This window comes from Schistocerca serialis, chromosome 3 (assembly GCF_023864345.2).
Source record: "Schistocerca serialis cubense isolate TAMUIC-IGC-003099 chromosome 3, iqSchSeri2.2, whole genome shotgun sequence".
NCBI lineage: Eukaryota > Metazoa > Arthropoda > Insecta > Orthoptera > Acrididae > Schistocerca > Schistocerca serialis.
This window is the reverse complement of record NC_064640.1, coordinates 424,333,858-424,478,036: the sequence shown is the minus strand read 5'-3', so window position 1 is coordinate 424,478,036 and position 144,179 is coordinate 424,333,858.

Here is a 144,179-nt window from a genome sequence, read left to right as displayed (position 1 = left end):
TAGTTTATATAGTTTCTTGTTTGTCGGTCACGTGGTGGAGAGTTTCTCCCTGAATCGTAACTGCGCGCTGGACCGTTGCGTCTAAAGTTATTCTGTCTCCCTTGATAATAATTGTTTTGGTTCCCATATTGTCTGTTTCTCTGATTGTCTCTGTGATAGTCATTACTACGGAAATGCGATCTTTCTCTGTAACTATTATTACTCTGCCAGCGGTTGTCATATGGGTGGTGTCCGTTCTGGTCACGATTTGCGTTGTGAGAATAGCCTTGTCGTGTCCAGTTATTGTTTCTGTCATCACGGAATTGTGACGTATGTGACCTGTAGTGATTGTTTTCCTGTTTTCCCATCCGGCGACTGTCTGTGTCAATTTCCAGTTCTTGTAACAGTCCCTGAAAAGCCTCAATGTCTTCTTTGCAACGTCCTGCTAAAATAATATGTCGTAAATGTTCAGGTAATTTGATTAAGCAAATGCGGATGAGTTCTGAGGGGCTGTATGGGTTTGTCAGGTACTGATTCTTGTGCAACATGTCTTCAAAATATTTCACAAGACTGGAAAATTCAGATTGTTCGAAACGTTTCATCATTATGATGCTATGTTTTACTCGGTCTTGTGTGGCTTGAGACCAATATGCTGAGAGGAAGGCATGGTAAAACACTCCTTCACTGTGGCAATCGTGAATTACCGATCGCATTCTTACAGCTGGTTCATTCTCCAAGTAGCCACACATAAATTCTAATCTGTGTTCTAACGACCAGTTGGGAGGAAAACAATGCGAGAATTGATGGAGCCATGCTTGTGGATGAATGTTGTTGCCAGAATTCTTAAATGTTTTGAATTTACGTGTAGTAATGAACAGCTTATAGTCAAAATCATCATGTCGGTGAGTCACATATCGGTTATTGTTAGGTCGTGTCGGCCGTTCCATCTCAAAATTCGGTGCAAATTGCCAATTTCTTTCATAACTTCCGAAATGCCCTGTGTTATTATTTTGTGGCTGTTCCGTATTTCTGTGTCCCTCTTCCCGTATTGGGGCGCGAGTATCCTCTGAAATACATAATTCTTGTATTACCTGTGTCAGCTGATCTTGTACTTCCCGGATTTCTCTTTTGTACTGTGTATTGATTTGATTTTGATTCTGTTTGAATTTTCTAATTTGTTCATACTCTTCTGTGTCAGTGAAGGCTACAGGTCTTGTGTCATTCAGATCGTCATCTACCTTTGTAGATAAGTTAGTGACCTGATCCGAAAGTTCGGCTACTTTCTCCAATAGTGAACACATTTCCTCAGTGTGTTTTTCTGAACCAAGTTTCAGAGTGTCCATTTGTGTTGAAATCCTATCTACTGTGTCGTTTAAGTTTTCTTGAGTTTTTGCAAGTTGCGTAACCGAATCGGTAGATGCAACTGAGTCAATTTTAGCTTGCAAGGTGTTGTGATTTTCATGAACAATAGTTTGCAGTTCTTTTATGGCTGCTTCATGATTCTGTAATGCATTTTCATGACGCGAAAAAATAGGTTGGAAATGCTCACAAATTTGTGTTTTTACGTCATTACAGACTTTTTGACATTTCGATTCAATGTTATGTAACTCACTAGTTAAATCTTCACGTGTTTGTTCAAGTGTGGTGTCTAACTTTTGAAGATTTTGTCCCATTGCGTCTAACTGTTGCTGTGTTTGTCTCTGATTTTGTTCCATTGTGTCTAACTTTTCAAGCTTTTGTCCCATTTGTCTCTGATTTTGTTCCATTTGTTGCATTAATTGCAATAATAATGTATTAGTGTCTGGAATCTGTTTCTCTACGCTTTTCGGCAGTGCATTTGCACCGGCAACATTCACATTTTGACAAGCAGAAAATGTGTCTTGACTTATTTGAGAAAACGGTGATGACCCAAAACCTGAATCTACAGTATTTGCGAAATTGTGTCCTGTCATTTCGGATTCCTGAGGCGAGCTGTTGCCGACCGATCGATCGATAATGCTTCCCTGTTCACTACCTGTTTCAATGTCTACACCATTGTTTGCAGCCTGCTCCATTTCCCTATGCACAATTACCAAATTACTACTTTGAACATCAGTTAATTCATTACTCGGTGGCGCTAACACACTGCTTTCATTTTCACTGTCATTTCTCAGTTTACTTTGGAGCCTAGTATTACGTTTTTCACACGCCATTATTGTCACAGTATTTCACACGACAACACAGAAAAACACAATTTGAAGATCAAAAATAAGAGAACACATTAACATAGCACTGAAAATAATATCTAGTTAATTGCAGCTGCGAAATACTTGGTGCAAATCTACATGCATGCCACAACTGTTTTACTGTACAACAATGAAAGACTGCAACTACAAAGGAGATTTTCTCTACAATTACGCACTAGCAATAAACAAAATCTACACTAATTACACAAACTACAAGAAAAAATCAGAAGATTCCAGTGAGGTATCCTGGCAGGGTCGCCATATGAAACCTCCCCTTTTGAACAATTATACATGACTGTGCTTAAACTGACACACAATATTTTGTTAGCACAACGCAATCTGACTTTCAAAATTCCCTACAAAAGAATGGCCCTGACTAACATTAAACTATACCTTTCACAAATCACTTACCTCACAAAAATCTTCGCTGCTCAAGCTACTGCAATACAGCGAGCGCCACTACTGCCAGCTAAATAAAAGAGTCAAACTATGGAAGGCACTAACTACTGATAGGGATAGTTAGCAAATGAAAGATATTAATAGAGAACAAACAATGTATTTACCTTGATATCATCATATATAAATATAGCAGTTCATGACAAATTTCAAAACTCCGCCATCTCTCTCCCCACATCCACCACTGCTGGCGGCTCACCTCCAACTGCGCAACGCTACGCGTTGTTCACATCCAGCTGCCGCTGCCCAACACTACAATGGCGAGTATTACAACAATGCAAAGCACCCACAGACTGCACACAGCACAGCCAGTGATTTTCATACAGAGGTGGCGTTACCAATAAAAAAACCTAAACAGCCTACTTACACAGAACTACACAATATCTAGAGCTGTAACGATAGTTGTGTCATGCAGGAATATTATAGATATTTCCGAAGAAGAAGTGAAAGTGGAGTGGACTCATGAAGGTGTTACTGCCGCGCAAAATGTAATGAAAATGGTAGATACCGAACTGGTAAAAACAGATGCCTTTATTCTTACGTTCATCAGCACAACACTTTCAGAGAATATCAAACAAAGATTCATTTGCTGTTTTAAATGCCAGAACATTGGACATAACACTCTAGCGTGTAAGGGAGAAGCAGCTTGTGGCAAATGTGGGAAAGCCGCCTCTGATGGAAAGATTGTTAACTGCGCTGGGGATCACACTGTTTGGAGCAGAGATTTCTCTACCTCGAAGAAAGGAAGATACAGGACCTAAAAGAGTATTCCGTACAGTGAGGCAAAAAGAGATTCCTCAACGTGGGCAACCTACTCATTACAACGGTACTACTGGGCCATCCTCAGCAAAAGACTTCTTTTTCTGCTATCCAGTTCTCGCAGATTCTGCTTAATGGGAAGTTACTGATGACCGTCATTCCAGTGGCCATTTCCCACTTTTGATCCACTTACCAGATAGAGCAGTCCTCCAAAGAAAACAACCAAGATGAGTGATCAGCAGAGCAAAATGGTTGCTGTTCAGCCAGCTGGCTTTGCTCGAACACGAAAGCAGTGTCAAAGGATAAGTGAACGACATCACAAATATAATATACCATGCCACTGACTTATACATCCTAAAGTTCCCACTTCATCTTAGAAGACAGCCTGTACCTTGGTGGACTGATGAGTGCCGTGCAGCGATCCAGGTCAGCTGTGGGGCGCAGCAAGGGTTTAAAAGCCGAGCAGCAGCAGAAATACTGGAAGACTTCCGAGTTGCGACAGCTAAAACTCGATGCGTAATCAAGATGAGCAAGAAAATTTCTTTGCATATGTTCCTGGATTCTATCAATCGCTCCACTAGTTCTATGAAATAACAGAAGGCTATCAGGAGGATTGCCAATAAATGCAGTCGTCTATCGGCAGCCGCGCTGAAGAGGAAGGGCTGTTTCCAAAAAATGTCCAAAGACATTACCGAGACTATGGCCGAGCGTTTTGTGATGGCTCCCGTCACTGTCACCCAGGATCCGTGCGACCAAGAGGTAGGGTGAGTTGGACTTAAAGAAACTTTTAATTTAATACTTGGTTCACATAAGAATGTTGAATTATTTAAAGAAATGCAGTTGTGTACCATAATAAAAGGTTGCATTCATGAGGTAGAGGAAGATGTTTTGTCTGTGAAAGAAATGAAACATATAATTACAGGAAGAGTCTAACCTGTAACTAATATTGAAGTATGGAAGGAAGTAAGACTGCCTTAGTGGATAATGGATGTACCATATGTCCTAGAGAATTTTTTGACTACATTACGAACAGGATTACTGTAAAATTTCCAGTCACAAGGATGAAAATTGGAAATTTTTTGACTACATTACGAACAGGATTACTGTAGAATTTCCAGTCACAAGGATGAAAATTGGAAATGCTACTGGAAACTATAGTAAGCCAGTAGGAAAAGAGGTAGTATTAAATGTAGGCATGGATGTGGGTTGATTTGATCATACATTTCTTGTTATCCTAGGGTTATATGTTAGCAGAGCTTTAGGGATGAATTTCCTGGAAAAACATATAACAAACCTTTGTTTCAAGGACGACGGACAGGAATGAATGCTGAAGGTGGCAGAAAGAAGGATAATTTTAAGAATACACTGACTGGGAGGGACTGGCCTGTTTGTGTGTGGAGGTGACGAATACAGAATTTACTGAAATAGAAGATAAAGGATAAAATGATTAGTGATATATGAATAGACACGCACACAGTGTTGTCAAAAATTCTGAAAAGCTTGTAGGGTTGTTGCAGGGTAAGTTGTGCTACGAAATAATTATTAAGAAAAAGCTTCGGTATGTTGATTTATTTCCGAGTTAATTAGCACTGAATTTAGCCAACCAAGCCATTGTGCACGTAAATTCAAGAGGCCTGTCAGATACAACCAGTGTCAGTTTTTCTCATAACGTAGAAGATGATGCATGGGAGCGTTCAGCGTTTGACTTTGGCTCGATTCTTACTACTATCCCATATCCAGTTTCTGTATTGCTCTCTTGATGGGTTTTAGGAAACCAAACGAAGAATACATTTGACGAGTCTGCTGAATCTGCGCACCCAACCGTCTTATTGGCTAACTTCAGTGCTAATTAACTCGGAAATACCACAATATATCGATTTTTTTCTTAACAGTTACTTCTTACCACAACCTTCCCTGAACCACCCTTTACAAGCTTTTCAGACTGCTTCTGATTACTAACAACGAAATCCGGTGATGCCCAGGTACTTATTTATAGCTGTGCATCCATGCCCATAGCACGCAGCGTCTGCCCTTGTGCTTAATGTCAATGGCGTCATATCTCCAGAACTATGTGTCGTACGATGATGTAATTTAATAGATACATTTAGCAGCATATGTAGATACTAACTGCAAAATTTGTTGCGAATAGAACCAGTAGCAACGAGGAAATAAATTTAAACGTCATGCACATTGCAGCAGTTTTTCACGCTACTCACTGTTTATGACCTCATATCTCCTGAATTAAATGTTGTACAATGATATAATACCGCAGGTAATACTGAAGGTACATACAGAGAATATGTCAGTGAAATTTATTGTGAATAGAGGTAGTAACAAAGAAGTAATAAATGTAAATGTCATGCATGATGCGGCTGTTTTCCACGCATCTCACTGTTTATCGTATCTCGTGAACTATGTGTCGTATAATTACATAATTTTGCACTTAAATTCAGTGCTATATGTGCATGCTGCCTGTGAAATGTGTCAAGAATACAGCTGATAGTGAAGAAGTAATAAATTATAACGTCATCCCTCATCTGATACTTTTACTGCAAGAACAGTGGACAAGTAGTAAGTGATAAACATTTTTCTTTTCATAATTTTCTAGGAGTTTTCAACTAGAAAAATTTCATAAAAGGTTTTTTGCAAGTCGCTAAATGCTCTAATTATCAAATATTGGATGAACAAATTCTGGGAATTAACGCTTCTTTCTCGCCACTACACACACACCCTATTATAGGTAGGTGGTTCTCAGCTCCACTGTGATTGTCGCCTGACAGTGAAATATATGTGTATCAAGTTTGGTTGAAATCGGTCTTTATAATATGTATGAATTAAGTGTTACTAGATCATTGCAAACAGTGAAAATGTGACTAGGATGAAATAAGAGTTTGTCAACTACATGAACCACGCTGATAACGAAAACGACAGTGGAAAACCCGAATTCGTTCTTGATTCCAAATTGAAGGGGGAGGTGCATTTAATTGTAAATATATTTTATTAGGATTCATTGTCAGTTCCTTCCCATACAGGCTTCGAAATCCCCCTTATGCAAGAGTGATGAATGACTGTGAGTATCCTGTCGTTGTTTTTACCCGGGGTTCGTAGCAACAAGGGGTAGGGGAAGAGGAAGGGAGGAGAGGAGCATGTTTCATTTAAGCGTAGTTTCAGTCTGTTAAAAGCTGTATTCTGTTCGTGTGCTGGTAAAGCGTATTACTGAAGTGTAATTAATGCGAGCGATAAATGCCTCACGGAGATGGACTGCCTGTTCCTGCCCAACCCGATTGTGACGGTGACGAGGGCGGTAATGAAACTAGTGCTGCACCAACACCTTCAAACCCCAGCTCTTCGAAAGATCCTGATTTTGTGTGTAACTATATGTGTACAAAGTTCACAAAACAACTCGGTGTGAACTAAATGACATGGTGAGAGATCAAAATTTGTCGAAAAGCCAAGCTGAACAGTTGGTGTCAAGTCCACAACAGTAGAATTGTCCTGACAAGACAGTAAACGTCAGTGCATTCCGTAACTACCATATGCCATTCACTCCATTTTTCGAAAGTGGAAAGAATTTGGTATTTTGTAGTGATGTACAGGGACTAATGGCAGCTATACACATTAATTATTGACGTGATTAGTGTCGTTTGTCCATTGACTACTCCAAAGAAAGTCTCAAGCGTGTGTTACAATCGATTCCGACTGGGTATGCACCTTACATGTAAGGAACATACGATAACATGAAACAGTTGTTATTGCGACTGAACTATGACAAGTTTAAATGGTAGATTTTCGGCGATCGAAAGGTCGCAGACATATTACTTGGGTTACAACACGGCTACGCCAAATTCTGTTGCTCCCTGCGCCTCTGGGATAGCCACGCCAAAGCGCTTCATTACAAAAGAAAGATTCAATCACTTAAACGAGGATCTCACTATGTTATGTACAAAGCACGTGTCGAATCCAAGAATATTATTCTCCCTGCTCTTCATATAAAATTGGGCCTAATGAAACCTTCGATAAGGTCATGGACAAAGCTGGAGAGGCTTTTCTTTATTTTCGTGAGAAATGTCCACGTCTTAGTGAGAGGAAAATAAAATAAATTTTCGTGGGTCCTCAGATACTTAAACTGTACAAAGATGAGCATTTCAATACCATCGTGAAAGATGATGAAAAGTTAGCTTCCAGTATCTTTATTCAAGTGTCAACAAACTTCCTAGGAAATAAAAAGGCCGAAAACTGTAATGAACTTGTGGCAAATCTTCTCCATTCCTACAATAGAGTGAGGTGAAACATGTCCTTAAAGTTACATTTCCTAGATTCCTACTTGGACTTCTTTCCCGTCAACAGTGGTGCTGTAACCGACGAGTAAATTCCGGACATGGAAATAAGATACCAGGAAAAGTGGAGTGCATCAGTGTTAGCTTGTTACTGCTGGACACTAATCAGCGAATCACCAGCAGAAGACCGCAAACGTCAGGCGAAGCGGTTGCGCCCTCAATGACCTTCCTTTGAGACATAAGCTTACATAGGCAACAACGTAAACAATTCATAACTTCAAAACGAGAGCTAATCTTGCATTTACACTAACATTTCCGTTATAATCACAACCTAAAATATAAGGATCAATTGTTTTCACCCCAGTTACAAAGAAAAAGTAAAATTTTGTTGCCTAGTGTTATTATTTAAGCGTGTTTTGATGAAAATCTTTGCTGAGACGGCAGAGAACTGAGTAAGGGGATAAAAATTTACGGTTAGGTCTGTACATTTCAGAAATTGTTTATTGTGGCTACATGTTAGATTAAAATTTTTTGAAAGGGTAAATGTTTATGTATTGTGTTGTTACTGAAGTGCAATTGTTAATTTAATGGGGAAGCTCTCATGGTGAACTGTTGCTACAGATGGCTATGAGACAGAACGTGTTGTTCAGTACTTTGCAATAACAAGAATTGCTTTACAATGTTATATGTATATTTGTTTGTGCTATGTGAGAAAGGAGTAGAAATTAAATTTTCCTTTGGTTACACACCCAAATTTTTGTTGCGTGGGGGTCGAGTTCGAAACAGAGGGAAGGTCAGCTTCTTTTTTGAAATGTGTGATTCGGTGAAGTGTTTACATACTGTTAACGTAGGATCTCAGATTTAAGTCTGTTTCTTCACAATTTTATTGTTTCATGGGATACTGTTAATTTGCGGTTGGTTGATTTTCAGTGTAGGATTAATAAAGATTTCGACTTGTGGAAACCAGTTTTGGTATATGAAGCAGGTTGTGCACTTATTTGCTTGGTTTAAAGTGACAGAACTAGTTTGCTTTGCAAAAGTTTGTTCATGATGCCTGTCATGGTACATCTACAATTTCTGAGCTTTATTTGCTGCACATCATGAACTCATTCTTGATTAGAGACACTTTCTCTTTATATTCTATAGCTGCAATTGTTTGAGCTGTTGTGAACTTGAATGGTGTGAGCTGTTGCAACGGATACGAAAGGTCTGTACTCAACATCTCAACATGTATTCCTTGTGAACAGTATGAACCGTTCGTTTGTATCATGTTTTTTTTCTGAGATTTAGTTTTGATTGTAAAAAGTTTGGATGGAAAAGTTGTGGATGTTGATTGGACTAGTCCTTGGTTATTTCAGATGATTGTAAACGGACAGGTGACTCATTGGGTGACTTCTTGTGCCTTGTTATTGTCTGTATTACCTACCTGGCAGTACAGTCTGCAAAAAGAGGAAATGATCTGAGCAGCATCCATAAGTTAAAGAGATACAAAAATAAAACTGCAAAATGTGCTATGAATGTGTAGTTCATTGAAGAGAATATAATATGCTTAATCCACGGTAATAGAGAGTTTTTTAATCCTCGTCAGGGAACGAGAGTGGCACGATATTTATAGTGCTGATAACATAGATGACAAATATAATGCTTTCTTTAACACATTTCTCATGCTCTTCGAGATTTAATTTCCATTAGAACGTTTTAAACGGTGTACTAGCAGTAAAAGGCAGCCTGGTTGGCTGACTAGTGGAATAAGAATATCATGTAGAACAAAGCGGGAATTATCAAAATATTAGAAGTAGTCACAATCAAGCTACACTAGCCAATTACAAACAGTACTGTAAGGTGCTTAAAATGTTATTAGGAAGTCAAAGACTATGTGGTACGCAAATAGAATAACTAATTCATAGGATAAAATTAAAACCGTATGGTCAGTGTTGAAGGAAGTGTCTGGTCAGCAGCACAAGGTCGACGACGTAAAATCAGTTCGTAATAAAAATATTTCTGTTACGGATAAATCGGACATAGTACAGTATTTAACAATCATTATCTGAGCATTACTGGTGAATTAAATAAAAATGTAGTTTCTTCAGGGAATCATGTAACTCTCTTGGCAAATGTCTTTCAGAGATTGATGTTTGAAATACTCTGTGATACAGACAAAGGGGGGATTGAGTCAATAATTAAATCACTGAAGACTAAGGACTCTCTTGGATATGATGGAGTGCCTAGCAGAATATTACAGTACTGTGCTGCAAATGTTAACCCTTTATTTAGACCGAGAGAGGTGGCGCAGTGGTTAGCACACTGGGCTCGCATTCAGGAGGACGTCGGTTCAATCCCGCGTCCGGCCATCCTGATTTAGGTTTTCCATTATTTCCCTAAATCGCTCCAGGCAAATGCCGGGATGGTTCCTTTGAAAGGGCACAGCCCACTTGCTTCCCCATCCTTCCCTAATCCGATGAGACCGATGGAATCGCAGTCTGGTCTCCTCCATCAAACAACCTAACACCCCCCCCCCCCCCCCCCGTATTTAGCCATATTTATAATTTTTACTTTAGGAATGGTCAGTTTCCTGAACGATTAAAGTACCCAGTAGTAAAGCTGCTTTATAAAATGGGAGAGAGGGATAATGTAGACAATTTTAGACCTATTTCTATGTCATCAGCTTTTGCTAAAGTTATTGAAATGGCTGTGTATGTAAGGACAATTGATCACTTTATATCAAACAATTTGCAATCAAATGTACAGTTAGGCTTTAGAAGCCGTTTAACAACTGAAAATGCTATATTCTCTTTTCTCTGTGAGGTACTGGATGGGTTAAACAAAAGGTTTCGAACGCTAGGCATATTTTTTGATTTAACTAAGGCGTTTGACTGTGTTGATCACAAAATATTGCTCCAGAAGATGGACCATTACGGAATACAGGGAGTAGCTCACAACTGGTTCACCTCTTACTTTAGCAACATACAGCAAAAGGTCATCATTCACAGTGTTGAGAATGGCTGTGATGTGGCGTCTGAGTGGTGTACGGTCAGATGGAAGGTGCCCCAGGGATCAGTGTTGGGGTCAATTCTTTTGCTTATTTATTTAAATGATATGCCCTCTAGTATTACGGGTAATTCTAAAATATTTCTGTTTGCTGATGACACTAGCTTGGTAGAAAAGTATGTTGTGGGCAACATTGGCTCGATTTCAGATAGTGCAGTTCATGACCTAAGTTCATGGTTTGTAGAAAATAAACTAACTCTAATCACAGTAAGACTCAGTTTTTACAGTTTCTAACACACAATTCAACAAAACCCGATGTTTTAATTTCACAGAATGGCCATGTGATTAGTAAAACTAAACAGTTCAAATTTCTAGGTGGTCTGATACATAGTAAACTGTCGTGGAAAGACCATGTTCAGGATCTTGTTCAGAGACTTAATGCTGCCATTTTTACTATTCGAACGGTATCTGAAATAAGTGATCGTTCGACACGAAAATTAGTCTACTTTGTTTATTTTCATTCTTTTATGTCGTATGGTATTATATTTTGGGGTAACTCTTCCCATTCCAAAAGCATTTTTTTTTTCCTCAGAAACGGGCGGTTCGGGCAATAAGTGGTGTAAGTTCGCGAACCTCTTGTCGACCCCTGTTCACTAGTCTGGATTGGGTTGGATTGTTTGGGGGAAGAGACCAAACAACGAGGTCATCGGTCTCATCGGATTAGGGAAGGATGGGGAAGGAAGTCGGCCGTGCCCTTTCAAAGGAACCATCCCGGCATTTGCCTGGAGCGATTTAGGGAAATCACGGAAAACCTAAATCAGGATGGCCGGACGCAGGATTGAACCGTCGTCCTTCCGGATTCGAATCCAGTGTGCTAACCACTGCGCCACCTCGCTGGGTACTAATCTGGATATTTGACATTGGCCTCTCAATAAATATATTCTTTACTGCCATTTATTGTTAACAATATCAGCTTATTCCCAAGAATAAGCAGCTTTCACTCGGTTAATTCTTGACAGAAATCAAACCTGCATTTGGATCGGACTTCCTTAATTCTTATGCTGAAATGTTTCCAGTATACTGCTTCATCCATTTTCAATAAGCTACCACAAGAATTCAAAAATCGTAGCAGTAATCCACGCGCTTTCAAATCGAAACTGAAGAGTTTCCTCATGGGTCACTCCTTCTGTTCTATCAAGAAGTTCCTTGAAAAATTACGCTGATTCTTATGCTGTATTGTCGATTGCGTTTACTTATTCTTATGGCTTCACTTTTTTGGTTTCATAAACATTTTATTTTTATCTGTTATTACTTTTACGTTACAATTTCATGTACTGACACGTTCCATGGGCTTGGAGATTTACTCCTCAATTTAGTTCTACGGAACTTGATGTGTAAATTAAATAAATAAAACGAAACCAATTACTAAAAGGACAGAAATAATGAACAACTAAGAATTAAATTTTAAGAATTAGTTGTACTGTCAACAGTTTAATTTTTAGAGCATTTATTCTTGTTCAATTATTTTTCCAGATTTTTTTTATTTACACAAACAGACTACAAACCCGAAATTGAAACGGAATCAAGTGCGATGTGGCTACTGCCTCCCTTCAGGTAGATCGGCCACTTTATTCAAGTCTTTTTAGTAGATATCACTTCGTCGACTTGCACCTCTCTGAGGATGATGTAGTGATGAAGACAACACCCAGTCCCCGAGTAGAAAAAATGTCCGACCTGACCAAGGTGCTAGTACGGTATTCAACCACGCTGACCATTCAGCTATGGAGCTGGAAAACTGGAGTTTAAAGTCAGGTGGTCATTTCGTTTCTGTCTATTGTACATGTTTATTTTAGAGAAACTTTTTAGTTTGTACGGCGACACTCATTTATAAATAATTTTTGGTACAATGGTTATGTTAGGAAACGTAGTGCCACATACACTGATGAGCCAAAACATTATGACCACTGCCCAACTTCACGGTGACTGCCTAGTGGCGTTGCGGGCACATGACGCGGAAACAAAAGTTTGTAAGCGGAGCTGAGAAGGACGTGGATTCAGCGAAGGTATGAGTTACAAATGGGGAAAGCCATTGCGATAAGCGACGTTAACAAAGGACAGATCATTATTACGTGGAGCCTGTGAACGAGTATCTCCAAAGGGAGAAGCTGCTCGAATGTTCACATGCTACTGTCATGAGCCTCTAAGGAAAGATGTAGAAGAGCAGTGAAACTACCACTAGGCGCTAAATGGTTGCACGCCCGCGACTCTTGACAGAACGTCGGGTAGGCGCTAAATGGTTGCACGCCCGCGACTCTTGACAGAACGTCGGGTTCGAAGATGTGTCTGTTCTGTAAAATAGAATAGATGGTGGTCTGTGGCATCTCTGCCGAAAGAGCACAATTCTCTTGCACGAACAAGTGTTTCAGAGCACACCGTTGATCGCACGTTGTTGAACATGGAGCTCCGCAGCACACCTCCCCCATGTGTTCACATGTTGAGCAAACGACATCGTCAATTACGACTGCAGTGGGCTCGCGGCGATCGAGATTCGAGCGTCGATCAATGGAAACGTGTCGGCTCCTTGGGTGAATCACATTTTTGCTGCACTAAGTTGATGGTCGTCTCCACAAACCTCGTCATCGAGGTGAACAGCGGCTAAAAACGTGCAGGGCGCCGCGGACACAGGTTGGTGGGAGCAGTTTTGTCCTATGGGAGATATTTTCCTGCGCTTAGGTAGGACCTGTGGTAGTATGGTTCGAATGGCTCTGAGCACTATGGGACTTAACTGCTGAGGTCATCAGTCCCCTATAACTTAGAACTACTTAAACCTAACTAACCTAAGGGCATCACACACACCCATTCCCGAGGCAGGATTCGAACCTGCGACCGTAGCGGTCGCGCGGTTCCAGACTGTAGCGCCTAGAACCGCTCAGCCACACCGGCCGGCCCTGTGGTTGTAATCTAAGACATGCTGACAGCTGCGAACCACCTGTATCTCTTCATGCTTGATGTCTTCCCTGACGGCAATGTCATCTTTCAGCAGTATAATTAATTGTCCATGTCTCGGAGCCAGAATTGAGCTATATTGTTTTGAGGAGCATTATAACGAACTCACGGTAATGTCTTGGCGATCAAATTCGCCTGGCATATGTCCTACGGTATCCATCTGGGTCGCTATCGGGCGCCATCACCACATACACTAATCGGCAGCCGGCCGCGGTGACCGAGCGGTTCTAGGCGCTTCAGTCCGGAACCGTGCGACTGCTACGGTCGCAGGTTCGAATCCTGCCTCAGGCATGGATGTGGGTGATGTCCTTAGGTTAGTTAGGTTTAAGTAGTTCAAAGTTCTAGGGGACTGATGACCTCAGATGTTGAGTCCCATAGTGCTCAGAGCCATTTGAACCATCTGGAACTAATCAGCAGCCCCTTATTTACGCAAATTACATGACATGTGACAAGACATCTAGTGCCACACACCTCCACAAACCTACCAACGAACTGTTGGATCCCTGATGCGCAAAATCAGTTGTGTATATCGTTCCAAAGACGGACAGACAAACCATTAAGCAGGTGGTCATAATGTTTTGGCTCATTAGTGTAAGTTAGTAGAGCTGCTGTTTGTAAAGTGTTTTTCGTTTAAATGTAAGAACATTTTGTGAGATTTTGAACGCTATCATTGAATTAATCTTTATGATGCTATTTGCAACTCCAGAAAGTGTGTGCATAGGAAGTCAGGGTTGTTGTGAGGTAAGAGACAGATGCAGCTAAACACCAGATCTCCAGAGATAGATGCGACTAACCACCAGAATTCTAAAGACAGACACAGCTTTATGCACGTCATGCTGTGAGATCCAAAGACAGCATGGCCATTCTAGGCTGACCACAAACAGATGGCATCATTGACAAGAAGGTGGCGGCTAGGCTTCCGCCGCTGCCGTGGTCCACTTGCCTACCAAGTTGCAGAGTCCGCATTTGGCAGAAACAAGAACACGCAAAAAGTAAACGGCTATCAGGAGGCCAGCAGGTAACGAGCGAGTGCTGCTGCTAGTGTTAAAGACACTGGGAAAACCCAACCGTTTGCTAGTTAGGCGGCTGTGGCGGGGAGGGGCTGTCTTATGGCAGCAACGAGAGTCTCTAATATTCGCTGAACGGATCGAAAATCAATAAAATCTGAACTAATACAGCTAAGAAATAAGCAAGTATCTCAATTCAAACAGAAAATTAAGACAGGACACGCATTTAAATACACTTTCGATAGGAACATTAGTTTTACAATTATTCAAGATGAGAGATTTATAAAGGATCATGAATTTTAAAAATTAAAAACTATTTAACGTCCTGAGTGATTTTCACAAATTGCATCTCGACACACAGTATTTTAAAAGCACTATCGATACATACTAACAAATTTCTTGTTCCTGTAGCTACATCTGAAATATATACTGGTATGTACATTCTGTATTATAAAAACAGGAGTTTGACTTAAAACAACATGTAAAAAAAATTAGCGGCTGTATCCTAAACTAGACCAAGATATATTTCTATAATTATGTTTATTTGATTGTGTTTTTAATTATTCAGTAACAAATTAGTGTATAAGAAGTACCACACTGATAAAACTATTAATGTCTTTGGAACTATGATAGACAGAAAATTGTAAGGGCAGCAACAAAAAGTTGGGGAAATATAAGTATAGACTGATGTAGTATATGTATGATTATTGTGTGATAAATGTGATTTTGAGAATTTGACTCAACAGAACAAAATCTATAAGAAAGTGGCTTACAGTTTGGCTCATGACACTCTGCATGTGACCGTGAACAGAACTGTGTCGATATGCACAACATATCGTTCGTTTTGTAAATGTGTTGGAAAATTTTCAGAGCTCAGTTTAAGAGTCTAAGAATAATTTTGCACATGAGTGCTGTGAACCTAGGATTTTTCTCAGGACAGTGAGAGACTTGGAATAATTCCGCAATGCAGTACTATGGAATTGCCATACTCATGAAGAAATAATGTGAAAATTTGGAGTTTTCACTAGTAATAGCTCTCATTTTGTGAGCGCCAGTGTAGAACTCTGATTTTCGAGAGCATATCCTGAACTTGCAAGTTTCACCAGTTAACAATGTACATGAGCTAGCTTGGTTGGGACTTAAACATTCGAACCCAAATTGTATATTTGAATTAAACTTTGGATAGGTGTCTGATACTAATATGGTGGGCCACCGTTACTGAATTTTTTGTAAAGATTTTCGTACTTTCGTTGAGTGAATTCAGAAACTTGAACGATTCTATAGACTTTATTTATTTTCAAATACAATCCATATGGGTTGCGAACATTATTTCAGTTTATCAACATTCACAATCCTGCCTGCATTTATTTAAATTGTATTGTCAATATGACAAATTAATTGGGTGATGTGACTGGTGTGTGGCTGTCCCCTATATGTGTTTAATGTAGCCAAACAATAACAAATCAGCTACACTTCTAGTACCCAATAGTTGTCAAGACATTTATCTCTATACATATTATAAAAATTTATGTATGCATGTGTATATGTATGTGTGTATGCAGGTATGTATTATGTATGTACATATGTTCCATATCTTCTCCAAAATCATTGGACCGACTTCAACCAAATTTGGTGAACACATCATGTACTGTCTGGAAAGAATCACCGTGGAAGTAATAATCTTTTACCTACCAAAGGGGTGGGAGTGAGGCGAGAAAACAGTATAGCCCATCACATGCGAATGTCCATACTTTATTCATTCATTAATTGAAAATGAGTGGCTTGCAGCAATCATTACGCATAATTTCAAACCTTTACGAAACTTTTTATAGCTGACAACCCCTACAAAATTATGAAAGGAAAAAACTTTATTGCTTTTTACATTTTCACTGTTCATTCAGAAAAACTACCTCATGAAGAATGACGTTTTAATTTATTACCTCTTCACTACTAACTGTATTCGCCATATACACTCCTGGAAATTGAAATAAGAACACCGTGAATTCATTGTCCCAGGAAGGGGAAACTTTATTGACACATTCCTGGGGTCAGATACATCACATGATCACACTGACAGACCCACAGGCACATAGACACAGGCAACAGATCATGCACAATGTCGGCACTAGTACAGTGTATATCCACCTTTCGCAGCAATGCAGACTGCTATTCTCCCATGGAGACGATCGTAGAGATGCTGGATGTAGTCCTGTGGAACGGCTTGCCATGCCATTTTTACCTGGCGCCTCAGTTGGACTAGCGTTCGTGCTGGACGTGCAGACCGCGTGAGACGACGCTTCATCCAGTCCCAAACATGCTCAATGGGGGACAGATCCGGAGATCTTGCTGGCCAGGGTAGTTGACTTACACCTTCTAGAGCACGTTGGGTGGCATGGGATACATGCGGACGTGCATTGTCCTGTTGGAACAGCAAGTTACCTTGCCGGTCTAGGAATGGTAGAACGATGGGTTCGATGACGGTTTGGATGTACCGTGCACTATTCAGTGTCCCCTCGACGATCACCAGTGGTGTACGGCCAGTGTAGGAGATCGCTCCCCACACCATGATGCCGGGTGTTGGCCCTGTGTGCCTCGGTCGTATGCAGTCCTGATTGTGGCGCTCACCTGCACGGCGCCAAACACGCATACGACCATCATTGGCACCAAGGCAGAAGCGGCTCTCATCGCTGAAGACGACACGTCTCCATTCGTCCCTCCATTCACGCCTGTCGCGACACCACTGGAGGCGGGCTGCACGATGTTGGGACGTGAGCGGAAGACGGCCTAACGGTGTGCGGGACCGTAGCCCAGCTTCATGGAGACGGTTGCGAATGGTCCTCGCCGATACCCCAGGAGCAACAGTGTCCCTAATTTGCTGGGAAGTGGCGGTGCGGTCCCCTACGGCACTGCATAGGACCCTACGGTCTTGGCGTGCATCCGTGCGTCGCTGCGGTCCGGTCCCAGGTCGACGGGCACGTGCACCTTCCGCCGACCACTGGCGACAACATCGATGTATTGTGGAGACCTCACGCCCCACGTGTTGAGCAATTCGGCGGTACGTCCACCCAGCCTCCCGCATGGCCACTATACGCCCTCGCTCAAAGTCCGTCAACTGCACATACGGTTCACGTCCACGCTGTCGCGGCATGCTACCAGTGTTAAAGACTGCGATGGAGCTCCGTATGCCACGGCAAACTGGCTGACACTGACGGCGGCGGTGCACAAATGCTGCGCAGCTAGCGCCATTCGACGGCCAACACCGCGGTTCCTGGTGTGTCCGCTGTGCCGTGTGTGTGATCATTGCTTGTACAGCCCTCTCGCAGTGTCCGGAGCAAGTATGGTGGGTCTGACACACCGGTGTCAATGTGTTCTTTTTTCCATTTCCAGGAGTGTATTTTGCAGACGGTATTCATATATACCACGGAATGCACCGCCAAAAGTATGTCATTATAGCCACACATGGTTCAGGAGATATGACACCAAATACTGAGGTGCGTGAAATATTGTCACATAATGCACAAGGTTTTAGTTTACATCTTGTATTCTATTGTACTGTATGGAACCGGGGACGTAGAAGCGACGGAGAGGCTTCGTCCCCGCCGTAGCCCTCAGTGGTACACAACCCCACAACAGGCTGCAGCAGTCCATTCACAACATCTCACACCAGATGAGTGTAACCCCAATGTTTACGTGGTAGAGTAGTTATGGTGCACGCGTACGTGGAGGAAGTGTTTGCGCATCAATTGCCGACATAGCGTAACTGAAGCGGAATAAGGGGAACCAGCCCGCATTCGCCGACGCAGATGGAAAACCGCCTTAAAAACCATCCACAGGCTGGCTGACACACCGGACCTCGACACATCCGCCGGGCAGATTCGTGACGGGTACCTGCACGCCTTCCTGCCTGGAATGCAGAGTGTTAGACCACACGGCTAACCGGGCGGGCTAATTTATAACTTCCTTGCTACTTACTCTATTCGCCACACATTTCTCAGACAATATCCGCATATGCCGCCGGACATACCTACAGAAATATTAAAGTTTTGAACATCACAGCATGGTCAGCTAAGGCTTTATCGCTTGATATTTATTTTATAAGTGACATGTAAGTACTGTTTCTTTCTTGCACTGTCAGTCAGTACTTATACTTTAAAAAATTTTTCCTATAATTTTTGTACTTACGTTATTGGCCAGTTTGAGTGTTTCACTTCTGATGAAGGCACGCATAATAGTGCCAAAATCTAGATCAAAAGACTTCTTTTTTGCGATCGAGGGCTGTTATTGCTTTAATTCTACTAAAATATATCATTGTACAACACATAATTCAGGAGATATGGCGACATAAGCACTGAAACGTACGAAAAACTGTCGGACCATGAATGATGTAGTAATTTATTACTTCTTTACTACTAACACTATTCACAATACATTTCGCAGACAGCAGATACATATACCATTGGATGTTCCAGCAAGATTATATCACTGCACGACACATAGGTCACACGATACGACGTCATACACACTGAGCATCGTGGCTAAGAAACTGCAGGGCGAAATTCGCTGGATATACATGTGAAATATGTATACAGATTCGTGTGAAATAGTTTAATATATGTGAAAAATATTTGACATTAGCATACACAGAGAAATCCATGTGTAAAAAGTTCATCCTTAACTCCTGGAACGATTTCAGTTTAATCTGTTGCACACATTAGTTATGATCTGGGGTAACAACCATCAGCCTCCTATTGGGGTAGGAGTGATAATGTGTGGAGCAAAAGGGGGATGGGGAGATAGACAGAGCGAGGGGGAAGGAAGAGCTGGAGCTGCTATTAAGAAGACTGGGATAAATACAGAGTCAGGCAATGCTAGAAGTTCAGCTAGTACGTTTATAATATATAGGGTCAATGACACCTGCCCGGATAGCCGTTCGAATTAAAGCTTCACGTCTGGGACAGGGGAGGAGGGCCGGCCCCAGACTGAATTTATCCTGCGGATTAACGACAGTGGTCGTCGTGTCAGTATGTCTAGATTTTTCAGCGGTTTTCCACATCCTATTAAGTGAATACCGAGCTGGTGCCCAAGTCCGACCTCAATTACACGATTCGCAAACGTTTAGGTAACTTTCGCTCACTTTCACACGAATAACACTACATGCAGACAGTTGGGGTGTAGGTATTTCGCGCTGGGGGGGGGGGGGGGGGCTGGGGGGGGGTGGTAACTGAGTGACAACAGGAAGGGCATACGGCCACCCCTTAAATTAACCACGCCACATCAGTTATAACCACAAAGACCCTCTGCCGATGCGGGACAAAAGCACAAGAACATGATGACAGGAAGCAAGTACGTCGCAGAGAGAAGCACCGAAAGTGCTCCAGTTAAAAAAAAGTGTCTCCTTAACGACTTAACGAGATGTGTAGAAAAGACCATGGAGAGAATCGTCAACTGTCGTCTAATCCGGATATTCGAGTGGTCCACTGTCGATAATCTGACCCTGCTTTCCTGCACTGACGGCTGTGTAAGGAAAATTTTTGATATCAGTAAGACGTACACTACCTGGAGGCATAATATTCTAAGACAATTCCACTAAAGGGCTATGTAGTCACTTACCAATATTCATTCAGCTCTTCTTATTAAAACACCTTTTTAGGTATCGAGTTGGTGATATTCTGTCAAACAGCTTTGATCAGGAGAATGGTGTTTTCCAGGGAAGTGTTTTGAGTGTTACTCTCTTCGCCACAGCTAACCAAAATAAGTATACGTCTACAGTAAGGAGACCTGTGCAATATTACTTATTTGTGGACGATTTTGGTGTTATTTGTTCTTCCTCGAGCGTTGCAACAGTGACTCGTCAGTTGCAACTTACAGCGGAGAGAAAATGGTTCAAATGGCTCTGAGCACTATGGGACTTAACATCTATGGTCATCAGTCCCCTAGAACTTAGAACTACTTAAACCTAACTAACCTAAGGATATCACACAACACCCAGTCATCACGAGGCAGAGAAAATCCCTGACCCCGCCGGGAATCGAACCCGGGAACCCGGGCGCGGGAAGCGAGAACGCTACCACACAACCACGAGCTGCGGACACAGCTGAGAGACTGAAGGACGTGGTTGCAAAGACAAGTACTGAGATCTCTGCAGCTGTGTGTATGTGTGTGTGCTTTTTCTATGTATGTGTGTGTGTGTGTGTGTGTGTGTGTGTGTGTGTGTGTTAGTGTTAATTGTATCATTCTCGACATGTTATGAATTTATTTTAAAGATTCGTTGTGGTTTCTAGGTAATATTTTACTGTCATCGTTACCACATTATAAAAGACTGAGGGCCTTAGCCACATTCCTAGGAGAGCAGACATGGCGCCTCTGCTCCAGTTTCATAAGGCTTTTGTGAGAACCCGTCTAGATAGTTCTTCCTGAAGTTCCCTGACGTATCCACTGTGAAGGGATCAGGCTGGCCACGTGTGCTTATAGGACCAGACCCATAACCTGTCTCGGTACTGAGACTGGGGAACCGCCGTCCACCACCCGGCAGCAACACCTCATCGTGCGGCAAACATATAAGACCCTCGCTGTTCTAAACTCATTAGCATACCATACTACTATCGTCCATCTATGGAACATCTTTTCTCAAAGCGCCCAAGAGTAACAAGGCCATTTCGGATCCGCGTTTAGCATAAGCTGGAGTCGCTTGATGTAGGACAAGGTTTGGAACTGACTGCCATTCTGGTTACTACACAGGCACACAGTAATTTTAGATTTAGTGAGATGCAGGAGAGACCTCGGTATCGGTTCTTAATTAAATATCTTACGACATGTTAAATGAACAGTACTACTATACTGGGTGATTCTTATTAACACTTATTAAAAACTCCCTTAGCGAAGCGGATGATGCTAAGACAAGTAATTTAATATAAGACACATGGGACCTCACCTATCGTGAAATACCCCAAAAGAGGATGACAAGTGTTGAATGCTGTAACGTCGCATCAAAAGTTTGGAGGGTATTTTCGAGCGCGTTCGTGAAGGGATGATTGAGCGATCTCATACTTGCATTCAAGTAAATGGTACAAATTTTGAACAGCTTTTGTAAATGTGTTTTGAATCGTAAATGTAGAAACTACATAATTATTTTCCTCGCTTTAACCAAGTAAAAGCTGTTCTTATTTATTTGTTTCTTTCCTTTGCTCTCTTCTTTGTTTTGGTTTACAGAAATTATACAGTAAAGAAAACGTGGGTCATTGGCTAGCGAAGACGCAATTCGGGAGCTTCTACTCATTTACTTGTGACGAAGTACGGTAGGTTTTTGTTGTTTGGAATACACCAGCGGAGACCGCGAGACGGGTAAAAAAATTAATAAATTAATATTTCAACGTAAACACATAGTTGACTCACCCAATGAAAATTATAGTAACTGCTACACGCATCACTCGAACTCTGTGACCCAAACGCTAACTTCGCGCACGTAGGCTCGGAGCCACACAGACGTGGATATTTGACTTGGTTCGGAATAAGCAGGTGCGACAGACCGACAGCCTCAACTGCTGCATGTGGTGCGAGGTACGTCAACTGGTGATGTCATATATTCAATATTTGTCATCCACTTTTGGAGTATTTTCATACACTTGTGGCCCCTTGTGTCTCACATTAAATTACTTGTCACAACGTCGTCAAAATGGTTCAAATGACTCTAAGCACTATAGGACTTAACATCTAAGTTCCCTAGACTTAGAACTACGTAAACCTAACTAACCTAAGGACCTCACACACATCCATGTCCGAGGCAGGTTTGGAACCTGCGACCGCAGCAGCAGCGCGTTTCCGGACTGAAGCGCCTAGAACCACTCGGACACAGAGGCCGGCTCAACGTCGTCAACGTTGCTTCAGATGTTTTTAAACGTTAATAAGAATCACACTGTAGAGTTGTATTCATGGTTCTGAACAAGGGGACTCCCTTGGCGTCTCCATTGTTTTTCCTGACCATGCCCTCTGTATACAGTTACCTCAAGAAATTGCCGTTTTTGAAGCAGAATCATACGCGATCTTGAAGGCACTGGGGCAGATGAGATGTGTTGCGACTGCTAAATTCCTCGCCTGTCTGTACTCCATAAATGTCAGTCACTCTTTGCAATACTTCTAGCCAGCATATTAAGTAGTTCCGAATATCGAGGATGCCCCTCTCCACCTACAAAGTCTGGGGAAGAAGGTGTCACTCTGCTGGGAGCCAGGGCACATGGTCATTAAGGAAAACGAAATAGGAAATGTAGCAGCCAAGGAGGCTTTCAGTGATAATCAGTTCAGTGTGCTATCCCACTATATGTTGCTGCGATCCAAGGGGCTAGGGTCACGTTGTGAACCGGAGGTCTAGTGCATATTGTGGGTGAGTGGTCCAGTTCACGCCTGGAGGCGTCATTGTCACAGTGGTATCTGTAATATCATTAATTTGTTTAGTTTGCAAAATGTACAGAGTTACACAGTGATGAGCCAAAGAAACTGATACACCTGTGAAATATGGTGTAGGGCCCCCGTGAGTGGTAACACGAAGTGGCATGGACTCGACTAATGTCTAAAGTTGTACTGGAGGGAATTGACACCATGAATCCTGCACAGCTGTCCATAAATCCGTAAGAGTACGAGGGGGTGGAGATATCTTCTGAACAGTACGTTGCAAGTCATCCCAGATATGCTCTATAATGTTCATGTCTGGGGAGTTTGGTGGCAAGCGGAAGTGTTCCTGGAGCCACTCTGCAACAATTCTGGACGTGGGGGTGTCGCATTGCCCTGCTGGAATTGCCCAAGTTCGTCGGACTGCACAATGGATATGAATGGATGTGTCAGAGTCGTATCTAGACTATCAGGGGTCCCATATCACTCCAATTGCACACGCCCCACCCCATTACAGAGCCTCCACCAGCTTGAGCTGTCCCCTGCTGACATGCAGGGTTCGTGGATTCATGAGGATGTCTCCATACCCGCACACGTCCATCCGCTCGATACAATTTGAAACGAGACTCGTTCGGCTAGCCAAAATGTTTCCAGTCATCAACAGTCCATTGTCATTGTTGACGGACCCTGGCGAGACGTAAAGATTTTTGTCGTGCAATCATCAAGGGTACACCAGTGGGCCTTTGGCTCCAAAAGCCCATATCGATTATGTTTCGTTGAATGGTTCGCAGGCTGATACTTGTTGATGGCCCAGCATTGAAATCTGCATCAATTTGCGGAAGGGTTGCATTTCTGTCACGTTGAACAATTCTATTCAGTCATCGTTCGTCCCGTTCTTACAGGATCTTTTTCCGACCGCAGCGATGTCGGAGATTTGATGTGTTACCGGATTCCTGATATTCACTTTACGCTCGTGAAATGGTCGCATGGGAAAATCCCCACTTAATCACTATTGGAGTTTCTGTGCTCCATTGCTCGTGCGCCGACTATAGCACCACGTTCAAACTCACTTAAATCTTGATAACCTGGCACTGTAGCATCAATAACCGATCTAACAACTGCGCCAGAAACGTTTTATCTTACATAGGCGTTGCCGATCACTGCGCCTTATTCTACGTGTTTGCGTATCTCTGTATTTTAATACTCATGCCTGTGCCAGTTTCTTTGGCGCTTCAGTGTAAGTGTTCTCAGAGGTCTGTTCAACGACCGAGTGCAAGTAAGCGTGCCACGAAGTGCTGATGCTGCGTCAGAGCAACATGGTGTGCGGATGGCGGCAGAGGAGTAGAAAGGCGCCGCCTGCTTGGATGCTACGTAATGACTCAGTACGGCTTCCACCTCAAGGCTCTCGAAGACAGACCATAACGCGCTCACGTGGAGACTGCCGGCTGTCGTCCAGGATGTCAGTTGTTGTGAAGACTACGCCCTGGTTATCCACTATGGATCGACCAAGGCGGCAGCAGACACTCACAAGTCGGCCAGAAGGCTGCACCGACGCGCCACTCCTGGTCGGTGTGAAGATGGCAGCTAGTACATCAATCACGATGACCTGTAGTTTAGGAGGGATAGCCGCGCAAAAGTGTTCTCATCCGTGATGATCCAGTAGGCAGCTACGGCTGTGGTATGCATCCTGCTGGCCGAATCTTGCTGTTGAAGACAGCAAGCAGGTAGCAGGCTGGCCATCTTCGATCAGCTTGCCATGGTTTCAGTGAAACTAAACAGATTGTTATTCTCTCCATTTTAGCGATACGGACAGACTGGCAGCATGACAGAATGTTTTCTTGAGCTACAAAGCCTGCGCTTATGACGTTGTGGCTGTGGGTGTACGAGCGCATTTGCCCCCGTTTATCGGACCCATCAGCGGCCCTTGACTCGCTGTGGTAATTCAATAATTATTCTGGGTCCCCGATCTCAGTTCTTTCTGCCTGCATTGAATTTTCAGTGGCGCTCAGATGATGAAGTTACGTTTACCTCACAGCGCCTTGTTATGTAGCACGGCAACACTTGCGTTACTCTCCGCCTCACTTTGATGTTTGTTGCAATGGTGATACGATTTATTGGCATTCCAAATGGGACACCAGCCCAGCGCTAACTTACTCTGTTCTGAACTCGCCTTGTGCAACTTTAAAAAAATTTTAAAGTGTACAATAGAACTGTTCTGCTGCGCAACAATGCTATCACCTGGCTATTGACGTACATAGTCAGGGCTGGAAGTGATCTGTACCTATTAAAGTCAAGAACTCGACCCTGGTGAACTTCCTCCCAGCCATACAGTCGAGATCAGGTGCTCCTCATTCGTCTTCACACAAGACGTAGCCCTACGAAGTATGGCTTCTTGCTCCAGTGAGAGGACCTTCAGATATGGTGCTGGTGGCATACAGACCACAGTATGCTACATCTTAGTAGACTATTTTATATTGCAACAGGAAGGCAGCAGCTTATTTACTTGCATATTTGCCGTCCCTTTCAACTGACAATGAGACGAATGTGGCAAGACTTATCAAGGCTAATGTGAAATATCCGATCTGTTCCATAAAATTATAGGGAGAACTTTTTAGTATGTTATCAGGATGGCTGCTTCATCCACGTTTTTTGTAAGTGATCAGCCAGCCACATAGGTCTGTGTAATTATTTAAGTTTTCCTGTTTTATTATTTCTGTTTGAACTGAAACTTCTAGAACATTTGAGGATATTTACGGTATCTTAAAGACTGTATGATATTGTGGTTGTGTAGGTGAACGTGAGTGAGACAGGGAGAGCCCATGAATCACAAACACACACATATATACACACATCGTGTTTTGGTATACGTATTGGTGAATCGTCTCCGAGCTTTTTAAGCGCCAGTTGTGTATAAGGGTTAAACATAATGGCTGATAATGCACGTCCATATCGGACACTTTTTTATATTTGCAGTCTTCCGTGGTTTCTCCCCACAAAAATGAAAGCTGTCTCTTTTTGGTAAAGGCCCCATATTATTCCTAAATCTTTACAATCTGTTTCCGTTTCCATCAAGACCTCAAATATTTTGTAGAATTTGACATATTGCAGCAATTAAAATACAACAATCAAGATCATACATATATTTAGAGCGTAGGATAACTGAAGACGGAAGAACAAGGAAGACATAAAATAAAGAATGAGAGAAGTAAAAGCAGTATTCATGAACTTAAATTTTTTTTTTAATTTAATGAGCAGTGTCGGCTGCAGTATTGCCATAAGTGTACTATATTGTTGTTCCCTTTATGTTACATGTTATGGCTATGTTCTTTTTAACGGTATTTGAATTTTCACAACTCGTGACTAATCAGTTCTCAGGATGATTATTAAATACAATCGAACCTAGTTAATACATATGATTAATTACAGCCGTGACTTTTACAATAAATACTTTAAAAATATAAGACAGTGGGGATATCTCTCATGACAATATGCCATTCATTATAAAATAAAAATGCTTTGTTCAAACAACGTAAGTATTGAAGGGAGTAAACAGGTTGTGATGAGCTGCGTTTGGTTATGAAGTGTGGACGTTAAGTACAAATTATATTAAATAAGAATTTTAGGTAAGGTGCTGGAGGCGCCTATCTAAGACAGATAAAACCTGCATCCAGGAAGTCTTGCAAATAACTGTCGAATAAAGGACATTTAGGACAATAACAGAGAAAAGGATGTCCGAGTGAATTGGCACATAATACGACACAACCAGTTCCTCGTACATATCTTAGGAGAAAAATTATTTGGAAAAGTAGCCAGAAGGATACTAAGACTGCCAATTTTAAAACAACTTATATGTAATGCAGCAATCTCTAATGAGATGAGTGAAGAAGTTAGCTTCTAATAGAACCAGATGCAGAGCTGCCAACAAATACAAAGAATTATGATGATGATGATGATGAGATGATAGTTTTGTGATAATGATGACGATGACGATGACGAAGAAAAAGGCTTTTCCTCTGCCTGTGAAAGCTACGTATGTAGTTAGATTTCTTTCGAGTCGTTTCACTACAGCTAATTTTAGAACTAGTTCAAATGTGTGTGAAATCTTATGGGACTTAACTGTTAAGGTCATCAGTCCCTAAGCTTACACACTACTGAACCTAAATTTTCCAAGGACAAACACATCAAACACATACACCCATGCCCGTGGGAGGACTCAACCTCCGCCGGTACCAGCCGCACAGTCCATGACTGCAGCGCCTGAGACCGCTCGGCTAATCCCTCGCGGCTTAGAACTAGTATTCTTCTCTTCTTTTTTCGGGAATTGAAACAAATCTTCTGAAAGTGCAGATTCAACTTTCTGCTCTATACGGCTTAGGACAACTGTGTTTATTATTACAGCCAAATGATCAACTAGACTCAGAGTTTTGTAGTTTTCACATTTTATGCCATTTGTCTTCTTAGGGACAGATAACACAATATTTTTTTCTAACAATCCGTGGACAACTTTCCCTGTCCATACATACTGCACACAAAATTAATCATCTCATTTTTAAGTTTAATGAAATATTGTGTATACCAGAAGCTTTGTTGTTTTTCAGTTTCTTCAGCGCCAATGGAGATTCATCTTTCAAGATACGTTCAATCAGTCTGTTTGTGTCTGCTTCTGTGTCTTCCTGAATACTGTTTTAGCCAATTTTTCTTCGCTGCATAGTGTTCCTATATGATGTTTCCATTCTCTTGCAACTTCATCATCATTATCTAACATATTGCCATTTCCATACATAGCAGCCGGCCGGTGTGACCGAGCGGTTCTAAGCACTTCAGTCCAGAACGGCGCTGCTGCTACGGTCGCAGGTTCGAATCCTGCCTCGGGCATGGATGTGTGTGATGTCCTTAGGTTAGTTAGGTTTAAGTAGTTCTAAGTCTAGGGGACTGATGACCTCAGATGTTAAGTCCCGTAGTGCTTATAGCCATACATAGCTCTTCTGTTTATTTTTCGTTTCTCCTCAAGGAAATGAATTATTGATTTATGACCTTTGCCTAATTTCCTACTTTCGTGTTACCTTCAACGTTATTGATAGCACCCATGAAATAATTGACATTTTTAGTTATGAATACAGATATCTTTTTCAATCGCCTTTTGAAGAAGATGCAATGATGCACATAAGGATTCTTCCAAACTGATGACTCTAGCATATAAAATTACCTCAAGCAGCAACACAATCTTTCCTGGTCTTGCTACAAAAATTTTATTTTCTGTTTGTTCCAAAGTTCTCAATAATTTCATAGTACAAAATTTCTCTGTCGTAATTTGGAAATGCCATGGTAGGTGCGAGTTAGCCATTCGCCGGTCTGGTCTATGGCATTTCATGAGCAGGAATAGTCTGTAAGATGATTTACAGATGTTGCATTTCAATCAAGTGCGAAAAATGCAAATTCTTTGCATTTGAAATACTCTTTTCCTTCAGTGAAAAACTGCATCATTGCGGACTGCCAAACGGCTGTCACTCCTGTTTGGTGAATGAATATTTATATCAGTCGTTTAATCATCCCTCTCAGAGGTATTTGTTTAATCAACCTACGATACAAAATTAGCGCAAATGTTGTCCCATCGACTGGAAAATCGTTACTAGACTCTAACATCCCATCTTTACAGCATAATTCTGATGCAAACGAACGATAATCACAATTTTAGAAAGGTCTTTCTACTGACATGTGCTTAACATGCAATAGTTTAGATTCATCTCATTCATAGTACAAATACTAGGATCAGGCGTACACATCATACAGCAATGAATATATATTTTTCTACCAAACCTATTGTAAATTATCATGTGGTTACCATTATGAATAATACTCAGATCATGACTAGAATTTGATTTCCTCTTTACCTGCAATGCTCTGCAACATGAAGCAAAGACATTCCCTACGCGGGGTGGCTTGCTTACCTCAAAGATACAGATAGCCGTACCTGAGCTGCCACCACAACGGAGGGATATCTATGCAGAGGCCAGACAAAAATGTGATTCCTGAAGAGAAGTAAACTATTTCCTGTCACTGCACGTTGTTGCTCGTATTGCCAATAGCTGAAAACAACGGGAAACTAGAGCCGCTACTTTTTCCAAGGACATGCCGCTCTGCCGTAAGGTTAAATGATGATGACAACCCGCTGAGTAAAATATTCAGGTGGTAAAGTAGCCTTCATTGTGATGTTCGGATGGGGACTACCCAGGAAGCTGTCATCATCAGGAGAAACAAAACTGGCATTCTACTGATCGGAACGTGAAATGTTAAACCCACTCGGTGGTTAGGTAGATTATAAAATTTAAAAAGGGAACTGTAGAGGTTGTAGCTAAATATAGAGAGAATTAGAGAAGGTCTGTGTCTGGATAAACAGGTCTTCGGTCAAGTAAGTACAGGGCTTTACAGACAAAATCAAATAAAGGTAATGCAGGAGTAGGTCTAATAATGAATAATAAGATACGAATGTGGGTAAGCAACTTTTAGCACCATAGTGAACGCATTGTCGTCGCCAAGATAAACACAAAGCCAACACCCAACACAGTAGTACAAGCAGTCCGCAGACGATCAAGATATCGAAATAATGTATGATGAGGTAAAAGAAGTTATTCAAATAGCTAAGGCAGAAGAAAATTTAATTGTGATGGGAGACTGGAATTCGAGTATAGGAAAAAGAAGAAATTGTAGGATAATATGGACTGGGGAAAAGGAATGGAAGATGAAGCCGCCTGGTAGAGATTTTCACAGGGCATAATTTTATCATCGCTAACACTTGAATTAAGAATCATGCAAGAAAGTTGCCTAAGTGTAAGATACCCGGAGGAAACTAAAGATTTCATATTGATTAGATAATGGTAAGGCAGAAATTTTGGTACCCGATTTTAAACAGCAAGACATTTCCAGAGGCAGGTGTGGCCTCTGATCATAATTCATTGGTTATGAACTAAAGATTAAATTTGAAGAAATTGCAAAAAGATAGGAAATTAAGGAGAAAGTTTCTGGATAAGTTGAAATAACCTGAGATGGTTGATATTACTGAGCAACTATTGACCGAAAAGGGTGAAAAGAATACATTAAATGACTAATGGGTAGCTTTGACAGATTGGAGGCAGCAGAAGATCAAATAGGTGAAAAGACAAAGTGTATTAGAAATCCTTGGATACCTCATGAGATACTGTATGGAACTGATGTAAGGAGAAAATATAAAAATGTAGCAAATGAAGCAGGTGAAAGGGAATATAAACGTCTAAAAAAATGAAACTGACAAAGTACAGAATGGCTAAGCAGAAATAGCTAGAGGACATATGGAAGCCTGTAGAAGCATATATAACTAAGGGAAAGATAGATAACACCTATAGGAAAATGAGGCTTTTGGGGAAAAGAGAAGCAACTGAATATCAGGAGCTCAGATGGAAATCCAGTACTAAGCGTGGGAAGAACGCTGAAAGGTGGAAGAAATACACAGAGGAGCTGTACAAAGGAAATGAACTTGGATGAAGAATTATAGAAAGGTAACAGGAATTATATGAAGATGAGAGGGGAGGTATAATACCGCGAGAACAACTGGACAGAGAAATTAACGACTTAAGTCGGAGGAAGGTCGCTAAAGTAGAGGACATTCACTCAGAACAACTAACATCTTTGGGAGAACAAACCATAACAAAACTATTCCACTTGTTGTGCAAGATATATGAAACAGGGAGAATTCCCTCAGACTTCAGTAAGAATGTAATAATTCCAATTCGAAAAAAAGCGGGTACTGACTGGTGTGAATATTACCGAATTACCAGTTTAATAAGTCGTAGCTGCAAAATACTGACACGAGCTCTTCACGGAAGAAGGAAGAAACTGGTGGAAGCTGACCACGGGAAAGATCAATTTGGATTCCGGAGGAATTCTGGAACATACGAGGCAATACTGACCTAACGATTTATCTTAGAAGATGGATTACAGAAAGGTAGACCTATGTTTGGTAAATTTCGAGATAGCTTTCCACGATATTGGCTGCAATACACTTTTTTGGAATTCTGAAGATATAATTGGTAAAATATAAGGAGCGAAAGGTTATATATATAACTTGTATAGAAACTAGACGGCTGTTCCAATTGTCGAAGGGTATGAGAGGGAACCACTAGCTGAGACAGAAGTGAGACAAGGTTGTACGTATCCCGATGTTATTCAGTCTGCTGGAAGGGAAGTCAAAGAAAAATTTAGAGAAGGAATTAAAGTTTAGGGAGAAGAAATAAAAATTTTAACATTTGCCGATGACATAATTCTGTCAGGGAAATCAAAGGACTTGGAAGTGCAGTAGAACGTAACGGACACTTTCTTAAAAGGAGGATATAAGATGAACATCAACAAAAACAAATCAAGAGTAGTGCAATGTGGTCGAAATAAATCAGACGACACTGAGGGAATTAGATTAGGAAATGAGACACCAAAATAATAGCTGTAGATGAATTTTGCTGTTTGGGCAGTAAAATAACTGATGATGACGTAAGTACAGATGATTTAAATGTAGACTGCCAATAGCAAGAAATGCGTTCCTGACGAAGAGAAATTCGTTAATATCGGATATAAATTTAAATGTTAGGAAGTTTTTTCTGAAAGAAGTTGTCTGGGGTATAGCCTTGTACGAAAATGGAACGTGGACGTTTGGCAATTTAGACAAGAAGAGAATAGAAGCTTATGAAATGTGGAGCTACAGAAGAATGCTGGAGATTAAATGGATATATCGCGTAACTAACGAGAAGGTACTGAACAGTATTGAGGAGAAAGAAATTTGTGCCATATCTGGACTAAAAAAACGGATCGTTTGATAAAATACATTTTGAGACATCAAGAAATCGACAATTCAATATTGTGGGAAGTGTGGGGGCTAAAAATTGCAGTGGGAGAGCAATATAACCTTCTAGGGTAACTGAATGTGGTGATCGACACAAAAAACAAAGTACACCAAATTGTACGTCTTCTCTAAGAAAATTAGTGACGCAGAGATTTGCCCTGCAGGATAATTACTATGAAAGTTATTGGTGAAAAATTAAGTTGCGTAATATAGAGTTTATTCATCAGTTATTTGTTAAAACCTGTAACAGTCCATTTTGATGAACATCAAAGAGCGCTTGTAATAGTGTTTCTGCCATTAGTGCCAATAAAGCTAGATTTTACAAACTGACTGTGAATTTGTGATGAAGCTTGGAAACCTATTAGTATGTTTGATGGAATCCTCGCTGCATAAACAAATTAACGTAAAGCATACTAATTTATTCCACTATTTCGAAAACAGCGAGGAAATAACACTAAAAAGCAAGAACATCAAACAAGGACAGTAAAACACAACTTTTTAAAAACACAAAACTGGTGACTGATGGGGCAACACAACAGTTTTAACCGTTCACTGTGTAACGGGATATCCTTCTGCAGCATTACTTTTCCTCAGCAGTAGTTGTCTACACCAGTACTATTTTTAGAATTTTGGACAGATCAGTATTATCTCAGTTGATTTTCTCAAAACTTTCAAATAATTTTACACACAGTATGGTATATTTCAAGCTAAAATTTATTAAAAGGAATTACTTTATAAAATATTTTAGTTATGGTGTTATAATAGGTAAGTACTGATTTTGAATATACAGTTAAATTATTTTTGTCGAAACATTTGAAATCACGAAATATTTGCACACTTAAAATTTCTATTATTAATTAGGCAATCCTGAACTGTGTACTATATTTATTTCTGGATTCATTTACGAAATAATCATCGAAATTAATAATGTAACGAAAGCGAGTAGGAATTCATTCGTTAAGAAAAATTGTAAACCGTTTGGATTTTTTTTTTTTTTTTCCCAGGGAGTGAGAGTCGTAAGCTTCCCTCTGATATGATTGGACGTATTTTTGTATAATAGGTGACAACATTGTAATTGTTCTGATGTGAAAAAATCAAAAGGCTGTATGATATACTAAAATGTGAGAAAATATATTTACGAAAAAAAAAATCTCCAACAAGAATCTTCAAATTTATTTAGTTCAAACCAACCGGAGGATTTTCACCTTCAATAATCAGATCCCTAGAGAAGAAGAACTGAAGCCATTTCAAGCTAAGTAAACTTGAAAGTTTATTGTAAACTTCGCTCCTCTCAACATCTTCATAAAGAAACTTATTTATTACTTGGACTGGGTATTGTTTAATGTGGACAATAGCTGGAAGTAAGAAGGAGAGGGAAGATTGCAACTGTAAGCCGGCTGTGACGCAGATCCAATAAAGAAATTTTTCTGATGTGAAAAATCAAAAGACTGTATGATATACTAAAATGTGAGAAAATATGTTTACGTATTGTTTAATGTGGACAATAGCTCGAAGTAATAAGGAGAGGGAAGATTGCAACTGTAATCCGGATGCGTCGCAGATCCAGTAAAGAAATTCGCAGCAGCAGTATGCTGTCCAGTCACGATTTTGTAGCGGTTCCGGTAGGAATCTGTACTGAGTGACGCTCAGTTTTAGTTCCCAGCAGTGTTCATTTTGAGGAGTAGTATATTTTTCGGCATCTGCAATCTAGCCTACATTGTCGGGACTTAGATCTTTGCAGTGTCCTGTGGACTCCAACTTTTATTAGTGAACTCGTGTAAAGTTATAATCAGTTTTGGTGAACTTAGGAAGAAAGTGTGAATTGGGGCTTGAGGGATTTTATATAACTGTGTCAGTGAGTATGATCTCACCTCTCCCTTTTGACTAATAAAATTAGTATTAAAAGCTGCGGTGGAAATAGAAGAGGGCCAGTAAATGTGCAACCCAGTAGAAATATTTGCTCGAACACATGTGTAAGGGGTGGTTACACATCGCTCCATTTAGCATCTTGTTGTCAACCTGACTGTGGAACCGTTAGTTTTTTCTGAATTTCCAAGAATTTGAGGAGTATGGCAAATTGGGCAACATCTCCAAATGAAATTAAGAAAACAGGGTAGTCAAGTAACTGGAGGTGAAAAATATTTATAACTGAAATTGAAAAAGGTTTATTACTTATTTCTTCGTCCTGGATTAGTCTGTTAACCTGTTCCGGCCTCAGTTTTCTTTCCATCTCTTAATGGATCGACAACATGTATTCTTCCAGTAGGATGATATCTAAGAGCAAGCTTCGGTATTCTGTTGTTCTCCGGTCTAAATATGTGGCCTTCCCCATGTCTCTAGTTTTGGCAAATTCTGTCATTCAACGCGAATTTATTAAATTGCTGCTAATTTTGGTCAACGGCTCCCGCTGTTCCTTTCGCACATGACATCCGGCTCAAAATGTGGTGTAAGTAAACTTAAGTTTCGAAAAAAGATAAATAACAATAGTTATTCCTTTATTAACTGTTGACGTAACCCATTTTAATTAAAATTTACGTTTATTATATCTTTTCCTGTAATGAAGTCAATGGGAATGATAAGCTTGCTACTTCATGATCAGTAAGATTGAATTCTTTTTCCACATTCAGTCGTGATCTATATTTCGTGTTGATGACAAAATACTGAAAATCCTACCTCAATTAAGTAGGGTGTTGCAAAAGTTATCAAACGACGTAGGACCTTGTTACCTGCTTGCGGATACTCCTCCTCTACCAGACTCCAAAGCTTCAGCAGTGATCTGGAAACGATCTTCGATTTCAATTTGCCGTCTGAATAAATATCAGTAAATTGCTGTTGGTCTTTAGTCGTAAGTGTTGATGGAAATTCTGTACTGAAACGTACTTGAAGAGGAATCAGTGAGTTCAATTAAATGAACCACAAACGCATACTTCAGTTTTTTACCCAAGTGAAAGTCATTATCTTCTAAAATAGTGTAAAGACCAGGGAAAATGTAATGTATCACTTTACCACCCATTCACCTCCCCTACTGCCGACCTTATGTGCTCGTTCCATTTCACATTGTTTTGCAACATTACCCCTGGGTGTTTAATCGGTGTGACTGTGTCAAGCAGCACATTACTAACGCTGTATTCGAACATGACAGGACAGCTTTTCCTGCTCACCTGCATTAACCTTTACTTTTCTACATTAAGATCAAGCTGCCATTCATCATATTAACTAGAAACTTTATCTAGATCATCTTGAATCTTTCAAAAGTCACTGAACTACTACACTTCCCCGTACAAAATAGAAACATCAGCAGCCGGCCGCGGTGGTCTCGCGGTTCTAGACGCGCAGTCCGGAACCGTGCGACTGCTACGGTCGCAGGTTCGAATCCTGCCTCGGGCATGGATGTGTGTGATGTCCTTAGGTTAGTTAGGTTTAAGTAGTTCTAAGTTCTAGGGGACTAATGACCACAGCAGTTGAGTCCCATAGTGCTCAGAGCCAGAAACATCAGCAAACAGAAGCAGATTGCTGCTCACCCCGTCCGGTAGATCATTTGTAAGAGCGGTCCTATCGCACAACACAAGGGCCCTTCTGACATTACTCCTGTCTCTGATGAACACTCGCCGTCGAGGACAACGTACTAGGTTCTATTACTTAAGGAGTCTTCGTCCTATTCTCATATCTGAGAATCTAATTAATCCGTATGCTCGAAGCTTTGTTAACAATCTGTAAACAACATGGGCGACAAACTGAGGCATCCACTGAGATAAACGACTTCGACAAAGGGCTCACTGTTACGGCCAAGCGCCTGGGAACGAACTTCTCGAAAAAGGCAAAGTTAGTCGGCTGTTCTCATGCTAACTGAATATCTACGGAAGGCGGCTGAAGGACGGTGACACCAAGAGTACACTGCAAGGCGTTACAGACTTGCCTGCTCTGGAACGCATGGAAGGTGGCATTCTGTGTCAGATCTGATGACACAGTACAACGCTAGTGAGGGTGCAAGTGTTTTGGAGCACACTGTTCAGCGCAGGTTTTTGAACAAAGGGCACCGCAGCAGACGACCCCTACATGTCCCATATTGATCCAGCGACATCGTCAGTTACGATTGCTTTGGGCACGGGATGAACTGCACTGGACTTTGGATCCACAGAAATGCGTCGCATTGGTCGGATCAGTCATGTTTCTCATTACACCATGTCGATGGTAGAAACAATAGATGCAGATGTAGGATTTAATGACCACCTTGTATCTGTTGTCTTAATTATGCGACAAATTTGCTACAGCACACGAGCACTGAAAAGGGGTGGAATATATAAAATCACTTTCAGTTGTGGCAAGTTCTACTACACGAACGTGGCAGAGCAATATTCAGCTGCATTAAGAAACACCACAGAAGTTGGAGATTCAGAAAAGGAGACTCTACCTTTGCCGACCACCTTCTTAATGAAGAGCAGTTACAAGGTGTAACAGCCGGCCGCGGTGGTCTCGCGGCTCTAGGCGCGCAGTCCGGAACCGTGCGACTGCTACGGTTGCAGGTTCGAATCCTGCCTCGGGCATGGATGTGTGTGATGTCCTTAGGTTAGTTAGGTTTAAGTAGTTCTAAGTTCTAGGGGACTGATGACCACAGCAGTTGAGTCCCATAGTGCTCAGAGCCATTTGAACCATTTGAACCAAGGTGTAACATGAAGTCCTACGCAACATCCACAACGCGAGTAAGATCGACCATATTGAAATAATGAAAATTAATAAACGTATGGTTATTTGTCCAAACTTGGTACTAAATGATCCCACACAACTCCATTACTCACTGTGTCTAACCTTGATGCTGCAAATAAGCCCATCCAGACTACTGTATAAATTACCCTTCCTAGTTATATGCCTCATCTTCTGCTTTATTTCAGTTACTATGGTTTCACTTGCCACGTGATTTTACTTTGTATAATTAGAGTTGTTTCTCTCTCATGAGGTCACTCGCTTGTAATACTATAATTGGTTAAGACAATATTATCTACCTCAGTCGTATCCTCGAAACATTTCAACGTAGTTTAAAGCATTTTACTCAGTTTATTTAAATTCTCCGAATAATTGTCTTAATTTGTCTTGATAGCTCATTAATCCAGTGTTTCATATACACACATCACGAAAAGTTTTGCATCACTTCGGTTCCGAGAGTCCCGGAACCTGCACACAAAATTGGAATAAAGATCAATATAAACATCATTTCCGCCCTTTTTATTGCTCATTAAAACCGCACACCGCATATTGTACCACCACACAGCGAGAACTTCAGAGGTAGTGGTCCAGATTACTGTACACACCGATACCTCTAATACCCAGTAGCACGTCCTCTCGCATTGATGCATTTCTGCATTCGTCGTGACATACTAACCCACAAGTTCATCAAGCCATTGTTGGTCCAGATTGTCCCACTCTTTAACGGCGATTCGGCCTAGATCCCTCAGAGTGGTTGGTGGGTCACGTCGTCTATAAACAGCCCTTTTCAATCTATCCCAGGCATGTTCGATAGGGTTCATGTCTGGAGAACATGCTGGCCACTCTAATAGAGCGATGTCGTTATCCTGAAGGAAGTCATTCACAAAATGGGGGCGCGAATTGTCGTCCATGAAGAGGAATGCCTCGCCAATATGCTGCCGATTTGTTTACGCTATCGGTCAGACGATGGCATTCACGCACGAATCGTACAGCCATTACGGCGCCTTCCATTACCACCAGCGGCGTACGTCGGCCCCACGTAATGCCACCCCAAAGCAGTAGGGAACCTCCACCTTGCTGCACTCGCTGGACAGTGTGTCTAAGGGGTTCAGCCTGATCTGGTTGCATCCAAACACGTCTACGGCGATTGTCTGGTTGAAGGCGTATGCAACACTCATCGGCATGTTGTTGAGCCCAACTGTACCGCGCTGCATGATGTCGTGGTTGCAAAGATGGACCTCGCCATGGACGTCGGGAGTGAAGTTGCGCATGATGCAGCCTGTTGCGCACAGTTTGAGTCGTAACACGACGTTCTGCGGCTGCACGAAAATCATTATTCAACATGGTGGCGTTGCTGTCAGGGTTTCTCCGAGCCATAATGCGTAGGCAACGGTGATCCACTGCAGTAGTAGCCCTTGGGCGGCCTGAGCGAGGCATGTCATCGACATTTCCTGTCTCTCTGTATCTCCTCCATGTCCGAACAACATCGCTTTGGTTCACTCAGAGACGCCTGGACACTTCCCTTGTTGAGAAGCCTTCCTCACACAAAGTAACAATGCTGACGCGATGGAACCGCGGTATTGACCGTCTAGGCATGGTTGAACTGCAGACAACACGAGCCGTGTACCTCCTTCCTGGTGGAATGACTGGAACTGATCGGCTGTCGGATCCCCTTCGTCTAATAGGCGCAGCTCATGCGTGGTTGTTTACATCTTTGGGCGGGTTTAGTGACATCTCTGAACAGTCAAAGGGACTGTGTCTGTGATACAATATCCACAGTCAACGTCTGTCTTCAGGAGATCTGGGAATTGGGGTGATGCAAAACATTTTTTGATATTTGTATTTTATCTAAATTCAATAATTTTTACTTCATATTTTATCGAAATAAGTCTTCTCACTTCAGTATTGTATCGGACGTTAATTATTGTCATCTTTGACAGCAAATTGAGAGACTGTTAGGAGGCTCTTAGTCTAAAATCTTTGTTCTCCAAAAATTCACAGTCATACATACTTATCTTTTCACGTGATAATGGCCTAAAAGCCGAAAACCGGTTAATTAAATAAAATGTTGTAGAATAGCACACAAATATTGTGAGTTTTTAATTTATAATATCCAATCTAATACCAATAATTGGAACTCTTCGAATTCATGGTTTCATGACAAAAATAGTGGTATAGTTTGATCAGTGTCGAATACGTTGCATCGTAAGAAAACATCTGGAGCAGTTCCAATCTTCTCTTCTTTACCGAGCTCCACTTCTCGGTGCATGGCAAGGGCACGCTAAGAAATTTGCAGACTCGTGACAAAACGAAGCCCGGAGTTGCTTTAGAAACTAGCTTGGTGGCGGCGAGTTGTGTGACAGTTTGCGCTACTTTCGCCCCCGGCTGCTGCACTTTCGCATTTCGTTGTATTAAAGCGACATCAGTACGGAGGGCGCAAGATGAAACTTTTTTTCGTAGCGGCAGCGGTGTCTGCTTTACGACACAGCATATTTCTGCAATACGTATTCGTCGCGTCGTGAGACCCTGTGTGCCGTGGCCTCTCGCTGTCGGAGCTGCTGCTCCTTGCATTATATACCGTCACACAGCATTTTGGCAACATCAGATTTCTATTTAAATGCTAGGCCTTTTTAAAATGATCCATCAGGAGCAACGTATTTACAGAAGTCTCAAATCAATCGAGAGTACTTTGTAAATTACTCCTCCGAGTTATATGCCCTATATTTTAACTTATTTCAGCTACTGTACTTTCACTTGCCCCATGTACCGAGCAGCCAAATCATTATGACCGCCGATCTGCTATCGATATAAAGCCTCCAGGCTATAGGAGTGTCACCTACGATGAATAGCTGCTAGTCAGACACATGCAAGGTGCACGTAGTATCGGTGAGCGTACTGTCCATACGTAGAATGGGGAAGGTGCGGGTCTGTCTGAGTTTGACTGAGGGCAGATTAAGATGGCGCGAAGGCGTGGCACGAGAATTTCGGAAACTGCACAACTTGTCGGGTGGTCGACAAGTATTTTGGTGAGTGTCTTCAACACGTGGCGAAACCAAGGTGAAACCACGTCCAAACGTCGTGGTGTTGGGCTGCTACCCCACAGGCGGCGAACTGTGGCGGAACTAACATCAGACTTTAATGCTGGGAAGAGTAGAAAGTGTGTCTGAACACACATTGCACCGAACATTCCTAACGATGGGGCTCCGCGGCCGACCTCCCATGTATGTGCCAGTGTTAACACCAAATCAGCAACTACGACTGAAATGGGCGCGTGACCATCGGTACTGTATGTTGGCGCAGTGGCAGAGCGTTACATGGTCTGATGAATCTCGATACTTTTTTCGTCATACCGATGGAAGGGCACGAATCTATCGTCTTCCAGAGGAATAGCTCCTTGACACCTGTACTGCGGGACGGAGAGAAGCTGGCAGCGGCTTCATTATGCCCTGGGGAACATTCACGGGGGCATCCATGGGTCCAGTGGAACTCGTGCAAGGTACCACGACGGCCAAGGAGTATCGTACACAGGTTGCAGACCATTTACACCCTTTCATGAAGATCATGTTTCCCGATGGCAGCGGCATTTTTCAACAAGATAATGCGCCAAGTCACAAGGTCAGGAGTGTGATGGAGTGGTTCGAGGAACACACTAGCGAGTTCCAAGTGAGGTGCTGGTCCCCCAACTAGCCAGATCTGAACCCGATCGAACACATCTGGGATTTGATTGAATATGGCGTCAGAGCTCATCGCCTCCCTCACCGGAATTTAGAGGAATTAGGTGTGTGCAGATGTGGTGCCAACTCGCTCCAGCGACCTACCGAGACATCATTGCTCCCCTGCCACGACGCGTCGCCGCTGTTATCTGTGTCAAAGGTGGACATACCGGCTATTGGGTGATCATAATGTTCTGGCTGATAAGTGTTATTTTACTTTGTACAGTTACAGTTATTGCTTAGTCTGCAGCGATTGTGTAATTACATGTCACTCTCGCCACTCATTGAAAAGAGTAACACAATATGAACTGCAGAGAGGACAGCTGATCTCCTCAAAGAATGCACAAATCGTTTGCATCCGTACTTACACTAAATAACCTAATCATTTTTAACAACTCACTCCTGACGGCATCTTAATCTTTCAGTGTTCTAAAACTAAAGATATACTGCGATCTATGGAGAGACTGTTTACTCGTCCATAGCCATATCTGTAATGTTATTCCAGTTGCATTCTATTTCCTCATTTGAGTGCAGAGTATAGTGATTTCACGCTATCAGTATTACAGCAATGATTTGGGAATAATACACAGTTTTTGTAAAAAATGATTTTGTTGTGACTATAATACAAATGTCAGAGGTAAAATCTACATATAATTTCAACAACAATACCCCTAGTTTGGCACCTGCTAAGCGTTTATGGATTCTATACGAGCACCGTGCGCAGTACGGTACAAGTAACGATAATCCATTTCGTACCATACGCGTAACAGCTGGACTTTAATTACCTATTTCCCAGAGACGCTTTGACCTCTTTGTATTTGCGAAATGAACCAGTACACACTGACATACATTATCTGATAAAAAGTATCCGAGCACCTACTAGTTGACATTAAACTGGATTGTGTCCACCCTTCGCCTTTATGACAGCTTTAACTCACATATCTGAATGTCAGTGCAGGAATGATAGCCCACTCTTCCACAAGAGCCAAACCCAGAGACGGTAGCGATGTTGGACGCTAGCGTCTGGAGCGATGTCGAAATAATTCTAACTCATCCCAAAGCTGGTCCACTGGGTTCACGTCGGAACTCTGAGAAAACAAGTCCTTTTCAGGAAAGTTATTGTCCTCAGATCATAGCCTTACAGATGTCGCTTTATGACAAGTTTCATTGTCATACTGATGGAACAGTAATCATCTCCGAAATGTTACCCTACTCTGCACTGTGTACAATGCTGTAAAATGCGTTCATATCCTTTCGCATTTAGCGAAGTGCAGTAAGAGGTCCAATTTTAACCACGAAGGTCACCCCCGTACCTAACACCACTTGCAGCACACTTCACTGTTGGCACTACATACATGAAGATAAAAAAAATCTGGTACACATGCTTAATATCGTGTCGAGCCCCTTCCAGCATGTAGAAGTGCCGCAACACGATGTGGCATGGATCGACTAACGTCTGAAGTAGTGCTGGAGGGAATTGACACCATGAATCCTGCAGGGCTGTCCGTAAACCCGTGAGAGTACGAGGGATGGAGTTCTCTCTTGAACAGCACGTTGCAAGGCATCCCAGACATGCTCAATAATGTTCATGCCTGAGGAGTTTGGTAGCCAGCGGAAGGGTTTAAATTCAGAACAGTGTCCCTGGAGCCACTTTGTAGCAATTCTGGACGTGTAGGTTGTCTCATTGGCCTCTTGGAAGTACCCAAGTGCGTCGGAATGCAAAATGGACACGAATGGATGCAGGTGATCAGACAGGATGCTTGCGTACATGTCACCTGTCAGAGTCGTATCTAGACGTATCAAGGGTCCCATATCACTCCAACTACACACGCCCTATACCCTCACAAAGCCTCCACCATCTTGAAGATTCCCCTGCTGACATGCAGGGTCGATGGATTCATGAGGTTGTCTCCATACCCGTTCACGTCCATTCGCTCGATACAATTTGAAACGAGACTCGTCTGACCAGGCAACATGTTTTCCAGTCATCAGCAGTCCAATGTTGGTGTTGATGGACCCAGGCGAGGCGTAAAGCTTTGTGTCGTGCGGTCATCAAGTGTACACGAGTGGGCCTTCGGCACCGAAAGCCCAATTCGACGATGTTTCGTTGAAGGGTTCACACGCTGACACTTGTTCCTGACCCAGCATTCAAATCTGCAGCAATTTGCGGAAGGGCTGCACTTCTGTCTTGTTGAACGATTCTCTTCAGTCGTCGTTGGTCCCGTTCTTTTAGTATCTTTTTCCGGCCGCAGCGATGTCGGAAATTTGATGTTTTGCACGATTCCTAATATTCACGGAACATTTGTGAAATGGTCGTACGGGAAATCCCCATTTCAACGCTACCTCGGAGATGCTGTGCCCCATCGCTCGTGCGCCGACTATAGCACCACGTTCAAACTCACCTAAATCTTGATAAACTGCCACTGTAGCAGCAGTAACTGATCTGACAACTGCGCCAGACACTTGTTGTCTCATATAGACGTTTCCGACCGCAGCGTCGTATTCTGCCCGTTTACAGATCTCTATATTTGAATACGCATGGCTATACCAGTTTCTTTGGCACTTCAGTGTATGATAGTATATACTGCTCTCCAGGCATTCGCCAAACTCAAACTCTTCCATCGCATTGTTCCAGCCTAAAGCGTGATTAATCACTCCAAATCATTGGTTTCCAGTTATCCACTGTCCAATGGCATCGCTCTTTGCACTACCACGAGTGTCGCTTACCGTTGACTACATAAATGTGTGACTTACGAGGAGCTGCTCCATCGTTGTACCCCATTCGTTTTAACTCCGTACGAGCAGTTATTGTGCTAGCTGGACCACGAGTTATTCCTTCCATTAATTTCTTGCGATTTTTTGCAACCACCCTCTGCAACGCTGGACAGTCCTCGTCTGTAAGTACATCAGGTCTGCCTGGTCTTGGTCTCGCTGTAGGTGATCATTCACGTTTCCACTTCACAGTCACATCAGCAACAGTCGACTTGGACAGCTTCAGATGGGATGAAACGTCCCTGATGGATCTGTTACTCACATGACATCCAATGGCTAGTCCATGTTAGTCCATGATCTCTCCTGCCCGTCAAAAATGGTTCAAATGGCTCTGAGCACTATGGGACTTAACATCTGAGGTCATCAGTCCCCTAGAACTTAGCACTACTTAAACCTAACTAACCTAAGGACATCACACACATCCATGCCCGAGGCAGGATTCAAACCTGCGACCGTAGCGGTCGCGCGGTTCCAAACTGAAGCGCCTAGAACCTCTCGGCCACAACGGCCGGCTTCCTGCCCGACACATTTTTCTCTACTGACAACACGATACTTCACGCCTCCCTTTAATCTGGCGGAATCGCGTGTCGTCATATATAGCGGTCAGTTGCTAATTACATAGTGGTGTGCAGGATTCTTCTGACTGGATAGAGTACACATTCCAAAAATGGCCAGCAATTTTCCATTTTGAATGCGGAAAATACGAGGGTTGAAACTTATATAGTGGCAATTATTTCTTCACAACCGATACAAAACAGTTAAATGTTTGTACCTGCCACTGTCCTTCAAAGTAGTCACCAGCGTTCTGTAGAACCCGTTGCCAGCAATGTGGAAGGCCTAGTATACCGTTAGCAGAGCCTGTTCTGTTGATGGTGCGAATGGAGCGGTCCACTGCCTGCCGAATCTCTGGAACAGTTATGAAGCGAATGCCATGAAGTGGTTCCTTCATCTTCGGAATCAAATCAAAGTCACAAGGACTCTAAGTCCGGAGAGTATGGTGGATGGTACAGTACTTCCCAGTCCCATCGACCGAACAGAGCAGCCACAGCTTGCCCTGTATGCGCCCACGCATTGTCGTGGGTTGCGCAGAAAGTGTCGCCGCTTCTTTCGCAAAGCTGGTCGCCGGTGATGCTCCAAAAACGAACAGTAATACTGTGCACTGACGGTCTTCCGTGGAAGAACGTAATGCGTTAGGATAACACCATCACAGTCGTACACGACAATCACCATAACTTTAGACCGCTCCATTCGCACCATCAACAGAACACACTCTGCTAACGGTATACTACTCCTTCCACATCGCTGGCGACGGGTTCTGCACAACGCTGGTGACTACTTTGAAGGACAGTAACAGATGCAAACATGTAACTCTTTTGTATCGGTTGTGAAAAAAAAGTTACCACTATTTAAGTTCCAACCTGCATATTTTATGCATGCATTCATATATATACTACTGTCATATTGGTAATGTACTATGCAAAGAAAGAGAATTTATAACTATATTCTCGGTATCGAGTCGAGTCGTGTAAGGAGGTTAAAATTCTCTGAGATTTGCTCAGAGTGGTCCTCAGCCACATTACGAGTATTCAGCTCGTGTAGCGTGAGCTGGCTGAGGTTTAACTATCGGCGCGGCGCGGCCTGCCAGGACTGGCCACAGATAAGCTGAGTGGCCAGTGGGTGCAGGATATTCCCCAGCTGGTCCACGCAGGCACTGATGTGGCATTTGGAGAAGACATAATGTCACCTTCAGTGAGCGAAATATAAGATTGATATTGCCTTTCAGATCTAACAAACATGACAGAATAAAACCAAATAAACATTAAAGATCGCGCCGAAGTGTTCATTGCAACTTTAAACATGATTCTACGATAACCATTAAGAAAGTGAAAACTGTTTTCAGTGATGACTACTATCCTGCACAATAAAAATTAATTACAGTTAAATTATTGGAGTGATCACAACGCCAGCAAATGTAACAGTAGGCTACATTTCATCTTCTATATTTACGGGAGCGTGCTGAAAAGTAATGACTTTGAAGATTTTATGTGAAAACTGTTAAAGCTTTGCAAGTAAAACAAACGTTATTAACCTTCTACAATTTTATGCTTCATGTCTACATATTTGCAGCCATCTACCACTAGTGTGTCCTGAATTGTAGAGTGTAACATGGCGGTGTGTAACGGAACTATGTCGCTCCGTTAGAAACAGCGTGCTGTAATCGAGTTTGGAATTAGAAGAGTTCATCCACATATGGAGCAGCCTCTCCTTTAGGATGACAGTACCAAACCAAACACGAACACTGTGACATACAACAATCTGAGATCTTGGGTTCACTCTCATCGATTATCCTCCATACAGTATCGACTTGACCCTGTCCGATATTCATCTGTTGCCAAAACTTAAACAACACCTTCGACGACTTCCCTTTGATAGTGACGAAGCGATGCAAACAGAGGAAAGGTTTTGTCTCTAGCAACAAAGTCAAACGTTCTACAGTGACGGTATCAACAAACTGGTCTCTGGTGGGAGAAATGTGCTCGTCACCAGGGAGACTATTTTGAGTAACAAATATATATATATATATATATATATATATATATATATATATATATATATATATACACCGTTAATAACGTTTTTTTTATTTAAAAATCTTTGAGAGTTTCCACATAAAAAATTCGAAGGCATTACTTTTCACCATGGAAACAGTTATCGACATTCTATAAAGTATTGATATGTAAATGTGCGACAGCCATAATTACCTAATAATCCTAGATAATGACTACCTTAGTTAACTGTCAGATAATCTTTAAATGATTACGTTTGTAAGTGGCCACTAGGCCCGCCCGGTTATCCGAGCGGTCTAACGCACGGCTTTGCGTAGCGGGAAGGAGTGCCTGGTCCCCGGCACGAATCCGCACGGACTTGTGTCGAGGTCCGGTGATCCGGTCAGTCTGTGGATGTTTTTTAGGCGATTTTCCATCTGCCTCGGCGCATGCAGGATGGTTCCCCTTATTCCGCCCCACCTACACTATGTCGGCGATTGCCGCACAAACAAGTTCTCCACGTACGGTTCACCAGTATTACTCTACCACGCAAACATAGGGGCTACACTCGTTTGGTGTGAGACGTTCCCTGGGGGGCTCCACGGGGGGCCGAACCGCACAATAACCCTGGGTTCGGAGTGGGGCGGGGGAGGGGTGAAGTGGACTGCGGTAGGCGTCGTGTGGTTGTGGACCGCTCGCTGCAGCTGCGGCGGGGATGGAACCTCTCCGTCGTTTCTAGGTCCTCGGTTAACATACAACATACACACAAATGGCCACTAATAAAAGTTACATTAATGTCGTACGAATAGTAAAAAGCAAACATTTGCATCAAATAATATGTAGGTGGAGGGCAGAAGGATGCACTTTCTTTAAGCTGAGTATAATTGATTCTAATTATTTCATATTGTAAAACCGGATACAACCATGTTTAGGAATATTGATAATAACCTATGTAATAGTGTAATTTTTTTAATGAGAGGTCGCAAAATGACCGCAATGATTCTGGCATTGTTCTAATACTATATATATATCTCCGCAAACAGCCTCAGTTTTGAAAGGCGGTCGTTATTTCAATTCAAATATAAATTTAGTAGTATGTGATGTCGCAGAAAGTATTTAAGGCAAGCAGCAGCGAGAACACAGGCTTTAGTTTTCAGTCTTTCGTTCGTGAAGGCTTTCGACATTGGCGAGCAGTAGGTGTGTTTGGCGGCAGTCGAGATGGTCTAGACGGTGAAGGAACCGCGATAGTAAAACACTTTAGCTTTGTTTGGATGCCGATCGTTGCTCTCAGAATAATTTTGATGAGCGGAGGGTAATATTCCAACTTTTCGCTGGACTAAAAGTATCTATGGTTGATCGAGGGCCTGTACTTTAACTTTTCGCTGGACTTGAGAATATCTGATTGTGATTCCGGTGACTGAGTTTGAGCACTGATACGAACTTTATTTGTATGACGTGAGGCAGCTGAGAACTTTAAGTAAATTTCTGCTCTTAATACTGAGACTAGCGTGTGATAGCCTTCTTTACAGGGTTTCGCAGTGATTATTTAGGTTAAATAACTTTATTTTTATGTCACAATTAATTGTGAGAAACTAAGCTGTCGGATTTTGAGCGTTTTCATAGAACTTCGTAATTAATGGGCTTTTAAATGAACATCGCACGCATGTCTCTTTTCCGTTGCCCCACTGCGCTATATTAACTATTATTTTTCGCTGCTGTCATTTGCATCCACAATTGTGTAAGACCACAATTTGCAAATTGTGAATTATTTGCAACATGTATTTATTAGACTTAAACGATAATTATTCCGTTTTGACAACATTATTAATCCCACGAGATTTATTCATGTAGTTTTCTAATTTGTGTATTATTTCGCTAACCTATCTAGGGGTTTTATCTTGAACAAAAGTATAGGCTTTAAAGAGCTAGTGTACAATCGACTCCTACGCTCTGGAAACGAGAAAGCTAACAGTCTGCGTCGTACATTGCCCACACCAAAAGCAGATTATAAGACTGCTGGTGCAGTCGTAAGGCCGTAATGGAGTGACTAATTGTTTGCGCGTGGAAGGTGGTGACAGCGCGTTTCGCCCTTGCGTACTAAGGAAAATGTGCATGCATCTATCTCCCGCCTAAATGACTACCTACATTATTGAAAGCATTCAGCTCAGTCGCCTCGCTTTTTCTCTTATTAAGTTGTTCGCGTAATTTATTTAGACGCACCTATTCAAAGTCTCCTCTTTTCCTACGCGTAACGTAATGACTGTGATACGATTTTGCCGGCCGGTGTGGCCGAGCGGTTCTAGGCGCTTCAGTCTGGAACCGCGCGACCGCCTCGGGCATGGATGTGTGTGTTGTCCTTAGGTTAGTTGGGTTTAAGTAGTTCTAAGTTCTAGGGGACTGATGACCTCAGATGTTAAGTCCCATAGTGCTCAGAGCCATTTGAACCATTTGTGATACGATTTTGTCTTGTGTTTACCTGGTAAACTATGGTAGTGTGGAATGGTCTACTGTATCTCAGGCGGCCAAGTTTATTGACAAGTGTGACAGATCAGATTCCATGGCTGCTACTTCCGGTATTAGTTGTAATTTTGATGCAGTATGGAGAGAGTCTTCAATAGTATTTGCCATCATCAGCACTGTCTATAACGACGGATATGGAAGCCTCAAGGCCTCCCTGCGAATAGCCTCATCTATTGCGCTAACATGCCCCTAATCATGGTATCAGCGTATGACACAGAAGTGATTTCTGGCGTTCCCCAAGGTAGTGTTATAGGCCCTTTTCTGTTCGTTATCTATATAAACGATTTGGGAGACAATCAGAGCAGCCGTCTTAGGCTGTTTGCTGATAACGCTGTCGTTTATTGACTAATAAAGTCATCAGAAGATCAAAACAAACTGCAAAACGATTTAGAAAAGATATCTGAATGGTGCGAAAATTGGTAGCTGACCCTAAATAACGAAAAGTGGGAGGTCATCCACATGAGTGCTAAAAGGAATCCGTTAAACTTCGGTTACACATTAAATCAGTCAAATATAAAGGCCGTAAATTCAACTAAATACCTAGGGATTACAATTACGAACAACTTAAATTGGAAGGAACACATAGAAAATGTTGTGGGGAAGGTTAACCAAAGACTGCGTTTCACTGGCAGGTCACTTAGAAAATGTAACAAATCTAGCAAGGAGACTGCCTACACTATGCATGTCCGTCCTCTTTTAGAATACTGCTGGGCGCTGTGGGATTCTTACCAGATAGAACTGACGGAATAAATCGAAAAAGTTCAAAGAAGGGCAGCACGTTATGTATTATCGCGAAATATGGGAGAGAGTGTCACTGAAATGATACAGGATTTGGGCTGGACATCATTAAAAGAAAGGCGTTTTTCGTTGCGACGGAATCTTCTCACGAAATTCCAATCACCAACTTTCTCCTCCGAATGCGAAAATATTTTGTTGACACCGACCTGCATAGGGAAAAACGATCACCACGATAAAATAAGGGAAATCAGAGCTCGTACGGAAAGGTGTAGGTGTTCGTTCTTTCCGCGCTGCTATACGAGATTGGAATAAAAAGAGAATTGTGAAGGTGGTTCGATGAACCCTCTGCCAGGCACTTAAATGTGATTTGCAGAGTACCCATGTAGATATAGATGTAGACATTTTACAACCCTCTTTGCTGCACTTAAGCTTCTAACATTTGATTTGACCAAGTAACTCCTTGACTTAATGGATTGTATGGTTGATGTGACCGTTTAACGGCTCTACCTCATATGCGAGTACCGTAAACTGTTGGTTCAAGAGCCATCCGTCGTTGTGCTGAATTTATTAAACGTCGACTGCAACTTCGGCGGCCGCTTGAGACCTATTACCGTCTTGAACTGCCAGCGGCCCAGAAACGATTTTGTATGCGCTCAGGCACAGTCCTGTTGAGTGACTCCTGCAGTTTTGGAACTATCATCCGTTTTGAACGTTCTGGAACGAGTTGAAGTCGGCTATCGCTGCTCTGCATGTTACTGGGACCGAGAAATTTCTGCGGTCTGGTGGTCTCATGCTGCCGTTATCGGTAAATCCACTGTCTGAGCTCGGCTAGGGGAATATCTTTCGCTGGCAGTATTGTTACTCAGTCCTCGTGCGATGACACAGTAGGTACGCTGAATAGAATAAGGAATGGGGACAAGTTTATCCAAGAATCATTGCTGAGGCAGACTGTATATACATTCTACGACAACAGAAAAAGACCACCACTCCTCGTTGTCGTGCCGTATAGGGAGCAACAATCAGGTTGGTATCCCCCGCCGACCTGTAAGTCTCCAGACACGTCTTCGCTAGTCGTCGGGGCTCAGTTCGAAGCGAGATTCATCACTGAAGACATATCTACTACATTCAATGAGTTTCCTGGCCGAAGACGTGTTTGAAGATGCTCTGGACAACGGAGAGTACCACTCTGAGTGTAACCACCATACAGTCCGCCAAGAAGGAGTGATAGTCTGGGTGCCATCTTTTCTTAATAGCAGGACGCCTTGGTTGTCAGCCGCGGCACAATTACAGCACAGCGGTACATCGGTGGTATATAGCACACGCCGTTTTGGTGCTCTTCGTGGCAAATCATCTTGGACTTACATTTCAGCGAGGTAACGCCCGCCTGCACACAGCGAGAGTTTCTACTGCTTGTCTTCATGCTTGTCAAACCCTTACTTGGTCAGCAAGACCGCCGAATATCTACCCAACTGAGAACGTTTGGAGCATTATCGGTAGGGCCATGAAGCAGTTCGGGATTCTGACGATCTAACGCGCCAGTTGGACACAATTTGGCACGATATCCTTCAAGAGAAGATCCAACAACTCCATGAATCAATGCCAAGCCAAGTAACTGCTTGCATAAGGACCAGAGGTGGACCAGAGCGTTACTGACTTGCTCAATTTGTGCAGCTCTTTCTCTTCAATAAATCATCCAATTTATCTGAAATTTAAATTAAATTCCACATTGTCTTTTCGCATCATTGATGTCAGGGCTTGTGTAACAAGAAATGGAAGACATTGACTACACAAATCTGGAAATAACCGATTGTCTCAGATGCCGACTCACTATTTTTGCAGTGAGATGCACTACTTAGAAAGAAACCTGTCAAAATTATGACATCACATGGCGAAGTAAATTTCATTGTTCCTACCTAAGTACGATGTGTTGTGAATTTCCTGCAGCATTATGCGACGTAGCGTTTGTCCGAACAAAATCACGTTTTCTGATGCGTTGTATGAGAGATTTCAGAACATCACCCCAAGTGGACAAAAATGGAGAAGAAGACCCCCTTCCCCATGCTTGTGTCGTGATACCATCTCGACATTCACTTCATGCGAATTATGGAAGACCGTGGAAAATTAATTCACGGAGCCAGACGAATATTCGAACCCTTCCTCCAGAGCACAAGTCCACTGCATTATCCAAAACTCCACCTCGTTCAGTAGTTTATAATTGGCTCATGTTTCCTTAATGAAATGCTTGTTATATCAGTTACTAGGAGAATATCATCGTCGACGCCAAGATTGTGAAACTAAGTATGAATCAGGAGCAGCATCTACTGCACAATGAAGAAGTGCTAGATTACTCCCGGTATATGTATTATGACAATATTCAGTTGGAATGTAGAGCAAAAATGGGACTATAGAAGACCTATCAAAGCAAACCACAGGACTCAAAATCTCCATCTGAATCGAAACGGGACCAGTTCCCGTATGGCATCTAGATTCACGTTTTGCGTGGTTTGTCTAAATCGATTAAGGGCAATGTTAGGGTGGTGAAAAGGACGCAACAATTTTCCACATTAATCATCGTGCTTCACCTCTAGTGACCTCGTGATTAGCGAGGCGTTACATCCTTCCTTTATTTCTGCAATTTCTTCGATGTAGCTGCTGGCAGCATCTGAATGAATCTGCAGTTTTTAGTCGTCAGAATTGTCTATATTATCCAGTGACACCCCAAACTAATTATCTTCGTACGAACGAAATTTCAGCCCACACTAGCGAATTGATGCAGAACAGTCCAAATTGAAAAAGGTGGTGGTTTCAGACCACTATTGTTTCAACCTTAACGGCCACCTTGGTCATTCATTTGCTGAACTGTGTTGTGCTAAATATTAACAAATTTCTTACCACGTTGTGATATATGATCCACAAGGTAGAAATTTTTTCTCGCTGCAGCGGTGTACGAAAAATAACGCCAAAAGTACGTCTACAGGTTTACTGCGCCGTTGATTGCCCCGTTGGCCGTATAGCGAAAGACGTGCCAAACATATTCGTCGTGGTTGAGAAGACGATCAGATACCTGGCTTTACACGTAATACGATGTCTACGAGAAATTATCACGGCAGTTAAGTTGCAGCATATTGATTGTTATAATGAGAGATGACTGGACACACCTGAAAGTATTATGAAACTCAATTTTATGTATTAACATACAAATATTTATTTATTTATTTACAGTGGATAACATTTTGCTGTTTGCATGGTGAGGTAATGGAGTAAATGTCGGGTGTCTCCCCTAAGAGTCGTCAGGCCCATTTTCTCTGGTGTTTCAGCAGATATATGCAATTTCGTTTTTTTTTTTTTTTAACGTGTGGTTGGAGTCAACCCAAAAACAATAGTGCTCATACGAAGACCAGTGTCAACGGAAAGCGGCGGTTTGTTTCCTGTTACAAAACAAATTGTTTTTACAGAGGAATTTTAGATGCCCATTCGTTAGACCGGTCTCAGATTAGTCTAGTTCGATAACTATTTTATCGATATGTGTTAACAGCGACTGTAAAACTCGAAGAATACCCAGTAGACCTACTCCAGCAGCGACAGTACTGCCCTGGCCCGCGCTGACTGCTACCGCCAAGCATGTTGTCTAACGCAACATTCGTGGAACAGCAGAGTGAACATCCTTCACGCTACGATGGACAATCGCGACCAGTGGTCGGGTCCGCATCATCATGTTACGCACAAAAGACTTGTTAACCAAGGAAGATGCTCAACGTGTGCACCAGAGTCAAAGTGATGCGGTGATGTGGTTTCTAGTTCGCTGGTAGTTTTCAGAACTTATACTGCACTGATTGTCCTCGTTCGACAGTAGCACACGATGATCGATATCTCCAATTTTCAAGTCAAAGCAGCCGTAGGCTGAGTGTTCCAGAATTGAATTTGGGGTTCGATGAGGCGACAGGTCATCATGTATCGCATCAAACTGTTAGGTGATGGTTGCATAACGCGAATCTTCACTCCCGCCGACCATGATGAGCACCACGTCGTTCACAGCACTATGGACTCTGTAACAGATGCGTAAGAAATTATGCAGAATGCACACCACAGGATAGGCGTTGGGTACTGTTTGTGGACGAAACTCGGATATATTTGTACACTGATAATCACAGACAAAACGTTCGAGGACGACCCGGTAATAACGAACGCCTCCTACACTACATCCCACTAGTGCAACAAGGTAGTGGTGGAGCGATGTTCTGAGGTGGCATTACATGGAGTCACCGTACACATCTCACGGTTGTAGAGGAAAATCTCACTGCTCTGGATACAAGGACGAGATTCTGCAACAAATAGTGGGATCGTATCACCAACGTTTTGGCGATAATTTCACCTTGATGTATGATAACTCACGTGCTCGACGTGCTGGTTTCGTGAACACGATCATTCAGCATGCTAGGATCAATATAATGGAGTGACCTAGCCGTTCCCTGGACGCGAACACAATCTAACAGGGATGGGATCGATTGAAACGAGCTATTTTGGTGCGTCGCCAATACCTACATAATCTGCGCGATGTACTGATTCACGTTTGCATCCGAGCAGGCCAATAGGACGTTACACCACGTTTTGATGTTACTCAGGAGTCCTGCGAAAAATCCTCTATGGGAAATAGACAATTTTGTCGCTACAATTTTTTTTTATTTGGTGATCTAGAAATACTGAAAATGAATATATAAGCATGACAGAGAACCAATTTTTGTTTCCTGTGGCATTAATTTAGAAATAAAGGAGTGATACAAGACTTTTGTTGACATAGGAAGATTCAAGAAGAATGTCACAAAATTTATGAGGTGATCCTCCATGTAAAAATAAACGGAAAATGTCCTACGAACATGTGTCCGATTTCCGATGGTTACAGAACTGAAGTGGGTTGTAGGCTATGCACTTTCATGAACGATTATGAAGAGAAGTTTGAATATTACTTACCGAAATGCTGTGTAGCCGCTGTACTGTACAGAATAATGGTAGGACAGATGACTGATCCATCTCAATGCACTTGCCAACGCATTGGAGAGTGTGTTGTGTGGCACATCGCACATCATCACGGCGGGCTTTAATGTGGCAACGGTGTCAGTGATGCGAGCGACAAGTTCTTCACATGTATCCACCGTCGTAGCATACACATCCACCTTCAACCAGGCCCTTAACAAAAGTCTAATTGGGTTAGGACGGGTGATCTGACAGGCCGGTTAATGGGTTCGCCACGGCCAATCCACCATTGAGGAAATGTATTATTCAGATACTGGGATATTTTTCTGGTACAGTGGGTCGGTGATCCATTATGTTGCAGGTACAGTCGCCGTCGTTTCTCTAATGTAGCGTCTTCCAAAAGTGCAGGTAGGTCTTCTATCAGGAAATGTGTGTATACTGCGGTTGTCACGCAGTTTGGCAGGAACACAGGCCCTATCACCAGGTCATCAGTCATACCCCACCACAAGTTCACTGAGAATCTAAATCGGAATTTTTTCCGTAGTGTCATGTGGGTTTTCCATCGCCCTTGTATGAGAACTGCGAGTGTTCATGATGCCTTTGCTTGTAAATGTGGCCTCATCTGTAAACAAAGTGTATTGCACGATGTCTCTGTGTACAGCCAACCATTCACAAAATTGTTGTGTGCTTATTGAGTCACGTGGATGTGTATATTGCACCGGCTGTACATGAGATGGATACAAACCTTCGAAATGTGATGTATGTAACTTGTGTTTGTGGAATATCGAGCTGACGGTTATTGCGCCGGATACTGGTGGTGGAAGTCTGTTGTAACTTTGAAGTGATATCTTCCCTTTCCTCAACCGACTGGATGGCCTCACATTCTGATGTTACGTGTACACTAGATAGTGTTTCGCATTCACGTTGTGTCTGAAAAACCCTGGGAAATACTCTGGCATAGAGGGTTCGTCGATGAGGGAAACGTCTCTGGTATTCTGTCACAGCTGTATGGGCATTGCCATTACAGTACCCATACACAAACGACGTGTCTGCGTATCTTGCATGGGTAACGTATGAGGCATTTTGGTATCACAGAAAAAATTGCCTTGCTCAATTAAACAACACTCAAGCACGACGCGCACACAGCCTCACGACTGCTGACTGATCCAACTCACGATTTCACACTGAGTATGCTTGCAACTGTTGCTTCGGTGCGACGTCACAACGCTGCCATCTGTCGGAGAACCCCCCATCTCTTGTAGGATGGATCAGTCATCTGACCCACCATTATTCTGCCCATCATGGGGCCTACACAGCATTTCGGTAAGTAATATCACTTGTCTTCATATCCATTCATGAACGTGTGTAGTATTCAATCCGCTCCAGTTCCTTAACAATCGAAAATCGGACACACGTTCATAGGACTTTTTCGGTTTATCAGAGACATCGGGCTAAGTTCCTCTGGTATTTCAGCACATGTTTGCAATTTCGTTTTTGCATTGTGTACCTGGAGTCATCCCAAACAAATAGCACGCGGCGATGTCCAGTGTCCAAGGAAAACGTCGGTTTGTTTATGCAAAAAAAAAAAAAAAAGGAATTTTGACGTGTCCATTGAGCCATTCAATAGAGTTGTCCCAAATTAGTCTAGTGCAATATTTGTTTTTAGTGATGTGTATTAACAGTGACAGTGAAACACGGAGAACAAACAAAATGGTTCAAATGGCTCTGAGCACTATGGGACTTAACTACTGAGGTCATCAGTCCCCTAGAACTTAGAACTACTTAAACCTAATTAACCTAAGGACATCACACACACCCATGCCCGAAGCAGCATTCGAACCTGCGATCGTAGCGGTCGCGCGGTTCCAGATTGTAGCGCCTAGAACCGCACGGTCACTCCGGCCGGCGAGAATAAACACCAATCCAGCAGCGACTTAGTAGGGCTACATGCTTGGCGGTAGCTGTTCCACGCAGCAGCATTATTCGTTCTCAGAGAAACGGCATTTCTCTTCTTTTCCCCAAGTATTAAATGCTTCATTCTACTACGATGAATGTATAAAAGGAGAACCTACTGTCATTACTTAACAAAATTCTATGGTTTCACTCCTACAGTTGAAAGTTTCGCTACATATCAGATGAGGGGTGATGGTACGTTGACTGAGAGTAGGAAGAAGTGTAGTGAGCTGCATTCTTGTCCGTAGGTCATCTCATAGCAAACAGTAGCTGATTCTCTTAATCGACACAAGGGTTCTAACTGTGGTCCTGATTTAAGGAGCGATCAGCGATGTCTGCTCTTCTGAGACACAATTTTCGGCGTGTATTTTTACAACACTAGCGTCTAGATCCTGGATGACGAATATCTGTCCTTTCCTTGGACTTTCGACCCCTCACATGTGCACCAGACACCATACGTTCGATGTGGTAGACAACTCTGCAGCAAGAGCAGACATCCTCCAGCAGATTGCAAAGGTACAGATACCGATACAGTTACTACGTATCGAGTCGGGCTCATACTTGTCTCTGCCCGACCAGAGTTCACAGGTGGCCTTTTTATGCCCCATCATCCCTGTATAGGCGTGTTTCGGCGTCTGTCAATTTGCTGCGCGGCAGTCTAGTGTAGCGGAGCCTGCAGGGAGGGTCGCATGCAAGCATGATGTGCGCAACCACACACCCGAGTGCGGAAAGTAGGCACGAAAAGTAATAATTGCCGTTTCAAGTTAGTTTCGTGCGCCGGCCGGTGTGGCCGAGCAGTTAGTTCTAGGCGCTTCAGTCTGGAACCGCGAGACCGCTACGGTCGCAGGTTCGAATCCTGCCTCGGGCATAGATGTGTGTAATGTCCTTAGGTTAGTTAGGTTTAAGTAGTTCTAAGTTCTAGGAGACTGATGACCTCAGAAGTTAAATCCCATAGTGCTCAGAGCCATTTGAACAATTTTTTCTTTTTAGTTTCGTGCGGATGGGACAAAACATATAATGTTTTTACGAAGACTAAACTGAATCTATACAGCAGTGGCTAATTCGAGTGAAGTTATGAAATCGTGTGAATAAAATTTGTTGTGGGTGAACTTTAGCTATCGTGGAGACATTATGTATGGACTGAAAATATAATAAATTCAATTTGTAATAAAATTTGTTTCTGATATCAAGAAACCTAGTTCATTATTTTTAAGGAGGTAACGAATTAGCTATGTGTAATAGTGAGAGTGAGTGTTTGATAGGATACATGTCACTTAGCAACACTATTAAACACTTTGTTATTGTGAAACGCATACGTTGAAAGAAAAACTGATCATCAACAATGTCAAGGTCTACAGTCCGATGCCAAACGAATACAATAGGAATCTAAAGAATTCAATTTTCGGGGATCAACATTTAATACCAAGATATGTCTTCGCCTTTATAGGGTCCACAACACGACCTCGTAGAAATTCAGTCACTTTCACGACTCGTGCTCGTCGACACTTCCTTGTGTTTGCTAATCCAGCGCGCTCTTCCTAACAAAAAATCACTAATTTGGCAGTTCAAGCACAGGTATTATGTGCTCAGTGTTTCCAAACTAAGTACATGGTTCCTACTGCGTCTGCAGTACAGCACTTTCAGTTATTCCGTTGACTGTCCCCTGTCAGTTCCCCACACTAATATGTTGTGTCTTTCCCACGTCTTTACATGTGTATATTTTTCATCCAATGTAAAATAATATGCGAAAACATACTGCTTCACTACAGCATTACCAAATGATTATTGTTTTCACCAAAACCGTAAAATATATCGTTTAATCCATCGGAAGATACTTAGCACCGGCTTACCACGTAATTTAGTTGTGAGATAGCTATTGTTTCAGCCTAAAATTCTGTGGAATGAAGAATTCAATACTCATCCGCGAAGGAGAACACTTACAAATAACTCGTCCGACCGATTCTAGGGTACCGACATGACTCATTTTTACTATTTAGCTGAGTGTAGTAAGTGATCATCTCAACGATTTTTCTTTTTTTTACCAAAGTAATGTGAAACAATTCAGTTTGCAGACTACGTATACATGGGCAGTTTAAAATTAGTAGTTTTAACATTAATGGGCATATTTTTCAGTCCTACTCGTGCAACTACTCTTAAAACAACGTTTTTTTAAAGGATACCAACTCTTAAATAACAATTCGTCTACGGAATAGAAGCTGTAAAGAAGAAACGATTCTGTAATATGTTTAAAACTTACTTTGCTACCTGTTGGACATTTCATGTTGCGAGCTAACAAAGATGTTTGGGCTCACATGCGGTTCCTCTTCGTCGAAATGTCTTGGCTCATACTCGTCTAGTGGTTGAACCGCACGTATCGCATTAGTCACCCTAAATCAGACACTTGTGACCCTTTGGTTAAATTGTCTGGCTGATGGAAAGTTTGCGAAATACAAAGTTAACACAACATATAACAATAGTAATAGTAATATCGGGAGCTAAATTAACGACCCATAAATGATGTAGGCCACACAGTTGCGATTTGGTTAGAGTAATGTTTCTTCAGAAAGCAAACTAATAGCGAAAGTCGTCGTATTTAGAGTTACTGTTACACTCGAGGGCATATCTATTTGACACTGTCCGATCATTCACAGTCTCATCGCAAAATACAAGTTATCTACGGGAAAACTTAGAGTTCACACCACGCCCGCGGCTGCTCACCGTTCAGAGACTAAGTCCCGCAATACTACACAAATGCCTAAAGACAGACTGTCCGCTTTCGTGTCTCAATACGTCTGTCCACTTTGGTGTCTCCAGCCGAACTGTCCGCTTTCGCGTCTGCAACAGCACTCCCTCTGCCCGTCCCCGTGCCGCGTTTCCCGCCCGCCGAACATACTCGCTCAGCTGACTAGGGCAGTTCGCTTTCCTGAGGCCGTCCATCTGATCGGCTACAGCTGCTTCTACATTATTTTACATTTTAACATATTTAAATAATCAAAGCCTGACCACTTTCACGTTCTAAATAAAGTAACAGTAATTGTTGTTGTTGTTGTTGTTGTGGTCTTTAGCCCTGAGACTGGTTTGATGCACCTCTCCATGCTACTCTATCCTGTGCAAGCTTCTTCATCTTCCAGTACCAACTGCAACCTACATCCTTCTGAATCTGTTTAGTGTATTCATCTCTTGGTCTCCCTCTACGATTTTTACCCTCCACGCTGCCCCCCCCCCCCCCCCCCAATACCAAACTGGTGATCCCTTGATGCCTCAGAACATGTCCTACCAACCGATCCCTTCTTCTAGTCAAGGTGTGCCACAAATTTCTTGTCTCCCTAATCTATTCAATACCTCCTCATTAGTTATGTGATCTACCCATCTAATCTTCAGCATTCTTCTGTAGCACCACATTTCGAAAGCTTCTATTCTTTTCTTGTCCAAACTATTTATCGTCCACGTTTCACTCCCATACATGGCCACACTCCATACAAATACTTTCAGGAACGACTTCCTGACATTTAAATCTACACTCGATGTTAACAAATTTCTCTTCTTCAGAAACACTTTCCTTGCCATTGCCAGTCTACGTTTTGTATCCTCTGTACTTCGACCATCATCAGTTATTTTGTTTCCCAAATAGCAAAACTCATCTACTACTTAAAGCGTCTCATTTCCTAATCTAATACCCTCAGCATCACCCGATTTTATTCGACTACATTCCATTATCCTCGTTTTGCTTTTGTTGATGTTCATCTTATACCCTCCTTTCAAGACAATGTCCATTCCGTTCAGCTGCTCTTCGAGGTCCTTTGCTGTCTCTGACAGAATTACAATGTCATCGGCGAACCTTAAAGTTTTTATTTCTTCTCCATGAATTTTAATACCTACACTGAATTTTTCTTTTGTTTCCTTCACTGCTTGCTCAATATACAGATTGAATAACATCGGGGAGAAGCTACAACCCTGTCTCACTCCCTTCCCAACCACTGCTTTCCTGTCATGTCCCTCGACTCTTATAACTGCCATCCGGTTTCTGTACAAACTGTAAATAGCCTTTCGCTCCCTGTATTTTACCTCTGCCACCTTCAGAATTTGAAAGAGAGTATTCCAGTCAACATTGTCAAAAGCTTTCCTAAGTCTACAAATGCTAGAAACGTAGCTTCGCCTTTCCTTAATCTACACTCCTGGAAATTGAAATAAGAACACCGTGAATTCATTGTCCCAGGAAGGGGAAACTTTATTGACACATTCCTGGGGTCAGATACATCACACGATCACACTGACAGAACCACAGGCACATAGACACAGGCAACAGAGCATGCACAATGTCGGCACTAGTACAGTGTATATCCACCTTTCGCAGCAATGCAGGCTCCTATTCTCCCATGGAGACGATCGTAAAGATGCTGGATGTAGTCCTGTGGAACGGCTTGCCATGCCATTTCCACCTGGCGCCTCAGTTGGACCAGCGTTCGTGCTGGACGTGCAGACCGCGTGAGACGACGCTTCATCCAGTCCCAAACCTGCTCAATGGGGGACAGATCCGGAGATATTGCTGGCCAGGGTAGTTGACTTACACCTTCTAGAGCACGTTGGGTGGCGCGGGATACATGCGGACGTTCATTGTCCTGTTGGAACAGCAAGTTCCCTTGCCGGTCTAGGAATGGTAGAACGATGGGTTCGATGACGGTTTGGATGTACCGTGCACTATTCAGTGTCCCCTCGACGATCACCAGTGGTGTACGGCCAGTGTAGGAGATCGCTCCCCACACCATGATGCCGGGTGTTGGCCCTGTGTGCCTTGGTCGTATGCAGTCCTGATTGTGGCGCTCACCTGCACGGCGCCAAACACGCATACGACCATCATTGGCACCAAGGCAGATGCGACTCTCATCGCTGAAGACGACACGTCTCCATTCGTTCCTCCATTCACGCCTGTCGCGACACCACTGGAGGCGGGCTGCACGGTGTTGGGGCGTGAGCGGAAGACGGCCTAACGGTGTGCGGGACCGTAGCCCAGCTTCATGGAGACGGTTGCGAATGGCCCTCGCCGATACCCCAGGAGCAACAGTGTCCCTAATTTGCTGGGAAGTGGCAGTGCGGTCCCCTACGGCACTGCGTAGGATCCTACGGTCTTGGCGTGCATCCGTGCGTCGCTGCGGTCCGGTCCCAGATCGACGGGCACGTGCACCTTCCGCCGACCACTGGCGACAACATCGATGTACTGTGGAGACCTCACGCCCCACGTGTTGAGCAATTCGGCGGTACGTCCACCCGGCCTCCCGCATGCCCACTATACGCCCTCGCTCAAAGTCCGTCAACTGCACATACGGTTCACGTCCACGCTGTCGCGGCATGCTACCAGTGTTAAAGACTGCGATGGAGCTCCGTATGCCACGGCAAACTGGCTGACACTGACGGCGGCGGTGCACAAATGCTGTGCAGCTAGCGCCATTCGACGGCCAACACCGCGGTTCCTGGTGTGTCCGCTGTGCCGTGCGTGTGATCATTGCTTGTACAGCCCTCTCGCAGTGTCCGGAGCAAGTACGGTGGGTCTGACACACCGGTGTCAATGTGTTCTTTTTTCCATTTCCAGGAGTTTATTTTCTAAGATACGTCGTAGAGCCAGTATTGTCTCACGTGTTTCAACATTTCTACGTAATCCAAACTCATCTTCCCCGAGGTCGGCTTCTACTAGTTTTTCCATTCGTCTGCAAAGAATTCGTGTTAGTATTTTGCAGCCGTGGCTTATTAAACTGATAGTTCGGTAATTTTCACATCTATCAACACCTGCTTTCTTTGGGATTGGATTTATTATATTCTTCTTGACGTCTGAGGGTATTTCGCCTGTCTCATACATCTTGCTCACCAGATGGTAGATTTTTGTCAGGACTGGCTCTCCCAAGGCCGTCAGTAGTTCTAATGGAATGTTGTCTACTCCCGGGTCCTTATTTCGGCTTAGGTCTTTCAGTGCTCTGTCAAACTCTTCACGCAGTATCATATCTCCCATTTCATCTTCATCTACATCCTCTTCCATTTCCATAATATTGTCCTCAAGTACATCGCCCCTGTATAGACCCTCTATATACTCCTTCCACCTTTCTGCTTTCCCCTCTTTGCTTAGAACTGGGTTTCCATCTGAGCTCTTGATATTCATACAAGTGGCTCTCTTTTCTCCAAAGGTCTCTTTAATTTCTCTGTAGGCTGTATCTATCTTACCCCTAGTGAGATAAGTCTCTACATCCTTAAATTTGTCCTCTAGCCATGCCTGCTTAGCCATTTTGCACTTCCTGTCTATCTCATTTTTGAGATGTTTGTATTCCTTTTTGCCTGCTTCATTTACTGCATTTTTATATTTTCTCCTTTCATCAATTAAATTCAATATTTGTTCTGTTACCCAAGGATTTCTACTAGCTCTCGTCTTTTTACCTACTTGATCCTCTGCTGCCTTCATTACTTCATCCCTCAGAGCTACCCATTCGTCTTCTCCTGTATTTCTTTCCCCCATTCCTGTCAATTGTTGCCTTATGCTGTCCCTGAAACTCTGTATAACCTCTGGTTTAGTCAGTTTGTCCAGGTCCCATCTCCTTAAATTCCCTCTTTTTTGCAATTTCTTCAGTTTTAATCTACAGTTCATAACCAATAGATTGTGGTCAGAGTCGACATCTGCCCCTGGAAATGTCTTACAATTTAAAACCTGGTTCCTAAATCTCTGTTTTACCATTATATAATCTATCTGAAACCTTCAAGTATGTATACAACCTTCTTTTATGATTCTTGAACCAAGTGTAACTATGATTAAGTTATGCTCTGTGCAAAATTCTAACAGGCAGCTTCCTCTTTCATTTTTTATCCCCATTCCATATTCACCTACTACGTTTCCTTCTCTTCCTTTTCCTACCTCGAATTCCAGTCACCCATGACTATTAAATTTTCGTCTCCCTTCAGTATTTGAATAATTTCTTTTATCTCATCATACATTTCATCAATCTCTGCGGAGATAGTTGGCATATAAACTTGTACTACTGTGGCAGGCGTTGGCTTCGTGTCTATCTTGGCCACAATAATGCATTCTCTATGCTGTTTGTAGTAGCTTACCCGCATTCCTATTTTTTTAATTCATTATTAAACCTACTCCTGCATTACCCCTATTTGATTTTGTATTTATAACCCTGTATTCACCTGACCAGAAGTCTTGTTCCTCCTGCCACCGAACTTCACTAAATCCCACTATATCTAACTTTAACCTAAACATTTTTCTTTTTAAATTTTCTAAACTACCTGCCCGATTAAGGGATCTGACATTCCACACTCCGATCCGTAGAACGCCAGTTTTCTTTCTCCTGATAACGATGTCCTCCTGAGTAGTCCCCGCCCGGAGATCCGAATGGGGGACTATTTTACCTCCGGAATATTTTACCCAAGAGGACGCCATCATCATTTAACCGTACAGTAAAGCTGCATGGCCTCGGGAAAAATTACGGCTGTAGTTTCCCCTTGCTTTCAGCCGTTCGCAGTACCAGCACAGAAAGGCCGTTTTGGTTAATGTTACAAGGCCAGATCAGTCAATCATCCAGGCTGTTGCCTCTGCAACTATTGAAAAGGCTGCTGTCCCTCTTCAGGAACCACACGTTTGTCTGGCCTCTCATCAGATTCCCCTCCGTTGTGGTCTACGGTACGGTTATATGTATCGCTGAGGCACTCAAGCCTCCCCACCAACGGCAAGGTCCATGGTTCATGGAGGGGGGAGGGGGGGGAGGGAGTAACAATAATATCCATTACATAATAAACGTTAAATTCTTGTACATAAAACCAATTCAATTTCTTTCTTAGCTTTGAATGCCACGGCCAGTAGCCTTTCCCCAATGTGCTTTCTGATAAATAGATAAAGAACAAAAGTAACTAATATGCGCTACACTTTACAAGAAATATTCTATTACCTAATGATTCAATAAGTTGTCATGCTGCTACCATTCTCTGCGTTTTGTGTGGAGGAAATGATGATCTGATGCTTAACTGAAAATACTGATAATTTAAATTTACTATATCATTTTAACAAATGAAGTTACAGAGTTGATATTTACAACGTTTGTCATTTTAATGATGCGCTTCTATATGAAATGTCGATCGTTAAGATCGACCAAGGCGTTCTGATTTTAGCAGTCAGGTCTTTGTTACAAAACTTGTTAATTTCACTTTAACAGTAAATCCTAAACTATTATAGACATGTTGCGTTACTACAGAATTAAATAGTTTTCATAAATGTTTCCCTTTATGACCGATCTTAGGTCCGCGATATTTAAACTACTACGTCTCCTTGGCCACAACGTCTTCTACTGGGTTTCCCTGTGACGTAGGTTCTCGTCTGTCTCACTCGCACACTGCAGCGCTTAGGCCTCAATAGACAATAGACGTCTGTGAATTTCCTCATCTCGTGGTGAATCTGCGCCCTTTGTGGCACACGGTGCTCGACGACAGAGTTCGTTTTACAATTCCTGTAGGCTGACTCCTTCGGCCACATATTTAAATGAGAGCGCAATGCTCGTTAACTCACAATGTTATTGGGCATAATTTTTGTCGGGGCATACTGACCTCTTTTCAGAGCAATTGGCAGCTTCTATGATTAATCAGTAATAAAAGGTTATTTTTCTCCTCAAGTTGTGTCGGATTATTTAAGACGAATTTAATTTGCGAAGACGTAGTTAAACGGCCTAATTACTTGAAGACTTTTTTGCAAGATGGTTATGGGTGAACAACACGAAATATACTTACTGCTGGCTTTGGCAATCAGTTCTTCGTTTCTAAATGATAAGTTACTCCGTAAAATTGTTCCATAAGACGTTACCGAGTGGAAATATGCAAAATTTGTCTGAAAGTTAATGTGATTGTTTCCAAGTCTAGTAATTATAAGTAAAGCTGTCTGAACTTAACTGTTTAAATAGCTCAGTAATATGCGTCCTGCAGTTCAAGTTTTCATCAATATGTGTACCCAAAAATTTGTAGCTTTCTGCCCCCCTTTACTGACACCTGTCCCTGTGCTACAATAACTGTTTGTATTGCTCTTATTTCTTTTACAAAACTAACTATGTGTGTCTTCTCAAACTTAAGGGAGAGTAAATTTTCAGAGAATCACTCTTTGAAAAACACAATTAAAATTTTGTTTTGTTGATTGATCTCTAATGGTATTTATTATGACACTAGTATCGTCTTCAAAAACTACTAATGCTGCTTGATGAATATTAAATGGAAGGTCATTTACACTTACAAGGAATAGAAGTAGACCCAAAATTGAAACCTGGGGGACTCCCTCCCGGTCTTTTTTATTGTCCATCCAACCACTAAAAATTTCTCTCCTTCAAACATTGTTTGAATTATTCGTCACAATGTCTTTCAGTAAAAATACGGCTGCATAGCCCCTCAAGAGCAGACCGATTGACAATTTCTTGCATTCTATTTGTTAAATATGATTAAAAACAGTTGTTCGTAAAGTCATCAAATCCATATAACTTAAGCTTTTGGTTTGGAGTAAAATGAGCTGTGCAGTTAAATGCCATATAAAGATTGCATAAAATACCAGCTGGCGATATTTTATTATTTGAGGTTGGTAATATTTTGTGAATGAATGTATAGATAGCATTCTTAGCCTAGCAATCATTCCATAATCCAAGCTGTGATGTGCTAATATAACTATTTCTGCTTAAATGTGAGATTACCTTAGAGTACATTACTTTTTCGAATATTTTGGAAAATCATGTTAGTAGAGAAATTGGAAGATATTTGTTCACGCCTTTATTGTCATCTTTCTTATGAAGATGATTAACAGCTGCATAATTTAATCCGTATGGAAAAATTCACTGTGTCAGTGATGCATTACATGTATCACTAAGGACGTTACTTATTTAGTTAAAGCAAATCATTAGAATTCTGTCGTACGTTCCATCACCATTATATAGTCCGATGAACGTTTTGTGACAAGTTACAGCTGTGTGCAGGATGAGAACTCGACGCAGCATACCTGTCTCTCGCGGGCAGTGCTGTAACAATTATGTTATCTGAGCACGTTCTACGGAGCGCCTCAGAACTTTAATTTGTCACTGGTTTCTCTCCGCTCGTCGATCTGAGACCCTTACCACGTTTTACTAATGGAAGAGATCGAGAAAGTTCACAGTGGAGATGCATGGTTCATCTCGTGCTAATTTAGCAATCGCGAAAGCACCACACAAATGAGTACAAACCTCAGCGAAAGAAAAATATTAAGCATCGCGGAAATGCGTGTTCTTAAAACTTCAGGAGTTTACCATCTAAGATGAGGCAATAAACATAATCCTATTGCTTTTCCTACCACACTCCCTCATTTAATGCTAGTGGCTAGTCATAATGACAGTTTCAGCTGCCGCACAACATTTGCAAACGACAAAGGATGGGGAGACAGTCGTATGGGTTACTTTGTTCATCTATACGTGTTATGAATTAAAGCCTCCCGCAAAGTTTTTCTCTTTGTATGGGATGGCTAATCTCAGTAACTACTGTAGGGATTTTGGTACGGTTTGCTCTAATACATAAGCTACATCACGTGGAAAGTTTGTGTATACAATTTATTACCGTTATGCCACACGAAAGGAGTTCCACAGGCTTCAATCTTGGGTTCACTCCTACTCGTTGTATGTTTGAATAGCATTCATCAAGCAGAATTGGTACTTTTTGCAGACGATACTAATTTAGAGATATATCGTACGGTATCTTTCGAAGCAGAGCTGGACATATACTAAGATAAAATGAATTGTGCATTCGGAACATGTGTGCGTCTTTCCTGACCGCATGAGAAGTTACTTTGCCAACTTTTTTGATTATACCCCCTGATCAGACGTAATATGATATAACTCGATTCTCAGGCACGTCACAGGAGGGACAGTGACACTCAGAGCCGGTACACAGTTGTTCCAAACCCAGAGCGGTGTATAATGTGCGTAACAGAGTAATTACGAGGGCCACTATCCCGTTAAAAGGGTACACGGAAACTGCACTTCACAGAGCGTAATCGCTTTTCATCTGCCTGTGGCGGGATTTCGCACCAGCTCTTTAGCCGAGGACTCCTTTGAATAACCACGTGCGGTGAAAAAAAATTTAAATGAAAAGCTTCGTGGCTTTGTTGTGCCAGCCAGGTCATTCACTGTGCGCAGCGTGTGATCGCTTGTGTTCATTTGTCCTGTCGCACCGTCCATTCAGATATTCGTAAGAACTTCTTCGATTTTTCTATGCATATACACAAAGGGTTGAGAGATACAAAGCACAAAAGTCTGTAAAATACATGCTTTTCAATAAGCTACACGAAAGCAAGTAGATAGAGTCATGACACCAGCATTCTGTTACATCACTCCGAAAATTTCGGGAAGTTGACATAAAAAACCGACAACCTAACAGTCACCGATGCTAATAAAGCTGTAGCTGGTTTTCAGTCAGAGAGAATCACAAGTATTTTCAGACTGTTCAACGACAAATCTGTGGTCTCCTAGCAACTAATACTGCATATGATTGGATGCAATTGCAGAACGATTTAATAAATTATTTGCACTCGTTCTAAATAATACCTCTCCTAAGATACTGATGCAAAATAAATACCATAAATAATTTGCAGTGTCCGTGCTACAACCCCTCGCACTCCTTGATTATTCCGCTCTTGCTTCACCTCCCCCCACCCCACCGCCATTTTGCAAGGTCTAGACAGTGCAATTTCCAGTTTGCAGTGCTCAAGTTATTTATATGCACTTGTTCCTCCTTGCCACCTTCCCCCCTCCTCCTACCCACCCAGACCGCTCCCATCTTTCAAGATTTATGTCCTGTTTAACGTGTCTTTCTGGAATATTGGGTAGCGTGCGGAGATAAAAAAGCGGACTATGTACGTACCGATAGCACACATACAGTAATGTAATATAATAAAATAAATATTAAAATCCTATCTACGAAGGATATTATAAATGAGGTCTCTTGTAGAAGTGTATAAACACCTATTACGTAAAAATCAGTGTAGTTTTCAACTGTTAACAAACTACTCTCAAAGAAATTTGTAATTTTAAATTAAATGAAAAAAATGTACAAACTGGTTTTCAGATACCGATGTAAGAGCCATCAAGTGGCTGAAATTATTTGCATGCCTTACCTTTACCTTACTGTCAGTCAGTTGAACTGTGTACTTCAAATAATGCGGACAAGTGGTGTATTAAACTCTCCATGTAAATCTAAACATGCACACAAATGTGCACGGTTACGCAGTTCAACATCTAAGACGCGTCAGTGTAATGCTGTGTGTGTGTGGACATCCTAAGTTACAAAGGCTCTTTTTAACTATATTGTTTTTATTTGTGAGAAACCTGTTTTTATTTTTAACAAACTTGTGTGGAATGTGCTACATAGTGTCCATTATAATGTCAGCATGGCAAGTTTAATACACTCACACTGGAATAGGACGTATAACAATAAGGTTTTTTGAAATTATGAAAATGTAGAATTTCAATTTCCTCATTTGTAATGGCAAACAATAATAATGATTGTGTACGCACTTAACTATTGAAACTGGTCATCTCGAATAAACAGTACTGAATGTGATCTTTGCTCTTAAGTTTCTTCAGAATTATAGGAATAACCGAAAGCATTAGAGAGAAACTAAATTAAAATACTTCGTATTCTGTCAGAGCGTTAATGACTGAAGAACAAAAAAGGGTAGGAGGAAAGGAAATGAAGCTTGACAAGTTGAGAGGGTATGTGAAGTTATTTCAGTGATTCCGAAATCGAGTCAAATTTACAAAGAACTTGGCAGTCTGAGCCCATTTAGCAGTATGAAGTTGAAACACCTCTGGCCTAGATGCATTCACTGTCAGGGTTGGGAAGATTCTCATAAAACCGCTGTATCCTCTCCTGGGCTAAGCTGCCCCACAGTTGTTATGACTGTTCCTTAATATCCTGGATACTGACACTGGGACGGAGTCGACGTCTGAGCTGGACCAACCCACGTTTTATCAGCGACAGATCTCAGATCTTGTTGGCCACGGGAGTACATCAACCTTACGCCGATACTTCAGAGAGGCACGTCCCATGCGTAGACAAGCATTTTCCTGTCGACAAATGGAACCACTATACTGCCGCACGACAGGAAACACACAAGTGAGGACCCAGGCTGTCCGTGAGGTCCCGTCGTGCCGCCAGAGTTGACTTGAAGTCATTCCCGCTGGCCAGGAGTAACACCGCTGTGCCTGTCCAAAACGTTCGAAGAACACCGACGATGTTCACTCTGGGTAGTGTAGAACCGCGATTCATCATTGAAGACAATGCGACGCGATTCCTCAACAGTCCATGCTTCTTAGCCACCGTGATCACAGTACTGCGGTTTGAGTGACTGCTGTTATTGTCGTCTGTCAGTGGCCCTGAAAATATGGTTTTCCTACCTTAAGTCATTAGAGGTCTTCATTTGTCTTTTTGTACTAGTGTATCTGATGTTCACTAAAATACCGTTTGAGTCATCAAAGGTTATTTTTATTCCTCGGAAAAAACTGTTTTATCTCTTTATTGAATGTGTTTGTGTGTGTGTGTGTGTGTGTATGTGTGTGTGCGTGTGTGTGAAAGAGAGAAAGAGCGAGGAAGAGAGAGAGAGAGAGCGAGAGACATAGGGTGAGAGAGAACGCGTGGGGGAGAGAGAAAACGAATGTAAAATTAGATCACGAATGTAAAATTAGAGAGATTCGAGCACGCACGGAGGCTTTCCGACAGTCGTTCTTCCCGCGAACCATACGCGACTGGAATAGGGAAGGGAGGTAATGACAATGGCACGTAAAGTGCCCTCCGCCACACACCGTTGGGTGGCTTGCGGAGTATAGATGTAGATGTAGACCACTCCAAAAGCGGTTCGTTTTTTCTTCTTTTGTGCGTGTGTGTTTAACCTACTCCTAATGACCATCGTCGGCAAACATGGCAGCGGCCTGCGGAGAAGTCTCATTCTTCCAACGTTTTGGAGAGGCACAACGGTGTTATTCCTGGTATCATGGTGCGAGAAGCCATCGTGTATAATTTCAGGTCACGGTTGGTAAGGATTGAAGAAACTCTGACAGCACAACGGTACGTCGTGTGACGTCCTGCGTCCTGCGTCTTTTGTCTTTTTGTACTAGTGTATCTGATACCGTTTGAGTCATCAAAGGCTATTTTTATGCCTCGGAAACAACTGTTTTATCTCTTTATTGAATGTGTTTGTGTGTGTGTGTGTGCGTGTGTGTGTGTGTGTGTGTGTGTGTGTGTGTGTGTGAAAGAGAGAAAGGTAGAGGAAGAGAGAGAGAGCGAGAGACATAGGGTGAGAGAGAACGTGTGGGGGAGAGAGAAAACGAAGAGAGAGAGAGAGATGTCACCAACGTATCGTGGAATAGTCACATAATTTAGGAATCCGTCTCTTATGATTTTATTGCTTCCAAGGTATATGAATACTAGATGGGCATAAACTTCATTCAAAATGATGACTTAGTGTGAGATTAAGGCAGCCATCGACATCCGCCTGTGGATTTCAGAAAGATCTGTACCGAGTGACCTTACCGACAATCAGATCGATCCCCATAGAATCAAGAGAATTTAATTACAAAAAAAAAAAGGCTCAAATGGCTCTGAGCACTATGGGACTTAACATCTGAGGTCATCAGTCCCCTAGAACTTAGAACTACTTAAACCTAACTAACCTAAGGACATCACACACATCCACGCCCGAGGCAGGATTCAAACCTGCGACCGTAGCGGTAGCGCGGTTCCAGACTGTAGCGCCTACAACCGCTTGGGCACACCGGCCGGCATTTAATTACAGGTATTGTGAAATGGATTACCTAATGAATTTAATTTATGAAACAGGGGTAGCCCTAGCATACGTGAACCATGATTGTAGCAACTCACAAGATGATAAAATATAGAGTTGCATTAGACTAGGTTGTTTCTGCACCACCAATACTTTCAAATTTATATATGGGCCAACTGTAACAGAAGAATGGGCAAAGCACCTGATAGTTTATAGTATTTAAAGATTTTTACAAAACTTCTTTTGTTTGTAGACGATTAGTTCTTATAGGTAAAACAATTTAAAAACTTTAACTCCAATTATCGCCGAACACAAACAGATACTGATTGTAAGATTTCTGTCAGGAAAATAAAGATAATGACGTGCAGCTGCAAGGAACTCATTAAATCACAGATTTCGCTGCGAAACACTAAACTACACAACACATTACCATGCCTAATACCGTGTAGACCGAGTGAAGTGGCGCAGTGGTTAGCACATTGGACTCGCATTCCGGAGGACGACGGTTCAGTCTCGCGTCCAGCCATCCTGATTTAGGTTTACCGTGATTTCCCTAAATCGCTCCAGGCGAATCCCGGGATGGTTCCTTTGAAAGGGCACGGCCGACTTCCTACCCCGTCCTCCCCAAATCCGATGAGACCGATGACCTCGCTGTCTGGTCTCTTCCCCCAAACAACCCAACCCAACGGTGTAGGAAAACCGTTGGCCTTCATAGCGGCTTCCAGTCGTCTCGGAATGGGTAAATACAGGTTCTGTATTGAACTGGAGGGAATTTTTGACCATTTTTCCCGCAAAATAGTGGCAAGCTCAGGCAACGATGATGTTGGTGGTAAGCGATCACTCAACCTTCTCTCGAAAGTAGACCACAAAGGCTCAATAACATAAACATGCGGTGACTGTGGTGGGCAACGGAGATGCGACAATTCAGCCTCGTGCTCAAAAAACCAGTCCTGGACGATGCGAAATGTGTGAACAGGAGTCCTGTCGTCTTGGAACACAGCATCACTTTTGAGGAACAAACATTATATCAAGAGATTGGTCTCTGATCAGCCAAAATACTCTTATAATCCTTGGCAGTAACGCGCCTTTGAAGAGTAGCCACGGGGCCCATGGAATACAACAATATTGCTGCTCAAATCTTCACCGAAGCCTCCGCCATCTTTCGTTCTTGGGGCTTAAACTCGGCCAAAAGTTGGAAACAGTATGAAACAACACTTATCTGACGTTCTTCCATTACTCCATTGTCCGGGTTTTATGGGTTCGGCGCCACGCTTTCCTGTTACGGGCATTTCTCATCACTGATGTGTGGTTTTGGAATTCCAGCTCGGGCTACAGTTCTCTGTTCCTGGAACTCCCTTCAAGTTATTTTTGTGTTCTCAGTGCTCGAACTTGCGGAATTTAGTTATCCATTGACTTTTATAGCTGTCGCCTACTTATTTTCCGTTACAATTCTCTTCAATAGCCGTTTGCCACGATCACTGAACACACACTTTCGTCGACGCTGTGACTTAGCGGATATTGTTTTCCCACTTCCCCTCTAACAAGCCTAGAACGACATGAAAACTAAAAAATTAAAATATATTTTTAGGCAGATATAACGCAGTAAATTGACTGTATCCCGACTTAGACGCACGCCACACAAAAATTGCCTCCTCTGCGTATCACTACGGTGCCCGAAATATACCCATTCGCAAGTAGAATAGGACGCCGTTTCGCTGGCAAGCATTCGCCCGATTTTTTCATAGCAGTTGAAACTCTGCGAGAAGAAGGGTAGACATCTAGCTAGTGTCACAGATTGCTCCCGTTCTTGAGATCCGTTGTGATAGCTAGTTTCCGTCTCACAACAGACTACGTATCAGCTCTGGCAATCCGCTTTACCAGCGCACTGTGAACATTTGTTAATGTCATCCAGCCATGTGTCGCCAGAAAGGAATATCTCGTTGACTGAAAACAGCTGGAACCAACAGAACAATGTTTCGTAACGTAGGGATTCCTCGAGGTTGGTAACAGAATTACATTCAAGATCAGAGAAAACAGAGCACATTGAACGACTACAGAAAGGACGTTCGTAATCACAGGACATGTACATTAGTATTTTCACCAGAAATGACTATCATTTCAGTCCCATCGGTTCAGTAGGTGTCATGTTGCCCAGTAGGAATAGGGGCCGCCTCGGGCCCTTATAACTTGCTCCTCGCGTGATGCCATCGTCGCATATAAGGCGCGAATGGCGTCCTGTGGTATAGCCATACATGCTGCATTCGCCTGGTTCCGAAGTTCATCTGTGGTGGTTGGCGTTGGATCACAGAGCTGCACTCGTTCTTTCACCATATCTCACATATTTTTGATTCGCTACAAGTCTGGTAATCTGGCGAGCCAGGACAAAAGGCTGACATCGTGTGACACCAAGAAGGTACGTGTTTGTGCAGCAACATGTGGTCGTGCATTGTCTTGCTGATAAATAGCGTCTGGGGTTTTGTGCAGAAAGGTTATGGCTATGGGTCGCACGACGTCATTCACGTAAGACACACTGGTCACAGAGTCTTGTACATGTACCCAATACCACCCCACACCATAAAGGCTATAGTTGGCGCTGTATGTCGTGCAAATGTAGTCACTGTGATGCTGCTCCCCCTGTCTGCGGCGAACCAAAATGCGGCCATCATTTTCGAATAAACATAACCTGGATTCGTCCAAAAACACTATATTATGCCATCCTGGCTCCAGTGACGTCGTGCCATACACCATTGCAGTCTAGAACGTTTCTGTGAGCGGAGAAGTAGACGACGCGCAGGTGATCCATGCCGTAACAAACGGGGACGGATCGACATCCCTGATAGTTCACGATGTGTCAGCCAGAGCCGAAGAGGACGCAGATCTGTCTTGGAATGCCATTCGGATGAGGTGTCGACAACGAGAGCTCCAGGTACATTTTACCGGTAGGTGGTGTTGTGCCGCGATATCGATGTTGGCCCTGAACCCGCTGGCCGACATGGATCAAACGCTAACCATTTCTGCAGAACACAGTAATGTATATGTTCTGTCAGTATGAATATCCTATCCCTAGTCGTTCAAGGTGTTCTATTTTTTCTGAACATGAGTGTCGAGAGGAAAATGGAAACCAGGGATCAAGCAATGACGGAACGCACAAAGAAAGTATGATATCACAGTGTCCAGAATTGTGGGAGAAAAATAAACTCGTATTAATGTTGAAGATGGGAAGCCTCAGTGCGAGAAAGCAACCTAGAAGGACCTAAAATAGCCTGTAAAACCCTGGGGAGACCTATTAAAGTATTTCAGGCAGTCTGTAGAGTGAGTCATTTGTAAGTTCTGCAAGCATTCGCCACAAGATGGAAAGCAGTCCATTGGCCGTTGCTGGAATTCAGTAATGCGGCACGCAAGAGATCAGAACAAGGGACTACTTGGATCAGTACTTCGCTGGTTTCACCATCGTTACTACCGCTGCATGCACTTGCGTATTCACCACTCTCCGTCACATCTGTCGTGATAAAACTGACTGAGGCACGTGCTAAAGCTAAGTCACTTTTCCTGCTGATTAGCAAGTAACTCCCTAACATAGAAGGCGCAGAATGTCATAGTAAATTTGGATTTATTTTATTCCTTTACCTATGATTTAAATATAATTCGTTAATTCATACTGTAGATTGAATTTTTCAAGTAAATATTTAATCTGAGTCACTATCGCTATGTGTTAGCTTTAATAACGTAATGGAACCGCCAATCCACCATGTGATTTGAAGTGTTGCTATTTTGCTTCAGCTGTTTGCAGCGTGTAGCCTGAGGTATCAGTTACTGCATTCGAGGATATTTACATAAATTTGTATTCAAGATATTTTTAATCATTTTTCCCCTCGAAGAGACTGACTAACCAACGTAATGAAATGATTTTACAAATATTTTTCGAGGTATTTCAGTTGCCACTGATCTTATAATAAGTTACGAAGAAAAGTGCGTAAGTCAGCTTGTGATATTGATGAAGCTGGACAGATTTACAATCCGGTTATTGAATTATACCTAAATCGTAAAATATGTAGACTACAATTATGTTGGATGAAATAGGACTCAGATTGATGACGCATTTTTTTTCTACGTTCGTAACTTCTTTTTGGCGGTACAGCTGTGAGACAATCCACACGATTTGAAAAAAAGTCGCACACTCAACAGAGTATTTGTTTCAATGTTTCTAACAGAAACTCTCACGCATTGAGCACAACCGTTTGTAATTTCGGTTGTCCTTGGGCCTAGGACTCTAGATCAAAGAAGCTTTGAAATTTCTTTAGTAAATAATTTTAAACAGTTATGTTTATGTGCCAGTGCGGAGGATTACAGGGTGTGCTTTTAAACCAATACGTAAAGACTAATAAGCTTGCCTTCAGTAAGACTTTTGCCTACATGATGTGTTGTGACAGTTATGGTTGTAAGCTGATTGGTATTTTCAAGGCTATACTTGTCACATTTGACATATGTATGTGCAGGAACGTGCTTGTCCCAACATAACACGAAACAAGTTTTTTAAATGTGACACACACACATCACCAGCATCACACATTTGAAAATTGTCTAAGGCCGAAACTGCCTAGTAATGTTATTCATGTGCATGGAGCATGAAAGGAATAAAACTGACAGCCTTCGTTGGTTTAAATGGTTCCGTTATTTTAGATGATTATTCTGGAGTTTTCGAGGTATAAGGAATAACCTGCATGATTCAAGTAAACCACATTTCTCACACAACCTGGAGATTGTAACGAACTAACCCCCCTTTGCACAACATTGACTAAACGCTAGCAACATGATCATAATAAAGTTAAAATTCTGCACTGAAAACGCAGACGGCAGGTTTCGCAGTTAAATTAAAATCAAATACCAGAAAGGTGTCACAGAATGAGTCTTCATGACCAAACCCAGTTTAGTTACTTACCTGTCTTGGCCCCATTAAGATCCCAAGACACAGAAAAATTTCGTCTACAACTCCAGAATTTCCTTTGATAACGGTTTCTTCAACTAATGCATTCACAATGAGGACAATATAGACAATCGAGATTTATGTCTAATTTAGTTGCTAATCTCACACCTCTATACTCATTATAGCGCTGTATTAAAATCTATGGTTTTCAGAGTATTTTGCTGGATTAGAAAGCAATAACTCGAAACCTAGCAAGTACGAAAGAAAAATTCCGTAGAATATAACCTGCAGAAATGAGAATTTCTCGAATTTCTCACAGATACGTAGACTTAAATGAGTACTTCAAAAATTTTGGTACACCTATATTCTTATAAAAACATAAACGAATCTTCAACCTGAAGGTTTGTTGCTAAACAACAGTGTTTTGCTAGGCATAGTTTTATTTGAGAACATATGCCCTTGATTTCCTTCAATCTTCACGGTAATTTATTAAGCCAGTTATCAGGTGGGTTGTAGTTTAACAATGGCTGCGAACCATGTCATATGAAAACTGAAATTTGGAGCTTCAAAAAATATTATACAAGTGTATATAAACATTAGAAAAGGTCTTACACTACAGTTGAATTTTAAATTCAACTTTACTCAGTAGATCAAATAAAATTTGGCATCAGCGCTACAATTAACAATTTTTATGGACTTATATATCTGATTCTGTCTTTTCCATTTTCAGCGGCATTTGTAAATGCCCTCCATTAATTCATTCATATCTCAACGGCAGCAATTGGAAACAAAGCATCAATTTATGTTGTAGATACAGAAAATGAGACCCTTCATTCATTCATTCATGGGGCACTAGGAAAGTTTGGTTCGTAACTCACTTGTACTGTCAACAGAGTACTACTGCTCAAGGGATGGAAGTAACATCTGGTTGAAGTAACAGAGAAGACAGACATGTACAGACAAGAAAAGTACAAGTGGACGCAGACTACTTTATCTCTTTGAGTTCGAACAGCATGAAAACAAAAGTAATTTTAAAATTTTTCGCAAAAGTAACCTTTATTATCATAGGGTAATCAACGAACACAAGAAGAAATTGGCAAAAAGTAAACCCTCAATTATTTTAAGGAGGTGGTTTCACTTTGGAATATATTGTTAATTTCACAAAATTAACTTTTATTATCATAGCAAGCAACGAATACAAGAAGAAATTGGGCAAAAAGTAAACAGTCAATTGTTTGAAGATGAAGACTTCACTTTGGAAGCACGAGGACATACAGTTTTAACCATCCTTCATTTCATGTGATATATTTGAAAACAAATTCACATTTTTCCTTGACACACTCTTACACCTCGAAATTTGCATAACACATAATGCCTAACACAAATTATAGTCCTAAATAACAAGCAAAAATAGTCCCAGTATTTGATAAATTTTGTATCAAAACTAATAGATACTGCCCCGGCAGTTTAATTTCGAAACCACTCATAAACGCAGTAGTGCAAGGTCAAATATACGTCGCAATAACTTTAAATATCGTTACTTTGACTGTAAAATATCTCCACAACATGGTACTACTAAAAAATCACATGTCACTTTTTCCTACAACCACGTAGGACAATAGCCGCTCCGATTGTTGTTTTGAAAGTTATAAGCATCGGCTACAATGCACTAATTTCGTAGAAGTACATCGGTGTACCACTAGATACCTCTGCCTTACAACAGCACCAGTGCTTTTATGCTATAGGCAATGGCACTTTAAAAAAAATTAATAAAATTTCTCGAAGGGTTAATCACTGGGTTAATATAACAGAAACGTAGCAAGTTCTTAACCGTCAGGCACTTGAAGAAAGATTTTAATGTATCGATAAAGCCTGCTTGTAAAATTCCCTAGAGCCGTTTCACGGGCGTGATCATCTGTCATTTTTTAGCTGCTTACGCATCACCCCATAACAAACTACGAAGCAAAATTAAGAGTAATGAGAACTCGATTAGTCATTACTGCCACCCTCCATCTGTGAACGCAACAAGGGAAACCTTTATTATATGGTACTATAATGAGTATCCTCTGTCGTGTACTTTATATTGACTTCCAAAGGTTAGATGTAGGCATTCTTATTGTGATATTCTACCTGTGTGAGAAATGAGACTCGACTGAATTTTTTCCACACTCAATGCTCTTTACACAGTCTATCTAAATGTGAAATATTTAATTTCGCTCTGTACTGAAAAGGGATAAGGTAATATAGAGTGAAAGATGAAATGTCTTCCTGGCTCACTTTGGACTCAGTCCGGAAAGGTTATCAAAATTCCAGGTGTCGACAGAAGAGACGGCACATAACCTGGGAATCTTGGCTGCGCGGATTGGCTGGCGGCGTGTGAGTCACCAGACCTGGACCTACATTTCCTTGTGGGTTTCGATTTAAAAGCGTGGATAATGCATGCGCCGGCGGTGCGGCCGCTGCTAGCTCGGAGCTCCGGGCCCGGCGCGCTGCCTCTATCGACCGCCGGCCACACCCAGCTCCGTGACGTCACGCGCGTGCGTACCGGCCGGCCGGGCTGCAGCGGCGCTTTGTAACTGTTGATTAGGGAGGTTTGGCCAGCGTAATGTCGACGGCGCGCACATGCCTGCCGTGTGCTCGCCCCACTTAATCCAAACCCTGTCGTCCGCCTGGCGCCCTATGGTCCTGCCTGAACTGCCTGAAGAAACGTCAAGTTGTCAGCAACTTTAGCACAAGCTATAACCGTATCGAAACCCTCTTTCTGTCTGCAATGTAAGTTGTGATTAACTAGTAGCTTGGAATAAACTCAGCATTTTAGGCTTATCCTGACTGGTTAGCAACCAAAGGCTGTCCTTGTTAATATATGAATAGTATCTTGACTATTAGGCCTGTTGCTAGCAATTAAGCCTCGACCAAAAGCGTCATAAACAAAATACTATTCCTTTGAACTGTGACTGTGGATATAGAATGACCAAATCCAAAATTCTTATCACAATAGTCTGTTGCGCATATACAGGGTGGTCAGAAAATGTGTGAAATGCTTGTACGATGTTACAGGGCAGGTTGTACTGAGACATAAATGTTAAGAAAGAAATTCGATACGTTGCTCCGTTTCCGAGTTATTTAGCATAGAATTTAGCCAATCGGGGCGTCGCGCGCTCGCATTCAAGCGCCCTGCCAGGGGCTGTGTTGCCCAACGAGTGCTTTCTCTCGTTAGCTGAAACTTGAATTTACGCGCGCGACGATCTGATTGGCTAACTTCAATGCTAAATAACTCGGAAACGGCGCAACGTATCGAATTTCTTTCTTAACATTTATGTCTCAGTACAACCTGCCCTGTAACATCCCTACAAGCATTTCACACATTTTCTGACCATCCTGTATATCTATAATTTCTCTGAGAACACGAGGAGGGTAAATTCATCAATAATATGAAGAAATATTGCATAAAACATAAAATTAATTTGTATTGAGCTATTAATGGCAACTATTACCAGGCAACTACGAAACTCAACCAGTGTGGTACGCAGCACAGAAATTGCAAAGTGCCTTTCTCTCATGTCAATGGACAAGGACTCATAACATTAATGTAGTTCATATTTTAAGGAACTCAGTGCCAATAGTGCCACTGATAAGCCACTCCTTCTATCAGTACAATTATATAATATGTTCACGTACAAAACTAATATTTTCTGTAAATACGTAAATCTACAGATGGCAAAAATCATAAAATAATTTGTAAGTAATCACAACCACATAGCGTCAAAATAAAAACTTTTATATTTCTTATATACACATGTTATAATACTGCACTTGAGATATTAATTAGTTAAATATTTTCTTAAATTCACATTAAGTGACATCGTTAGTAGTATACACAGCAGTTATCCATGATAACTTTACAATCTTTGATGGATGATAGAAAACCTCAAATACATCAATAATCCAGGGAACGAAATTTGGTGCAGAAATGAGTGAGTCAAAAGTTATACGATTCTTCTTTTCGCTACCGCCTGTATCCCGCAAGGTGAGCAGGATCGGCAGGGTTAAGTACGGATTTGGCATGGTTAATTGGAAGGGGTGGCCGGATGTCCTTCCCGCCGCCACCCCATACCCCCGGGACGGAATAAGTGTACCCCCAGTCAAAAGTTATACGATGCGAAACCTAATTGTGGAATATCTCCACTATTGGAATACAATGATCTACAGATTATTGTTTTAAGATGCAATAAACGACATATAGACGAACACAACCGACATATAGACGTTCATCACGACAGTTGGGGACAGGAAAATCCACTGATACACTGCAGGGAGCACGATGTGTAGATTTATATCGTCAGTAATAATGGAAGCTCTACACGACTGCAGTCTGTCTTTGCACTTTCAAGCCTATAATCAATTAGCCCTTATGAAATAGTGGTTTTTTCGGGTATAGAATTATCAAACATGACTTTTATATAAAGACAATCGTTGAAACTATAAGGAAGGTGATAGGTTATAGCGAGCTACGTACATACGTAGGAAACGTCCGACGCACACCATGTTTCCAACACTGACCCAATAGTTGGGGCAGCCTAGGCAATCGGTATCACAATACAGCGACCGAAAATCACGAACTGTACGGATTCCCGTCTCAGAAGAAGCAGTGCTTACTAGGATAAGAAGCTTTCAGTTAGTCGAACATAAAATAATTCTTGCGCACAGTATTTTGTGGAGTGTAACATGAAACAGCAGTTAAACTCTATCGTTCACAGATATTGATAACTATAACTCTTGCTGACTTTGGACCTTGCATCGTGTTGAACCAGTGGGTGCTGCACTGCAGTTTGACTAATCCTCATCTTCCTGTTAAGTATGGTTCTCGGATGCAACTAGTTTCACTTCAGACGGAATGATCAGTAGTCGCAATAGACGTGTCTGAGCAGCTGAGAATCTTCAAGCTACAGTTGTGAAGAGTCATCAACGCAGATCTGTAGTAAACTTGTGGGCGGACATAGTCAGTGATCCGTATCTGCCGTGAATGTAGCACTTCTTTATTACAAAATTGTGTCTACATATTGTCATTGTCGACAGACAAACAATAACGTCAAAATTTTCTGATTATATTAATGACTTTGATGTTAAGTCTTATGTGCAACTAAATAATTACAATTTTTGTTTTGCCGTACACGTTTTGCCGCAATATGTTGATGCATTTTGAGTGACTCGGAACACAGATATTTTCATATATATGCAACACTTTTTACTTACATCTTTCCCACCTTACTTACTAGTGATAAGCAGTTCAGGCCCTGGAAATTTCTTCCTGTGTTTATGTCGTACTACTGTAACATAGTGGGTGTTTCAGTGAAAATGCCGGCTGCTGCTGCGGTCGCAGGTTCGAATCCTGCCTCGGGCATGGATGTGTGTGATGTCCTTAGGTTAGTTAGGTTTGAGTAGTTCTAACAAGGAGACGGCACGAGCGTGGGGTCGGGGATTTGTCCGAAATTTTGTGTGGTGACAGAGGACCCCTAACACCTCACGTGGTTAAAATATTGGGACGCACTACCCGGAAAATCCCGGGAAAAATCGATCCAAAGTTTCTTAGGTGCCTTATGAGTATAAAATGTAAGTCAACTGCAGAGCCGCCGTCTGGCCTTCATGTTTTCAGCCGGCACGGTAGCTCAGCGTGTTCGTTCAGAGGGTTATCAACCCTCTGTAATAAAAAAAAACTGAGCTAATCGATCAACAACGAACTAAACGGTTGTCTTACGACGTCCGCCCCGAGCAGATGCAACGAACAAAAGCGAACAAAATGAGAAGGGTTTCCTGTTTGAACCAATGAACATTTCTAAACAATTGAACGGAACACATCAATTTCGAGAAGACGTGACTCAACATATAACCAGCGGGGCGCAGGAGGCCTCTGATCAATTACACAACAAAATAAATAAATAAATAAATTAAATAAATAAAAACAATAAAAATAAAATTCAGAAAACGGAAGATTTTGTTTTGTTTGTAAGGATAGCCCTAACCTTGATTTCCCATGTTTCCCCTGGTATATAGGTAGCTCTCTGGAGTAGGTTTTGTCAGGGGCCAACGCCTGAGGTGGACCAGATTTTTTTTGTTATAGGATGAAAAGTGGCGGTGGCACTTAGTTTCTTTTTTAGTTCCATTTTATTAAGGGCCTTTCTAAAAATAAAAGAAGGAAAACAGAAAAGAAAAAAAAAGAAAAAGACGGTAGAGCACCTGCAAAAAAAAAAGGTGTTTAGGACTCGGACTCTTACGCCAGAGGTCTCGGGTTCTATTCCTCCTGTGGCCCTTTTTTTTCTTCTGTTTCATTTTCTTTTGTTAGTCCACCAATTATTCAGAAAGTTTCCCAAATCTACATTATCTTTAATAAATTAGTTACATTATTAAATAAACATAATTTTCTTTTTGTCCAACAATACAATTAATGGCGTTGGGTTTTCCATTTTTCATTGTAAAGTATATAAGGAGAATCATTGGGTTTTTTATCAGAATAACAAATTCGATTAGGAAACATTCAATTTTTATACATATAATAATTAAAAACAAGAACCGCAGTGGTAATTATCGTAAAAACAAACAAAGTAATAATTTTTGCGACATCTTGTGCAACATATAAAAGCGGATTTTTTACAATCACAGGACGTTTGCAATATAATGGCATCCGTCCATCCTTGAGGGATGATGGTGTAGCATGCTTGATCCAGAGTCTGCAGCGTCTGCCGTGGCTAAAAAGTCCCACTCGAGAGTGGCAGTCCCTACTGCAGTTTGGACATGTGAAATTTGAGGGACTTCGAACAGAAGCCGCTCTGTCTCTTCGCTTTGTCCTCTTCCTAATTTGTTCCTGTGTGCGTTCGGCCTCTGAGAGCTTGACGCCGTTGCGCACAGTTACTCGCCACTTGACACGGTCATCTGCAATGCTTTCCCAGCGACTTGGATTGATTCTGGTCTTGGTCAGGTCTCTCTTGCAGACATCCTTGAAACGAAGATGCGGTCGTCCCACTGGCCTCACACCTTCCTGAAGTTCGCCGTACAGCAGCTGTTTCGGTATCCGCTCAGGATCCATGCGCCTGACATGTCCCAACCATCTTAGACGTCGATGACTCAGAAGTGCAAAGATGCTGGTTGTGCTTGCACGATGAAAGACTTCGGTGTTGGGTACTCTATCTCTCCAAGAGATCTGAAGGATCTTCCGGAGACAGCGGAGATGGAAGCTGTTTAGTCGAGATTCATGCTTAGAAAGAGTTGTCCATGTCTCACAGCTATAGAGAAGGGTGCTTATAACACAAGCGTTGTAGACTTTTAATTTAGTTTTTGTGGTAAGCAGTCCGTTGTTCCATACTCTGTTTTTCAATCTAGTCATGACAGATGATGCCTTTGCGATTCTGTTAGTAAGTTCAGTGTCCATGGACAAGTTGCTACATATTGTGGATCCCAAGTAGGTAAAGTCATCAACTATCTGGAGAGGATTGCCATCAATGCTAATGGATGGAAGGTTGGTAGTGCTCTGCGCCATGATCTTAGTCTTTTGAAGGCTGACGAGTAGACCAAACTTTTCACAGGCATTTGATAATTTGTGGATTATATACTGCAGCTCATCTTCTGTGTTCGCTACTAGAGCTGCATCGTCCGCATATAACAACTCACGGATAACGACTGTATTTACTTTGGTCTTGGCCTTGAGGCGAGCAATATTGAAAAGATTTCCATCAGACCTCGTATGTAGATACACTCCCTCCTCACTGTCTTCAAAGGCAAATCTGAGCAGAAGGGAAAAGAAAATCCCAAACAATGTAGGAGCTAACACACACCCCTGTTTCACACCGCTATTAACAGGGAATGCTTCTGATGTTTTGCCGTTGAAGCAAATTGTTGCTTGTGTTTTCTCATGGAAAGAGACAATTATCTGCAGTAGTTTAGGTGGGCATCCAATCTTCTGCAACAGTTTGAAAAGCCCATTTCTGCTCACTAAATCAAATGCTTTAACAAGGTCAATGAAAGCAATATAAAGTGGCCTCTGCTGCTCACGACATTTCTCTTGTAGCTGTCTTAAGGAGAAGATCATATCTACGGTCGATCGTCCGGGCCTGAAGCCACACTGAGATTCTGGGTAGATTCTGGAAGCTAAGATCTGTAATCGCATTAGGATGACTCTTGCATAAGCTTTCCCGGCTACCCTTAGTAATGAAATGCCTCGGTAATTGTTACAGTCACTTCTGTTCCCTTTCTGTTTATATAGAGTAACTATCCTCGAATTCCGCATACTCATCGGGACATAACCTTCTTCCCAGCTGGTTGTGATAAGTGAATATAAATGTTTGAGAAGAACAGACTTGTTATACTTAATAACCTCTGCAGGGATCCCATCTTCACCTGGGGCCTTTCCGTTAGCAAGAGAATCTATTTCTCTACTAAGTTCTTCCATAGTAGGCATTGCATCTAGTTGTTCCATAACTGGCATTTGTTTGATGGCGTCACATGCATCCTTGCTAACTTCATTCTCGACTGCATACAACCCGAGGTAGTGTTCAACCCAGCGTTCCATTTGTTTGCCTTCATCAGTAATGACTTCACCCGTCTTGGACTTCAGAGGAGCTGTTTTCCTGACAGTTGGTCCAATTGCTTTCTTAATACCATCGTACATTGCCTTAGCATTCCCAGAGTCGGCCGCTTTCTGTATACCTACACATAAATTCAGCCAGTAGTTATTTGCGCATCTCCTTGATGTTTGCTGTGCCCTGTTCTTTGCTTTTCGTAGGTCATCTCGAGTTCTTTCATTTGGGTTTCGTTTGTAAGCAAGCAGGGCTTTCCGTTTGGCCTCAGTGACTGGTTCCATTTCTTCCAAATTTTGCTCGTACCAGTCCTTATTTCTTTTTCCTTTTATTCCATAGGCCAATACTGCTGAGTTGTAGATTGCACCCGACAGTTTTGCCCATTTCTTATCAACATTCCTTTCTGCTTGCACGTTTCCTGGGAAAGCATTTTCAAAATTACTGGCAAAATCCTGCTTTCTTTGTGTGTCATGAACATGATCTGTGTTGATACGGGGATGACCTCTCGGTTTAGCGTGGTGACATTTCTTAGGAGTGAGCCTCAATGTGCACGCCACTAGGGCGTGGTCTGTGTTGCAATCAGCACTACGATAACTTCGTGTCAGTAGCACATTTTTGAGACCAGTACGCCTAGCTATGACTAAGTCAAGTTGATACCAGTGATGAGAGCGCGGGTGTGTCCAAGACACCTTGTGCTGATCCTTAAGCTGGAAATATGTGTTTGTGATACAGAGTCCATAAAAGCAGCAAACTTCAAGCAGTCTCTGGCGATTTTCATTCATTTTTCCCACCCCATGATGTCCCAGGCAATTCGTCCATATTTCGTTATCTGATCCAACTCTAGCATTAAAGTCCCCTAGAATATACAGTGTCTCGGTGCTAGGTACCTTGGCTATTCTGTCACTGAGTAAATCATAAAACAGATCCTTCTCTTCCATGCTGGATGATAAGGTAGGAGCGTACACATTTAGGATGTTGACAGTGCCACTTGAGGAGCATATTTTCAAATCAATAATTCGCTCTGTTCCACCGGATGGTGGCACAGTACAGTCCAGGAGGGCGTTTTTAACAGCAAATCCTACGCCATGAAATCTTGGCTCGTCTTGAGACTTCCCCTGCCAGAAGAACGTGTAATTATCCTCCCTGATAGAGCCCGCATCTGGAAGCCGCGTCTCCTGCTGTCCCGCGATGTCAACATTCAAACGATGGAGCTCTCTGTCAATTACGGCAGTCTTACGGATGAAATCAACCTCTTGGGCATCGTCAATGTACCTTGGACACATGGTCCTAACATTCCAGGTGGCAATACGAAATAGTGATTTCTTTATTATTTCATTTTTGTTGTTGGTAGGTGTACTATATCAACCCGCTTGTCGAAGATTACTTCTAAGCTTCACACACCCCGTGAAGCAGGCGGATAGTGGCGGGACAGCACCTTATTGGCTGGGGGCTGCCCAGCTTGAGGCGGGCGGTAGCTGTCCAATGAGATGCAGTGATCTCTCCCACCGTCGGAAGTGGCCCCTGGCACTCGAGTCTTACGCCAATCAGACAGAGCTTATAACCGGTAACTGCCTCTTCCCGTGTTGTGCCGAAGTCCTTGGACGCCGCTGAAGTGTCCTCTCCAGGATGCTACAAGCCTGAGCAATAAATATGAAGACACGTGAGTTGCCCAATCATCACGGTCTCCCTCTCGACCTAAATGATACAATCCAGAGGAAAGGCAAGCCAATACGTCTGGTATCACTTCGGTTGCAGGAGCTGCCGAAAGGGGACGTAGTACGCCTTCCAACCGCCTTTGGGGCCCCACTCCAGATTTTCTTTCAGGGTTTTCTCCCTTAGCCTTCATCCCTCCCGAGACCAACCACAAGGCAGTGGTGTGTTAAGGTAATTAGAGAAAGAGAAGGAATGGTAGCTGAGGAGAGGGTAGGGAATAGTATATATAGGATATAGGATATAAGACGGGTCGTTGTGAGGCACACTTTGTTTGGCTCCTCTGCTGAGACCTGCCCGGCTAGGTTGGACCTGCCAGTAGCTACGCTCCCGCCGATATAGCTCTCAGCTTCCTTGGAGCACACAAACTCTCCCGCCCACACGGACAGTGCTACGATAAGGCGGTGCCTCATGGGAGAGGCAATAAATCTGTACAAAAATATGCCCCATTAACATTTACGAAAATGTTTTGAGTTTCTGATAATTGTGAGCCAAACCAGGCATACTGAATCATGTCTCGGAATATTGGTGACAATAACTGATGGTGAATTATAGAATGAATTTTTATACAGTCTTCCTGGGAATTAATTTCACGATTCTCCTGTAACAATGCGCTGCAATTTTGCAAGCAACAGAAGGGAAAAAAAAGTACCAGAGGAGGAATCGAACCCCGAGACCTCTGGCGTAAGGGTCCGACTGGCCGGCCGCGGTGGTCTAGCGGTTCTAGGCGCACAGTCCGGAACCGCGCGACTGCTACGGTCGCAGGTTCGAATCCTGCCTCGGGCATGGATGTGTGTGATGTCCTTAGGTTAGTTGGGTTTAAGTAGTTCTAAGTTCTAGGGGACTGATGACCTCAGATGTTAAGTCCCATAGTGCTCAGAGCCATGTTTTAAGGGTCCGACTGCTAAACGTGTAGGCCAGACGGCGGCTCGGCAGTGGACTAACATTTTATACTCATAAGGCACCTAAGAAACTTTGGATCGGTTTTTCTCGGGATTTTCCCAGTAGTGTGTCCTAATATTTTAACCATGTGAGGTGTTAGGGGTCTTCTTTCACCACACAAAATTTCGGACAAATCCCGGACCCCAGGGTCGTGCCGTCTCGTTGTAAGTCTAGGGGACTGATGACCTCAGATGTTAAGTCCCATAGGGCTTAGAGCCATTTGAACCATTTGAATTCAGTCAAAATGTAGAAAATTCAAACCGGATATAGTGGATGTCCCGCTAAACATTTTGACGTAAGGAACCTCGAGTCTGGAAAACTTAATGGAGAAGGAAAGAGCTTGTACATGCCTGCCAATATTGCTATACTGAATTGGTGGTGGTAATGATGATAAAATAACGGTTTGGGGCATGGCATCGAGGACTTTAGCGCCCACTGACCTGAAGTAACGCAAGGATCGTTGCTTCATCCGAATGTTTGGCTCCGTCTATCCTTGTATGCATCTCTTCTCGTCCTATGTAATGCGTACTGCCAGCATTTCAGAGTCCTTTCTTTTTTCCGAATAATACTTGAAAATTGTAAATTCCGGTTACAAGCTTCTAGGTCTGGTAGGGAGGACTGAGCACACAAGCAAGATAACAACCAAAGGGGTCCTGCTATCAAGAGAAATGGCACACTAGACCATCACTCCTGGTTATCTGGCCACATGGCGGTCGACAGAGAGGTTAGTAACCAACTGCTGTCCGGTGCATCTCCAGACACGTCTTCCGCCTGGAATCGCATTGACTGCACACATCCATGCCCGAGGCAGGATTCGAACCTGCGACCGTAGCGGTCACGCAGTTCCAGACTGAAGCGCCTAGAACTGCACGGCTACACCGGCCGGCCGCCCAGAACAATGGTGGAATACCAACCTGACTGTCGCCCGCCGTATCACCCGACAACCAAGACTGATGGTCTGGGCAACCATTTCTTTTCATAGCAGAACCCCTTTGGTTGTCATCCGCGGCACCATTACAGCACAGCAGTACGTCGACGGTATTCTTCGCATGGTTTTGTTGCCCTTCGTGGTAAGCCATCCTGGGCTTACATTTCAGCAAGATAACGCGCGTCGGCAGACGGAGAGAGTTTCTAGCGCTGCGTGCTACCCTACTTGGCCACCAGCGTCGCCGGATGTCTCCCCACTTGAGAACGTATGGAGCATTATGGTCAGGGCCCTCCAACCAGTTCGTGCTTTTAACAATCCCTCAGAAGGAATTCCAAAAACTCTGTCAGGAACGCCAAGCCGAATAGTTGGTGCATAATGGCCAGAGGTGGACCAACACTTTACTGACTTGTTCAATTTGTAAAGCTTTTTCTATGGAATAAATCATCCAATTTTTCTGAAATTATAATCATTGGTTCGTCTGCATGTGTACATCACATCTACCGATTTAAGCCCCATTCGGATAATTCCTGCGTAGTGCGTCTCGTGTTTTTTTTTTTTTTTAAGTGTATTTGGTTATCGGTTACCGAAAGCCTGGTATGATGCTGTTCGCCAACGAGTACAGTTGACGAACTCTGCCATAGAGCTGAAACAGCATCAAATAACTAACGTGTACTTGTCACCCAAGATCAGTTGGACCCATCCGAGATATGCCATAGCTTGGTAGCTTTGCGAATCAATTTCTGCACCCAGTATCGTCCATAATTACTTACAAATTTAATCATGAATTCTTCATGTCATACTGTATACGCACAACAGGCAAAATTTTGTTATTTGCTGTCTTCTACATCTACATTTATACTCCGCAAGCCACCCAACGGTGTGTGGCGCAGGGCACTTTACGTGCCACTGTCATTGCCTCCCTTTCCTGTTCCAGTCACGTATGGTTCGCGGGAAGAACGACTGTCGGAAAGCCTCCGCGCGCTCGACTCTCTCTAATTTTACATTCGTGATCTCCTCGGGACGTATAAGTAGGGGGAAACAATATATTTGATACCTCATCCAGAAACGCACCCTCTGGGAACCTGGACAGCAAGCTACACCGCGATGCGGAGCGTCTCTCTTGCAGAGTTTGCTAAACATCTCCGTAACGCTATCACGCTTACCAAATAACCCTGTGACGAAACGCGCCGCTCTTCTTTGGGTCTTCTCTATCTCCTCTGTCAACTCGACCTGGTACGGATCCCACACTGATGAGCAATACTCAAGTATAGGTCGAACGAGTGTTTTGTAAGCCACCTCCTTTGTTGATGGACTACATTTTCTAAGGACTCTCCCAATGAATCTCAACCTGGCACCCGCCTTACCAACAATTAATTTTATATGATCATTCCACTTCGAATCGTTCCGTACTCATACTCCCAGATATTTTACACACAAGTAACTGCTACCAGTGTTTGTTCCGCTATCATATAATCAGACAATAAAGGATCCCTCTTTCTATGTATTCGCAATACATTACATTTGTCTATGTTAAGGGTCAGTTGCCACGCCCTGCACCATGCTGTAGATCTTCCTGTAGAAACTATAATGCCTAGAAGTGTACTTCTGACGTGCTCTTTCCCTCATTTATTCCTTCTACACATAAAAATAACCTGAAGGACCATAAGCCTTGGCTGTTAAATTTCAAGTACTAATTCTTTACAGATTTCAAGCTTGAAATGATCTGTTAGTTTTTCCGCGCTATTCAACAGCAATCACAGTTGTACCGCTTATCTGCACGAGAAAAACAATGAAAATTTGCTACAAAAATATACAAGGAAAGTGCGACAAAATCATCATACGAACACAACTCACTTTCGTTTTCAAGATGTGAAAAACTTATAGTTTAAAAAAGGTCACGTATATCTAAGTAACATGACGCCGTCAGATAGTAACAGTCTCAAGAATCGCATTGTGTCTTAGGCTGTCATTCCTCCAATTTCCATCCGTTTGAATTCTTAGTACGCAATATATATGTTAACAGTACACGGATATCCGAATTTCAAGGAAGAGAGACATTCTGGCGATGTTACTGTAGATGGAGTTTAGTTGGAATTACTTGAAGAAGAAATTTAAAATCAGCAGTTGCCTTTTTTTTTTTTTTTTTTTCAGGAAACCATCCGTTCAATCGGGCTAAGATATTTGTGCGAAACTCCGGAACAATAAACTCATTTGAGCATCATATCTCTCATATGTGAGTGTAGTATATGGAAGAGTGTTGCACCTGTATGATAGTTTAATTACGGATACATGATGTTTCCTCGTCGGTATCTCAATCTAGTGACTGATTTAGGAATTACGTGGAGGAATCCACAGTAGAAACCGCCACAGGGAGTTTCCGGCATTTACTACTGTTTTTATTCTAATGAGGTATGATTTGCTTTGTAAATATTACGAGCTGTACATTACGAGCTGTAAGTGCGTATAATATATTAAAGCTATTTGGAGGATATTGTTAATTCTTTAGTTGCAGACTTTTATGATCAGTAAAAATCTGTATTTTTTAAAAAATCAGTTACATGACGTGTGGGCCGTTCAGCCATACTTCGTCGGTCGTGCACCATCTTGAAACTAAAGGTTTTCTGCCGCTGAACACGTGACATTTGCAAATTAAATGGGTCTCTTTAAGCTCTTAAGAGTTTTGCCTGTCCTGAAAATGTAAATTTATATTAGCTGCTAATAGCTTCTCTTTCAGAACGTTTTTTACTTCTAACTAGTTTTTTATAATATTTCTTCTTAATTTGATTTCACTTAATGATTATTTGTGTGTAGTAGACTAAAAATGTAACACAAAAACTATTAAATGCAGTACTGAGAAGATTTTCTCGATAGCAACACTTTTTAACTCGAATAGAACATTAGTTCCTAGGTATACGACCATGTTGTATCTTAGAACAGATTTTCAGCTTTGGAAAAACGTTAATTTTCCGGAGTGCTTCTTGTAATTTCATAAAAAAGTCTGCAGCACATATAAAGTGAATGCTATAATTTCAAAATGTAATAAGATAGTATATTAAACTTCTACTACACGGCTGCGAGGCGAAAGTATAAAATGTATTCTAAAGTAGACATGCCCCTAGTAACAACGCGCAACTCTCCGTGTGAATTTCACATTAAATTTTAGGCACCATATTGTTGAGGCAGGTATTTAATACTACAACAAGACGAAGACATTTGCTGTTAAACGAACTCCACCAATTTCTTCCTTAATCCCAAGCATTTTGAAGAACGTAATCGCTGTACTTTTTGGGAAATTTGATTTCAATAAGAAATATTTTCTTTAAAGATATTTTTTCTTACACAATTGTTTTAATATGCAACAGAAAATTTCCTTTAATAATATTTACACATAATCAGCAACACGACCAAAGCCAAAGTTTACACTGTAAATTTTCAAAGAAATCCTAGAAAACTGTTTATTTACCTTGTGAAAGTCAATAATCCTTTCAACCTGTATGTTTACATAGGTATGGCTTACTAATTCGTTCCACATAATGAGAAATAATGACCCTGCTGTGTGTTGATAGCAGAGATGTGAAAGTTCTCGTATGTCCCTCCGTAGGACAGTTGGCAACAGGGCTATCGGCTTCCCCATATGCAAAAACATTTGGTGTAATCGGATAATATTACATCATATAATTTATAAGAAAAATCTTCCTTTTTTTTAAACAAACTGTGTTTATTTGAACGATGATCAAACTACAATGAATAACACGATATAGTTTATACACATTCTGTCCTACCATTTACGTGTTGTTCCTCTCATGGTGTATCTACCTACAGTTGTTTCGAAGCGATTACAATAAAATTAGAGAAAGCAGAGCGCGCACGGAAAGATTGAAGTGTTTGTTTTTCTCGCTCACTGTTGGAGAGAGGAACGGCAGAGAAATTGCTTCAAGGTGGTTCGATGACAGGCACTTAATTGTGAATTTCAGAGTGATCATGCAGATTTAGATTATGTCTTTCCATGTGAGATGTGCATCGAGCAGTCCCATCACACAAGATACTCTTTGTACCAGAGCGTACACTATGCATGTAACTCTGTATCATACACAATGGTTGTAATATAGAGAGATTGCAGTCATATTTCAAAGGATTTAATGGTGAACATCATGTTTTCTCACAAGTAGGAAAAACATTGTATTTCCACTTTGCTGCGACTACACGAGAAGCTGTGATGGTTTCGTGATGTGAAAGATTATCCTGTAGTTCGTGTGATGTCAAATAACCATCACATCCGAAAGGGAAAGAAACATTTGACATAAAGCAACTCCTGTTCTTCACTTTTTCTAAGTGTTTTCTTTTTTTCCATATGAAAATCGTGAAGAGTAAAATTAGAAAACTTTGAGTTCACACTGAGACGCACCAACAGCCGTTCTTCCCACGCAGTATCTACAATAGGAACAATAACTGACAGCGATACACAACATACCCTCCACCACACACTGTAAAAAGGACTGCGGAATATAGCTCTAGATATACACGTAGGTATACTGAATCAGATGACAGTATTAAATAATTACTTTGTGTCTATGAAATTAGGTTATCATTATTTAATGCTGTAGTTTGATTAGACCACTTTTAAGGTATTATTTTTACGGTCAAAAAGTTACACGCTGCATAGCTTAACTATTTTACTATTTGTCCAGAAGGTCTCACATTCATAAACTTGCCGTTGGCGCTACTGTCAAAGGATGCTTTTTCGTAGTAGCGAAAGAACATAAGTACTCACATTTTGATTGTAATGCCGCTAGATGCGCCACTCTTAACGCTTGCGACAATGTCTGATTGAGAAGAATGAAAGCATTTGTGTTTCCAAATTAAAGGAATCGGGTTATGCTGAGGGAATTAGATTAGGAAATGACACACTTAAAGCAGTAAAGGAGTTTTGCTATTTGGGGAGCAAAATAACTGATGATGGTCGAGGTAGAGAGGATATAAAATGTAGACTGGCAATGGCAAGGAAAGCGTTTCTGAAGAAGAGAAATGTTATTGTTGTTGTTGTGGTCTTCAGTACTGAGACTGGTTTGATGCAGCTCCCAATGCTAATTATCCTGTGGAAGCTCCTTCATCTCCCAGTACCTACTGCAACCTACATCAGTCTGAATCTGCTTAGTGTATTCATCTCCTGGTCTCCCTCTACGATTTTTACCCTCCACGCTGCCCTCCAATGCTAAATTTGTGATCCCTTGATGCCTCAGGACTTGTCCTACCAACCGATCCCTTCTTCTAGACAAGTTGTGCCACAAACTTCTCCCCAATCCTATTCAATACCTCCTCATTAGTTACGTGATCTGCCCATCTAATCTTCAGGATTCTTCTGTAGCCCCACATTCGAAAGCTTATATTCTCTTCTTGTCTGAACTATTTATTGTCCATGTTTCACTTCCATACATGGCTACACTCCATACAAATACTTTCAGAAACGACTTCCTGACACTTAAATCTGTACTCGATGTCAACAAATTTCTCTTCTTCAGAAACGCTTTCCTTGCCATTGCCAGTCTACATTTTATATCCTCTCTACCTCGACCATCATCAGTTATTTTGCTCCCCAAATAGCAAAACTCCTTTACTGCTTTAAGTGTGTCATTTCCTACTCTAATTCCCTCAGCATAACCCGATTTGATTTGACTACATTCCATTATCCTCTTTTTGCTTTTGTTGATGTTCATCTTATATCCTCCTTTCAAGACACTATCCATTCCGTTCAACTGCTCTTCCAAGTCTTTTGCTGTCTCTGACAGAATTACAAGTCACAGGCGAACCTCAAAGTTTTTATTTCTTCTCCCTGGATTTTAATACCTACTCCAAATTTTCCTTTTGTTTCCTTTGCTGCTTGCTCAAAATACAGATTGAATAACATCGGGGACAGGCTACAACCCTGTCTCACTCCCTTCCCAACCACTGCTTCCCTTTCATGCCCCTCGACTCTTATAACTGCCACCTGGTTTCTGTACAAATTGTAAATAGCCTTTAGATCCCTGTATTTTACCCCTGCCACCTTTAGAATTTGAAAGAGAGTATTCCAGTCAACATTGTCAAAAGCTTTCTCTAAGTCTACAAATGCTATAAACGTAGGTTTGCCTTTCCTTAATCTTTCTTCCAAGATAAGTCGTAAGGTCAGTATTGCCTCACGTGTTCCAACATTTCTACGGAATCCAAACTCATTTTCCCCGAGGTCGGCTTCTACCAGTTTTTCCATTCGTCTGTAAATAATTCGCGTTAGTATTTTGCAGCTGTGGCTTATTAAACTGATAGTTCGGTAATTTTCACATCTGTCAACACCTGCTTTCTTTGGGATTGGAATTATTATATTCTTCTTGAAGTCTGAGGGTATTTCGCCTGTCTCGTACATCTTGCTCACCATATGGTAGAGTTTTGTCAGGACTGGCTCTCCCAAGGCCGTCAGTAGTTCTAATGGAATGTTGTCTACTCCCGGGGCATTGTTTCGACTCAGGTCTTTCAGTGCTCTGTCAAACTCTTCACGCAGTATCGTACCTCCCATTTCATCTTCATCTACATCCTCTTCCATTTCCATAATATTGTCCTCAAGTACATCGCCCTTGTATAGACCCTCTATATACTCCTTCCACCTTTCTGCTTTCCCCTCTTTGCTTAGAACTGGGTTTCCATCTGAGCTCTTGATATTCATACAAGTGGCTCTCTTTTCTCCAAAGGTCTCTTTAATTTTTCTGTAGGCTGTATCTATCTTACCCCTAGTGAGATAAGCCTCTACACCTTTAAATTTATCCTCTAGCCATGCCTGCTTAGCCATTTTTCACTTCCTGTCGATCTCATTTTTGAGACGTTTGTATTCCTTTTTGCCCGCTTCATTTACTGCATTTTTATATTTTCTCCTTTCATCAATTAAATTCAATATTTGTTCTGTTACCCAAGGATTTCTACTAGCCCTCGTCTTTTTACCTACTTGATCCTCTGCTGCCTTCAATACTTCATCCCTCAGAGCTACCCATTCGTCTTCTCCTGTATTTCTTTCCCCCATTCCTGTCAATTGTTCCCTTATGCTGTCCCTGAAACTCTGTACAACCTCTCGTTTAGTCAGTTTATCCAGGTCCCATCTCCTTAAATTCCCACCTTTTTGCAATTTCTTCAGTTTTAATCTACAGTTCATAACCAATAGATTGTGGTCAGAGTCGACATCTGCCCCTGGAAATGTCCTACAATTTAAAACCTGGTTCCTAAATCTCTGTCTTACCATTATATAATCTATCTGATACCTTTTAGTATATCCAGGATTCTTCCATGTATACAACCTTCTTTTATGATTCTTGAACCAAGTGTTGGCTATGATTAAGTTATGCTCTGTGCAAAATTCTACCAGACGGCTTCCTCTTTCATTTCTTAGCCCCAATCCATATTCACCTACTATGTTTCCTTCTCTCCCTTCTCCTACTGTCGAATTCCAGTCACCCATGACTATTATATTTTCGTCTCCCTTCAGAATCTGAATAATTTCTATTATTTCATCATACATTTCTTCAATTTCTTCGTCATCTGCAGAGCTAGTTGGCATATAAACTTGTACTACTGTAGTAGGCATGGGCTTCGTGTCTATCTTTGCCACTATAATACGTTCACTATGCTGTTTGTAGTAGCTTACCCGCACTCCTATTTTTTATTCATTATTAAGCCTACTCCTGCATTACCCCTATTTGATTTTGTATTTATAACCCTGTATTCATCTGACCAGAAGTCTTGTTCCTCCTGCCACCGAATTTCACTAAATCCCACTATATCTAACTTTAACCTAAACATTTTTCTTTTTAAATTTTCTAAACTACCTGCCCGATTAAGGGATCTGACATTCCACGCTCCGATCCGTAGAATGCCAGTTTTCTTTCTCCTGATAACGACGTCCTCTTGAGTAGTCCCCGCCCAGAGATCACAATGGGGGACTATTTTACCTCAGGAATATTTTACCCAAGAGGACGCCATCATCACTTAACCATACAGTAAAGCTGCATGCCCTCGGGAAAAATTACGGCTGTAGTTTCCCCTTGCTTTCAGCCGTTCGCAGTACCACAACAGCAAGGCCGTTTTGGTTAGTGTTACAAGTCCAGATCAGTCAATCATCCAGACTGTTGCCCCTGCAACTACTGAAAAGGCTGCTGCCCCTCTTCAGGAACCACTCGTTTGTCTGGCCTCTCAACAGATAACCCTCCGTTGTGGTTGCACGTACGGTACGGCTATTTGTATCGTTGAGGCACGCAAGCCTCCCCACCAACGGCAAGGTCCATGGTTCATGGGGGGGGGGGGGGGGGAATATGGCCATGTTATTTATTTGAACTTTACTGTTATTTGTTGCAAAAAAAATAATTTTACTTTTTTCTTTACTACACTGATATGTATTCCAAGCTTGTTCTGATCTACTTCAGCGGCTGTGTGCATACAAAGTATAAGTTACTTACTGATAATACCAATTTACTTACTCAAACTTCAACTACAGCAGTGTCTAAAACTAAAATCAGAAGGGGAAAATGAAAAGAGAAAATACTCACTATAAATCAGCGTAAAGATTCCTCCGCAAACCGGAATTATCATGGGTCGAGAAAATGAGTTCTTCCTGCTTGAATAGATATGCGATTACAAGATAACGAATCAGACCTATAACATCTGAATCGAGTTGCCACCTTTCTGTAAGCAAAGCGGCGTCTCTTGATGAAGCTTACAACACAATACTGTGAAATTGGTACTTAAATTCGTAGCGTTTTGATTTTGCGTGTTAGTATTCCGGTTGCTATGGGTTTATTTATCGATCGTCATTTTTTATTTGTGTCACTGTTGCCATTTGAATTTACATATCGTCATTTTGTCGTTTGAAGATAGTGAGTGGAACCGTGGACGCTAGAAAATGGAGTGCCAAGTGGAGAAATCGGGACATTTCCGACATATTCCTTTGTTTGAGTTCAGTGCAGGAGTAACAGCAGCGGAGGCAGACAGAAACATTTGCGCATTGTATGGGGATAATGCCACAGGACAGGGCACGGCAAGGAGATGGTTTTCTCGTTTTAAGGAGAATCGTTTTCACATTAGTGACTCTCCACGTTTAGGAAGAACTTCGGAAAAAACATTGAAATGTATTAATTCCCAATGATCCACGTCAGTAATCTGGGGAAATGGCAAATGTGTTGAACTGTGATCATTCCACCATAGTGCGACATTTGCATGTAAGTTCAAAAATCGCCTGTGTGTGTACCGCATGCACTAAATCAAAATCACAAAAATCAGCGGGTGGACATATGTTCATCTCTGCTTGCTCATCGTCAATTGCATCATGAACAACACCGACCATTCCTATCTCGTATCGTTACTGGTGACGATAAATTGTGTCTTTACGCCGACATAAGGAAAAGGAGGGAATGATTCAGCCCAAACAAAGCAGCAACTTCTCGTTCAAAGACGTGCGTGCATCCACAAAAGATATTGTTATGCATCTGGTGGAACAGCGGCAGTGTGGTGTACTACAAATTGCTTCCCCGAGGTGTAACCGTCATTGCTCACATTTATTGACAACAACTGAGACGTCTTGCAGACGCAGTCCGAGAACAACGACCAGGAAGGCTGCGTTAAGTGACGCTACTTCACAATAACGCCGGCCCGCATTCGGCTAGGCTGACGAAAAACATTATACCTTGTTCACCTGATCTTGCGTCCCCTGATTTTCACCTTCTCCGCTCTCTATCGGAAAATCTTTCAAGGAACTTCCTTTTCGGATACATATACGCTCCGAACATGTCTCGAAGAGTTCCTCAACTCCAAACCACGAGATTTCTACAGGCGCGGAATTGAAAAATTACCCCAGCGTTGGCAGACTGTTGTGAATAGCGAAAGTGAATATATGACTAAGGTCTTTGTTATGTGTATCTGTTGTGTTTTTTAATCTTATGGAAAAACTCTACGAACTTATACACCAACCCAATACATATAGACCTTTCGGGTCCTGTGTTATTAGTGGAATTGTTGCGCGCTTTGGAACAGATCAGACATAGTAGATTGCAGTCATAGCAGCATAAAACGTACCACAAAGTGTCATTTCAAGGATTTCGTGTCGATTTCGAGAGACAGGAAGTGGTCGTCGAATACCAGTACAAGATCGGCCGCAATCAGTCACTACATAACCCGACCGATATTTAGCCTTAACTTCACGCCGAAATCCAACAGTTTCTACAAAATAAGTACTCATAAATTTACAACTCCCTCAGAAATATCCGCTTCTCGACAAACTATACACAGAACAAATATTTAGATGTCATATGTTTCCCAGCGTACCTCCTGTGGTAATACTGAGAAGGAACCTTGTCCCTTGGAGTCAGTAATATCGACACTGGACCATGAATTTATTGAGATATGTGGTCTTTATATATGAGCTCTGCTTTGATCGTTAGAGCGTGTCCCTTCGAGCATTCATCTGAATGGAGAGTCGCAGGCGATAGAGTCACAGGAACTTCGGGGAAGAAACCATTATGGTGACAGATTTGGTGAGAACTGGTACCATATTGGCTGGGTGTATAGAGCTCCATGGTCTTAGGACTGTTGTTAACGTCTAGAAATAGAGAGATGATCCACATGTGCCACTTTCCCAAAGTGGTGTTGATCCATAATTTCCCTTCATAGACATTACTGCCCGATCGCATCGAGCTGGAAGGAATTTCTCGCAGACGGATCTGAATCCTGTAGAGCGTGTCTAGGAGACAAACAGCCCTGCCAAAAACTCTTCCAGACCTCCAAATGGTTCTATCTCATGAAAGATGTCGACAGCAGATAGACTCCTTGAACCAAATTGTAGACAATATGCAACACTATTGCCACGGTTGTCTGGCAGCTAGGGACAACCAAGTTTTCCGCCTTCGTTACTTTTTTAAAATATGTATTTTCCTGTTCGGAACTTTAATTAGTCCCACTTCTACGGACACTGTTGTACGAAAATTGTCATACGAATAAGCTTCACGGTGTTCTGTAACATTATGTTCAGGATATACAATGTACTTCGTTTATGATGAAGTTTGGACACTAGCGTACCTGTGGATCTGTGCCATCCAAAGTACACCGATGAGTCAAAAGCCGCGCGGGATTAGCCGAGCGGTCTAGGGCGCTGCTGTCATGGACTGTGCGGCTGGTCCTGGAGGAGGTTCGAGTCCTCCCTCGGGCATGGATGTATATGTTTGTCCTTAGGATAATTTAGGTTAAGTAGTATGTAAGCTTAGGGACTCATGACCTCAGCAGTTAAGTCCCATAAGATCACACACACTTGCACATTTTTTTGATGAGTCAAAATGTTATGACCATTTCTCACCACGAGATTGAACACGTGCACGTTAGAAAAGTATATGATCGGAACAGGGACGAATGAGGAATCATTATAATAACGACACGTGCCGCTAGTGGAGAGATCCACCGACACAAGCGGCTTTCACAAAAGGGCAGATTGTTATGGCGCGGCTCCTGGAAACGAGAATTTTGGAAACGGCAAAGATGGTCTGCCGTTAGCGTGCTTCAGTCGTGAGCATTTACGTAAACTGGTAGTATGACTTGTTAGACGTCCACACCTCACCGCCAAACGTGGAACTCGGAGGCTTGCCCGAATTTGTAAAACAGGATAGGCGGCATTCTTTGGCATATCTGACGGCATAATAAAATACTAGCGCAGGCACAAACGTTTCGGAGCATACCGTTCAGCGCATTGTTGAACATGAGACTTCGCAGCAGACGACCTCGACTTGTTCCTATGTCGACCCAACGGCATTTTCAATTACAATTTCAGTGCGACGTGGTCATCGAGATTCGGCGATGTATCAATAGAAACTTGTTCCCTGGAAGGATGAATCAAATTTGCGTTACTTGCTACGCCACGCTGATAGTCGAGTCCGGATAGGACATTCACCTGGGCTTCCATCGAACCTGTGGTAGTGGTAGTAATCGAAAGCATAGTGTCAGCTATGTGAACATTACAGCGGACCACCTGCATCCCTTCATGCTTGATGTCTCCATGGATGACTATGGCATCTTCCAGTAAGACAATTGCCCTTAGCACAAAGACAAAATCTTGAATAGTGGTTTTAGGAGCGTGATAGTGAACTCACGATGTCGTCTTGGCCACCAGACTCGCCTGATCTGAACTCGATGGAGCGCATCTGGGACGTTATCGGGCGATATCCCCGCGCACACAAAACATAGGCACGTAATGTACAGGATTTTAGTGATCTTTGTGTAGACATCTCAGAGATACTATGACGGATTCGACGAACCCATGGCATGCAGAATCGCTCCTGCATTGTATCCAATGGGGGGTCAACAGATTATTAAAAAGGTAGTCATAATGTTTTTGATCGTCGGTGTGTATTTTGATTATTCTCACGTAGACTGTTTTAAAGATCCTCAACAAATGAAAGATAGCACAGCTCTACGCAATATCAGCAACAGTAACAACTAAGTTTCAAACTCCTTGCTTTTTGTTTCAGTAATCGTCGATAGACGCTTAACATAATGTAAATAAAATGATCATTAAAAACTGCAAACTAGCATTTTTCTCTCATATATTTCTTATTTGTTAATACAAAAAATGACAAGCTGCATCGTGATTCGAAGACCATGTGAAACAGTAGATCCCCCTGTATATGGCTGTTTAAATTATTTCAAAGGCCAGAGGAATGCAGGGCGTACGCATACAACAGGGCCATGCCTAGCAAAGCACTGTTCAAACCAGCCTTCAGGTTTATAACACCTTTGATCATTCTTTACACAAATATAGCGAAACAGGGAGAATGTAAAGTGCAGAGACTGAGTTATATGATACATCAGGCGTTCGGAGGAAAGAGGAAAAGGTGTAAGTTCAAAAGGTGCCACCCACGGAACTAAAGCACAAAGGCAAATGAGAGCGCAAGGTAGATCCAAAGGGAGTGCCTGACAGTCTTTTACTGAAACTGTATGGCGTGTAGCCGTGGCTCCTAGTAGCGCCTGTTGAACGCCAGGGCACTGCGCAGGTGGTGGGCGCTGTGCCGGAAAGAAACCTGATAGGGATAGGTCGGGTGACGCAGGCTGAGGCAGGCGGGCGCCACAGGTACACGTGTCCGGCGCCAGGCGTCCGCCCTGTCCATCGATCCGCAGAAATCTCATTCAGCTGGGTTCAGCTTCGCCCTGCAGCCCCCCCTCCCTGTGCTCCACCCTCTTCGAGATATCTTATTCCTAGCGACACTACCTTTAATTACAAGAGTAGATTGAGTTTGTGAAAGCTCTTTTTAAAGCGCTCCTACGAGAATAGAAAAGACGACAGTCACAAAACGTAAACACCCAAGACGGCAACAACTCGATTTAACGCTTTCTTGTTCACAAGTAGAATAGTGTACCACTGTAATAATTTGTAAATGAACAATCTAGATACACTTATAATTTGTTGTAAGTTTCTCGAAATGCTACGTAGACTTATAACAGCAAAAAGAAAACGGAAAGGGGAACATGATCGGGTGAGGTGACAGTTTTTAAACTGAGAAATACTCAACTCCAGAAACCTACTCCTTTATTTTTTTTAACAGGGAAATATTTTCGTTACAGCACTGATTGGCTTATTTATGAACTCAAGCCCTACGTTAGTGAATCAGTTGTGTAGTACCTGGTTTCTATCCCATCGGCTTACATGTTAGGGAAATAAATTATGTACTAGGTGCGCACATTTGTATTCATTTATCACCTATTAAAATTTGAATTTAATACGTTTTCTGCAGGTCAGTTATTTGTAAAAAGGAAGAAAAGACGATTAGGCTTTAACGTGATGTCCACGATGTGGTCGATCTCGAGTTAGTGAAGAAGGGGAAGCGTATTTGGACAGGACTTTTCAGTGGAACCATCCCGGAATTGATCATAAACGACTCTTGTAACAAAGAAGAACCTAAAACTGGATGGATGGACGTGGATTTGAACTGCTACCCTGCCGAATTCGAACTTAGTGTCTGACCATTATGCCACAGATCTCGTTCCCAGTTTTTTCTGTATCAGTTAATACTTCATAAGATGTTCAGGAGGTAGTCCTCAGCTCTAATGAAACATCTGTGGCACATCCGTGGCATCTCAAGTCGGGCTATATTCACAGGACCACACACGAGGCTGTACACTAACATAACATGGATCTGGGGTACTAAACTACATTCTCAGGATCATACTCTAGGCAACACATGAACAGTACATGGATCTTGTGCATTTCACTGCTCTCTCCTGTCGTGAGAGTTTCTCAGGATAGCACACCAGGCACCACGCTAACTGTGGTGTCACCGCCAGACACCACACTTGCTAGGTGGTAGCCTTGAAATCGGCCGCGGTCCGTTAGTATACGTCGGACCCGCGTGTCGCCACTATCAGTGATTGCAGACCGAGCGCCGCCACACGGCAGGTCTAGAGAGATTTCCTAGCACTCGCCCAGTTGCACAACCGACTTTCCCAGCGATGGTTCACTGTCTACATACGCTCTCATTTGCAGAGACGACAGTTTAGCATAGCCTTCACCTACGTCATTTGCTACGACCTAGCAAGGCGCCATATTCAGTTACTATAATTACTTCAAGAATGTATTCTGAACAGATAATATTGTGAATCATGTACCGTCAAGAGCGACGTTCATCATTAATGGATTAAAGTTAAGAATCAAACTAATTACGTCCGCTTTCTGAATTCTCATTCCTTGTCATGTTCCAGACCTCACGTCAGTATAGTTCTTGCCTCCTCACGCTAGCCTGCTTGAGCTAAAACGCGTGCATTTCGGCCTCCACTCGTAACACGGTGTTGGCTCTTCCTGCTAACACGACACTAACATTACTCGAGGCTGGGGTACTGCTCTGCTTACTCCTATCCCTGTAATTTCACAGAACACATGCAAGACAGGACACTAAAATTACATTGTAGTATTAGGAGCAGATTTGAACTTACCAGCTATAGACTGGGAAACTCGAGTGACTAGGGTGGGTTTTAGGGGACAAGAGTTGGAGCATAATTGTGAATTTGAGTCAAATTTTACTTTAAACTTCCGCCCTCACCCCCGGCCCTTCTCCCCTCCTATTTAATTACTTCGAAATAACATGGCAAAAAGAAAATGATACAGCCAACTAGAGAGCTTCGAAACCAATTGCGTAATAATAAACACACATATTTAGCTCTCTTAATCACAACAAAATGAAACTGCCTATCGGTGAACTTCCTACGGTAAATATGGAACGAGCATCGCGTCTTTCTCGTCAAGTGTTGAAGGCTCTTATTGTGCGATTACATAATGTCTGCAAGTGATAGAACAAATTGTCCACCGTACAGATCGGAACAGGTTCTTTTACCCAATGGAGAGTATCCCAACAGACCAACATGCAGCATCACGCAGACCTGCTGACGCACATTGACGGGATAAGACGCACACGCGACAGCTAACTCTCGCGTAGATAATACCCATCTGCTCCTACCAACCTCTATAATATTTAAGACGATGGCTAAACCTCACTTCCTACACTAAGAATGAAAATAAGTACTGACAAATATGAGCTAGCGACTGGTAAATTAAATTTGAAGTTAGAAATGGCTCTGAGCACTATGGGACTTAACTTCTGAGGTCATCAGTCCGCTTGAACTTAGAATTACGTAAACCAAACTAACCTAAGGACATTACACACATCCATGCCCGAGCCAGGATTCGGACCTGCGGCCGTAGCGGTCGCGCGGTTCCAGACTGTAGCGCCTAGAACCGCTCGGCCACCCCGGCCGGCTTTGAAGTTAGAGTCTTCATTTGTGTAGCCATTTTGTCCACAGTTGCTTTGCAATTTTTGAGAGTATTTTAGTTCTGCCGCGGAATAGGGAGTCAGTTGTTGTGGGAGAAAAAATTGCCCGGTGACGATGGTACAAGGATGGAGGACTGGTGCATTGCCGGCCGCGGTGGTCTAGCGGTTCTAGGCGCGCAGTCCGGAACCGCGCGACTGCTACGGTTGCAGGTTCGAATCCTGCCTCGGGCATGGATGTGTGCGATGTCCTTAGGTTAGTTAGGTTTAAGTAGTTCTAAGTTATAGGGGACTGATGACCACAGATGTTAAGTCCCATAGTGCTCAGAGCCATTTGGACCATTTTTTGGACTGGTGCATTGTAGCGATAGGGTAGGAGTGGCTGATCGCTCTGAGTTGCGGTGCGCTATTCATAGGCTCTACGTTTTGCGATTACAGCGCCATCTGTTATCAGCTTTTCAAATTATTTAGAAACTTCTCTGTAAAATTCTTACAGCTTTTGCCATAAACATACCGTTGTTGCACTCTTCTCTCGGTCTTATTTTTCGAGATGTTTAATCTTGAAATCAGGGACTCCTTCACTGGACACACTGTATGTACAGCTTTCTGAAGTGAACAAACAATAAAACCAGATCCTAGAAACTGATCAGAAGGCCATGTTTCTAGAATGTTATAACGAAAGTAAATCTACATCATGAAAATGAATTAAAGGCCGAAAAACATCTCCTCTTAACTCAAAAATAAATATAAAGCTGATAAGCAAGTGGAAATAGACTACTGGAAAAAATGCAACACCATCAAGAACTGTGTTCAGTGACACCAGGGTACTATATGTGCACACTTAGAGGTTAGAGTGTAAGTGATTCATTCGTCACGATCATCGGCGATCAGATGGCGCTCAGATAGCCTGCCTGTGCACCCTGTTTTTTGACTCTGCGGGCAGTAATCGTGCTGAGTTTAGAGTTGAATAGTGATCGCAAAATACATTCTATGGTACAAGCATGCCCCACCAACGAACACACAACGAGTACGCCTCTTGAACAGCTTCAGCCACTTGACCGGGTGTCGCATTTTGGGCCAGCGGGAAACTAGATGGACTTATCGACTGATTGCTGCACATGTTGAGCACGTTGTATTGATGGTTTGTCGCTGCTTTCAGCAATGGTCACTGACACCACAATATACCGCCAATCATGACTATTCTGGAGTCGTGAAAGAGTTGGATGGAGAATGAATGGAGCTCTGTTGTCTTCAGTGATGAGAATAGATTCTTTCTGTACGCCAGTGATACACGTACACGCATATGGCGCAGACCTGGTGAACTGCTTAATCCACCTATGCAGTCGTTCACGACACGTAGCTCTCATCCCAGGCTCCGTGGTGCGGGAGCCATTAGTTACAACACGCAGTGTTTCTGCAGGCTAAAGCAATCAGTGCCCGCTACATTGCACAGGCTGTTATCCCCATACTATTGCCACTTCTTCGACAGGAAGGTGATGTGCTTTTTCAGCAGGACAATGCACGCCCACATACTGCTGCTGCGACGCAACGTGCTGTTCGTTGTGTACAACAACTGCTCTGGACAGCAAGATTACCAGATCTCTCGCCAGTTGAATACGAATGGAGAATGATGAAGCGGGAACTTATTGGTCTCCAGGGCCTGAACGAACCATTGACGAACTGCAACAAAAGGTGCAAGATGCTTGGGACAATCTATAGCAGAATGCCATTCGGCATATTTATGATCCTTTGCATGCCAGAAGTGCATGTTTGGGCACTCTTTACTGTGACATGTGTGTTTCATTTGGTCTGAATTTGTTATCATAAACTTCTACAATGATGAACAACATGTCACCTCACTTGTTAGTGAAATGACCTCTTTAAGTGTGGTGCTTTTTTCAGGCAGTGTGTAAATGGACAGATTGGCAGTTACGTGAAGTGTAAGACGGTTCAAACCCGCAACCGGACATCTAGATTTAGATTTTCCGTGATTTCCCTAAATCACTCCAGCCACACAGTTACTTTAAAATGTTGCGGCCGATTTCCTACCAGATCCTTGAAACTATCAGAGCTTGTGCTCCATCTCTAGTGTCCTCAATGTCTTCCTTCGGTAATTTCAAGAATTAGTTCCCACTCTGCCACATTACAATGTTCCTTTAGCTAACGGTGGGTAGGCAGAAAGAGACTGTTGGCAAGTGATATGTCGCGGCGTTATGCCAGCAAATCCAATAACACATCATACGACGCAGAGTTGTGGGTTGCCCACCTGCCATGCAATCACTTTTCGCCGAAAAGTATATTTCCTGGGTTTCCACTAGGCGATTCTAGCAGAGCAGCCAGAGATCGCGAGGACGTACTTGCATCCGCAACACACGTGATCGAAAATAGATCCGAAGATATCCTGCCACTGGACAGTATTCCTGCCAATTCAGGGCCGATCGAGCCCACGACGGCATCACCGTCTCCGCCGCTGAGCAGCCGCCGCCGCTACGGACAACACTCTGGATGTCCGCGGCGTCGCTGACGGATCTGTCTTCGTGGTTGTTCATTTAGTAAAATTTAGCTCATATTATTCTTGTAGTACATTGACTGTAGACTGTGTCTAACTTAAACCTTTTGTGGAAATTTAACTTGCATTGAGGGAAGAACCGAACGCTTAGTTGCACTTTGCTTCAAGACAGTCTCAAAGAGACCCAGTATTATGATTTTGTGATCAACTTTCACTCGTCCATTTTGTATTTTTATTCGTCGGAGTAGACTGACAGTGCTTCTTGGTTTTCTCAATTGACTTCTTGAAGGATCTATGACATTGTTTGTGTTCCCTACGACGGAATCTTCAGTATGCTTTCGTATGAGTTCTAACTTCTTTCGTTTTTCTGCTGTGGTCATTTCACGAGGCTTAGATGCGAAAACGTAACATATTCCCTGATTCTTCTTGGAACGTACGCTCTCCGAATTTCGAAACTAAACCTATTATGAACTACACTACTGACCATTAAAATTGCTACACCACGAAGATGTGACGTGCTACAGACGCGAAATTTAACCGACAGGGAGAAGATGCTGTGATATGCAAATGATTAGCTTTTCAGAGTATTCACACAAGGTTGGCGCCGGTGGCGAAACCTACAACGTGCTGACATGAGGAAAGTTTCCAACCGATTTCTCATACACAAACGACAGTTGACCGGCGTTGCCTGATGAAACGTTGTTGTGACGCCTCGTGTAAGGAGGAGAAATGCGTACCATCACGTTTCCGACTTTGATAAAGGTCGAATTGGAGCCTATCGTGATTGCGGTTCATCGTATCGCGACATTGCTGCTCGCGTTGGTCGAGATCCAATGACTGTTAGCAGAATATGAAATCAGAGGGTTCAGGAGGATAATACGGAACGCCGTGCTGGATCCCGTCGGCCTCGTATCACTAGCAGTCAAGATGACAGGCATCTTATCCGCATGGCTGTAACGGATCGTGCAGCCACGTCTCGATCCCTCAGTCAGCAGATGGGGACGTTTGCAAGACAACAACCATCTGCACTAACAGTTCGATGACGTTTGCAGCAGCATGGACTATCAGCTCGGAGACCATGACTGCGGTTACCCTAGAGGCTGCATCACAGACAGGAGCGCCTGCGATGGTGTACTCAATGACGAATCTGGATGCACGAATGCCAAAACGTCATTTTTCGGATGAATCCAGGTTCTGTTTACAGCATCATGATGGTCGCATCCGTGTTTGGCGACATCGCGGTGAACGCACATTGGAAGCGTGTATTCGTCATCGCCATACTGGCGTATTACCCGGCGTGATGGTATCGGGTGCCATTGGTTACACGTCTCGGTCACCTCTTGTTCACATTGACGACACTTTGAACAGTGGACGTTACATTTCAGATGCGCTACGACCAGTGGCTCTATCCTTCATTCGATCCCTGCAAAACCATACATTTCAGCAGGATAATGCACGACCGCATGTTACAGGTCCTGTACGGGCCTTTCTGAATACAGAAAATGTTCGACTGCTGCCCTGGCCAGCACATTCTCCAAATCTCTCACCAATTGAAAACGTCTTTTCAATGGTGGCCGAGCAACTGGCTCGTCACAATACGCCAGTCACTACTCTTGATGAACTGTGGTATTATGGTGAAGCTGCATGGGCAGCTGTACCTGTATACGCCATCCGAGCTCTGTTTGACTCAATGCCCAGCCGTATCAAGGCCGTTATTACGGCCAGAGGTGGTTGTTCTGGGTACTGATTTCTCAGGATCTATGCACCCAAATTGCGTTAAATTGTAATGACATGTCAGTTCTAGTATAGTGTATTTGTCCAATGAATACTCGTTTATCATCTGCATTTCTTGTTGATGCAGCAATTTTAATGGCCAGTAGTGTACTTCCCTATGGCAGTAACGGCAGTGAGTTACGATGATGCGGATTATCGATAAGGAGACAGTCGCAAGCACAACAAGCTTATAATACGTCAACTACCTGTCACGTAATCGTAGAACACAGACAAAACAGCCGGACCACAAAACCAAATTGATTCCGAATGAATAGAAAATTTCATCGCTCATGATACGCCACGTATATTCATTGCAATGCTCCCCCACGGGAATAAAGTCAGTACCATAGCTCTGCGGAGCAGGCAGATTTATCGTCAGGCATCTGTGCACTGCATGGTTGTAGGATAATGGGCCCTCAGCAAGCGCAGTTTGTTGTAGGACCGCTGACCTGTGCTGGTGTCCTAGTCGATCTGACTATCAGCATCTTTCTCAACGCGGATAACTTTGCTGGCGGCGTACTTGTACTTGGACACGGGCCTTTGCTGACCAGTCAGCTCTGGATTGCGTAGTGAAGATGTCCTCGCTAGTGTCATCAGCAGTACTCAAAACTTTCTTCTGCATACTTATAGCTGTTGATGTTTCGCATTACTTCTCACCCGAGAAAAGAACATAGATATAGGTGATACCAAAATAAATTCAGGACATGCATGCGATTTTTTCATAAAAGACATTAACAATAATTATTCTAAATGTTAAAAATGTTAATTGAAACAGAACAAGTTTTTTCCTAAAGATAATTGTGTATAATCAAATGAACGTACAGGAACCAGTGATTTAAGTGTCAATCCCTTTCAATGACGTAACTTGACCTACGTGAATATATTTTTTATTTAATTTTTTTGGTATTTAGCGTACATACAGCGCAGCCAGAAGCATATTACATTAGTAGTATATCTGATGACTAAAATAAATATACTCGTATTCGGGAGGACGACGGTTCAATCCCGCGTCCGGCCATCCTGATTTAGGTTTTCCATGATTTCCCTAAATCGCTCCAGGCAAATGCCGGGATGGTTCCTTTGAAAGGGCACGGCCGACTTCCTTCCCCGTCCTTCCCTAATCCGATGAGACCGCTGATCTCTCTGTCTGGTCTCCATCCCCAAACAACCCAACCCAACCCTAAAATAAATATAGGTTAGTACACACAGAGCGCATAGTATCTTCGAATTACATCTGTAGATTATAATCTGTTAAGATCTGCATTATTATTTTGTAAGGTTTTCCTTTTTATGATACGAGACAAGTAGTGATATTAGTGGAGCATTGGTGTTTCGATTTTCTTAGCCGCTTACACAAAGTTACTCCTTGATCGCTATAGGACCCATACGATAAGAGTACATATTTTAAATCACTGCCTGACGTTAAGTATCACTATCTAGCTAAGGAGTGCCTAACATCTGACCTGTGGAGGTGACTATAAAAGTTTCCACGACGGAAACTCCTTAAAATGGACGTTATATATTGTCTGACACATATAAAATCCGTAAATCACGGTATGTCGAGGGAGTAGACTGCATACTACATTACTGGCGGCCTCTCTGGCACCGTGTTTGCTTCCATTCTTCTCTCCAAGCATTCGGGGCCCTCGGCTTAAGATCAGGATAGTGAAAGCAGGGATAAGTAGGCACCCATTGTGGGCTGTGACCTTCATGAAGCATTCCACGTACTTTTTGTGGAGGCCGTGGTGCGATGCAATCCAAGGAAAGTTCACCGAAGTTCCAAACAGCTGCAGCTCAACCACATTCAGCAACATATTCATAAGGCTTTCGTATGCCTGGAAGATAGAGAGTTGACAGTACCCTTGAAGATTTATATGCGATGAAGATCATGTTCAGTCCAAACCATTTGACGAAGTGGAGAGTTTTTGTGATAGACACTGCCTCTAGTAAAAACAGGCGTTTTGTGAGAGAGGGAATATTACTGTCCTGCTTGGAGACAAGGATGAAAGACCTGCTTCGGCTTTTCAATGATAGAACTAAACACCTATGGACGGTCGACATGTCTGGCATAGCGGTAATAAATTATATACACAAACCTACCTTGTGAAACAGTCCATCTTTAGTGAAAACCGTATCAAAGTCTCTATAAAAGTTCCTGCGATTATCCTTCGTATAAAGGCACAAAAATACGGCTGGGGACTTTATAATACGTATAAATGTACGTTCCGCTAGTGAATATTTTAATCGTGTCTGGCCATTGCATTTTCGCGGTTGTGTTGAATATGTTGCTAATGTTTGACGTTTTACTTTGACGGAGCAGATGAATGTTGCACGAATCGAGTAGCTGAGAGAAAGGAATTCAGGAGATATTTATAGCCCGGTGAGCTGGGTACCAAAGAAGCGTTCCTGTTAAGTAGAAGTTACTAATCAACAGCGTGCTTTGTTATGCAGAGGAGAAACGATAATTGGTCCGACGAAGTTCCAGAAGCCCATTTAATTTATGATTAAGTGGCAAGCAGGGACGCGGTTGGGGGGGGGGGGGGGGGCGGCGGGCGCAGCTGCAGTGTCTTGACACACTGCAACCGAAATGTATCTGCATTGATTGACTTTCCCGTCGGATCTTGGTAGAATACTTTATACGTTATGAATGAAACACACAAAACGCTGGTGTAACATTCTGAAATGCATATTGTAGAATATTACACCAGTGTTGTTTAGGTTTCATTCATAAGGAAATGCACCTGTCCAGAGCTGCGTCGAGTACGCAGGAGCATCTGTGTTGCTTCCGAAAGCGGAGCATTGGTCGGAATTGAAGGTATTACTGCGATCAGCTTCCAACGCTGTGGTACCGTATTTTGATTAATGTAGCTGGAGGTAAATTGCAAATACAGGTGATTTCCAGTAATACAACGAAAACATAAGATAGGAGATTCCATCGCTGTTGAACGATTCAGAATAATACGGTTACTACTACGCTTCGTGGACGATTTACCTAAATACTGAAACGTTGTTCAAATCTGTGTGATTAATTTTGTGGTAATTTGGTATCCTGTGGCTCTACAAGTTAATCGAGAACGTGAATGCTTCTAAATGTAGTGTTTGATTATAATTAAAGTGCGGGTACTCACGCAAGTCCATTGTGGACTGTAATTATCGTATGGCAGCGAATATTGATAGATATGCTAATGCGTTAATGCGGAACCGATTTAAGTAGACAGAAAATTAATTCCAATTTTGGCAACCAGGTGCAAATCTGGCGCTATACAGCTTCTCGTCGACGTCATATTGAACAAAATTTGTCAGCAGCGGTTAATAGTAAATGTAACATTATGCCTTTCTCACTTGTTTGACCTGTTCTGCCCACCTCCCATTCCTAATTCATTACATGTGGAAAAATTTCTGTACGTCTTTCTCACATTCACAGCGCCAGAGTTGCTCATGGTGGACAAAACTGGAACTATTTTTTTTCAGCATAAATCGGTACCACATTAAAGCATTACAATATCTACAAAGTTTCGCTGTCATACGGTAATTACAGGCCACATCGGACGTCTGTGAGTAGCTGCATTTTAATCATAGCCACCCGGTATGTCATGTCCATCACATACGTTGTCATTCTTAATAATGGAAACATGGACTCATCAGTTTAACACGTCATGATTGCAAAATCCTAACACGAACTATTTACAAAAAAAGAAAGAACTGGTAGAAGCCGATCTCGAGGGAGATCAGTTTGGGTTCTGGATAAATTTATGAACACATGAGGCAATACTCGCCCTATGACTTAACTTAGAAGATAGGTTGAAGAAAAAGCAAACCTGGGTTTATAGCATTTTCAAGCTTAGAGAAAGCTTTCGATGATATTAGCTAGCCTAAAATTTTTAAGGTAGCATGTATAAAATAAACGGAGTGAAATGTTGTTTACAACTTGTGTAGAAATCTGACTCTAGTTAGAAGAGTGGAAGGGCCTGAAAGGATAACTGAAGAAACCGAGGAAACATTCAGAAAGGGGATTCAAGTTCAGTGAGGAGAAATAAAACTTAGAGGTTAGCCGATGACATTACGATTCTGTCACAAACAGCAAAGAACTTGAAAGAGCAGTTAAATGGACAGTCTCATGAAAAGAGGTTATAAAATGAACATCAATAGAAGCAAAACAAGGGTAATGGAATGTCGTCGAATCAAATCAGGCGATGCTGAGGAATGGCTCTGAGCACTATAGGACTTAACTTCTAAGGTCATCAGTCCCCTAGAACTTAGAACTACTTAAACCTAACTAACCTAAGGACATCACACACATCCATGCCCGAGGCAGGATTCGAACCTGCGACCGTAGCGGTCGCGCGGTTCCAGACTGTAGCTCCTAGAACCGCTCGGCCACTCTGGCCGGTGATGCTGAGGAAATCAGATTAGAAAATGAATCGTTAAAAGCAATAGAGGAGTTGTGCCATTTGGGAAGAAAAATAATTGCGATGTAGAAACGATATAAAACTAAGACTGAGGACAAGAGAAGCGTTTCTAAAAATGATAAATTTACTAACATCGAATATAAATTTAAGTGCTAGGAAGTCTTTTCTGAAGGTATTTTGCCTTGTACAGAAGTGAAACCTGGACGATGAAAAGTGCGCTGCAGTCATGGACTGTGCGGCTAGTCCCTGCAGAGGTTCGAGTCCTCCCTCGGGCATGGGTGTGTGTGTTTGTCCTTAGGATATTTTAGGATAAGTAATGTGTAAGCTTAGGGACTGATGACCTTAGCAGTTAAGTCCCATAAGATTTCACACATATTTGAACATTTGATGAAAAGTGCGGACGGGAAGGGATAGAAACTTTTGAAGTTTTATGCTTCAGAATAATGCTGAAGGAGAGGTGGGTAGATCGTATAACTAATCGAGGGATACTGAATTGGATAGAGGAAAAACGAAATTTATGGCACAACTTGACTATAAGACGGTATCGGTTGATAGGATACAGTCTGAGGCATCAAGGAACTAGTCTGATAATGGAGGGAAGTGTGGAGAGGTGAAAATTGTGGAGGAAGACCTAGGCAACAATGTAGTATGCAGGGTCAAATGGGTTTCAGAGATGAATAGGCTTGCATAGGACAGACTAGCGTGGAGAGCTGCATCAAACCAGCTTTCGGACTGAAGACCGCAACAACAACAACAACAAGCTTCATAATTTGGCTAACTACCAGGTTGTTGAAGTTAGTCTAGTACAGACTGCTTTTACACTGAAGCCGGCCAGTGAGGCCGAGCGGTTCTAGGCGCTACAGTCTGGAACCGCGCGACCGCTACGGTCGCAGGTTCGCATCCTGCCTCGGACATGGATGTGTGTGATGCCCTTAGGTTAGTTAGGTTTAAGTAGTTCTAAGTTCTAGGGCACTGATGACCTCAGCAGTTAAGTGCCATAGTGCTCAGAGCCATTTGAACCAATTTTTTTTTTACATTGAAAAAAGGCATCATTCTACGTAACTGAAATTTTACCCGAAAATCGCAAAACTTCCTGCAGCTAATATCGTGTTTTACACAAATTCGTTTTGGACTACAATACACAGGAGTCCAGTCAAGGATCACATACGACATAATGAGGCAACACATTTACCATCCACTGCTCTCCAGTGTTTGATCTCTTTAGAGCCACATAATTTCGTGAACGTCGACCTGTTACTCACCACTGTGCTGTACACAGTCACCCCTTAAACTTTCTCGTCTCGTGTTGGCTCACAAAATTGTCGGGAACAAATGGCGCCTACCACGAAGTAAAAATAAGTTACCCAATGGCATCTAAACACACAGTTGGTTTCGTTACTTCAGTAGTGTGTTTCATCCACTGTTGTAATTGCACAAGGACTCCAAACTTGAGCCACAAGAGCTGCATACAAAGGGAACTGATCCTTCACAATGCTAATCCGTCAGACAGCTGGCCGAGAGGAAGGCTGGAGGAGAGAGCTTGCCACCTGCCACATATGGCCTTTCGGCTGGGATGTAATTCCTGACCTGTCACGTTAACGGCGGAAAGGCCAGGCGGTCAGTGTGTGCTGTCACAGGCGCGACCTGGCCAACATACAGGCCGCGGTGCGCTTCACGCCCAGCTAGCTTTGCAGTGGCAGTTTTGCTACATGGCTCTCGTGTTCCAATTTTAATTTTCCAGTGTCGCTAATTACTGAGATAGCTGACACGGACAAAAAGGACAATCGAACTGTCTGTTATTACGAAAAAAATTTAATTCCGTAACTCCAAAAAGGAATAAAAGGCAATTAAAACAAGTGTCACAAAAGGTTCTCATTTCTAATGCATCTCAGAGAATTCAAATTTCATGAAATACGGTAGCAGCCAACAATGTAATGACTTAAAGCTCTGTCGTACAATATGGTGAGGCTCTCAGTGAGACACTATACGTGTATTCCTTATCATATAAAACTGCGCACACAGAACGACTTGCCCGCATCTCGTGGTCGTGCGGTAGCGTCCTCGCTTCCCACGCCCGGGTTCCCGGGTTCGATTCCCGGCGGGGTCAGGGATTTTCTCTGCCTCGTGATGGCTGGGTGTTGTGTGCTGTCCTTAGGTTAGTTAGGTCTAAGTAGCTCTAAGTTCTAGGGGACTGATGACCGTAGATGTTAAGTCCCATAGTGCTCAGAGCCATTTGAACAGAACGACTTGAGCAATTTTACTTAGTCAAAACCATTTAAAAATTAATAATATTCTAGAATGTTTCTGTAAATGATTTTGAATGATACATCTACTGAGCGTTATGTCAGTGAGTACAGTGTGATGTTTGCGCAAAAAGTAAATAGCCCTGAACACATCATACCCATCTATGAGATTTTATTTTAATACAAAAGATAAAGTTGAAAATTCTCCACTGAAGAATATACGAAACACGAAGAAGATGCTACATAAAATCGAATACTGGTCAAAAGAAAAAAGGAACGGTATATGAATGTTGTTAGTAACTATGTCCACTGTCTCCGAAAAATGTCGGATTCTGTTCCGAAACATTTGCCTTCACCATCATTTTAGTTATTGGTTTTATAAATAACATGTAACTAGACTACGGGTCGGTAGTCTTGGTACAGTAGATACATGACGTAGCAAATGGAAGGATCACCGGTAGTGGTATTTGTAGGGAAAGAAACATAAATTAATGTGTGAGAAGGAACTGGGATCTGTCGACTTCTCTTCGGTTTTTATCCGTTCGTTTTGCACATAATTACAACCACACATCGTTTAGTGTTAGTCCATTGTGTATTTTGTATCATTAAAAAATATAAATTTCATTTAATAAGTAATAATAATTAGGTGATAGTCCTTTTATACAAACAATGTAATTACATTTGATGCAAGTACAGTTTACATGCTCAAAAAATGTATATGATAACTGTTGTTTTGTTCTCAGTAGAATATTCTTCATTATGATAAAGGCAAGAGTTTGCTATTATTATTGATAAGTGCGAAAGCTATTTATGAGTTACAGGATCACGTTTCATATAAACTCGACGAAGTATTGGGCGATGTTTGGTATGTTTTTGTTTTGCTTTTTTTTTTTAATTTTACCTCTTTTGAGGAAGTTGAGTAGTCTAACACTATATGATAAATCTGTATTTTTTTGTATTAGAACATTCCTGTCTTTCTCGTTACAAATCGATAATTTTTTATTAAAACCCGAATCAAACATTGACATTTTCAATTTGGCTATAAATAAATTATTTTAAGTAACAGGCAGAAGGATAATTGTGTAAAACTAAAAGGTTCCTTACGTTATGCGGCCCTTTATATATCCTCACTCAGTTTTTAGACGGTTCATCGCTTCCAGTCTCTAGGGGAATCTAGTAAGACACCGATCCATATGCAAGCGAAGGGTTCGAAATGAGATAACGCCCGATAGGTCTGTAACAAACATAACAGACATGTAATGCGGTTACGATCTTAACTCACCAAGGTTGCTAGGGAAACTACCCTCGTGTACACTTACTTCTGGTAGTCTATAGTAGCCTACTGTAGCTTTAGAACTTTACATGTCACAAAAAAATTCATACGGCTTTTCCTGTCACTCAGACTCAAACGGTATATTAAAAGCTGTTTACACTTCTAGCGTGTTGACTAACCACATCCTTCAGAGCAAAAGCATGCTTTGGAAATAGCACACCTAACGAATACATCCTAGGACACTTAACGAATACGTGTTATATTACACTACCGTTGAAATTATTTTCGCAATCATTTGTTAGAACATTTATCACCCGGACTTAAACCAAACAAAGTATATGGTAATACTGTGCATCAACGCGGAACGGAAATGGATTCATTCCACACAACGCAGGACAAGCAGTTTTGAAAGAAAAAAGAAACACAAAAAAAGCTTTAAAGAAGCTTCTTAATACTACGTTTGGAACTGCAGCAAAACTTAATTACTCACGGCAGAGGAACTGAATTTAAAATGTTTAAGGCTCTGATAATGAGACTGAAGAGATTTGTATGAACGTAATCTGTACTGAAACTTTCTCGTACGTGCAAGTGCTCTAGCGACTAAGCTGTTCACGTACGGATTACGATACCCCCCTCACCCCCTCCCCCCCCCCTCCCCCCCCCCCACCCCCTCACAGTTTCACTTCCACCAGTACTTCTTCTCCAAGCTTCACGGAAGTTTTCCTACATACCGTACGAGACTAGTACTCCTGGAAGAAACGATATTGTAAGGAAATGGCTTAGCCACTGCCCGGTAGACTGTTTCCAGAATGAATTTCCATTCTGCATTGAATGTGCGCTGTTTGAAACTCCCTGGCTGGTTAAAACTGTGTGCCGGAAGCTTCAAACCAGAGCACACATCGCTGCTGGGTGAAAATTCATTCTGGAAATAATCTGTATTGTTCTTCAGTTTGGTTGCGTTAGTGGTTTCTTTTTTACGTGATTTGTCCCAGACGGAAGCAGCAGGTTGTACCGCCAGCCTGTTACCGTGTTAGTGGTCGTCTTGGGGTAACTGCAGTCCCTGGTGTTGTGATAACGAGCTGAGGGTGGTCGGCGAAGAAGCACCGCACAGCCCCTTCCACAGTCGCTGGCCTTTTGTCGCACCGTTAACAGCCGGACACCTGCGCCCGCTAGGACCTATTCTTACCCTTCTATACAGCGACGACCTTAGCTGTTAGTCCACTCTTGGACAGCTGAAATTCTTCACCCTCCACCCGTTGTCACTAGATGGCACTGGCTGGTTTAGGAATTACTCGAAAGGTGGAAAGAGGTTATACGCGCTTCCCATTTCATCGTGCCTTTTTTCTAGGAAAATAAAACATATTATAAAATGTACTAACTAACGGTGTGTTTGCTAAAAGCAATCCTAGACCGCTGGTAGACTTATTTGGAGAATTTTGAACTCTTTTAAACGAATTATGTGTTGTATAATATTAAAATTTTACATTGCAGAATATGTCTGTAGGTATATTTTGCTGCGAACTCAACTCACATTGTACACTCAAGCCACAAAAGCATGCTATTTTTTTTAAAACTGTGAATCTGTTAACACACGAATTCTCTTTTCTACATGACATATATTATGATGAAACAAATACTAAAATTTCAAATCATAGTGGCTGAACATACAGAATAAATATTTGAAAACAACCATTTTAAAACAATTTGCTTCTGACTTAAAAATATGTCAAACAAGAAGTTCGACAGTTAATTTGTCCAAGATTAAATTTTCTTTCACTTGAGACTATAGTCATCCATACCTCTCTCATTCTAAATACTTGAACTTTCAGCTTAAGTGTGCTTCTTCCCTCTCACCTGACACATACACCACGACAGTTTCATAAATACTAGCAAAACACATGATTTAGTCCCCCAAAATAGATATATATATATATATATATATATGTAAATTATTTGTCTGAATTACTATTATATTATCAAATCATTTTCAATTTTTTATGATTGAACTAAGTTCTCGAAAGTAAATATTTTGCTTTTTAATTTTCGTTGTATCATTGGCAAACTGTTCTTTCGTTTTGTCCACTCTTCAAGTGCCACTACTTAATTTTGATCAGTAGCAAATAGAGCACCCACACAATATACGTTGATGACTCTTCTCTCTCAGTGGAGCTTGCCTGTTGCATCAGAATAACAGCGTGATGACAGTTAGATACTGAAAGAAGTGAAGCTGTCAGTTTGCTATCACACGCTAGCCCAATATGGTTGTGACAGCAGCAACAGCAGTTCATTTCATTGCTGAATTCTTTGATGTTTTCCGTTAATTTGCAGTAATGAGATAGCCTAGTGAGATCGTAATAGCCTTATCACTTTGCTGCTCACTTTCTCTGTTAGCTGCAAAAATTTTTTGCTTATTAATATAAAAAAACAATAAACACAAAGTAAAAAGCGCGTGACGGAAACAAATGGTAACACTTACGTCACCGGCCATAATTATCGTCTGCAGAGAGCTATGGCAACGACGAACAAAACAGGAGACACTACCAAGCTCGTTCTCTGTTTGGTTGTTACTGTGACAGTTCTTTTGTAAATAACTAGCTGTCAACCATTTTGTCATTCTGATCCGGTTACAGGAACTGCTATGACTCCGTCACTTTCTCTATACAGGCCGCAATTGAACCACTATGTTTCGTTCCTGGTAGTTTATTTCACTTTTTACCGTAGCGCACATAAATAGCACATTCAGTTCTGTCTCTGCCCCTCTTTGTCAATGACACCCTACGTTGTTCATTCCTGTAACTGATTTCTAAGTCCGCCCCCCGGCAGCTGAGTGAAGCCGGCACGGTAGCTCAGCCTATTCGGTCAGAGAGCTGCAAGTTCTCTGTAATAAAAATAACTGAGTCAAGGAATCAACGGTCAACTTGAACGGATGTATTGTGACGTCCACACATACCAAATGCAACGAACTATATCGAACAAAATGAAAAGAAAGTGGTCATCACGACAGAATGTCAATCCTGAGGGCGCGGTTTCGATTCCCGGCTGGGTTGGAGATTTTCTCTACTCAGGGATTGGGTGTTGTGTTGTCCTAATCATCATCATTTCATCCCCATCGACCCGCAAGTCGCCGAAGTGGCGTAAAAAAAACTGATTTCTAAAATTTAAGTTGCGCCCATGTCAAATACAACTTTTCTGTATTTCCAACCCCATCTTGTTAACATTTTACAAATGATAAAGTAATTCGAAAACTACTTATTAACGAACTCACTCATTACATGTCAAGTGTTCTTCATTCATCCAACTCATCTTCTGTTTAAGATTTAAAGCAGAAGACTTGCTATTCACCACCACATACCTTTTCACCTTTTTCTCTGTTTGTTCCTAATGTATAAAATTTCAGTCCAATCTCCTCCCTTAATAAATACTGTACTGTATCGCCCTGTTCCATCTCTGGACCCATCGCTTGCATATTATTCTCATCTGATGGCTCTTATTTTTTGTCTTTCCTTTACATTTCTCTGAGCTGGACATATGTATCACTAATTTTCCTATATCCCTCCCTCCCTGGCAGTCAGGCAGTCTTAATATTATCTCCCATTTGTCCCATACATACCTGTTGCATATTGTTGCACCTAGTTTCATTATCACTGATATTCTCTCTCAAAAGCTATCCTAATCTGAATATTGTTGCGAACTTACATTCTATGGCCCTCTCTCGAAATTCTTGTATCGTCCTCATTCGCATCACTGGTAGACTCCTCTTCCAACTCACTATCATACCCACAATACTTGCAACACCATCATTCCTATTCTCCTCATCATTATCTACTTCCTCTGACACCGAATCATTTTCCTTATTCTTATTTTTCTCTTGCTTCTTTGTTTCACATTCTGCTTCCCTGAAATGCACCAAGTTATCTGCAATGGTACATAGCTTCCCTCCACATTCTGAAAACTTTTTTAAATTTTCATCTGGGCACACTTTTCTTTCTTTACCCACTACGTCCAATGTCGTTGAACTTCAAACTCTGTTATCTTCCTCCTTCGCATATTATCATCTCAGAATGTCCTTGTCTTCTTCCCACTGAATAAACATTCTGAGGTCTATATTTATTGGGTTTTTGTATGTCCATCCTTCTGATGGAAGGTCTGAGGGACTTCGACTCCTCACTTATATAATAAAATGGAACACCTGCAGACGCTCTTTCAATGTTATTTGTTATATAGCCACCACTTTCGGTGATTCGGTACACCATCTTCAGACCTTAACTGACGCTGAGCGGGTGAACTCCAATCGTATTCACGATCCCATCAGTGGCCAACATCTGTGAACTGGTTTCCGTATACTACTGTAACAGCGATTTTGTGTCTGCAACCATGCTTAGAATTTACATCCTCAGCATCAGTTAAGGCCTGAAGATGGTGTACTGAATAACCAAAGCTGGTAGCTGTATAATATGTAACATCGAAAGGACGGCTACAGGTGTTCCATTTTGTTACATATATATATTGGCTTTTCCTCACACATATTCCTAACAATCCCTACCATTTTGAACGTACCTTCTACTACCTCTTCCTCTGGTGCCATGACCAGATTGATTGTTCTAGCTCGGATCCCATATTTTGTAAACCCTCGTCGCCAGTTTTGTGAAGGCCTCGTCGCTACTGCTGTGGAGGCCGAGTTGCCACTGTTGTTAATGTAGGCCGAGTTTGTGAGTTCGTGAAACGGCTTCTTGTGCAGTACACCGCTAAGACAATTTCTCCCTATCACTATTACACAGCTATGCCCCAGGGTCAAGTAACAGGATAGGAGACCGAAGATTCTACAGCACACCAACTAATTAGTAACAAAGTCACACATATGAGTTAAAAGGTTTACTTCTCTTTGTGACTTGTTGAAATATGAGTCTGCAACATTGCTTGTAATATAACACAAAAAAGTCCCTCAATGGCTAAGAGCAAATAATCGAGGTAAACTTCACAGAACATAGCAAATGCAATTTACTTTTAAGAGTTCACTAAACGACGTTCCCTGTCTAAGTCAGCCCTGGATGACGATCTGTAAGCAAGTGGGCGAGAGCTGCTCTTCTATCTTCCAAGTAGGCTTCTGTCCTTTGTCGTCCGGCCATTGGCAGATTATATTCTGCCGGCAAGTGGCCGAGGCGAAGTCGATATCTTCATCCTCTGCGCCGCCCGTGACAACCAGCGAGTTTCTATCGCACTGGAGCCAGTTCGCATCTTTGCACCTGGCCGGCCGTGGTGGCCAAGCAGTTAAAGGCGCTACAGTCTGGAACCGCGCAGCCGCTACGGTCGCAGGTTCGAATCCTGCCTCGGGCATGGATGTGTGTGATGTCCTTAGGTTAGTTAGGTTTAAGTATTTCTAAGTTCTAGGGGACTGATGACCTTAGAAGTTAAGTCCCATAGTGCTCAGAGCCTTTGCGCCTGTGGTGGTTTTGCCCTGGCTGTGTCTTGTTCGGACGGTACAGCATTTCAACAAGTATTCCCCGACCTTCCACATTCTCTGTAGAACTCAACTCCATCTCCCCAGCACCGGTCATCGACTTCATTTACACGGCTCAAAAATTGCATTATTTTGCACCTGGTAACTCTCACACTCATCTGCATTTCCTTGCGGAGCTTCCTGTATTGGTCATAGATCATATCTTCTTTCCCGACAGGCTGTTCAAAGTATTCTATTACCGTACACAAGATTTCACAATATTTCTTCGTGGAATATCTAGAGTAGAGTAATCTCGAGCAATTCTAAATTAATTCAATTCTCCCTTTGCTTCTTCTTAAACCAGTTCTTGGGCCGAAATCTTATCTTGAATTCATCAAACGCATCAATCCCTCCAGTGCCTTGACTGCCCATCCTCGGACCTCTCCTACCAGTCGCTCGTCCACTAGTCTTATCGTTCCTGTTTCTGAGAACTCTTCTGGCAACCACTTCCTGCATTCACTTACAAATACCACAGGTTGAATATCCCATTTTGGATCAAATTTTCTCTCCATCTCTGGTGTGCTATTGCACTAATAGGTAAAGTTAATCTGGCCACCTCTCCTACATTTCTTTCGAGGTTACCGAATGTTACAATTTCTCTTCTGCGTCAATCTGGATTTGCTCGATTTCGCTTTGGGCGGACTGAGCGGATGAGGTTTCACACAATTTTTGTTTGTGGAATTCCTACAGAGGCGACTTCGACCTCAAGAAACATCGTAACACGCTAGCGCAAAAACATGTTCCAAAATGCTATAATAAATCTACGTCAACGATATAGGCCATTCGTTGTGTACACCTGTTTGTTTCTTGAAAACTGGAATGACATGCCAATTTTTTGGATCACTACGAACGCTTCGTTCCTCTAGTGACCTAGGTTAGACTGCAATAGAAAGGAAATAAATTGTTTCACATACTTACTGTAGAGTACCAGTATAGGCATCCCATCACGCCCAGTAGCCTTCCCACTGTTGAGCGATTTTAGCTGATTTTCTTCCACGCGACCGTCTATTTGGACAACCTTCATTTCATTGATCGTATGATGATTGAAAAAGAGGAGCCTTAGTACAATATTCTTCAGTGATACCATGTTGCAAAAGGGAATTAAGTATTTCGAGCTTCTCTGTTTCATACTCCGCTTCGGTATCAGTCTAATCACCGAGTGACTGGGTGGAAGGATTTCATCTGTTTACTGGTTTAACGCAAGACCAAAACTTCTTAAGATTTTTTGTCGTATCAGTAGATAGAATTTTACATTCGCGTGAGTTGAACGTTGCCAAACTACGCTTTCACTACATTTTAAGTTCGTAATGAAGATCTCTTTGCATCCGGAACAGCATACTAACCGACTACTGAACCACGGCCGGTCTCTCTCACTGCTGATAAGTCTGCTCAGTACAAACCTGTTTAAAGCGTATTGTGCAATACTCTTCAATTTATACACAAAACGTTTAACTCTGTAGCGAAATGTATGCTATAATAAAGCTATCAGGTAAATTAAGACTGTCTACCCTACGAAGAGTCGACCCTGGGCCCTTCCATGATTTTATCACCTGAACTATCCGAGGCCGCCTCACTGCCCTACTCAAGACCAGAGCCACAACCGATATTCCGCCTCTCTCTTCGCCCAGTGTCGCATATTAAACAAGGAATGGCGAAGAGTTTCTGTGGATATTTAACAGTATTCACTGAAGATTTGAAGGGTCTAGTTAGTCAATGAAGCGTGTTCGGAGTACCAAACTGATACGATAATCACAAGCAAAATAGCCAGTCCGGCACATAGAATAAATATACCAGAAAGTTTCATTTTAATATCTGCAGTTTTTCTGTACGGTGCAAGATTGCTATCATAGCTAAAGCAATGACTACTACTTTTCTTTCAGTTTCACTGAAGTATATAGTGCCATACTTGTACCTTAAGAGAGGTTGTGTCATAAAGGTTGTAGGCTGTAGCATCTACTTTAAAGGTACCGGTTTCTACATTACTCTTCTTTCTTCTTCATTTGTATGTACAAGGTATCAGCATGTTAATCTGGATATGGCGACGTCAGTGGTAGAGGGTGTCCCGATGTCCTTCCTGTAGCCACCCCTTGGACCGTCTGCTCCCTCCCTCCCTCCCTCCCTCCCTCCCTCCCACCCCCTGGGACAGAATTTGTGTTCCCCATCTGTCTGCGTCTTATGTCATTCCATGTGGAAGTCAGGGGACGTTTCTCGAAATGTTTATGAATCGTGTACTGAGGAAGGATGTGGGTACCAGAACAGTATTCATCTTGTCGGGCGTGGGAAACTACTGATTTCTACATTACCCAGATTGAAAACCTTTTCCTTCCCCTGCTGTTTCATTTTTCATTTTTTCATTTTCTTTCATTACGATAAATATGTAAGGAATTCAGTTTCCTCGCTCGTTTGAAATTGCATTTTATAGGTATGTCAATACTTGTCAAAATTTGTAAGTTGTATCAATACTAATTATACGTAAAAATTCTGCCCGTTTGAATGAAAAGATCACTATATCTTTTATTGTTGGTTGTAACTTGGTGACAAATAGCAAAGTTCTTACAATCACAAAACCAAATCCAGCAACTCTGCGTCCACTATTTTTTTTTTCAGAAAAATGGCGTTCTTAAAGCAGTTCACTCCGCCTGATGAATACGATTCTAAGGTCCGGGATTTGTTCCCCAGTCTGCCGTAGGATTTCATCTGTCATATACCGCTTCTTTCAGCTCTAATATGATTTATTAGTGTGAAAAATACTACGTTGCGCCGTTGTTTGAAAACCACGTTAAGCTTTATATTCTCCTTTAAGGGGCTCCGGAAAGGCTCAAAATCATGAAAAGTTCAATTTTTACTTTTTTGCGTTTTCTGAATCTGCAGACTATTACCTTTTAATAGATATACACTAATGGAAATTGAAATAAGAACACCGTGAATTCATTGTCCCAGGAAGGGGAAACTTTATTGACACATTCCTGGGGTCAGATACATCACATGATCACACTGACAGAACCACAGGCACATAGACACAGGCAACAGACCATGCACAATGTCGGCACTAGTACAGTGTATATCCACCTTTCGCAGCAATGCAGGCTGCTATTCTCCCATGGAGACGATCGTAGAGATGCTGGATGTAGTCCTGTGGAACGGCTTGCCATGCCATTTCCACCTGGCGCCTCAGTTGGACCAGCGTTCGTGCTGGACGTGCAGACCGCGTGAGACGACGCTTCATCCAGTCCCAAACATGCTCAATGGAGGACAGATCCGGAGATCTTGCTGGCCAGGGTAGTTGACTTACACCTTCTAGAGCACGTTGGGTGGCACGGGATACATGCGGACGTGCATTGTCCTGTTGGAACAGCAAGTTCCCTTGCCGGTCTAGGAATGGTAGAACGATGGGTTCGATGACGGTTTGGATGTACCGTGCACTATTCAGTGTCCCCTCGACGATCACCAGTGGTGTACGGCCAGTGTAGGAGATCGCTCCCCACACCATGATGCCGGGTGTTGGCCCTGTGTGCCTCGGTCGTATGCAGTCCTGATTGTGGCGCTCACCTGCACGGCGCCAAACACGCATACGACCATCATTGGCACCAAGGCAGAAGCGACTCTCATCGCTGAAGACGACACGTCTCCATTCGTCCCTCCATTCACGCCTGTCGCGACACCACTGGAGGCGCGCTGCACGATGTTGGGGCGTGAGCGGAAGACGGCCTAACGGTGTGCGGGACCGTAGCCCAGCTTCATGGAGACGGTTGCGAATGGTCCTCGCCGATACCCCAGGAGCAACAGTGTCCCTAATTTGCTGGGAAGTGGCGGTGCGGTCCCCTACGGCACTGCGTAGGATCCTACGGTCTTGGCGTGCATCCGTGCGTCGCTGCGGTCCGGTCCCAGGTCGACGGGCACGTGCACCTTCCGCCGACCACTGGCGACAACATCGATGTACTGTGGAGACCTCACGCCCCACGTGTTGAGCAATTCGGCGGTACGTCCACCCGGCCTCCCGCATGCCCACTATACGCCCTCGCTCAAAGTCCGTCAACTGCACATACGGTTCACGTCCACGCTGTCACGGCATGCTACCAGTGTTAAAGACTGCGATGGAGCTCCGTATGCCACGGCAAACTGGCTGACACTGACGGCGGCAGTGCACAAATGCTGCGCAGCTAGCGCCATTCGACGGCCAACACCGCGGTTCCTGGTGTGTCCGCTGTGCGTGCGTGTGATCATTGCTTGTACAGCCCTCTCGCAGTGTCCGGAGCAAGTATGGTGGGTCTGACACACCGGTGTCAATGTGTTCTTTTTTCCATTTCCAGGAGTGTATAATTTATTCAATTCCGGAGACTACAACTATTTTTAAATTTTTTTGAAATGTGTTCTACATGGGCGTGACCCACTGTGGCGCTGTTAAACTGCTGTCAAATGGTGTTATTATTAACGTCCGTGTTCATCAGGTACATTTTAGTGATGTGAGATAAAGTATGTGTTGTGGCTAACCTGTGATGGTTCAATATATATCGCTGGTGTGATTGTCGATTGTTTCATGTTTATTTACTCTGTCGTTATCTCGAAAATATTCGTAATTAATTCTGTTTCTTGAGTCTCTGTTTTGTTGAAGTATAATAATGAGTAAAAGTAAAGTTATTAGAAATCCTCTGAAGGCGTTTAAGAAAAGGAGAAATGTTGGAAAGCCAAAGTTATGTGTTATTACTGTAAACAATGAAGACGATAACCAAGTGAGTAAACCTAACCTCTCAAGTACACCTGCCCATAGCAGTCAAAGTGGGAAAGAAAATACTTCACAGAAGAAGCTTGGTTCAATGAGTGAAAACTATGAATGTTTTATGGGTGAATCGGATGTGAATGAAATATTTGATATGTCGGTTCTCAAAGGAATTTTTTCAAACTGTGTAAGATGTATTCATTGTAGTGAAGTTGGTCTGTAACTCTCCATAATAAAGCACGTAGGACTTGCTAGTGAAATACAACTGAAATGTGATAAGTGTTCATACATGACCACCTTTTGGAACAGTGTTGCAGTAACTGCAACTGAAGAAAATGGTAGCAAAATCTACGAACACAACATTAGATTTGTTTATTCCTTGCGTTCAGTTGGTAAGGGTGCTACTGCAGGTGCAATTTTCTGTGGCATCATGAATCTTCCAAATCCCCCAACCAAGTTTACGACCTATAATAAATTAATAGGGTCTAAAGTAGAAGATGTCTGTATAGAATCTATGAAGAACGCTGTGGAAGAGGCAGTAATGGAAAATAATGGTAACAGAGATTTGACTGCAGCGTTCGATGGTACCTGGCATAAACGGGGACACACATCTCTTCATGGTGTAGTATCTGCCACCAGTATGTATACAGGGAAAGTTTTAGATGTAGCAGTAATATCAAAGTATTGTAGATGTCCACAAAAATAAAAAGGTACACATGAAAATAATTGCAAAGCTAACTATAGTGGCAGTAGTGGAGGAATGGAAGTGGCTGGTGTTGCCAGTATATTCCAGCGTTCTGAGGCGTGTAATAAAGTGCGGTATGTTAATTACCTTGGTGACGGTGATTCTAAAAGTTTCAAACATGTTCAAGGACTGAAGCCCTATGGTGATGATGTTGTAGTGCAGAAATTTGAGTGTATTGGACACGTACAGAAGCGAATGGGAACAAGACTTCGGCGACTGAAAGCCTCGTACAAAAAACAAAAACTCAGTGATGGTAAAGGGTTGGATGGGAAGGGAAGGTTAACTGACAGTGTAATTGACAAAATACAGAACTATTATGGAATGGCTATTAGGCAAAATACACAAAGTGTCGACGAAATGAAGAAGGCTGTTTGGGCTCTTTTTTTTTCATACTTCTTCAACCGATGAAAATCCCCAACATAGCTTGTGTCCCAAAGAAGAAGACAGTTGGTGTAAATATAACAAAGGATTGCTAACTGGTGAAGTGTACACTCATAAGCATAGTCTGCCTCATGCAATAATGGAGGTGATAAAACCTATTTTCAGAGACTTAGCAGCACCTGAACTGTTGAAAAAGTGTATTCACGGAAAAACTCAAAACCCCAATGAAAGTGTAAATAGTGTTATGTGGTCTAGAATCCCCAAGACTGTATTTGTTGGAATAGAAACACTTCACTTTGGTGTGTATGATGCTGTTGCGACTTTCAATGATGGCAACATTGTAAGGTGCAAGATATTTAGAAATATGGGAATGAAGATAGGTTCTAACATGGTACGAGCGATGCTTGCTTTAGACAAGGAACGCCTTCGGGCTGCAGACAGGGCTGTAAAGAGTCTAGAAATACAAGCAAGAGTAAACAGGAGGAGGGAACAAGAGGAAGCTGGAGGAGGAGTTTGCAGAGGATGAAGATAATCCATCCTATGGACCTGGAATGCACTAAAAAGTTAATCCAATCTTTGTCGCTCGATTCCCAAAGCTTTTATTTTCTCATACTAATTACATGTTTTCTAAGGATCTTCCAAACATATTTGTTTCAAACTTTCAGTAAATGTTACACAGTACCTTCTGCATAATTTAACACAGCCTTTTTCCAAAAAACTGTATATTTTTGAATATATAAATAAAAAATTGCAAAAAAATTTTGTGAATTTTCATTACAATTGAAAAAAAATCATCTTTAATAACTGAACTAAAATTTTGTAAAATCCCTGTGTTAAGTTGTAAACCATATTCCAATAAATAATCTGTAAAATGTTCAACTTCCTACCTCAAATACTTTGTGAGGAAAGATGTAATTTATAAGCGTTATTTTAACATTGCAAGTATAGGGCGTTCCGGAGCCCCTTAACTGAGTGGGAAAGTTAGATCAAAAATCGAAGGAAGACAGGGATGATCCTTAGCAAAGCATTGCAGTGTTAAAACCAATCTTCCGTTCAAAGACACCTTTTTTTTTCTACATTCGTCTATCCATACTAGTTTGCTCACGGTAAGTTTATTAGTGATTTTGAGACCATTAATTAACTTCAATGACTGTCGTTAATTTAAAAATATATTACACAAGTTGTGAAGATCCAATGAGTTTGTCTCATAAATACGAAGAGATTAGGTGTACTCCGTTTTTCTAGGATTATGCAAGGACACGTGTCACTTCAGTCTCGCAGGAAAACAAGACATCTGAGGCGCCGCACCCCTCGGCTGCTACGCATTCCGCAACTCGAGGGTGAGTTCCCTTCCGCCTCATTCAGACCCTCGCCAGCACTTTCACAGGAGCCCCTGGTACCTATTAGTTCCCTGCGGGCTGCCGTGCGGAGAGGACGCGTTTCCCTTGTGTCGCCTGGTCAGCTGTCGGCTTACAATGTTTTGTGACAACGAAGCTTCATTCCAGCGTGTAGCGAGCGGTGCATAACTGTAAGTACGTTGCAGCCCTTGCATTGCAGCCTTGCGTTTTGATTAATTTTCCGTGTGGAGCGACCTAAATTCCGTATCCGACCAACGGCTGACTGCTGCCTGAAAACATCACAGTCTCTTATTGTCTCTGTTTCTCTCCCCACACAAATATAACCTGCTCGCGCCCCTGTTTTTAATATGACATGTATGTGTACGATTTCAAAACAACAACACTAAATACATATAAAATGTTTTAACATAATAATAATAATGTTTTTTGCTTGCCTTAAAACATACAAAAAATTTTAATGTAATAACAATAGCAATAATAATAATAATTGGTTACATCAATGAACAGTACATTGCTTTAGCATAAAGTCCAAGAAATTACAATTCATAAAAATTCAGCCTTTTTAGTTTATGTCCAAAAACTTCCATGTGTCATGCAATTAATTCAATAACTATAATAACAACAAACTATCGCAAACTCGATAACGTCATAATATATGCAACATAAAATCGAAAAAGCATGTGGTTCCTGAAGATACGCAGCAGCCTTCTCAGTAATTAAAGGGACAATTGACCAGGTCTTCTAACGTTCGCCAATATGGTCTTACTATACTGCTACCGCGAACCACTGGAAAACAAGGGCAAGCACAGCCGTTATTTTCCCCGGGGCCAAGCAGCTCTACTGTCTGGAAAAATGATGTTTGCAACATCTTGGGTAAAGTATTCTGGTGCCAAAGTAGTCCTCCATTCAGATCTCTGGACGGGGAACACTCAGGAGAATGTCATCAAGAAAAGCAGAACTGGTATTCTATGGGTGGAATGTTACATCTCTTAATCGGGCAGGTACGTAGAAAAATTTAAGACGGGAAATAGACGGGTTGAAGTTAGATGTAACGTGAATTATTGAAGTTCGATCGCAAGAGGAACAGGAACATTGGAAAAGTAGGTCTAATAATGAATACGAAAATAGGAAATCTACTATGAACAGCATAGTGAAACCTGACCGTAGGTAAAACAGATAGGAACCGAACACATACACAGTATTACAAGTTTATATAATGGGTGATCAAAAAGTCAGTATAAGTTTGAAAAGTTAATAAACCACGGAATAATGTAGATGGAGAGGTCACACATGCTTGGAATGACATAGGGTTTTATTAGAACAAAAAAAAACAAAGTTCACAAAATGTCCGACAGATGGCGCTGGACAGCAAAACTGCTACTTGACGGGTGAGAGGTACGCCGATATGTTACAGAATCGCATCATCCCCAGCCTGCCTGAGAAACACCTGCTGGAACGTACGATGTTTATGCAGGATGGCGCTCCACCCCATATTGCTAGACGCGTGAAAGATCTCTTGCGCGCGTCGTTTGGTGATGATCGTGTGCTCAGCCGCCACTTTCGTCATGCTTGGCCTCCCAGGTCCCCAGACCTCAGTCCGTGCGATTATTGGCTTTGGGGTACCTGAAGTCGCAAGTGTATCGTGATCGACCGACCTCTCTAGACAACATCCGACGCCAATGCCTCACGATAACTCCGGATATGCTTTACAATGTTGTTCACAACATTATTCCTCGACTACAGCTATTGTTGAGGAATGATGGTGGACATATTGAGCATTTCCTGTAAAGAACACCATCTTTGCTTTGTCTTACTTTTTATGCTAATTATTGCTATTCTGATCAGATGAAGCGCCATCTGTCGGACATTTTTTGAACTTTTGTATTTTTTTGATTCTAATAAAACCCCATGTCATTCCAAGCATGTGTGTCAATTTGTACCTCTCTATCTACATTATTCCGTGATTTATGCAGTTTTCAAATTTATACTGACTTTTTGATCACCCGGTACTTACTAGCACCACAGCTCATGAAAAATTGAAAGAATTTATGATAAGGTGAAAGAAACTATTCAGATAGTTAAGGGAGAGAAAAATTAGTAGTAATTGGGAATTGGAATTCGGTACTAGGCAAAGGAAGAGACGGAAAAGTGGTTGCAGAATATGGACTGGGGGAAAGGAATGAAATAAGAGGCCGCTTAGTGGCATACAGAGCACGAATTAATCATTGCTAACACTTGGTTTAAGAATCATGAAAGAAAGCTGTATACGTGGAAGAGACCTGGAGACACTGGAAACTTTGGAACTTATACATTGGAGTGGCGAAAGTCTCGAGATAGCGATATGCACATACTAGTATACAGATGGCGGTAGTATCATGTACACAAGGTATAAAAGGGCAGTGTATAGGCGGAGCTGTCAATTATACTCAGGTGGTTCATGTGAAAAGGTGTCCAGCGTGATTATGGCTTCACGACGGGAATCAACAGACTTTGAACGCGGAGTGGTAGTTGGAGCTAGATGAGCGGGATATTCCATTTCAGAAATCGTTAGGGAATGCAATATTTCGAGATCCACTGTGTCAAGAATGTGCCGAGAATACTAGCTTTCAGGCATTACCTCTCACAACGGACACGCAGTGGCCGAAGGCCTCACTTAATGATCGAGAGCAGCCGCGTTTGTGTAGAATTACCAGTTCTAACAGACAAGCAACGCTGCGTGAAATAACTTCAGAAAATTTTGGATGGTGATTATCAACAGTCGTCAAGTAAAGTACAAAATTGTAGAATGCAAGGTCCGCCAGTTATGCAAAACACCATTTTTTCCAAGTACCCAACCATGTTTCAGCAACACTATGACATCATCAGTGTTCACTGACTGGGCTGGGACACACAACAACCACAATTACACTGTGTTTTGGTGAAGCGCAAAGTGCTTTTAAGACCTTATTTGTGAAAATACGTGTTATATTTATGTGTGCATCACGATACCTCACCGTCATGCTGAGAATAAAAGGGCTTGCCACACGAAAACATGACAAGCTGTAATAAATAATACACAAATGGTCCTGAAAAATCATGCACACCAACTGTAAAGATTAAATAAAACGTAATCCCACTGATGATGACACAGGGGTGCTGAAACATGTTTGGAAACTTGAAAAAAACGGTGTTTCGCATAACTCGCGGACCTTCATTCCTACAATTTTAACTGCAAACACGTTAAACACAATGAGCTGCAAATCCAAATGATGAATGTACAAAATGCGTGTTTGACCATCAGCCGCTTTAATTTTAAACCCAAAAACTCGACCGGTTTCAGTCATGGATCACCTTCACGGATAAGGGTTAAAATGGTTTAAGCCACAACGTTACATTTGTCATCACTTAATAATGTGTAGAGCGTGTCATGAATATCAATATACGACACAGGACATTTAGAAGTAAACATACTAATAACAAGTGTACACAGAGCAGTACTGAAGAGATAAATGTGGCTGATGGTCAAACATGCATTTTATACAACCTCAGAAATCAATGTGAGACGTACGGCAAACACATGTGTTAGGCCAATGCGGTGAAATTTGGCGTTAATGGGCTTTGACAGCAGTCGACCGACTCGAGTGCTTTTGCTAACGCCTCTCCTGCGCTCGTGATCATATCGCTCGGGCCCTAGACGACTGTAAAACCGTGACCTGGTCAGAAGAGGCCAAACTTCAGTTGGTAAGAGCTGGTGGTAGGCATCGAGCGTAGCCCAGATCCCACGAAGCCATGGACCAAGTTGTCAACAAGCCAATGTGCAAACTGGTGGTGGCTCCGTAATGGTGTTCGCTGTGTTTACATGTAATGAACTGGGTCCTCTGTCCAACTGAATCGATCATTGACTGTATATGGTTATTTTCGACTACTTAGAGACCATTTGCAGACATTCTCCAGAGTAGACGAAATTCTCCTGGAAGTACTGATATCCTTGAGAGAGCCACCCACGACCGAACTATTCTACCTGTTGTGCAAGATGTATGATACGGGCGAAATACCCTCAGACTTCAAGAAGAATATAATAATTCCAGTTCCAAATGATGCAGGTGCTGACAGATGTGAACATTACCTAACTACCAGTTTAATAAGTTGTGGTTGCAAAATACTAAAACAAGTTATATACAGAAGTATAGAGAAACTGGTAGAAATCGACCTCGCGGAAGAGGAGTTTGATTTTCGGAGGAATGTAGGAACAACCAAGGTAATATTGACCTTATGACTTCTCTTAGAAGATATGCTGACGAAAACCAAACCTACATTAGTAGCATTCTACACTTACAGAAAGCTTTTGACAATGTTCGTTGAAATATACTCTTTGAAATTCTGAAAGTATCCGGGTTAAAACACAGGGAGAGGAAAGTTATTCACAACTTGTACGAAAACAAGAAGCCAGTTATATGAGTCAAAGGGGATGAAAAGGAAGCAGTGGTTGAGAAGGGAGTGAGAAAGGATTATAGCCTATCCCCGATGTTATTCATTCTGCACATTGAGCAAGCAGTAAAGGACACCAAAGAAAAATTTGGGGAAAGAAGTAAAGTTCAGAGAGACTAATTAAGAATTTTCAGATTTGCAAATAACATCATAATTCTGCACGAGGAAACAAAGGTCTTGGATGACAGTTGAACGTATTGGCCAGTGTTTTGAAAGGAGGATATAAGATGAACATCAAAATAAACAAAACAAGGGCAATGGAATGTAGTCTAATTAAATCAGTCGATACTCATCTAACATAAATTTAAATGTTAGGCTGAAGGTATTTGTCTGGTGTGTAGTCTTACATGGAAGTGAAGCATGTATGATAAGCAATTCAGACAAGATGAGTGTGGGAGATTTTGAATGCTGAAGATGGGTAGATTGCGTAGCTAATGAGAAGGTACTGAATATTACTGGGGAGAAAAGAAATTTGTGGCACAACTTAAATAAAAGAAGGGCTCAATTGATGAGGCACATCCTGAGACACCAAGGAATCATAAATTTAGCATTGGAGGGAAGTGTGGGGCTTGAAAATTGTAGAGGGAAACCGAGAGATGAATAAAGTAATAAAGTTCAGGGATGTATGTTGCAGTAGTTATTCGGAGATGGAGGCTTGTGCAAGATAGAGTAGCAAGGAGAGCTGCACCAAACCAGTCTTCGAACTGAAGACCACAACAACAACAAAATCGAAGTGTGTACTCACACTTATCAATATTTCCCTAAGCAGTAAGACTGTGAACACTGGTCTGCAATCTAGTGCCGTACGAGCGTGTAAAATAGAGGAATAATATCCGTTTGTGAAGCCAGTTTTTTTGTTGCTGGTTCTTTCTGTGGATTCACTTTCCTGATTCGATTCTAAAGTACTCTCTGAAAGTTAGCTGTGAAATTAGGAAATTGATATCCAAGATGTGTTCAAGAATTTCGCTGGTCTTTGGTGCTCAGCTCGAAGCGGGACGTGTCACTATATAATTCTACTACAGTCAATGAGATTCCAAGCCGAAAACGTGTCTGGAGAAGCCCAGGATAGCGGTGGGTTACCCACTTAACTGCCACCCGCCATACTGCCCAACAACCAGGAGTGATGGTCTGGCGTGTAATTTCTTTTCAAAGTAGGACCCCTTTGTTTGTCTTCCGTGTCACCTTTACAACACAATTGTACGTCGACGATATTCTACGCCCGGTTTTTTTTTTATCCTTCGTGGCAAACCATCCTGGGTTTACATTTCAGCAAGATAATGTCCGCCAGCACGCGGCGAGAGTTTCTACTGCATGTCTTCGTGTTCGCCAAACCCTACATTGGCCAGTAAGGTCGCAGGATCTCTCCCCGATTGAGAGCGTATGGAGCATTTGGGCAGGGCCCTCCAGCCACCTTGGGATTTTGACGATCTAACGCGCCTGTCGGTCAGAATTTGGCTTGCTATCCCTCTATCACTCAATGCCAAGTCGAATAACTACCTGCATAAGGTCCAGAGGTGGACCAATGTCTTATTGACTTTCTCAATTTGTGAGGCTCTTTCTCTTGAATAAATCATCCATTTTTTCTAAAATTATAATCATTTGTTTATCTGCGCATTTACATCACATCTACCTATTTCCGTGCCTTTCGGGCAATTCCTTTGTGGTACGTCCTTTAATTTTATTTTTTATTTATTTATTTATTTTTCCTTAGAGCGCAATAGATGACTACCAGAAAATCAGTGGGGCATTATTAAATAGTCATAAATGGGCAGTCCTCAATTTTGCCGATACAACAAACATCATAAGGCAACTTTGGCTGCCGCCAGAGGAAAGCTGATTCCAATTGGGGATGCATATCACGCCAAGGCTACGAGACGCGGTAAGAAGTAATTGGAGTTCATGGCTCAACTCATTAACGCCTCCCTACGTGAGCAACATATTAGAGAGTTAGACGGCCTACGATATGAGTATTACATCAATACGTATATGGTGCCAAAAGTGTAGCACATAGGAGCGGTTTTACCAATACCAGACCCCACTGCTAAGCAGATTTTAGCTGCATCGTCATTGTATATGAGATACTTAAATATGTTTAAAATGTCCTTTGCAACGACGGTCACGCCATGTACGACAGGCGGATTCGGACTGAACACCCCGTGCTTACATAGTTCACCGTTTATTTCAAACAGATTATCAACATCATCAGTACGCAATAAGACACAACATGCATAAGGTTCTTCCAATTTTTCCGGCCTCTGGACATCAGGGTACTCGCTGACGTCAGCCAGATTATATCAACTCATATTATCTCGAATTCATTTCTGTCAACGAGGTACCGTCGACGAGAAACCGCTAAACTAGCAAAGGTCAAAATACACTGCCTCATCAAAAGTATCCGACACCACTATGTAACGCGGAATTGACAACTGCCGGTCGCTGTGGCCGAGCGGTTCTAGGCGTTTCAGTCTGGAACCGCGCGACCGCTATGGTCGCAGGTTCGAATTCTGCCTCGGGCATGGATGTGTGTGATGTCCTTAGGTTAGTTAGTAGTTCGAAGTTCTAGGGGACTGATGACCTCAGATGTTAAGTCCCATAGTGCTCAGAGCCATTTGAATTGTCAACTAGATGTCACGAGAGGCGGATCAAAATGGTTCAAATGGCTCTGAGCACTATGGGACTTAACATCTGAGGTCATCAGTCCCCTAGAACTTAGAACTACTTAAAGCCAACTAACCTAAGGACATCACACACATCCATGCCCGAGGCTGGATTCGAACCAGCGACTATAGCAGTCACGCGGTTCCGGACTGAAGCGTCTAGAACCGCTCAGCCACCACGGCTGGCAGAGGCGGTTCCGACAGTTTAAAAGAAGGCAGGAAGTATTGGGTTGTCAGTCGAAAAGCAGTAAGAGCAGAATGGGTCAGCCAGGAGAAGTCAGTAACTTGGGACATGTTCTAGTTCCTGGATGTCAACAGATCCATCAGGGACATTTCAACTCTTGTAAAGCTGCCCAAGTGGACTGTTGGCGAAGAAACTGTGAAGTGAAAACGCAGATTAACAACTACAGCTGAACCAAGATCAGGGACACCTCATGTACTAACGGACAAGTACCATAGAGTATTGGGGATGGTAACTGTAAAAAATCGCATGAAACCCGCGAAGGAATCAATAGTGATTTCCAAAGTGTTACCAGCAATCCACCTAGTACAATGAGTGTGCGTAGGGAGTTAAAATGGACGAGGTACAATGATGGAGCAGCCCCTCATAAGTCACAAATTCCTGTAGCCAGTGTTAAGCGACGCTTGAGGTGGTGTAAAGAGCGACGCCATTGGGCAAAGCATGACTGGAAGAGAGTGATACTGAGATGAATCACATTGTACCCCGGGAGTTTTGGAATTTGATAAATGCCTGGAGAACGTTACTGCCATCCTGAGTAGGGCCAAAAGTGAAGTAGGAGGGAGGTGGTGTCATGATATGGAGGTTTTATCGTTTTTATATGGTGTGGTCCACTTATCACACTGAAGACTAAGGGTAGACTTAACCGATATTAATGTCCACTAATAGGTGTCCTGATATTTTTGATCACTTAATGTACCTCAAACCTTTGTTCAAAGTGTATCTAACTACACAAAGTTTAGCAAATATTCACAGACAGGTTGAAATCGTATATAGAAAGCCATTCGTAGTACATTTCTAAGCACTAATATCAGGACCACGTGGGACGAAATAGTAATAAAACCTTTAGCGATACCTGAGAAGAAATCGTAGATTACGTTTAATACCGTCCTCACGCAGCAGTGCCTGTAATCATGACGCTAACATGCCGTAACATTTCCTGTGCAAAGAAATTGCAAAAATATGGAAATGGATGCGTCCCTAATTAGCAAAAATCACCAGGACGGTACCCCGATTACCATACGTCTCGTGTGTATTACCAACTGATGGAAATTTTTCTCAAATGCTATAACTCCGATTAAAATTACTTTTTGATTGACGTTTCAGTAAATCGAGAGGTTAAAGGCCAGACGTCAGCCAGTCGCAGCTGTTCCTCGGGCTCCACGTGCTTGCTGCGTTGCCTGCTGCGGGCACAAGGCTTGCCACGTGACGCGGACTCGCCTGCAGGGGTTGGGAAGGCATCAGGTCGGCAGGTCGCCAACTGTGGGTGGATAAGGGAAGGAGCACCCAATACGTAATTATTTCTGCGTTGTGACACGATACGAATATTTTAATGCAAATAAAGCAAAAGTATATATGCTGCTGAAGTTAGTCACCGTTAAACGTTTTAGTTCCCGCACAAAAATGCTGAAAAGAAAAACGTCCTATTCTCTCTCTTTATCACACGATCGAATAAATTATCTGATTAAAAGTTTAGATTCTTTCGCATCTTATAGTATCACATCATAGCTTCTCTTTAGTCATCACAGTTATTATGATCTTTTGAAGTTAAGAAACCTACAGCAGTTAGTTCAGAGAGCTTACAGTGAAAAATGTGATCGGTTTTCGTTCACTGAACTTTTGATCATACACTACTATACAAGAAATGCAGTCATCAGACCGAAATTGTTTTTAAGGGTGGTTCAAAATGGCTCTGAGCACTATGGGACTTATCATCTATGGTCAGCAGTCCCCTAGAACTACTTAAACCTAACTAACCTAAGAACATCACAGAACAACCAGTCATCACGAGGCAGAGAAAATCCCTGACCCCACCGGGAATCGAACCCGGGAACCCGAGCGCGGGAAGCTAGAATGCTACCGCACGACCACGAGCTGCGGACTTTTAAGGGTGGAAGGAGACCCATATCTCACTGCAATCACTACAATATGGAGTAAATGTAATTTATATGCCGGAACTCGCAGGTATGCCACTGTGCACCACAGTAGAAGTTGTTCCCGTGACTATGCCGAATTCATTTTTCGTGTTTCCGTTTGATATGCGATGTATCGCATCAGTCACAACCCCAACCTAAACTAGCATAAAAGTTACAGCATGTGGCAACAAGATTAAATGAAACGAAACTGTCTGTCTGACGCATTAGCATGAAAGCAAATCACTGGACTGGTAATGGAAATGAGAATTCAAATGAACATTCGACCTTTTCAAAGCTTGCGTTAATTTTTCTCTAAGAAAACTAACTTCTTGTAGAAATGTGGTCATAAAATTAATAGCTGAGAATTTATATAAACCATTATTCCTTGATTTCAGTTGATCGATGCATTAAAATGCAATTAAGATTTGTCAATTTTTTCAGGCATACAGAATTGGAGTCTGTGAATCGTATGTACTCTACTTGATATCAAAGAGGTATCGAAAACTTGACCAAACCTTCAGCAATAGTTACGAACAACGCCTCATATCATTTAGTTATCCTTGATAAGGCACTAACAGTAACTTCTAGAAAAAAAGAACTTTCCCATACCACGTGCGACTACAGAAAGGGTGAAATACTGGACCTCATGGTTCCCAATAAACCACCTTATATTGTAGACGTACTAGCAAAAAATTATGTGGATAGGGTCCTCAGACTGCCATCATATCACTGCTATTTCGGTTAAATTGAACTCATATTGGCTCTAGTTAAGGGTTATTTGGCAAGAAACAACAACAAATGTACACTGGCAATAGCGGGAAGACTGACAAAGGACGTTATAAAAAAAGCTTCGTCGTGATATTGGCATAATCTTGTAAGGCTCACGAAGGTAGTAATAATGAAAGCACGAGAAAATGAATATGTAGTGAAAAAATATAGAACATTTTAATTGTTTCATTATATTGTAACAGCCGTTCTACTGACTACGCAGGAGGCAGAGAAAGTGATTCGGATATAACTGCCTGCATCCGTTAATCGTATATTGTGTACCAAACATTCAGTTACCACTTACAATTGTATCTGCTTATTACATCAGTTTGTACTTTCTGACATGTATGTGTCGGAATGGTCGACTTCCATGGCATCTGTAACCAAAATAAAAGGAACTTTTTGCAGATTTCCTGGAAATAGCTCTGGAGATACGATGATGAAGAGATCAGGCAGACATATGGTAAAAAAGAAAAAAATCAAATGTATGTATTCAACAAATGTATGTATTCAACTGTAACAACCAAAACTAAGGAATCACAATATTCATAACAAAGCCTGTAAAGGATCAGATTTTTCGTATAAAAAACAACAATTTATGTTCTTTTATTTTAACATTTATTTTATAATTACAGTTTAGTACAAAATTAAGAGGTCGTTGCAAAATCAATCCAACAAAGTGAATATATCATGTGCAAAGAAGAAAGAAACATAAGAATTTTTAAATTTGGCTAAGTGGGTAAGTACTAAACGAAAAATTCCAGTATTTGGGGTTCGATACCAAGTTGGTACTAGTATTACGTCTGTCATTTACCTCTTCTTTCACATGTGGTATGATTTGCTAATGTGAAAAATGCTAATTGGCGCCGTGATTCCACAGTAAACTTTGCGTCCCCCTGTAGCAGGCTGGGTAAATTGGCTGAAAGGTCATAAGAAGGCAAATGCATACAACACCCAATAGGGCCATGCCTAGTAGAGCATCGAGAACATACGAGGGCTATCCACAAAGTACATTACGTTTTGGAATTAAAAATAAATAAAGAATTGGAATTTTTTTATTATATACAGATGAAAGCCATACTTAAATACTACTTTTCTACATAGTTGCCATTTAAATTAACGCACTTATCGTAGCGATGAACGAGCTTGGAAATTCCTTCGTCGTAAAATTCGGCCGCCTGCGCCTTCAACCACGTGGTTACCTCTTCTTGAAGCTGTGCGTCGTCATCAAAACGCTGCATAACCAACCACTTTGTGGTGTCACCGCCAGACACCACACTTGCTAGGTGGTAGCTTAAACCGGCCGCGGTCCATTTAGTACATGTCGGACCCGCGTGTCGCCACTGTGTGATCGCAGACCGAGCGCCACCACAAGGCAGGTCTTGAGATACGGACTAGCACTCGCCCCAGTTGTACGACGACTTTGCTAGCGACTACACTGACGAAGCCTTTCTCTCATTTGCCGAGAGACAGTTAGAATAGCCTTCAGCTAAGTCCATGGCTACGACCTAGCAAGGCGCCATTAGCCTTACATAGTTTGATAGTTATCGTATGAAATGTCTCATCAAGAACGTTGTAAACCAAAGGACTATATAAAAGTTAAGTATTCCCAAAGCAACGTACTTTTCTTGCTACCATTCACTACTTATCCTGTTCCAGAATTCACGCCCGTCTGCGTTAGATAGCGTGCATTTCGGCCTCCTCTATCTACAAGGTGTTGGCACATTTGCCAACACATCACACTTCTTCATTGCTGGGAATAAGTGGAAGTCGCTCGGTGCCAGGTCGGGACTGTACGGCGAACGAGGAAACAACTCCCACTTAAAAGATTCGAGAACTTCAGGAGTGGCATTTTCCGTGTGGGCCCGGGCGCTGTCGTGAATCAGCAACATCTTTGAGCCCAACTTTCCCCTGCGCTAGTTTTGTATTGCTCTTCTGAGGTTGTGTAGAGTTTGGCAATACCTTTGAGAGTTTATTGTAGTGCCTCTTTCCAGGAAATCCACAAAAATCACACCTTTTCTGTCCCAAAAGACAGCCGCCATCACCTTCCTTGCCGACATTGTCTGCATGCATTTCTTGGGTTTTTGGGGGGAATTTGTATGGCCCCACCGCATTGACTGCAATTTTGTTTCGCAGTTCACATGCTTCACCCATGTTTCGTCACCAGTAACGATGCGATTGAGCAATGAGTCGCCATCTTTCTCGTAAGCTTCCAAAAACGTTAACGCTGCAGCCATTCGCGGATTTTTGTGAATCTCTGTCAAGATTTTTGGTATCCATCTTGCACAAAACTTGTGGTAACCAAGCTTTTCGGTAATGATTTCGTGCAAAAAACTTCGTGAAATTTGTGGAAAACTCATAGAGAGTTCCGTTATTGTGAAATTACGGTTTTCACGGACCGCGGCTTCTACTTTTTCGACAAGTTCGGCAGTCACTATGTTGGGTCTTCCACTTCGCTCTTCGTCGTGAACGTTAGTTCCGCCATTTTTTAATTTTATGACCCATTGACGCACTCCACCTTCAGTGATTATGTTGTCCCCATACACTTCACAAAGCTGCCGATAGAGTGCTATCGGTGTACAGTTTTTTGCATTCAGAAACCTTATTACAGCACGCACTTCACACTTCGCGGCATTTTCAATTAACTCTGACATTTCAAACTGTCACAGTAACTCAACGGAGTACAGCACGAACCTCTCACTAGCATGGCAGGATGCCGACTGAGCGGCGGAATGCCATGACACCAAGATGGCCGCGCTAGCCCCGCCCCTAACGGACACAAACGAAAACGTAATGTACTTTGTGGATAGCCCCCGTATTACCTCTTTTCCACGCCATTATATCTATATGTGATTTCACACAGTGATTTGCGTAAACAAAAAGAATTAGAAACATTGGAAATAAACTTAATTTTTTTAGAGACTGCTGTTAAGTATCATGAGTTTGCTTCAGTAATGTAAATAATTTAGTTTGCTCAGCTTATCAGTGAAAATACCATAAAAGACGTAACTTCATTCCAACAGGAAAGCAAGTAATCCCTTGCGAAGCTCCACTCGACGGCCAAAAATTCCCAAGCACAAGGATGAGTTTCCTTTCGCGTCACTCGGACTCTTGCCACCGCTTTCACAAGTGCTTTTGGTACATAATTACCTGCTTAGAACACGTTGACACTGGCAAACACACCTGGCCCTCGGGCATGCCCACTTTTCTGCTATCTCGACCCAATCTGAGAGCCGTACTGCTGCGTTCAGACAAAGTGTCATCCATGATAGTAGAAAAAGTCACAGTATCAAAAAGAAAGTCGAAAGCCAGGCGAATAACAACAGGTAGGAGTAACAGATAACCACACACACGGCTGGGAAACTGCTTTATTCTGGTGTCGTGGACATGGTATCTTTCTATGGGACACTTTTTTGACATGTTGGTCGAATGAACTGCGGTGGTCTTGGTGCTGTGGCTTCTGCCTGCAACGGAAATTTCCAGGACAGCGTCGTAGATGCTGGATGGTTAAGGAGCGACCAGGGTAGAGCCTTCCATTGCACCCAGTGGCAACAGATGGCCTGGGGTTGGTTCTGACATTGAAAGAAATTCAGGTATATGCTGATTCAAGACAGGTGGCCACATACTAGCGTCTAGCACTGTCCAGACGAGGTCCAAAACCAATAGAGGCCTGAAAGAGGGTAGTGACAGTGGAGTTAACAAGGGGGTCGCCCATTGCCATCACTGGTCAGCCCAGGGTTTCTTAGTGTGTTCACCATCACCACTCACTACGAGGGTCATTTTAAAAGTTCTGCGAGCTATAAGACAGAATGGAAGAAAATTGATTTATTTTACAAAATACCTTTACAGGCCTTCAATATAATCACCATTTCTGCGCATGACAGTTTCCAAATAATTTGACAAGTTCCACATTCCGGATAAGGCACCTTCGTTGCTGCGCTGTGTAATTACTCGGGTCACCTCACTGGAATCTTCACCAGTTGTATCAAAACGTTTTCTGCGGAGTTGTTCTTTCAATTTGGGATATAAATTAAAGTGTGTTGGGCTCGTATCAGGACTACATGGTAGGTGGGGAAGTATTTCCTATCCATATTTGTCAAGTGTTTCTCTTACTGGTAGGGCAATATGAGGTCTTGCATTACCGTGCAAAATGAGGGCACCAGTTACAAGCATGTCAAGCCTTCTTCCATGAATTTTCGAGCTCAAAACATTTTTCCGACAAAGCTTGTAGTAGGCGCCTGTTAAATACGTCACCTGGCGCACACTATTTGTAACTATGACTCCATTCATATCATACGCATCATTATTTTCACCCCTCATTGTTGGCGGCGGAATTTTTTCGGGCATAGAGAGTCGGAACTTTGCCATTGTGAGGACTGAGACTTCAGTTCTGGCTCAAAATCTCGTATTCCAGTCTCATCAAGTGCAACAATCTTTTTCAGAAACTCTTCTCCTTCTGTTAGATAACGTTGAAGCAATTCATCTGGAATTATTTTGCAGACTGCTGCCTGCTCTGTATTCATATCACGTGGAACGCACCTGGCATCAACTTTTCTCACATCTAACTGTTCAGTTATGATTCTGTAAATTGAGGTGACTGATACTCTGGCCTCATATGCAATTTCCTCATACGTTTTTTGCCGATCCTTTCTCAAATGTCATTAACAATAACCTGAGAGGCGTTGTATGTTGCAGTTGATGACCCTCCACTTCTGGGTTTGTCCTCAGTGCTTACCAGACCTTCAAGGAAACGAACAGATCACTGTGATCCTGTGCTACAATCCGCTGAACTATTCCCACACATCTCTCTCAAAGTGTCGTAAATTACCGTTGGGTGCTTTCCGATTTTGATTAGGAACGTCGGTCACTATGTATAATCCGACCTGAGTTGCTCTCGGCTTTCATTTTAAAACTGAATTACTCACGACAGAGCCACAGGAATCAAGAAATATACATACGATCGTCACACCTAAGGTCTCGCTCACAACTGACAAGAATTTCAACTTGATCATGCCATTTTAACGACTGCGCATGCTCAGAGTACAGGACTTTTGAAATGACCCTCGTATTTATCAGGTGGTAGATTTGAGCACCCTATGCAGACACCATGAACAAGCATCACCAGTGAAACACGATCATGGTGTCAGCAGTGGGACAAGGCCAGCGTCGCCACACTCTGCATTGTTGTCAGATTTATTCAAGATGGCAGATCCAAGATGGTGGCGATAGATGTGGCAACATCACAATGATGTCATGGCGGGAAGTTCACTCCCACCCCTAACCCCCTGCCTAAGAAAATGATGGGAATTTCAAATTTTGGCTGAAAAAGGCCACTTGAGCTACCTCCACTAACCTAAGAAAATGGCGAGAAAATTTTGGCTGGAGAAAAGGGCATTTGGGCTAGTTCCACTAACCTAAGTCATCCAACCACCACCTCTTCCTTGGAATTGGCGGGAAAAGGACTCGGCCTGTTCTGGGCTGCTGGATAGGATGGACATAAGTCTTTATTTTGTATGCAGTGTTTATTTAAACAGTTTGAGTTGTCATAGACAGTAGATCCATACAGTGTGTTCACCATGAGGTCCGGAGTCCAACTGACCTAGTACACAGTACTGCAAACTGAGGGTGCCGTCATCCCATGGCGGTCAGGTGCAAATGGTTGGAAAAGGACTCAGTCTGT